The following is a 103,641-nucleotide window of genomic DNA, read 5'->3' as shown; positions in this document are numbered from 1 at the left end:
TAGGATTAAAAAATGGCCTTATACAGTAAATAAAATGCAAAATGTCAAGGTTTCTAATACATTTATTTCATCATGCACAGCACTGCACAACTCACGGCGCAAATCTGCGGGACAGCTTGTTAGCCGAGGGTTCAACGCGCCAAATGAGAGTAAAAATCGGTGTTGAAACGGTGTCAAGGACCCGATACTCACAGCGAAGGTGTTTTCCATTCTTCACTTAGGGGTAAAACACTCGTTTTATTTTTTTCAATAACCATGCATAAACAATATTCTCTCAAAAATGCAAACATGTACATACATGTTGCTCCCATATTATGGTAGCCCTGTTTGTGGTGAATAGAGTGTAATGACAACTTTGCCATTAATATGTTTATAAGCAACTGAAAAAAGCAGAAATGACAGGGCATGTCAAAACATCTCAAGGACCCCAAAAACACCTCAGACCCCAGAGGGTTAAGATCACTTGGATTAATTGTTGGTCAAATGTATTCAAATGATAAACAACATATGCAAATTAGAAAGTTTAATGTTCATAACATTATGAAAACAATTGCTATTGCTTTACAAGAAAGGTAAACAAAGATTAACCCTCTGGGGTCTGCAATCACGCCGGCGTGATCTGCTCGCTTTTTTTCTTATCAGTGCAAAAGAGACTCAAATAACTCAGTCGATTTTTGTCATACAGGCAAATGTTATACATCAATCGATCCTGTTAAGTTTCTATTTTTTTTGTGGATACTCACAATAAAAACAAAGTGTTGTGCTTTTCACCAAATAAAGAAAAACAAACATGATGCGAGTTCTGCGTTCTCTCTGTCAGTGAAGTCCATTCTGAAACGCGTCCTAAGATTAACTGTAACTCCGCGATTACTTGTCATACAGGCACGAGAGATTTTTCTTTATGAAGCTTGAATTCTCTTCTTTTAAATGAAGTAATTTATATAAAAAACAAATATTCTCAGTTTATGCAATCTGTATGAAAAGAGAGTGCTGTCAGTATTTTCCCCCCCAGCTCATTACACTTCATTACGCGTTAATCTGACATGCCCACGGAGGACGCGCGCTATTCAAACGCAAATGTCGGCAAGCCATGACAATGCCCACATCAGCCGTTCCACCGCGGTGGTAAAATGTGTGGTGTATTTGCTGCCTTTTACCGCTAAGAGGCGCTACAATCATAGACTCTGAAAAGTGTTTGTTTATTCCGGTTTATTCTCTCTAATGCGTAATCTGCTGCCGCACCGCGCTGATTCAGAGCGATTGAAAGCTGGTAGCAGAAGAATTCAACAAGTGAAACGTGGTTAAAATAATTCATAATCACAATACTGAAATTAGGCTACTGAAATGTAATTGAATAAATAATGAAAACATTTCAACATAAAACATTGCAATAAAAACATTTAGGCTACATCAATGAGGCTTTACAACTTAAACAGCGTACAGACGATAGCTCAGTGATCAACGCAACAACACGAGCTTCGAGGAGCTTCAAACGACCCAAGATCGAATCTCAATGTAGCATACATGTTGTTAACCGATGTTGCCCTACAGCGTTTATATTTTACCACCTTGATGCTTAAATAGCTAACTGTTTATAACTGTTTACTTATTTAAAGTCAAGAGTTTTGTTTAATTATCATTACAACATAAATTTGCTACATTCCTGTAGAACCGCAGCCGCTGCACAAACGACAAAAACTGATGAAGGAAGATTGTCAGCCGATTGCATCAGAAAATGAAAATGAAGAAGCTCGTCTTTAGTCTGCTAAATTATTGTGTAATGTAAAAGAACACTAAAATTACTTAAGTTTGAAACCAAGTTCGAACATTTCAAGGATTAACTAAAGTGTCGGGACAGTTTTTTTTATTTAAAACAGGGTTGCATCGGGTTTAGAGTTTATTTCTTTTGCGATGCAAAATAAGAAACACTAGGCTAATCTTATTATTGCGACATTTTAAATTTGTATTGCCAAAGAAATTACAGCTAAATTAAACAATTAAAACAGTACAAAACGAAAATTGTCCAAAGAAACATAATTAAATTAAAAACATGCGTTTTTCTTTGCCTCTCTCGCGCTGGAACTCTTTTTAACAAATTTATTTAGTCTCCCTCGCTGCGCATGCATGATATGATCAATGCATGATAATTATTTAGCCTTTAATTGTTGCTTCAAAGACACAGCATGCCTTGTTGAATTCACCTTACAATAACTTCAATTGAAATTTTGTGTGAAAAAAAATTTAAAATAGGCTACAATAAATAAACTACAATATTTATAATTTAATAAGATATGGGGCCTACATTTGGACACAGATTTATCCTTACAACAATTGTGCCTGCTCATCAGGCTGGCTATCCGACACTCTCCATATGAAAGAGGAACATTAACACCTTTGTCCAGCAACTGTCCCTCCAACCCCCCACAGGCTATCGGAGTCTGAGGCTGACTTAACACAAAGAGAAGTCGCAATTCACACTTAACCCTTTAAGGTACGCACCATGAAAAAAGCAAAGGAAAAATTATTTCTTTGCATTTTTTATTCAATTATGATAACAATAACAACAATCAAAAAAAAAAATTTAATTAGACCTTACAGTATTTTAGATACAATCCTCTACCAAACGGTTGAGACGTCTGTTTATAATAAAAGAACAACATTCAGAACAAGTCATATTAAGTGCATTTTCTTGACCAATAAAAAAATCTGATGGCTGCTATTGATGGCTCTTACAATGCTAGTCATATAGTAATACACAAACATAGTCAATTTTAAATTATGAAATTAATAGTAACACCAGAATTGGTATTAATTCTTCAAATGTATTCTTGATATTTACCATAATACAGTACAGAAATGCTGAAAAAATGATATTGATCAAATATTTTTTATCAAATATGTAATTGAATAATATTAAAATTAATCATTTTAACAACACTAACCCTTTTGTTCATTGTAAATAGCTAATTTGACCAACATTAGCTAATTTTATTAGCTAATTTTTACTACCTTAAAAGGACAACTCAACCGTTTGGTAGAGCATGTTTAAAAAAATTATTTGACCCTTATAAGACTTATTTTTCTTTAATTAAGTTACATAATTCTGTTTAACAACTCCTCTGAAACGATAATATGTCAACCAAATAGTCTTACCTTTAAAAGTCCCGCCGATATGCGTCATCAAAGGAGGAGCAAATTTTCGCTGTGTCATGTGCTGTTTGAAGGAACACTGAAATGGCATGCTGCTCACAGACACAGTGCCATCTAGTGGATTTTTTTAGCATTGCACAACTACACCAAACGGTAGAGATGGCTCATTCAGGTTGAGTTAAGCTTGATGCATTTTTCAATAAAATATAGTGACTTTAAGTGTGGTCTACCAAATGGTTGAGTAGTACCTTAAAGGGTTAAATCGCTATTCTAGACAGTGTTGATAATGAAGGAATTAAATGATTTAAGTTACATGTAGCCTAGTGATATTTCTGTCATAAAAGTTTATTACTAAATATTTCATTATTTCAATAATTAATGAAATAAAACTGGTTTGGGGCAGCTTTTTCCAAGCAAAACTAAATATAATCTGAAAAAACGCTTGTTAATTTGTTGTCATGAACAAAATGTTCAACTTAATATTAAAGTCTACAGGGATCTTTGGATCCATACAACCAGGCATGCAATTTGTGAATTAAGTTTTTTTTATTTATTTTGTATTCAAATAAATATCGAAACACGGTGCTTCGTGGTAATGCTGCTAAATTAAAAAACATTTATAGAATAATTATGAACTTAAATGAAACAATATCGCAACATTTCGACAAATACATTATTTGATCTGTTTTTACATTTTAATTTAGGGCGATTTAGCCTACATTTAATTAGAGCGAGATTTTCACCCTTGTCTTGTAATTTTCTCATTGGGAAGCGCATGTTTGAGTAGATCCTCTGTACCTCTCGTTTTCATATGAATTAGCCTACATAATCAGATAACATTTATTAGCCTAAATATTTAGACATTTAAATTCTTTAGACATAGCCGATTTCTTATCGTGTCTGAGCTGAAGTGGCTTTCGGTTCATTTTTGTGACGCGCAGTTCCCGGAGACAGAGAGGACAGATATACTGTTTTTGTCGTTAGCCTAATATGAATACAAGTTTACAGTTTTGAACGATGTAAGCTACTCTACTCTTATCTGTATGACCAAAAAATTACGGAGTCGCCTATTAAGTTATTTTAGCTGTAATAATGAGATAAATAAATTAATCTAAATGAACGCGCCGCCGCGTTTGTCGAACACTAACTCACCATGCCAGAATAAAACCCGACTTTAGAAAAATGCATAGGGCCACTCGGCGTGGTGTGCCAAAACACTTAATTATAAACTTCAATATTTCATTCAAAATAATCTCAACACGCTTTGTGAAATTTTGAAAAGCCGTGCATGCATTCAGGCCACTGGAACTAATGAACAACTGAAACGCTGGTTTTGATTTTATTGTTTGTCGTTTAAACGTGCCTGTTGCATATCTCTATTTTATATATTTGATATTGGTGAAGTAGACTATAGCATTGATTAGCTGTGGAGGGAGGGGTGTGGGGATTAAAATAATTCAGCAGAAGTAGGGATGTTTAGACCAGAAGGAAATCCCAGTCCCCCCTGGCAAATCACACTCTAGGTTGTAGGGAACAGACCTCTCTGCCATGCGCGCGCACGGTTTGGAGCACAATATCTGTCTTGCATGCACGCCCGCTCTAGATAGATTACGGGATATTTTAACTAATTTGCGGTATAACTAGTCGATCACGAGTGGCTCAACAGGTAGATCTATAGATAAACTATATCTTTCAGGAATTTGACCGACCGGGTTGACACTTCAGCGTGAGAAATCGGGGGGGTGGCGTGAGAGCCTGGAATAAAAAAAAAAAATATATATATATAGCCTATATTAAAAAAAACTGTATGGTGTAACAGAGTTTTAGAGCTAGACAAATCTCTCTGCAATAATAAATATAAAATTTACAGCAGACCATGTTTGTGCGGGATTTGAACCTGTGTCATCTTGATGATGAACCGTAAGTTCTACTACCGCTCGGCTATGAATTTTGTTACTGAGAAATGCCCAAACGTTTGATTCTCACATGAGCGAGAAAACGTTTTGTCTTTAGCTTGTGAGTGTAGGCCTACTTTAGCCTTTTACAGTTTTAAAAGATTATATCTTATCTGTATGACCAACAATTTGTTGTAGGCTTATTTGGAAATTACCATAACTTGTAGTATTTCATCCTTAGGCTACTGTTAATAGACATTAGCCCCACTTACGTTTTGCTAAATGTCCCTTTGCGCCACCTGGCGGTCATTTCGCGTACGACTTTGAAATGCGACTGGTTTATTTTGACCGCGGTAGATGGCTAAAAATGGTATGTGGATGGCTAAAAGGTGTGACTAAAAATGTGCTTTTGGCTTTCATTTATATTTTGATTGTTTGTATATATATATATATATATATATGTATATATATATACTAATGAGCCTTTCATTCAGGGGTGTCACACAAGAAAGAATGCAAGGACAATATATATATAAATAAATAAATATTTATATACACACACACACATATATATATATATATGTGTGTGTGTGTGTGTTTGTGTGTGTGTGTGTATATAAATATTTATTTATTTATATATATATTGTCCTTGCATTCTTTCTTGTGTGACACCCCTGAATGAAAGGCTCATTAGTATGCAGTCTGCTCAGGTGAGAACTGCCTAATTATTCATGAGGGGGTTGGGCCGATCCGCCCATCCGCATATTGCCTTTGCAAACAAAAAAATGTTTTTCACAATTTAAAACAATCTATTGTTTTATGTGAATGATTAGGCAGAATGATTTTCAGATCAATTTGAAGCAAATACTCTAGGCGACAACATCCACTAGTCAAAAGTCTTGTGGACAGATATTTAGTATGTTATTTGTGGCCTTATATTAGAAACTTTATTTTTTAGTTTTTTTCAATAACCACGCATAAACAATATTCTCTCAAAAATACAAACATGTACATACATGTTGCTCACATATTATGGTAGCCCTGTGTGTGCTATATAGAGTGTAATTTCACCTGTGCCATTAATATGTTTATAAGCAACTGAAAAAAGCACAAATGTCAGAGCATGCCAAAACATCTCAAGGACCCCGAAAACACCTCAGACCCCAGAGGGTTAAACTTGTAAAAAAAATAGTTAAAACATTACGTTGTAATTTTAAATCTTGTAATACGTCAACAGAAAATATTCTTAAATGTTTGAAAACCAACAGTAGAAAAGCAAAAAACTATAGTATAAACCATCTGGCTGTATTATCCTTTAGATAACAATGATAATATTAAGATGACAGATATAATAAATGTAAAAAGTTGTTCAGCAAATGTAAAAAAAAAAAAAAAAAAAAAAAGATTATTTATGAATAAATGATTGATGAGTTATAAAGTAATTATATTCATTAATTCATTCATTCATTCCATTTCTATTACATTAATGTAATGAATGAATGAATTATTAATAAACATCATCAAGGAGTGCTGTCATTTATGTCCTCTAATTCAATTATAAAATAAACTTCTCTTTTGGATTCAACCTTGTTTACTTCTTCACAGCAGAAGTGGGCAAAAAGTTGATGAATGTATCATTGCAGACAGAATGCACTGCTTATTACTGGGCAAGAAGTGTTGTCACAGTCAGCACATTGCACTGATTCTCCTTCGCAGTCACACACACTTGCTTGAATGGTGCTTTCCTGATCAAACCCACCCTGATCAATAACTTTCAGGACAACCTTGTAGTCACCCTGCTCCAATGCAGTCTTTGGTGTCAGAAAGACACCGGTTGCTAAAATGGGCACATTATAATAGTTAGACATGTATAGCGAGACAGCAAGATATTTTAATGTGTAACGTATGAAAAATAAGATTAATTTCTCTTTAAAACATTAGTAATTGCTCACTTGTGCCATTCATCGAGGTGGACCAATTTTTACTGGTTTCTCCGTGGGTCTCAACTCTAAAAGGACCAGCGAAAGGAGGTCCATCTTTGTCCGATATAGAGAGAAGCACTGGGGCTGAACCACGATTGCACATTCGTATATTCCTTTCATTGATGACAGGAGCGTTGTCATTTACATCCTCCAATTCAATAACCAGGGTTCCTGTGCCAGTTGCTGGAGCGTCACCTGCACACAAGCACAGACATCAGAAAAAGGCCAGCAAGAATTATCCTCTTAAAAAGAAACACAAATTACCATCATTATCCAACGCCAAAATGATAGCTCTGTATTTGCCATATTTGACTAAGGGAGATTCTCTATCCATGAGGCTCTTGACTTTAATAACTCCAGTGTCTGGAGCAACACTCAGCCAGCCGGCAGGATCACTGCCAATCTTATACCTGGAAGGAACCAAACAGGTTAAAACTAGAAATGTTCAGCAAGAACAACTTAAGTCTGGCCTGGAAGTTTAAAAACATTTGAAGTTCGAAGGATATACAGGCATGCTATGATTTGAATTCTGCGTATGAAGATTTAACATTGGAAGGGATTTAGGCCTTAATAGGTAGACAGTTGCTAAGGTGGTTCTCAGTGGTTAATATTGCAAGTGAGGCTGTTTGACAAAAAAAAAAATCAATAAAAGTCCATCATTGGAAGACTGTGTGATTTTTATTGTTCTACGAGATCTGAATCTCTAGACAAATCAGTCAGAATTTTAAAATTGAATAAAACTTTAGTGGTTTGATTGTCTTTGAGGGGATAAAATGATTTCTTACGTTATCTTCTGTGCTTTTGCTGTGTCTGGATCAATGGCTTTATAAGTAACCAATTCACTATCAACTGGTGAATCTTCAGGTTTGAAGATAACCCTCTCCTTTGGATTAAACTCCGGAGGCTCATTCACATCTTCTACATTCACCGTGACTGTGGCAGTGGAAGTGGCCAAAGAACCGACAAATGGATCATCGTTCTCAACAATCACAGACAGAATGAATTGCTTGTTCTTCTCAAAGTCCAGGGGCTGAATGGAAAAGAAAGTGTCTTTTACTAAAGGAACATGATCACAACAAATTGCCTGTGGAAACACATGAGCAACACACAGTACCTTTACAGTGGTGATGATGCCCTCTAGCTGGCTGGGTCCAGTACTGACACTGAAAACCCCAGTATTGTCACCGCTAATAATCTTATATTTGGTTGACCAGGCAGGAGATCCCTCTTCATCTCCATCAGTAACTGTAAGTCTGGCCACTTCAGCCTCTACTTTATTCTCTGGGACAGATACAGTGTGCTAAAACAAAGATGAATGGTGTAAATAAGTATTAATAAAGTATTAAAATGCTTATAACTGCCTGAATGTATTAATATACATTACCGTGGTTTGCACAAACTGAGGTGCGTTATCATTGCTGTCAGTCACAGTAATAACAGCTGTGCCGGTGGTTGAATAACCTCTTCCTTCCAGGTCAGTCGCCGTAATTAACACAGTATATCTGGACCATTTCTGAAAGAGAAGATGTTTTCAGGTGAGAGTTTGTTTACATGAAATATTCTTCGCCAATGCGAGATCCATTCATCATTTCTCACCTCTTTGTCCAAGCCTAAAGCATTCACACGAATTCCTCCGGTAACAGGGTTGATTGTAAACAGGTCTGGTTTTGGCATTTCTGGATCTTGCTTGACGATTGCGTAACTGACTATACCATTGTAAGTGTCTGGATCATCTGCATCAGTGGCTGTGACTGTCATAAACTCATGACCTTCAGTGAGAGAAGAATAAAGACTGATTCGGTGGAAAAACTGAAGAGGCGTTTGAAAATATAAAACTGCTAAAAACCATTTCATTGAGAAACTGCATCATACACCTACCTATAACAGAAGCTTCAGGAACATTTCCATTGAATAGATTTTGTGTAAAAACAGGCTTATTATCATTTAGATCCAGCACATTTACAATAATTTCAAATGGCGCTTCTGCTATATCCACACCAACTGCAGTCGCATAAGTTATAAGCTAAAGACAGGAGAAGAAATACAGGCATATTAAGAGACAAATATCTGAGGTTGTAAAAACACAATAAAATCAAAATGAGAGTTTTTTCTTTTAGTCGATGTCTGTTAGCTTTGACAAATCAATATGCACGTTTAGTCCTAAAGAAAACTGCCTAATTTTTTTTGTAGATATTCAAATTAAGTAGGGTATAGGGATCATATGATCTGTATGGAGCAGGCACCACGGTCCGACACGCATGTGATTTTCTGCAAAGTTTAATCATCATAGAGTGAAAGTTTATCACTTGCATGAGTTTTAGGACATGTCAAATTAAACATTCAAATGATTTTAAATGATTTGAGAGCAAGAAGGCGCAAAGAGAGCTCAATTCTGAACCTGTGCGCTGTTTTCACATCTTTTCTTTTTTCGTATACCCTTCTTGTCTATTTGTGCTTGAACGGAGACATACACGCATAATTATGTCAAAATGCCCATCTCGGCAAGTGTCCAAGTGTGTAAACAGTAGTTTATGGCTTACGTGAATGTAAACAAGCTACATATCATTATATTGGATCCGTGCATTCACTCTTAAAGTGACAGCAGCCTTATATTCCCGCTGCTGTCTGAGTCATTAATGTTAATCGAACAACAAAATACAAAGATACTTTTTTTGCAACTTTTATGAATATTGATTATATTTCATTTATACAGTAGAGACTATGCAGTAGTATTTTAAATTTTATTATTCAATTTATGTACCTGAATTCTGTTAGGCTTACCTGAAAAACATAAGGGACTGTTAATTTCATTTGTATCTTTGTTCTATTGTATTTATTTATGCTTGTAATTTGTTTATTATTTTCTATGAGGATACAATCACCTACAAAATTGCCCCAATCATTCTGGAATGATTAATTATTTCCAAAAAGGGCTATTCAAGTCATCTGGTGATTTTCCTTTCACATTACAATATATATAGCAGAAAAAAAAATATAATTTTTTTCCAATATCGTGCAGCCCTATTTCACCGAATTAAGAATGATCAGAAAATCCAACGCTGAAATGCACTTAGAACTAACAGTTGATTTTAAAGTTTAAAGAGAGAAATCATCAAAATCATCTTACTCTGTATGAAGCTTTTCTTTCTCTGTCAAGTGGCCGAGTCACAAACAGATTCCCTGTTAATCTGTCTATAGTGAAAGTCCCCTTAGGATCCAGATCCGCTCCTTCACCTGTGATACTGTAGTGCATCTGAAGTTCCTTAGAATAGTCCGACTTTATCTAAATACAGAAATCAATAAGAGAACAAAGTCAATAACAGACAAACCTCTCTCGATCATCTCATTTTGAACTTTCCCTTCATGACTTTCTCTCACCTGGTGCATTTTCTCTGGGAAAGGACCTCTGCTATTCTCAGCTATATTAAATGGAGGAACAACCCAACCTCTCTTTGCTCTCTTCAGACCCGTTGAAGACTTTGGAAACATCAGAACCAGATCATCAGAGGGAGATTCCATCTGAAATTTAGTAAATGACACTTAGCAACAAAACAATTTGGTTTGCAATTAAACGTCACACAAACCATTAAAATATCTGGATATTTTTTGCATCTCCAGAATCAAAAAGAGCTTTATTGCCAAGTATGCTTACACACACAAGGAATTTGTTTTGGTGACAGAATTAAGCTTGGTGAAAGACAGATGTAGGTATTTTATATACAAATGCAAGGAATCTAAATCATAGGTATGATATGCCAAATAAATATAAGTATAATTAAAGCTGCAAGCAGCATTTAGCGGGGTTCAAGCATTTAAGGCCTTTAACCCTCTAGGCCAGTGTTTCCCAACCCTGTTCCTGGAGGCACACCCACACTACACATTTTCCAACTCTTCCTTATCGATCACACCTGAATCAACTCATCAGCTCGTTAGTAGAGACTCCAAGACCAGAAATATATGGGTCAGAAAAGGGAGACATTCAAAATGTGCACTGTTGGTTTGCCTCAAGGAGCAGGTTTGGGAAACACTGCTCTAGGCGCCACGGTCGAGTTTACTCGACAAGATGCGGCACTGAATAAAACGGCCGATTTTGTCAAATTGGATTTCAAATTTTGTTCGACCTCCCCTCCACTGGATGGCAGACATGTCATACTTCATCCCCGAATCAAAAAAACGTCATGTTTCTATACAAAATGTTCGAGTTAGAGCGCATTGAATCAGTGCGATCAAAAGCGGAGCTAGTGTGCGAGTGAGCCATGTTATCAGAGCCTCTCCGCAATCGCGGCGACAGTATTGTGTTGGAGACTTTGTCTAATGCCACTGGGTATGTTAGACGAGGTCGAAGTATTCATAGGACAGTTAGGAGGCAACGTGGAGGCAGGGTGGGGAGTCGCAATGACAATGACAGTAGTCCGAGCTGTGCACACTCGAGGCAGATCTGGCCGCGCTGCTCTTATCATGTCACTCATCATCTGTGCGAGTGAGCGTTTGAACTAAACAGGTCTTGTCTACTTGTGTTTGTGTGTATATATGTGCCCCATACATGGAATCAGAGTGCCTACTGTATTTAGTAAATGGAAAATCTCTACAGCAAAAGGCCAACCAACCACTACATGCATTCGGTTTGTTTCTACCATTTATTAGTAATGATTTACACAGTTTGTTTACTACTTACTATATACCTGAGCATTCAGTATTGTGCAATATAGCATAGAGAAGGTGATGGACATTTTGGGGGTAAAGAAGTGCTGCATTTTATCATTTAAACATGTGACTTTTCATGAAAATTCTATAATCCAAGATTGCCACCACCATATGACGTCATAATATGCCAATTAGATGGGAAAATGTAATCCCTACATAAACTTTGGGTCATCCTTAATATTTCTCTAATTTACAGAAAGTATCTATCTTTGATCACTTTTAAGATACAGCCTTTTGAAATTAAGATGTCAAAATCAAACGTTTTAGGAAAAAACCTCTGGCGCCTAAAGGGTTAAGCACATAAGCATTAAGTTTTATTTAGCAAGGATTTAACCACTGACATCATAGATAGAAAAGACCATTTACAGCCAATACAGGCAATTTACCATAGGAAATATATGGTTTTCAAAGCTTTTTGACAATTATAGCGCCACCTCCGCCTTGAGCCAAGGATCACAGTGGTGTAAAAACCTTGATTCTAAGTCAAACGGTCTAGGAGTTATGAGCAATTTAGTACTTTTGGTTGCTGTAGCGCCACCTATGGGCCAATCGGGGTCATACTCTGATAGGTTCTCCCCAAACTGAGGCCTACCATCTTGCCAGGTTTCAAGTCTCTAGCACTTACGGTTTGGTCTGCACGATCAGTTTTACAAATCCTTACAATTACAATAGGGTTTCAGCACTTTGTGCTTGATCCCCTAAATAGTGCTGTCTATTGCACATGTTTATTGCCCAGTGGGGGCATTTACTGTTCATAAACTGATCACTGCCTGAGGAAACAACTTTTCTTGATTCTGGCTGTTCTGGTGCTGTTTGGTCTGTAGCGCCGGCCAGACGGAAACAGTTCAAAGAGGAAGTGGGGTGGATATGAGGGATCCAGAGTGATTTTGCCAGCTCTTTTACTCACTCTGGATGAGTGCAGTTCTTGTCAAGTCAAGTCAAGTCATCTTCATTTATATAGCGCTTTTAACAATGTAGATTGTTCCAAAGCTGCTTTACAGTGATAATAGGAAATCAAAGCAAAAGAGATTGTTTTGGCTTTATGACATGACATGAGCTCTAGAATAAAGTTATTTTCCAGCTAAAGTTAGTTTTAATTGATTCACTTTCGTCGCAACGATCATTAGTTCTTAACTTAGGGGCCTCTAACACGACATCGTTTTAACAGAAAACTCTTAAGTTCTCTCTATGCAAACTTTAAAAACGTGAACCTGTGAGAACGCTGATGGCGTGCACATGCGTATTAAGAGTTCATTCTATAGGTATGCCGTTTGAATATATGTGCGCAGGCATGTAGTATGGAGGACCAAACCTACAAAAACCAACCCTCAACAAACTACTTGTCTCCACTGCTGCCACAGTGCTGTCCCTGATAGCAACATAGTGCCGGCCCAAATCTGGCCCACATCTGGTACACGTGGACACGTGGTCCCATATTAACAGTATAATCCAGACCCGTTGGCTCGATAAGAAAACTGCAGGGGGTCCAGCAAGGGTTCTGTGATGTCCTCAGGTAGGCCAACACCAGTCTTTAAAACGAATTCATGACCACAGATGTTAAAACAACAGGTCTGTAGTAATTCAATCCTGTGATTTTGGAATTTATTTGGGATGGGGATGATGGTGGGACATTTGAAGCATGTAGATGTAACGAGTATTAATTATAACTTGTTTTAATTTTAAATTCACACAAAATCCACATTTTTCTGTTAGATATACATGTAAGAAAAGAAAAGAATTAATTTATATATCTATGAGGTTTGCGTTCGTCGCAGTTGTGACGTCATTGTCGCGTTGCGCGCGCTCTCGCTTCAGTCCGCGGGAGGTCTGAGCGGAGCGAGGTATGTAATGCACTCCTGTTCAAAAGAGTGTTATAAGTGAAAACAATCCCTAATAAAATGTGATTTGATTTCGTTAAAATGTCAAGGAGTATGTACAAGTATGTGATTTTCCCTTGTGAAGCTGTTTTTCCTGCATAAGTGAAAGTTTAACCGAGTGAATGCAGTATCACGTTGTTAGTATGTTAGTGTGAAAGTAGGCCTGTGAAGCGTGTCTGCTGATATCTTTTCTATGTTCAAATGTTTGACAGGAGAGGGCTGATTAAAAACACACTACATTGAATGCAACAAATAATTACTGCATTTTTCAACTCATGCAGGTATGGTTATAAATTGTTTTTGTGATTTCTTTGTGTTCAACCGTATTGGTTATATAAAATGCTGGAATATGGGTGATTTAAAGATGTATATTTTATGAGTTTGATTAGTGTCAATGTATATTCAGAGAAATATATATATATATATATATATATATATATATATATATATATATATATATTTCTCTGAATATACATTGACACTATATATATATATATTGTATATTGTTGATACATCTGATGTGATATTAATTATTACTATTTTCTTTATATTCTTTATTACTGTAAATGAGATTGTACAATGTGAGCTCGCTTCAGTCCGCGGGAGGTCTGAGCGGAGCGAGGAGAGGGCTGATTAAAAACACACTACATTGAATGCAACAAATAATTACTGCATTTTTCAACTCATGCAGATAAAGAACCTCTGAACCAGCGATCCGACTCTAGTCTTTATTCATCATCACACAACACAACACAACCCAGAGGGGTAGCCGAGTCGTAATAGCAGAGACACGCGAGCCCAAGCCGGCTACATAGAGACTTTGGACAGCTCCAGTGATCTGGTGAAGATCTTGGTGAAAATAGGGGCCAGCTGGTCAGCACAGGATTTCAGACAGGCTGGTGAAACACCTGTTCAACATATAAAGCAATTGTGTCGCTTAAAAAAAATGGACATGAACTTTTTGAAGTGACATAAGCTGCGTTTCCACCGCAGGAACTTTCCCCAGGAACTAGGAACTTTGGGGTGGTACTCGGTGTGTTTACACCGCAGGAACCAGGGTCTAAATGAAGTTCCGGGTAAAAATTCCCCCCCCAGAAAGTCCCTGCTGGCGAGGTAGTACTTTTTCAGAGTTCAGGAACTTTCGGGGTGGGACTTGTGCGCTGAACATGCTGATTGGTTGAGCTCACGTCACATTTGATTGGTTGACTACACACAGCATTTTATTTTAGCCGCCATTTTTAAAAACCGCGCTTCCTGGCTTCGTGCAGTAAAGAGTTGTCGGGAAATTAATATGGAGTTTACCAAAAAATACGACCGCTGGACCGACGACGAGGTCCAGGCTATAATAAGCGTATTTGCGGAAGAAGAAATCCAGCGGGAACTGGAAACGGCAATCCGCAATGAAAAGGTATACCTGAAAATATCGAGTCGGTTATACGAGCTGGGCATTGTTCACACTGGAAAACAGTGCAGAGAGAAGTTAAAAAAATTAAAACAAGACTACAAAAAAGTCAAGGATCACAACAATAGAAGCGGATCCGATCGGCGTACTAACAAGTGGTTTGACCGCCTGGACGCGTTGTTGGGACACAGGCCGGCATTCTCTGGAGCAGCGGTGACAAAAGACTCGGCAATTGCATTTTTGGAATCCATTCATGATTCTGAGGACCAGTCGGTTGAAGGTAAATTATCACACCTCTACATGATATTGCCTTAAACTCTTTGCAGTGATAAAACAAACTAACTTTTTTCAACGTGTTTTTACAGATGAAATGAATGGCCCCAATGATGTGCAGGCAACAGAGACCAGCGTGTTTTCCCCTGCAATCACCAGTAGCCCTCGTCCCATGTCTTCCGCCGAAACACAAACACGACGAGGTATTAAACAACGTTGTCTATTGATAAAAATATACTTCAAAACTAGGGGTGTAATAATATATCGTGCAACAATATATTGCAATACAAAAATGCAACAATACGTATCGTGGACAGTTCACCCAAAATAAAATTACTGTGTGAGAAAAAATTTCAGGTTTTCAGAGTTTTTTAGTGTCAGTACTACATTAAAATTATGTTGATATTAATGTATAATATAATGCAATGGGGGAATATTTGTGGGTCCTAATAATGCCAAACATCTATGTTACCAATGTTAAACATATTCATCTAAAATAATTCAGTATTTTCAGCTTCAGAATTATGTTTATTCTGGTGTCACCATTGTCCTTGAGTTACAAGCACCAAGTCCAAGCATGGAGCATGATGGCAAAGTTTTAAATTTAATATTTTGTAATGAAAACACTTAAAATACGTATTTTATGGTTTTCAGGGTGGGCTTGTGTATTTATTGTCATGTGTTTCTCCACTTAGGGAAGAGGAAAAGGGATTGTGACTTCCTTGATGCGCTGAGGGACATGGAAGATTCTAACCGGACCGCCCTGCAGCTTGGACAAGAACAGCGTGACAAATATATGCAGCTGTTACTTGAGAGCCAGGCTGAGGAAAGAGAGATGAGGAGGCAGGAGTGGGCGTTCCTGCAGTCGGAAGCTGAAGAAAGCAGACGGCAGCAGAGGGACTTTCAGGCCGGGTTTCTGTCTGTTCTTGGACAGTTTGCCCAGTCATTCAAAAAGTAGCCACTGAACTCTGAGATTGCACTTTAAATTGAACATTTGCATTTTTTATTTTCTTTGCACAATTCTAATTTTTATATATTGTTTGCATTCCTGCAGAGGGCCAGGTTTCTGTCTGTTCTTGGACAGTTTGCCCAGTTGTTCAAAAATACATTTGTATTTGTTTTTCTTTACACAATATATTACTGTTCTCGTAATTTATTTCTTTTCACATGATTGTATTTTAAAATATATATATTTAGTAAGCAGTACTTGCCTTGTGTTAAATAAAGTTTGTAAAATGTCACTTTGAGATCAAGTGCCTTTTCATCTCAATGGTAATTTTAGCTCTTACATAAGGTTTTGAAGTGCTGGTTAGATGTAAAACATTTCTGGTGAAAGTGCACAGGTTAAAATAAGCAAAGTGTAGGTATTTTAAGTCACTCATGAAATTACATTTTATATTTGACAGCCAAATATACAGGTGAAACTCAAAAAGTATTGTGCAAAGTTGTTTCAGTAATTCAACTTAAAGGTGAAACTCGTATATGGACTCATTACATGCAAGGTGTATTACATTTTCAAGCCTGTTATAATTATGACTATATGGCTTACAGCTTATGAAAACTTCACATTTATTCTAATTTTGAATTTGATTTTCATAGCTGAAATATCTCACTTTGCATTTAAGTTGAATTACTGAAATAAAGTTTTGCATGTTATTCTAATTTTCAAGTTTCACCTGTAAACAGAAGGTGATAACAGAATAAATTAAAACCAAAGCATGATTTAGAAGTAATCATTTTTATTTACAAAAAAAAAGTGTTACACAGCAAAAACAATGTACAACAGGTGTATACAGCCTAAAAAAGTGCATTACAGCACCTGAAGGTTATTTTTCCCTTACCAAAAAAAAAAACTTTATGGTGTGTAGCCAGTGATAGTGCAGTTTCCTACACTGTAGTCAAAAACTTCATTAGGCCTGTACGTGCATCAAGACCCTCGGCCTCTACAGTGGATGACAGTGCCCCGTCAGGCTGGTTGAATGTACCCATAGTCCATTCTTCTCTGAACTCATCACCATTCATTTCACAGAGGTTATGCAGAACACAACATGCGATCACCAGGGATTTGACCTTGTGTGTATTGCAGTCATTTCGTTTTAGCAAACACCTCCATCTGCCCTTTAGTCTGCCAAAAGCATTCTCAACCACCACCCTGGCTCTGCTTGTTTTATGGTTGTACACAAGTTGTTGGGGTGTCAGTCGTCCGTTGTCGGTGAAAGGTTTCATCAGCCAGCTCTTCAAAGGATAGGCTGCATCACCAAGGACATAGTACCCCACATCATGTCCACAAATGTTCTTGGTTACATCAGGTAGTAACAAACCCCCATCCACTAGGTCCCACAATCCTGACAAACGTAGCACTCTGGCATCATGCAGGCTCCCTGGCGCTCCTAAAAAAACATTCCAAAAGAGGCCTCTTCCGTCCACAACAGCCTGTAGGATGATCGAATGCCAGCCCTTCCGGTTAAAGTACTCTGTGTGGTACTCCTCTGGTCCAAGAATGGGGATGTGTGATCCATCAATTGCACCTACACACTGTGGCAAACCCCATCTGCACTCAAAATACGTCGCCATTTCTTTCAACTTTTCACTGTTTGGTAACTGGATAACTTCTTGCATGAGTACCTTCTCAACAGATGAGCAGAAATCGTGAACACAGTGACACACAGTAGCAACTCCGACTCCAAATAAATGAGAGATGTTTCTATACTCAGAGTTGGTCGCAAGTTTCCACAGTGCAATGGCGATTCTTTTTTGAATGGGTACACAATGTCGGTAGTTTGTGTCATGTCTCTCCAGTTGGGGTTGCAATCGACGACAGAGGTACAGAAAAGTATCCTTAGACATCCGGAAATTCTTTATCCACTGTGCTTCGGTGAAAGTTGGAACCACGCTGTCCCACCATTCTGTTGTTCTAGTGTGCATCCAAACCGATCGCGAAACACGACGCATTCGATAGTACTCCCATATCTAAAACACACAAAAGTTGCAAAAAATAAGTTGATGTAATCGATAATAACATTATTCACAACTCTTGTTAATTTTGGTGGATTAATTTCTTACCAATCTTGTTCTTTCTGCCCGATGGCGCGCGTTCGTCCCATCCATCTCACGGTCAATGTCCACTATAGCTGATAACAAACGTTGTCTACTTTTATATCTAGCATTACGAGCTTTCTGAATACGCTTTAGTATTAATGCTCGTCTCTTTTCTGCCGTTTTGTTAATTACCTCGTTAGTAAACCAATAGATCGCACACAAAAGCAGCACAGCTTGAATATCCTCCATACTCAAAACAAACGCGTCGCGCAGACTGGGAGGGAGGAGCAGTCGCACGCAGTTCAACGTCACCAGACTAATTTACATAATCTTCCCGGTACTTTAGACCGCGGTGTAAACGCAGTAGGCAACCGGTCTGGGGCAAAAAAAAGTTCCTATGAAAAAAGTTCCTGGGACAAATAGTTCCTGGTAATTGCGGTGGAAACGCGGCTATAGTGGAAGTTGCATGGCCTGTCAACGGAGGGACAGAAGACAGAAAGCTCTCAGATTTCATTTAAAATTACTTCTCTTGAGTTTCGAATATGAACGAAAGTCTTACAGGTTTGGAACGACATGAAGGTGAGTAACTGACATTTCTTTTTTTTTTGTCTTTTTTTTTTGGGTGAACTAACCATTTACTAGTTGTCAGAATTTATCAAGCACATTTTCAAACTATTTTCTATAGCCGGAAAGAAGCAGAGGAGTGGAAAGGTGAATTGTGGTGGGAGGTTAGGGATGCAAAACAGAGGAAGAGATATAATAATTTCCGATGAAATAAAGTCCACTATTGTGGACCATGTTTTCAATCATGGCCTTACTGTAACACTGGGTGTACTCCGAAATAAGGGAGAGCTGGAACCAAATGCAGAGTAAGATTTAATGAAAATAAGAGTCAAAATAATAATAAAAACACCAGGGAACACGAGGCACAGAACTGAGAACACCAAACAAACAGCCATACAAGGACAAGACCTGACAATCAATACAGGAAACACTGAGGTTTATATACACAAGATAACAAGAGGCTAATGAGGAACAGATGTTAGTAATACTAATGAATCACTATGGCAACAAACAAGGCAAAAATGGAAACAAAAGCAAACAGGTCAGGCTTGTACTGTACTGAGAGCGGTCTCTTGTAGGAACTTGTTTGTACCTGTGGAGAGGAGATGTTCATGGCCGTGTCCATGTGATGGTCCTCATGATGATGATGGACACGCTCAACTCTGACAGACACCGTGTGCTTCTTTCCACTGGAGTCCCAAGCGTCCAGAGAAAACACCTTGTGGCCTTCATGAAGAGTCACTTGTCTCTTCAGTGTTACAGTCCCATCCATGTCCACATCAAAACACCTGTCAGCGGACTGGAAGAGCGTTCTTGTTCTTCCATTGCATGCATTAAAAATTACTGTCAGAAAAAGAGATTCAATTGGCACATATGTAAACCTGGTTCCCTGAGTTGAAAAAAAAAACGCTGTGTCAGTAGCTGATACTATGGAAACACCCTCCAGGTGTGACAATGGTCTGAAATAGTGTTGTCAAAGGAACCAGTAGGTCCAAATTGTACCTTTGCGATTAGTCAGGGAATCAAGGTTAGCAAGTCAATACTTTATTTTTTCCTCACTACCCTTGGTTGAGGAGCGGTGAAGGGCTGCGAGGTGTCCCTCCATTGGAGCGGTCTGTCATGGCACAGGTGCACCTGTGTCTGGCGGCCGCTGCCTTTTGGGGGGATTCTCGTTCCCTCCTAGGGCCTGTGAATTCTGGTCCATTTAGATGGGCAGAGATTACAAAGCCTTGGGGCAAGCCGCCTCCTCTTGCATGCCATAGCGCTGCCACAGGTCTGTCAGGCCAGGGCACCCATGGACATGCACGAGGGTAGCCCAGACCGTGCGCTCATAGGTGAGCTCCGCATTGCATCCATCCTCGCCCTCCGGGGTACAAGGGTCGTGGCATGCGCGATCGGTCTGGCGATGTCCACCTTAGTGGTCCAGGAACGCCATATTTGCTCAGCCTGGTTGATATGGCGGATGTGGACAAGGTTCAGCTCCTGGTCTCCCCAATTTCCCAGGTTGGGCTGATCGGCGATGCGGCGGAGAGCTGCGCCCAACAGTTCTCTGCTGCCCAAGCGCAGACGGAGGTATCCGGCACATCCTGCCCCGGTGGCCCGCTGCTGCCTCCACCCCGCCGCTGGTGGCAGTACCTCCGCCTGCTCATCATCGAAGGCGTTCCCTGGCCGTTGCTCCTGCTGGGCCTCTGCAGCAGCCTCCACCCAGGCCTCAGCATGAAGCCGGCCGCAGGAGGGACGTCCAGCCCGCTCCAGGCGCTGCCAAACCAGGTGGCAAGCGACAGCGAGAGCATTCCGGAGCGGGCCGCCCAGGATGGAGGAGGATGCTCTTGGAGTTGGTCACCGATCCACTCCCTCCCCCCGGGTGAGGGCCAGGTGGAGTCTTTGTGGTGTGTGTGGTCTGTTTCACCGCTTGCTCCCAAATGAGTGGAGAAGGCGGTACCCACACCTCAAGGAAAGAGCAAATTCCTCTGTTCCTGGGCTCCAAGTGGGGAAGTCTGGCAGTGTGCGACCCTGTAAAGCCTTGCACCCTTCAGCCCCCTCTTGTTCGCCAGCACGGCAGCTGGGTGCGGTTCGAGGACCCGGTCATCCGCCTTCTCACGCATCCCTGGCCATCTCGTGGAGACAGGTAAGTGTCATGCATCACACTTAGACCCTGCTTCGGGCCGCCTCCGGGCCTTCCGAGTCGGGTCCCTGTCCTCCACTTTGCTGCCCCACCTCAGGTACGTCTGCCATCAGACTCGGTTGCGATTCAGTTCGCTGGCTTCCGCCCTGACTCAGTGATTTTATTCATACCTAGGTGTTGAGCTAAAATGCTCCTAAAGCTAGTGATATCTAGCACACCTACGTATTGAGCATTGCTCCTGTCCTGTGTGCGCACATCGCGTCCTACTGGCAAAGGATGCGATGTAGCCTTCCCTCCAGCCGATATGAAAACCGGTTTCTTTTAACCCGTGTTTCATTGTACCTTAGAGTGGTGGGTCATGGCCATCTTAGACCTGTGTCAACTGAAACGGGCCCTTTTTCGAAAGCCTCCGTTCAGCTGTTACACAGATGCATTTCTGAATGCTCCGTCCCTTAGATGGCCTGCAGCGTTCGACCTGAAGGACGGTACTTCAGATCTCGATCCCTCCGCTCCACAGATCATTCTGTGTTCTTGCGTTGAGGGTGCGAAGTATCAGTACAAGGTCCTACCCTTCGAGTGCTCCATAGCCAGTTGGGTCTTCAGGTCAACTGGGAGAGAGTGTTCTCGCCTACGGGCTGGTATCTCTTTTTCAGTTTGGAGAAGGACTCGGTTTTACACGTCTCTTCAAGTAAGAGTGTGTTCGGCTGGTGTTATTAGAAGTGAGAAAGGGTCCCACTGAAATAACTTTCAGAGGCTCCTGGGGCATATGGCAGATGCAGCCGCTTAGCTTCCTCCATATGAAGACCGTTTCAGCACTAGCTTCATGACCGAGTCCTGAGGTGACCGTGGCAGAGCGGCACGCCCTGTGTGATGACAGATCACCCCGGCTGGCCGCCAAACCCTCAGTCTGTGATCAGACCTTTTGTTTCTCCGGGCAACCCGCTCCTAGAACGAGGTCAACTATCACCATCTGAGGGGCCATGTACAAAGGGCATGCTTTAACGGAGGCCTGGGCGACCTCCGACTGCATTGGCATCCGTGCCTCGAGTTGTAGCAGTTCCCCTCGCTTTGAGCCATCGTTGCTCAGCGAGCTGGTACTGGTTCGATCGCGACCGTTGCACTATGCTTCCCTCACGTCTCACAACTCGCCCGTCACCTCCTCCTTGGAGTCAGAAGCTTCTGAGGACGCTTCATTCCAATACTCTTCCGGCCTGCTCAATCGTGCCACCAAAGATCCTCACGACAGCTTGGCCAGGGAGAGTAGTGACTCCATCCCCTGCCGGTCCAGCTGGGGAGGTACTTTTCGGGGCCGCACAGTAACATCTGTTTGCCTCTCCGGAGTCCTCCTTTTGCCGGTTGTTATTTTGTCTGAGCGGACAACCCTTGGACAGACACTGGCTCTCAGCAGGACCCAGGGCTCCGCAGAAATGCGTCCCCAAGTGAGCCTACTAAAAAAGCGACTGCGATTCGTTATCGCCTGGCGCCTGGCGCCTGCTCAAGTTCAGTGATTTCATCACACTCACATGTTGAGCAGAAATGCTCCTGAAATTCAGTAAAGTTGATCACACTCAGGTGTTGAGCAGGAATGCTCCTGTAGCTCAGTGAAATTTATCACACTTAGGTGTTGAGCATGAAATGCTCCTGAAGCTCAGTGATATTTATCACACTTAGGTGTTGAGCATAAAATGCTCCTGAAGCTATAAGCAGTGATCTTCACAAGTAGTGTTGAGCAGTGCTCCTGTCTGTGGGCGCCCAGTCGCTTGCACCTAGTGTGCCAGGTCAGGAGGGAACAGGTCTTGATAGTTGCCCCTTTTTTTGGCCCAACCGGACCTTGCTCCCCTCGACAGCCTACCTGACTTCCCCTGAACACATTTTCAGGGACGGGGCACGATGGCACCTGCGTCCTGATCCCTGAACACAGGCCGGTCCTACACTGGTTCCACTGGTCCTACCAACGCAGAGGTTCAGGTGGCTATCACAGGAACATGTGATAGTTACCATCACTTCTGCATGCACCCCCTAAAAAAGAGGTAGTGTGCTTGCGCTTTAGGAGTGGAACCTATTAAGGCGGGCGTACACGGTGCGATTTTTAGCTGTTTTACGAGCTCGCAGATGATTTTTTTCACTCGGGAGAAATCGCGTGTAAATCGGTTATTATCGGTGTGCGGGGAAGATACGAGCCGAGCCGAGCACCTCTCGACCTCCCGATAATTTTTAAGCATGTCGAAAAAGTTCGGGAGCTGTCGGCTTGCATTCGTGAGGTGTGTGCGGATGAATGAGCCGATTTGTCGATCTATCTGAATTTGACCAATCAGAAGCTGAGAAAATCCACAGAAGAAAGACGAAAATGGTGTGGACTACTAGAAACACTACTGCTTCAATTAATGTTTTTATGTTGACTTTGTGAAAGGTTAACTAAACAGCATCTGCCGTGTTCCTGCTGGCCAGTATTTGGCATATTTCATTCTGTAACATACAGATCTGTATTATGCTATTGTTTTTGATAGTGTTATACATTTCTTACAGATTCTTACACGTCACGATGATCATTGCGTTTGTATCTTCAGCCTAATCTTTTTTTTATTAATGCCGACAGAACAATGTTGCCAGATATTGCTACGAAAAACAAGCAAAAACAAACAAAAACAAAGAAATTATAAAAATCCAAAATAAGTTCAAAGCTAGTGTTTTGGAAATAAGATTAATATATCACGAACCACTTTAATAACTTCTAAACTGTGACATTAATCCAAAAAACAAGTCCAGAATACTACTGTCACCTTTCCATTATGTGGATCTGGCAACACGGGATCTGGCACCCGCGATCATCTCACTCACAACGCGCTCAAGCTCACTCAAGCCCCGTTCACTGCGCTATAGCTTCTCGCAGCAAAATGAATTGCAAACACTCACATGATGAGGTGGTTTAAAAGGCTAATTAATCATTCAGAGAGCTTGAAATTTTATTTTTGAATGTGTAGCCTACCGTAACTAAGTTTTTTAACTCATTCACACACACACACACACACACACACAAGGGTGACCGGACGTCCGTTTCCCGGTGCTGAAAACGAGTATATGTAGCAAAATAATCCCGCCTTGTATCAATATTTTATATGCAGTTATGAGAGAGTTTTTGGCGCGGAACTTCGTGCGATTTCTTCGGAATTCAGCAGGTCGTAAAATCGTGTTGTATATCACTGCCTCCGTACGATTTTCGGATAAACTCACTCGTAAAGTGTGCGTGGACATACGATCTTCCGACCGTCAGAATTCGCACCGTGTACGCCCGCCTTTAGTTGAGTGAGTCTTCTCTCCGTGAGGAGATCCTGAGCGCTTTCGATCATTTCAGTGCTCTCTTTCCTGCAAGTGGGGTGGAGTAGGCTGTCCCCACCCCTCCTCTAAATGATGTTGCCTCTTTTGCGCACATCATGTTGCAGAAGCATGGAAAGCACGTCCTGATCGTCAGGTTCCTGAGGGAGCTAAGGAAAATTCCTTGAGTTCCCCTTTATCCTCTTGGGCCTTATCTCTGGTGCAACTGCACTGCAGAGACTGCCCCAGAGCCACTGCAGGCAGTGAGTTAAAAAATTATGTGAAAACAGTTCTCCTGTTCGCATGGTCTCTACTAGAGGGTAGGGACTTGCACACTTTCAGTCAACGAATTGTGCCTGGAGTTCACGCCGGCTACTCTCACGAGCTGAGACCCCGGCCTGGATTGTGCCCAAGGTTCCTACCTCTCCCGTAATAGGAGCAGGTGGTCAGCCTGCAAGCGATGCCAGGAGGAGGCAGACCCAGCCCTGGCTTTCTCTGTCCGTCCGCTACATAGCGGTTAGACGTGTACAGAACGGAAGCCTTGGTCCTCAGACCAACTCTAATCTGTTGGATCCAGCAGAGAGGGAAGGCTGTTCCAAGCAAAGTTGGCCCACTGATGGTGGCTACCTTCAATTCGGTTAAAATTCCGAGATGCTCAGGTCCTCTAATGGCTCGTTTCAACTGAGTGGTACGGTACGGTCAAAAGTGGTTTTTGTCACAGTGGTTTCCACTGTCAAAAGTTGTGAATGGTACCAAAAAGCCGAACCGTACCGTACCACTTTTTGGGTACCTTTCCGTTGGGGTACCTAGCACAGTGGTACGATACTAAAAGGTGGAGCTAGACTCACTGCAGAACGGTGATTGGTTGACAGAGTATCGTCACTTGAGCGTGCTACAAGGGCATTAGAAGCATACAGTTAAAATATAATACTACTGTTATTGTGTCACGAAATGTAGTTTTAAGAGTTTTTCAGGCGAGAAAGTAGTTTTTAAAAAAGCTCAAATCTGTGGTTTATTTACAGATTTATGATAATTTGAAGATCCATTTCTAAGCAATCACCGGACGCTCTGCGCTTGTGCACCCCGCCTGGAGCAGCCTTTCCCCTGATGTTTGCAGCTGACTCTGACGTCTCTGTAGTGGTTAAACATGAGATATAATTCGTCTTGTACAGACCTAACAGGCGATCTTTGGTCTCGTGAATCTATAATTCGTTCCCTGGCCAATAGTTTTGGCAGAAGGCTAAGTGAAGTTTCATATATTTGAGCGCTGAATTTGTATATTTGACTGAATTGTTTGCTTTCTGTTATTAAAGCTTTACTGTATATCTTTTTGTACCTTTTACTTATACTTTTATAATGGCTATTATTGATAAAACTGAAATTCAACAAAAAGAGATAGTTTTGTCATTGTTTTATTTTATTACAAGATCATCTGTAATGTTGTTTATTGCAACATTTGTACCAATGCAATACGCAATACATTGCCTGGAATATGTTTAATATTTTTCAATTTAAACGAAAAGAGGCAGGTATTTTATATTTAGATTTGTTATAAATATAACCTTACATAGCCTACATGCAGTGAATATAATCAATAGGCTATGCGTTGCCTGAACCACATTTGTGTGCTTATAATGTTTAACCCTTGTGTTATGTTGCGGGTGAATTTGACCCGTTTCGATTTTCAAGTTATTGGAAATACTGGTTAACCTTTGTTTTTTTTCTTGATATTTTGTGACTTTTTCTCAGTTATCATGATGAACATGCATGCAAAGTTTCAACATGCTGATGTGTTTTGACATATACAAACAAAATTACTGTTACGTTTGTGATGTTCGCGGGTCAATTTGACCCTCATAGACAGCCATTCAAAAGCAACTGTACAGACACAAAATAAAAACATTTATTTTCTGTATGTAAGGGCACTTCAACTCCAGTTCTAACGTGCAAGTGCATCTAAAAGTGCTCTAACCCTAACCAAACACACTTGAAAAAGCTAAAATTACAGTGTTCAGAATAATTTGCAAATTACAGATGAAAATCTTTGTCAGACACAGATAGTAAAATAAGCTCTCATTTCAATATTCAAAATATCTAAAATACCTAGCTTTTAACCAAAACTTTTATGTAGGATCTTCAAAGGCAGCTTTACAGAGCCAATAAATAAATAAAAAACATTTATTTGATGTATGATTTTGTTATGTTTGGTTTCTCACTTCCCAGTGAGTGACTAATGAAACTAGGAAAATAGGTCTTAGGAAACTAGGGAAAGTTAACTTAGGAAAATGAAAAATTTTCATTATACGGCAATTTTTTTTGTTCAGTTACGATGTTCAAAGCATAAAAAAAAAAAAAAAAAAAAAAGGAAAAAAATATATACGCAAAAAAAATCAGTAAACTGTTTATTTTCCAATTTTGTCAAAACAAAACTGTTTTAAAAAATGTTTTAAAAACATTTTCATAAATCCTGTTTTCAGATATAATGTTTTTGTAATGTTTGACAAATGTTGATATTAAAAGTTTACAGTTTGTATCTAAATCTTTGTTGTTTTTCATAGTGTGATTTTTGAGGAATTGTATTGAATCCAATTAGGGTCAATTTGACCCGGTCCATAAGGGGAGTACACAGAATTCGAACAGAACACAAGTGTTAAAATGTATTTAAATGAAATCGAAAAGAAGCAGAGTGGTGTTTTATAACATATTTCGTTTTATTGTTGCCTAAAATGTACACAACCGGGAGTAGCGGAGCGAGCTGAGTGGCGCATTCAAGAACGCGCTGTTCCAGCAGAATTACTGGACTCGCGTCCTCGGGATCATTCTCCTGAGTCGGACTTTGCGTGGCTACTTGGTATTGAGAAACGCCTAATGCCAGCGCTTGTTTCTTGTGACAAACATGCCGAGAAGCAAGAACAAGATCTGCTGTCTGTCATCCATTGTTGTTTACTATGTCGCTTTCTTCGCGCGAATATGACGTCGATCGCTTCTTTCCGGCAAACACCACACCTATCAAGTAAGGGTACTGTTGGCGGTGGAAACGCAAGCCGGATCATGCTGTACTGACCCGACCCGTACTGTACTGTACCGTACCGTACGCCTCTGTGGAAACGAGCCATTAGGTGTTATAGAGCCCCTCTATAATGAGTGTGTGCTCCGCCTGGGCGTTGACAGAGTGCTTTGCTGACAGATTCTAGAGTTGGGGGCTGGGCGACACCTAGATTGAACCGATGCTTCCGTGAGCTCCCTTCTCATGAAGCCAGCTTCACCAGGAGCCCGGTTCAAGTGTCGGCTTGCTGCGCCATTCCTCTCCTATGGACTGGATACGTGCGCCATTCTACTCCAGTGAGTTCCCTTAAAACTGAACCTTGTTGAGTTCCTCCGCACCCCTCCGACATCAGACGTGGCGGAGCGTCCGGTGTTAGGCCTACCACTCGTAAGCAGTGTGGAACCTGTGCTAGGCTGGGGCCCATATGTTGCGATCCCTACGGTGATCCCATATGTGTATTTCCACGATACGGCTCCCTTCGGTGAAGGGACACAGTTGCCGCAGATTTGTCGGCTGCACATCCATGATGCGAATCTCCCGTTCCACCACATCCCAAAGATGCTCTATTGGGTTGAGATCTGGTGACTGTGGAGGCCATTTTAGTACAGTGAACTCATTGTCATGTTCAAGAAACCAATTTGAAATGATTAGAGCTTTGTGACATGGTGGAAGTAGCCATCAGAGGATGGGTACATGGTGGCCATAAAGGGATGGACATGGTCAGAAACAATGCTCAGGTAGCCGTGGCATTTAAACGATGCCCAATTAGCACTAAGGGGCCTAAAGTGTGCCAGGAAAACATCCCCCACACCATTAGACCACCACCACCAGCCTGCACAGTGGTAACAAGGCATGATGGTTCCATGTTCTCATTCTGTTTACGCCAAATTCTGACTCTAACATCTGAATGTCTCAACAGAAATCGAGACTCATCAGACCAGGCAACATTTTTCCAGTCTTCAACTGTTCAATTTTGGTGAGCTCTTGCAAATTGTAGCCTCTTTTTCCTATTTGTAGTGGAGATGAGTGGTACCCGGTGGAGTCTTCTGCTGTTGTAGCCCATCCGCCTCAAGGTTGTGCGTGTTGTGGCTTCACAAATGCTTTGCTGCATACCTCGGTTGTAACGAGTGGTTATTTCAGTCACTGAGAACAGAGATGGTTGTGGGTGAAAATCCCAGTAGATTAGCAGTTTCTGAAATACTCAGACCAGCCCTTCTGGCACCAACAATCATGCCACGTTCAAAGTCACTCAAATCAACTTTCTTCCCCATACTGATGCTCGGTTTGAACTGCAGGAGATTGTCTTGACCATGTCTACATGCCTAAATGCACTGAGTTGCCGCCATGTGATTGGCTGCTTAGAAATGAAGTGTTAACGAGCAGTTGGACAGGTGTACCTAATAAAGTGGCCGGTGAGTGTATATATGTACAGTATACACCGGAAACAAACAAAACGAAAAACATTACAAACACGAAATAAATTGCATGAGAGAGGAAGACAAAAATGAGGGAGAAGGAGAGAGAGAGAGTTGGGAAGAGAGAGAGAGAGAGAGAGAGAGTAAGATTGAGGGAGAGAGAGATTGAGAGTAAGGAGATCTGGAGAGATCTTCTTGTGGCAAAAGTCACAGACAACCTTGAGAGACACACAGATCAAATCCCCTGAATGGGGCAAGCAGATCTTAAACCATTTAAATCGATAGGAATTACGATACTTGCATGGGTATTTCTCGTGGGCTGAGAGCGAAAACATGTGTGTGTGTCTCTGTCCTCGCGTCATGCGTTCACGTGGTCTTTCAGAGCGGGCAAAGCGCGTTAGTTTGAATGAAGGCTTAAAGGTCTTTGGTTCTCCTGGTGTTGCTGAGGGAAACCGCGTCTTGCGTGTGTGTCCTTAAGAGCGGGTGCGTGCTTTCTCAGCTCTTCCGGGCGAGCGTGGTCGCTGCAGATTCAAAGAGTCTCCTTCAGGTTGAAGTTGCCGATTACGTTCATTTCACTGAAACTAAACGTAACAAAGTCTGAAGACGAAAATAAAGAAAGATTAAAAAAAACAGAGAAAGCTCCCTAAGGAGCCATGGATCCAGAAACCTCTCACAGGAAAAAGCTCTCGTGTTCCAAAGAAACTTCTGTGTCTCTTATGGAGAGGAGGGTTCACGCCTCTGTTTGCGCGAATCACACATGACCGTCCGCGGATCTGGAGCGGACACAGTTCTCTTTGTCCTGTGGGGGATTCCCACTTGACTGACTCATGAGGAGATTGTATTTGAGCCGTTCGGCTCCTGAAATATGAAATGTGTAAAATAATGCACCTTACTTCATTATGCTATCGGAATTCGGCTCCGTTAGATTGAGCGAATTACAGACATATCAGACACGTCACATGAAGATTATCGGAATATAGAGTTACATAAGATATGCATTTTATAAGCATTTAATGTTCCTTCACACGACTATAAAGCCATAATACCGGCTACCATGACCTAGGAAAATCAAATTCATGTTTATGCATTTCTTAAGGGGTTATACTTATAGACAATATAAGATTGCAGAGTCTATTCCTCTTTCTTCATCAGAATTCAAGTGGGAGCTGTGATTTCCCTTGGAATTCCTTTTGGGAGTCATAAAGTTTTATGACCTAGCAAGAGGAAGAGTTATAGAATCTTTCTTTAGAAATAAACTTAAGGTTCGAAGTTACAGAACAGTTAAAATTACATCTATAGAATAAGACAAAACTAATTAGATATGCATGCATACAGGAAGGTCGGATGTGTGCGGGTATGTGTGGATGTGATTGTTCAGTCAGCGTTTTCTCCGGGGAATCCTGTGTGTGCGGATTTAAATTGACAATGCTCGTCTTGTCATCTTCGTAGGAAACCCTCGGGGCGCTCTCCGCGTGATCTTGCCAAAGCGGGGCTCTTGGTCAAATGTCTTTTGGTGGTAAATAAAGTCTTCTTTGACTTAATTATTAGAGAGAACTGCCGTGTGTGCGAATTGTAGTCAGTGACTCAATCAAGTCCGAACAAAACTTCTTTGTGTCACAGCCAAAAAGAAGGATAAAGAGCTGTGGTTGATTAAATTAGCTTCCAGTAATTTTAAATCCACTGACCAGGATTTGCTAATTCCGAACCTTTGGCCGGATACCCGTCAGTGTCGCTACAGTCCCCCTTTTCGTAGGATGACGTCCCTTTGTGGACATCATCGGACGACAAATCATCACGACGGGCTGATGGCAGGTGGGCCAGGATGTTAAGGATAGCAGGTGGAGCTTAGAGCTGAGGATTCGGCTCGCTGAGGTTCAGCGTGGTCTCTGACTTGGCACCCCCTTTTCGGGGATTCCGTCTGAAACCTCCAGGCACGGCTTTCGTGAGCTTGACTGTATCGCATCTCGTTGAGTCTTCTTTGCAGAGTGGAGGCCAAACCTAGTGTCAGAGTGTGGCCGGTTACCGTAGAGATGCCCCGCGCATTGTCGGCTGCGGTCCAGGCTTGGACACAGGTGAGGTAGTCAAGACTGGCAGTCGAGACAAAGCTCGGAGGGCTGTGTCACTAGGAGCAAGGTCAATTAGCTGGGACCTCCCTTTGCACACCACAATTCCCGTTCTGGAGTTAGGGTGACAGTGTGGTACCTGAAGAAGGATGGGATTTCCAGTTCTATTTTGTACTCTTTGCTTGGAAGATGGAACAATGTCAGGTCATCCAGGTGAAGGATGGCACCTTTCGGTACTTGAATCCACACGCTCTGGTTGAGCAAGGTGACACGGGTGGCAGTGTCATGTTGGTTGTAAGTGCGAGTAGCTGTTCGCACGGGGGTGTTGACGAGCCATCTGTCACCTACAGTCTCTGCTTGTATCTCGGTGCCTTGTGTGCGAGGCTTGGCTTCTGCAAGGCAGCGTGTGTCGCTGATCATGTGTTGCAACCCGCAGGTTCCGTCAGTGTTGTCTCTGCAAAAGGGTTTGCTAGGGCAGAGATAGTGAATGTCTTTGGTCGTGGGCTGCACATGTGGGGCCAGGTGCAGCGGTGTGTCGCTGGTCATGTGGTAGGCCACCCCGTCCGGGGCTGTGACCAGCGGAGTTTGAGCAAAGTCTTTCTGGAAGACAGTAAACAGCTGTTTCATGGAGTTCACTGTCTGGTTCACCAGAGCGCTGTGGGTGTTGAGATTTGCCGCGGTTCCCTTAAATGTCTTTTCGATGGTCTGCAGGGATGCACTCTGTGTTGTGAGTTGCAGTCTTAGCTGTGGGATCTCAGTCCGTATTTCAGTCACATGGTTCACTGCGTTGGCACTGGGCATACCAATGCTAAACAGAGTTCCGACAGCAGCGGCGGCTCCGAGCAAAGCTCCCAGGAACCGTTTGAAACGGTAGTTGTGTCCACCTAAGTCCGCTTGTGTGACAGTCATTTTATCAAGTTGGTTGAGCACGTGCTCGGCATTGGCCTTGGCGTGAGCGAGGGAGTCCTCTGTCCATCGGGCACGGGTCCAGCTGTACAGCTGGGCTGCTGTGCTGGGGTGAGGTGCTCTGTAGACGTTGCGGGGGTTGCGTCGAACACACACTTTCTGGGTGTGGTTCCTGCAGTTGGTGATCAGGAGTTGTTGTCCTCTCCGGACGATGCCTGCTGTCGGACCTGGTGAGATGTCCGATTGCGGCTGTCTTCTGGTTGGCTGGAGGCACAGGCATCGCGAACCACAGCAGCATCCTGGTAAAAGTGAAAGGGAGAGAGACAGAGAAAGGGAGGAAAAATTTCAGCGAGTGTCGTCCTCGGTTGGCTAGGACAATCTTTTCGCTTTGAGGACGCCGGTATGCCACTTGCTTCGGTGTCTTGCAAGTGTCTCTGGTGCTGAGCTGTGCAGCACGTGGTGCGTCCAGGGCGTACATTGGTATGACCCCCCTTTTGCACTGTGGCATCACAAGCTTTGGCGCAGTGATGGCATCAGGTGCAGAACGCTGAATGTTGTCCTGTGCACGCAGCATGTGCTTGTTGACGTAGGTTAACAGGGGCACCGGTTGTCGCTGGGTGCAGACGGCGTTCGTGGGTGGTTGGAGGGGTATGAGAGGTGGTTTCTCATAGTGTCCATTGTTTTGTCACAGTCTTTGGTAGCTAGAAGGTTAAGGTCAGGTGAGGCAGGGGCTCTGTGACATTTTGGCACACTTGTGGTGAGACTAATGCATGACCCTAAAAGTTCAGAACCACTGTGTAATGGGTCCGCTCGATATGTATGGGATGATTATAGTATCAAAATGATTAACACGTGCAAGCACACTTATCAATGAACTTGATACATGTTGCAGAAATGTTTTATCCATGCCTTTCAACTTGCGTGTGCAAAATTCTAAATTGAATGAATGTGAAGCAATTTGTACAAATAGAGACATTTTTGTGAATACAAATGTTTTCCTTTGTATTCATGTATCATAATTTGCACATGCAACACAGAAGATGTGCATGTGTGGATCAGGTGACGCGCGTGCATTCATTGACGTCTTTTCTTTGTCGATCTCACTTGATGCATTTGGATGTTGAGACTTTCTTTTCGCGGTTTTTAAGCATTTCACAACCCACACACAAACAACTACAAATGAATAGGCCTGGTGCTATTTATTAATGTGTGCACAACTACCCATCTATTTGACAAATTCACAAATGTGCGTCACTACATTTCAACTAATACAATACAACTTGTGTGTGCAAAATCCAAAATCACATGAATGTGCAGCATTTTGTACAAATAGAGACATAGTTGTTAATACAAAACCTCGATTTTGTATTAATGTAGGCCAGAATTTGTGCATGCAACAAGTAAGATGTGCATTTGTGGATCAGGTAACACGCGTGCATTCATTGACTCGTTTCTGAGTCGATCCTATTTGATTCATTTGAATTTTGAGACTTTCATTTCGCGGGTTTCGCCTTGCACGATCCACACACAGCTGTCTAAGAAAACCTGCTACCACTAGATGGCAGTATTCTGCTGAAACAGACAACGGCAGCATAATCAAGCGTTCTTCCGCATTTAAGACGCTTAATGAGAGTGATATTGAAGCACCAAATTTAGTACACAATAATATAGGCCTACCCTATTAATAAAGCATACTTTATAGAGGTAAACAGATAACATCAGATTATGAACAACAACCATAGAAAACCATTAATTGCATGTTCAATAGCCTACAGTATATTGGCTACTGAGTTTAAATATCACCGTCTTACTGCATTGACGTTAAGCTTTTTCTTTATAATATGCTCTATGGGAGGAAAACTATATAGCCTACAGACAAGGCGTTTCAAGTTAATGGCATTTTCCTTCCTGTTAAAAAAAAGGTGAAATTTCGCAGTTGCGTTCATATTATATGCTTATTTTTTATCTGACTACACATTGTATACATAGTATACAAGCTTTGGAATTTGAAAATGTCTGTTTTTAAATATTAAAGACGATTTTCGCAGTACTTTTGTTTTCCCTTGACCCTTAAGCCACTGTTATAGGCTATAGTCTTACTATAGCACGATGAGTTTTAACAATATGCAACCATTGTATATCGACATGAAATATTAATTGAAAATCAACTGGCGTAGATGGCCTGTAGCTGCATATTTCTACATGAGAATGCTTTGACGCGCTAACCACAGCTCATGATGCACAAGGGAACGTCTGCCAATTCCACTAACTGCGTTAAAACCACTGATCTATATAATGTCATTCTATATAGATCAGTGGTTAAAACGTATAATTTGTTTTAATTCAATTACTTTTAAAATTTAATAACAGACATTTTCAAATTCCGTAGAAGCTCTTAGAAGGTTTCTGTAAGACTGACTTACAAGTAAAATTTGGACAATACTTCCCTTCATGTAGCCTGTATTCTGCAGAAAAATACTGTAATTCACCAAAAGGGTTTTTTCATGTTCAAAATGGTTGTAGTATGTTCCTAGTGACTAGGCTTGCTTACTACAGGTGTAATTGTCCCAATACCTCCCTTCATGTAGCCTATTTACAGTAAACTATTATTATTTTATATACAAATTACTGTAATTAACCAAACGGGTTTTTTACAACCTTTGGAACATGAATAGAAAAACAATTTACAGTAATTTAAAAAATTGTACTGTTCAATCGAGATATTGGCTGGACATACAGTAACAGTAGGCAAGTCAGTCTGCCCACTAGACTTCCAAGGTTATAATATAACATTTGAATGAATGACTGGACGTTTATATTTTTTTGACTGTGAGTGGAGTTTGTAGATGGTCCCTATATAAAATGTGGCGAATATCAAACCTAAAACTTACTTCACTGCGCTCTCGGACCGGTTGCTCTCCCATTCACATGCAAAGTTAAACGCAACTGCAGAATTTCGTGTTAAGCTTTTTCTTTTTAACAGGCTCGGGAAGGAACATTTTATTAACTTGAAACGCCGTACGTTGCGTTCATGTAGTCTCTTGTCTGTAGGCTATATAGTTTTCCTCCCATAGAGCATAATATTATAAAGAAAAAGCTTAACGTCAATGCAGTAAGACGGTGATATTTAAACTCAATAGCCAATACACCTTATTGAACATGCAACGCGCGATAGCACGTTAAGCGTTTTATTATGGTTTTCTATGGGTGTTGTTCATAATCTGATGTTATCTGTTTACCTCTATAAAGTATGCTTTATTAATAGGGTAGGCCTATATTATTGTGTACTAAATTTGGTGCTTCAATATCACTCTCATTAAGCGTCTTAAATGCGGAAGAACGCTTGATTATGCTGCCGTTGTCTGTTTCAGCAGAATACTGCCATCTAGTGGTAGCAGGTTTTCTTAGACAGCTGTGTGTGGATCGTGCAAGGCGAAACCCGCGAAATGAAAGTCTCAAAATTCAAATGAATCAAATAGGATCGACTCAGAAACGAGTCAATGAATGCACGCGTGTTACCTGATCCACAAATGCACATCTTACTTGTTGCATGCACAAATTCTGGCCTACATTAATACAAAATCGAGGTTTTGTATTAACAACTATGTCTCTATTTGTACAAAATGCTGCACATTCATGTGATTTTGGATTTTGCACACACAAGTTGTATTGTATTAGTTGAAATGTAGTGACGCACATTTGTGAATTTGTCAAATAGATGGGTAGTTGTGCACACATTAATAAATAGCACCAGGCCTATTCATTTGTAGTTGTTTGTGTGTGGGTTGTGAAATGCTTAAAAACCGCGAAAAGAAAGTCTCAAAATCCAAATGAATCAAGTGAGATCGACAAAGAAAAGACGTCAATGAATGCACGCGTGTCACCTGATCCACACATGCACATCTTCTGTGTTGCATGCGCAAATTATGATACACTAATACAAAGGAAACCATTTGTATTCACAAAAATGTCTCTATTTGTACAAATTGCTTCACATTCATTCAATTTAGAATTTTGCACACGCAAGTTGAAAGGCATGGATAAAACATTTCTGCAACATGTATCAAGTTCATTGATAAGTGTGCTTGCACGTGTTAATCATTTTGATACTATAATCATCCCATAGATATGTAGCATAAAGTTAGGTGTTACATGTGTATCTAGCTAGTGATGTGTGTCTTGTATCTTATCTTAGCTGTGGATGTTAGGAGGCTAAGATTTATGTGGTTCCAAGAGTTTTTCCTGGAAAGGGCATAGCCGAGATGAAATAAATTACTTAAGATGGTTCTTATGACTAAATTATTTCTCTGGACTTAACCAGTGGTTCACTACGGCTTGACGAAGTGAATGATGGGGAGAACAAGGACAGCTTTCCTATTCAAATTATGCTTATTATCAATCTTTTGGACTATAGTTGTGCCCTAGTAAGTTGTTGAAGTTATTTGTGTTGCAGGGTCACAACAATGAGTGCACTTGTTGAAAGTAAACACAATCAAAAATAAAGGTGTCCCTGTTTCCTTTCTGGGCCCAATGGGAAATGGAACCACATTCGAACAAGAGAGGAAATTGAATTAAATCATATAGATGACCAAATAGACAGGGGAATAGCTGGCTACTATTATTATCAAAGTGGAGAAATAAAAATAAATAAATAAATAAATAAATAAAAATAAATAAAATAAACAAACATAAAGTAAGTAATCAAAACAGCGGTAATGATCTGAATGTGAGAATAATCAGTAGCACTAGTGACTAACCTTTAGATTTGCTTGGACCAACACTCCATAGTGGTTCACAGCTGCGGCGTGTTCAAGACCACACTGTGTGTCCTTCAAAAAGCTCAGTCAAAGTGCTAATGAAAGTTCTCATTACTATAAGTATTCTTCTCTAGCTACACAGTTTACAGGTAATTAAATTTAGATTTAATTGACAGGATAACTGCATTTTTTGTTTTTGTTTTTTGTTCAGCCGACAGCGCTCAGCAAGGACTTATGCCTAAACTAGTGAAGGTGAAATTCGGCTGAGAAGAATTGAAAGTAAGGAAAGAGAAAAAAAAATTTTAGAAATTCTAAATGGGGTTAAAGGAAAAGTATTTTAGAATACTTTGCGTTGCATATGCCCAAGCTGCAATTAAAGGCTGCAAGTAAACGATGCTAACCGCTAACTGTAGAAGTTATTATTTAGCTTAGCCTAAGCTGGAGGAATGCTAGGTTAGCCTAGCCACGTAGGCTGGTTTGTTTACAACGTGACATCACAAGTTAGCACTTCCTGTGACGAGTCATTGTCATGGGAACCAGTGCATGTCAGAACAATTCAACAGTCCATGGAGAATGTCTGCACATTTTAAATGAGTTATGCATGTTTAAACGAGTTGAAATGGGGCGCCTATACTTTAAGTCTTTAAAGAACTTGATGTTACATTTAGTAAAATGCAAATGTGGTTTAGCATTTGCAAATTTTACTCATGTACTCTTCTCTTTACTCTAAAACAACTTCTATTTGTTCAAAGAGTAAAGGAGTAGATTGGCTGTAAGTTAAAACCTGTCTAAGCATACATGATTACGTCCATCTCATGCATAAATACTGACTTTTCAGCGTTTTAGATGCACAGATAAAGCTTAGATGAATGACATTAATCTAACTATAATGTGTAGGGCTTTTACAGTGTAGAAAGGGGGGGCCAAATCTACATTTATTTTACCCTGAACTGAGAATTTTTTTTTTTTTTTTTTTTTATCAGGAACAGGTTTTAAGCAATACTGCAATTGGAATTTCTTTAACCAAAGCAGAATAATCACTTCTGGTACAGTTTACGTGCCGCTGAGCTGAGATTCCTTTGTCAAAACAGACTTACGCTTTAACATTGAAATTAGGGTTTCTTCGCTAAAATCATATTCAACCATTTGAGTGTATGCTAAAATGTGTTAAGACTCTTTCAATTACAGTAGAGATGTCAATTCAAGCGATCACTTTATCCCCATCCAAACAAGCAAGCAACTAGTGACCTAAATGCGTATAAGAAGTTAGTATTTCCTGTAACAAGTCATTGTCATGGAAACTAATGTGCAGCAGTGCATATTTCAACCAGCGGGTGTCACAATGTCGTTGTGTTTCAAAAAGCAGTGCAGAGTCTGTTGGCACGTGAGGCTTACACGTCCATTCAAGATTTTATTCAAATCAGTAAAGTTCTATTTTTACTACTGCAGAGTCTTGCTTCTTTTTGAGCACACATTTTCCTCTACTTTAAAAGTTTTATGTCCTGCCTGGTGTCTGGGCAGGGCCCAGCTGGACTGGGTGTGTCCAGAGCAGATGGAGTCTGTCTTGGTGTGTCACACCGGGTGAAGACTGCATGTGAAAATCAATGTCTCGTAGGTTGGAAGGGACGTGTGGTCTCCTGCAAGCTCTGGTGTGAGGGCAGGGATGTTTCTGACCATTCGCCTTGAGATCGTTGAGTGTCACTTCATGTGCCATTTCAGGGTTTGTCTGAGTTACCTTTTCCTCCTGCAGCTGCAGGGGCTCTCAGGGCACTGGCTGGTGAAGGGTTAAGCCGAGGGCTTTTGGCTCCTCCCCCCTTTGTGCAGGGCTGGGGAAGCTTACGCTGCTGATGTGAAGGTCAGCAGGGTACATCTTTCTTTTGTGGTCCATTTGCAGTTGGTTGGACTGCTGCAGTTTTCTTTGGACCGCATGGAGTTCGTCCATAATGTTACAGCATCGCTAAGTCAGTGTTCGGACTTCAGCTGCACGTTGATGGCTTCAGAATCTCTCTTTGAGTTCAACCAGTTTTAAGTTCTTTAAGTGAAACAGTTCTTTACCCGGTTGTTGGCGGGTGCTCAGCAGCTGTCAGCCGCCTGAAGACTGGTGATCTCTTTCAGTTGCTCCGCTCTGTCCTGGTCTTTGCCTCTGTCCTGTGTCTTCTCTCGCTGAGCAAAGTTCGTTCTCTGTGGAATTCTGTGGCTGGCAGCGTTAGTCCATTTACCTCCTGTTTGAGGCCTGTGGGAGCTTGGCCGAGGAGAAGATGATGCTGGTCAGCTCTTAGTGGCTCAGGCTGGGTGTCAGATGTCCACTTTCGTGTCGTCTAACTGTTCCTTTCTCTGCCGTGGCAGGTCGTTGCCTGCTTCCGGCTGAAGGATGTCCATGACACTGCTCTGCCGGGTTTCCTGGTGGTCCCGGTGGGTGGCAGGGCTGGATGTCTGAGGCATACTGGCACACTTGTGGGAACCCGAGAGAGAAATGGCAAAAGCAAATGCAAGTTTCTACAGAGGTGGTGAGCTATCTGTGTGGGAGAACGGCTATGTGGAGCAGCTAAAATTTAGTGTTGGTGAGCACACACACAACAAAAGGTTTTGAGGATCTTAGTTGACGTGCTTTAGGCAGTGTCGACTGATGACTAGGCTCTTACATGTCATAACCTATTACTCAAAAATGCTGTTGGTTCTTTTCAGATGTTTTACTTCGAGAGTAACAAATAGAGTAAAACCAAAAATAAGAGAAAGGATGAAACCAGAAATGAAGAGGAAGAAAGGAGTGTTTTACCTATTTAAGTTTAGCTAGGAGACATAAGTAAACTGGTGTTCCTTATGGGTAAGCTGCTGTTTAGACTAAATTGGCAGAGACACATCAAACATCAAGGTCAACCAGAAGAAGAAACCACGGGAAGTGTTTGCAGTTCTGTCTGGGGCTTACTGTGCGTTTGTGTTAGCCGTACTTCATGTACTTAGCTTGGTGCTAAGGAGTGAGGAGGGGTAAAACACAGACAGGAAGTAGAATGTTAATGACCTGTGTAACTCGCTAAGGAAACAACAGTCGCTAGATATTGTAATCCTATAGAGAGAAAGAAGATGACGATAGTGACTAGTGATAGTGACTTTATCTAGAATAAAGTAAAGGTAAAGTTAGAACATCCTTATAGCTCTAGGAGACTAAAGGGAGAGCGTATCAGGCAATGTAATTAAATTTCAAATCTAGCTAAGCTTTATTGAGCTGAATAAGGATTCAGGCTGAAACCTGAAGTAAATAAATTGAAATAAAATCAAAATAAAAGGGTAAACATCGAGTGTTCTCATAGCTCTAGCAACTAGAATGGAAATCGACTAAGCAAATTGATTTAATAAAAAAAAAAAAAAAAGTAATTTAATTCAACTGAACTGAATGGGAATATTCAGGCTCAACAGGTGTAAACACAAAAAAAAAAAAAAAAAAAGGGGTCGCCTTAAGTCAAAATAAAATAAATAACAAATGAAAACAAAAGTATCTGGGTTTCAATTTGAAAGTGAAAGTGAAACCAAGAGGGAGGGGGTCAAGAGGTGGTCAAGCAAAGTCTTTATTGTGTCAGAAGCCCGCATGTCCGCTATTTTGGTTGTTGTTAACAGCGGAGCCAGCGAAAGTGGCTCTGAGGTAGGCAGTTTAGTTCGTAAAGTTGCCAAGCAGTGTGTATTCACCTTGACCTTGAGGGTAGGTGGATGGGTTGAAAGTGGCCCCAGCTTGTTTAATGCGCCAGGTTTGGCAAGGGCATGTGTTTGATCATATAGCTGCAGGTCAGTCATGATCTTTGGGCAGCAGGTGTCAAAGTCTTTAGTGAACTGTAAGGTGCAGGGTAGCACAGTTGAACCTTGACCTGGTGCTGAGTCTGTGTCTTTCCATGGCTGGCTGTGGGAGTTCCCGTGATCTCTGTGGCCTGCCAGTCTGGCTCTGGTGACCTGTGTGACTGGAGGGGGTCAGGTTCTCGCACTTGAGCCCAAACTTTCAGTTGTTTGAAGTCTATTAAAGGCTCAAATCGATCTAGCAGATCTTTGCCAATTCGAAGTGGAAAAGTGTTCATCTGTGAGATGAGCACGTGATGGGCTAGACTCGAAGGGCCAATTGTCAGGTGGATGTGAGCTACCTGTTCTAGCCAGATGTTGTTCTGGCTGTACGACTGCACGTTCAGCTCACACGTTTGAGATGTAAGAGTTCGATATTGTCTCTTAGCTTTGAGTCTTTCAAAAAGTTCAGCTGATATCAAAATGAGGTCTGAGCCTGTGTCTAGCAGGGCTTTAATGCTCAAATCATTGCCTATCGTGATGGCTAGGTAGAGTTTTCGATTCCTTTGGATCAGGTTTCCCAGAAGTCTTGGCGTTGGGGCTGGTGTGTTGATCGATGGGCGGTTAGGGCCGGCCTTGTGTGGGTCGCTGCGGAGGCAGGTAGCCAAAACAGCATTTCTTGGTCTTTCGGGACTTTGGTCCCAGTTGTGTGACACTGTGCTGTCATGCTCAGGCTGTGCAGCGGTCAGCTGTGGTGGCTGGGTGATGCTGTCACTTTGTGGTGTGACAGCTGGCTCTGTGGCCTGGGGCCGACGAGCAGTGTTCAGGGTGCTTGGTCTTACGCTTAGACACAGGATGTCGGGCTCGTACCTCTTGTTTCTCTTGTGAGATCTCCCGTGAAGAAGCTCTTTCAGCACCTTCAGGATCTCTGACGTGGCTGGGTGTTGTGGGGGGCCCTCTATGGGCAGCTCTGAGTAGTGTTCAGAGACAGAGTAGATTGTTGGGTTTTTCAAAGTCTTTTTGGACACAGTCTTTTGCTTGGTGTAAGCTTTTTGGGCCAAGTCTCTTAGCTGGTGGGTAGACATGCCAGGACACCTAGGTGATGACTCACTGTGAGATGCAGATTTCGGAGAAACAGAGTTCTGAAGTTGAAATCTTCTTCCATACCTGGGTGATTTTGGGCTCCGAAATAGGCTTGTCGGAGTCGGTTGTTGAAGGTCTGTGGGGTTTCAAGTCGGGCCTGCTTGAGGTCCATGGCGGTGAATAACCCTTGGTCTGATTCTGGATCAGAGAATTCACGGATCAAAGCTCGTTGCAGCTGCTGGTAGTCAGTTTTGATAGTGTCTTTTTGACGATCTAGGAGGCTGCGCACCTCACGGCTGGGCGTAATCCTTATCAGGTAAAATCTGTCCCACGCGGTTGCATTGGTAACAGTCTGTGAGTGAAAGTCAAGGTTTTGCAGGTAGGCGTGCACGTCGTGGCCTCTTGCAGGGTTCGGAGTGAACGTCGGGATGTTTCTGGCCAGCTTGTCAAGTTCGTATTCAAGATTGTGTCTCTGCTGACCAAGCTCGTGGATTTTTAGCTTGGGCCGCTTGCAAGTGTTTTTCGCAGGCCTTGGCTTCAGTGTCTATTTCTTTTAGTTCAGTCTCTGCTCTTGCAAGGAGAGCTTCACCGTTTTGGAGTTTCATGTTGAGCTCCTTTCTGGTTTCTTTCTCTGACTGCTCTTTTCGGTCTGTGTGTAGACGAAGATCAGACAGGGCAGTTTGAAGTCTTTCCACTTCCTTCTGTAGTTTGGGATCGGTGTCGTCCTCTTCCTCGGTCTCGAGGAGTAGTCGATCTAGACGACTCTGGATCTGGGCCTCCTCCGCTTGCATCTTTAGCGTTGCTCCTTCATGCTCCAGGGCGATGCGGCTCCTTTCGTGGAGGCGTGCTTGTGCGATGAGCTTGTGAGCGAGGTTTCCGACGTGTCGGGCCCAGTCTTTGTCGTTGTAGCTTTGGCTCGGTTTGTGAGCCAACAGCTTGTCCAAGTCGGCGTCCAGCTGCTCTTGGCTCGGGGGCTCTGAGTCACTGGCGACCTTGGGCAGGAGTGGAGGTGTTGTGGATCTTGGCAATGTCTCCAGGTTGTCCCAGCGGGCTGCGGGACTGGAAGACCGGAACATACTAGCTCGCTGCGGGCGAGAAGAGCACAGCACACACACAAAAAACCAAAACCAATGCAAGGTCGTTTACGAGTTAATGAGTTATGCTAATACGGCCTAGGCCGTCTATGAGAATTTTGGCTAACTGATGCAGACAGTTAGATTGGGACAATTTGCGTAGGTCAGCGCAGGGCCTAAATAAAGATTTTGACAGGGCGGCAGCCTAGTGGGTCAGGTGGTGACGCTAGCTGCTCGGTGGTCGATCTGTTATTTAGCCTTTCTGGGTGTCTCTCGTAGGTTCTGTCTCTAGGTGAACTGAAAGAAACAAATCACAACAGAACAGAAAAATAGCGAGATAGAAAAGATTGCAGTAAAATGAACAAAACAAATCAATAGGTCTGTAATAAAATGGGAGATATACTAACACAGAGAGTGTTACAGGGGATAAGGAGGCCTGAACCTGCTATCCAGCTGGATTTATAGCCGGGCCCTCGGGCTAGTGGGTTTACCGGTGGAAAACCTAAGAAAAAGGGGTGTGGCTTAGAGAAGAGAAGATGGGCTCAACACTTAAATGGCCGGGGGAATATCTAATATTCGGTGGCCTAGCCTAAGTGGATGGATTTTACCTGATTTAGTTTGTCTGGGTGAATTGAGGTCACTCTGGTTGGAGCCAGAGTCGTGGTCAATCTTTCCGTCGTCCCCACGCTCAACCGCCGTGTCCTCGGGCCTCTCTGTTCATCTGTACCAAGGTGCGTTCCTCTCAAACAATCTGCGACTTTGGAGTGCCAGATTTCTGATGACAAAGTTTTATGTGTTGCACCAATGGAAAGTGACAGAAAAGTCCGAGACTCACTCACGGTCCGCGCCGGTAATGCCAGTCAGACAAACAAGCTTGCCGGAAACCAACCAGAGATGACCGTCAAATCACCACAGCGCCCTGGGGAATTCTACGTACAAATACAGAACAGGATTTAGCAAGCGAAACTCAAAGTGAATTAAGGTTTTCTTGTTTAACCCAATGGAGTAATTATGTATGTAGAAATAAAGGCAAAGGCTTTATTAAATAATAGTAAACAAAAGGAAATTATGATAATGTTGGTAATTATCAAAATGACCTAACCCAAAAGAGAAAATATAAAATAACGAAAGCCAGAGGCACAAAGGAGGAGGCAGGTTGTGTTTGTGTCACTTGAATAGACAAACTTAATTCAAATTTAATTCAAAGAGGGTTAAATCAAATTTAAATAAGCATGTACGAAGAATTAAGAGGAAAATCAGAATAATATCAAATAATCACTAATGATAGCAGTGAAGTATCATCCATAATTATGAGATAATCAAAAACGAAAGGTAGAATTAAAGAGAGCAGGCTGAACGCAGGAGGAAGTGAACCGTAGTAGTGGGTTTTCCCCACCAGGGGGCGCACTTCCTTGTGGTTAACCTGGTTGACTCAGCCACCTTAATTTAAATTTAAATTCAAAGTTGTTTGAACCAAATCTAAATAAACGTGTAAGGAAATGTAACAATCAGAATGATATTCTACAATAGTCCAGATACACTAAAGTATCAGTCCTATTTATAAAATAATCAGGAGAGAAAGACGATATGCATGCACACTCCCAGAGAGTGAAAAGGGGAAAAGAGTGATACCGATTTGGTATCCACAAGGCCACACAGTGGCGCTGTTTCCTCCAAGTGGATATCAGTGGCTGACAGACCAACACAATCTAAATTTTAGGTTCAAACTGGTCTCAAACCAAATTTAAATATGTGTGTGAGGGGATTGAAAAGTCAAGATGATATCCTATAATAATTAACGACAACAGTGAAGTATCGTCAATAATTATACCATAATCAGAAGGGAGAAGTAGAAATAAAACAATTCACAACGGAATGGAAAAGAGAGAAAAGAGAAATTGACATGAGAAACTTACTTCAAATTTAAATTAGGAATTTAATATTCCAAACCAAATTTGAATAAGTGTAAGACGAGTTTAAAGATCAGAATAATATCTGATGATAATCACGATTACTGTAAGGTATCAGTGATAGCACATCAAATAAAACCAACTGGAAATTGACCACTTCAACACAGAATGAAAGCAGGAAGGGAGTGATAAACCGACTTAGCAGGGGATGCCACGAGGTCGCTTACTTCCCTCTAAATGGGTCCATCAGTGGCTGAGTCTGAGCTGAGACTTAATTAAACTTTAATTCAAATCTTGTTTGAATCAAATTCAAAATAAGTGTAAGACAGTCAGAGGCAGGACAATCTAACATCCAATAATATTAACACCAGCAAAGCTTTTCAATGCAAATATGTATTGAAAGTTAGACCGCAGAGTTCATAATCACAGGAAAAATGAAGAAGAAAAAAAAAACAAGAGAGAATGAGAATAGAGTGACCTGTTTGCGAATGCCCACACGATGGCGCAATTTTGCTCGCGCAGAATGATGTCACGGAGCGGAAGTAATCTGAGAGGGTACTGGAAGGCTGCCCTCCAGTGTTTGTCAGCGGAATTGCATTCAGTGTGATTTTACGCTTAGACTTTCTTTCTCCTAATGTCCACACGATGGCGCAATTTTGCTCGCGCTGAATGAAGTCATAGGGTGAAAGTAGCTTGCACTGTCAAGCACTAAAAGGGTGCCTTTAGTGTTTGTCAGCGGAACTACGACCGCTCGGCTTCAGAGTGATTTAACTCTGAGTGCGTTTCTATGTGTCAGTTGTCTGCAAAAATCACAATTATTTCAAAATCTCGGCGGATTTTTGGTGCTATATTTCACAAAAGTGTGTGGCAGGATTTCTTCGCTGCACTACACGTAAATTGTGGACAACAGGAATGTACGTCTGCTGTTCGACTCCCGTACACACAATCAATATAGCACTTATGATTCAAATGTGTTAGGTTTACAATTGGTTAGCTAAGCCAATCTCTACCAGAAGTTATCGTTAATCTAACGATTATATATCAGGCCTTTTACTACTGAATCAAAGGAATCTCGCTCTGATCAGATTTACGTCTCGCACTAAAAAGAGGTTTCTTCGTCTTAATAGGCGGTTTTAAAAATATTAAAATGTATCACCTGCAGAGAGTTGTCTTCATCTCTAAACAGGACATTTGTAATATTAATACTGCAATGTACTCAGCATTTAACAGTGATAAAAACATGTCTATGCATATTTTAGCAGCTGTTAAAATGTAACGTTACTGACTGACGTCGGGTTTTTGCCTGTCAGTTAGGAGTGAGTTCGCTTTGCGACTTATCTCACAGTTTCAAAATTCCATAGCGTGCGTGCACAAAATTATTAATAACCATATAAACAGATTGCAAATTAATTTACTCATAAAACAACTTTTGAAATATGCTCGCATTCTCCACCATATTGTAGCGACATCGAGATATGCCTTAATTAGCTCAAATTATTTACAGGGAATTTTAATAATTAATCATGAAGTATGATTAATATATTGCATATTACAGTTAAATTATCGAAATTGAAAACAGATCGATCGTATGTATGAATTGTAAATCATAACGAATTATAATTCCTCATTCATATATCAATGGTCTCATTACAGATCGATTATATGAGATAACTTTAAGGGAATTAATTTAGTTATCAAACAATCGGTTTGTCCAGCAAACAGCCGTAAGATTAACTTACCAACTTCTCAACGAAGTTATCCCTTTTTATAAACTCCAAGAAATATCAATGTTCCGGCCGTGAACATTAATTTTCTTGTGTTTATAAAATTTAGGTTACTGAAATAGTAACAACTTGTAAAGCTTTGTAGCTAGATAAATCATTTCATTGACTTGTAAATTATGAGCTTTTTTAGACAGAAAGCAATCAGGAATATAATGGCTTTAATAATGGGACTAATAATACATTGAACTACGATTCACACAGAATATATATATATATATATATATATATATATATATATATATATATGTACAGTATACACCGGAAACAAACAAAACGAAAAACATTACAAACACGAAATAAATTGGATGAGAGAGGAAGACAAAAATGAGAGAGAGAGAGAGAGAGAGAGAGAGAGAGAGAGAGAGAGAGAGAGAGAGAGAGAGAGAGAGAGAGAGAGAGAGAGAGAGAGAGAGAGAGAGAGAGAGAGAGGTTGAGAGTAAGGAGATCTGGAGAGATCTTCTTGTGGCAAAAGTCACAGACAACCTTGAGAGACACACAGATCAAATCCCCTGAATGGGGCAAACAGATCTTAAACCATTTAAATCGATAGGAATTACGATACTTGCATGGGTATTTCTCGTGGGCTGAGAGCGAAAACATGTGTGTGTGTCTCTGTCCTCGCGTCATGCGTTCACGTGGTCTTTCAGAGCGGGCAAAGCGCGTTAGTTTGAATGAAGGCTTAAAGGTCTTTGGTTCTCCTGGTGTTGCTGAGGGAAACCGCGTCTTGCGTGTGTGTCCTTAAGAGCGGGTGCGTGCTTTCTCAGCTCTTCCGGGCGAGCGTGGTCGCTGCAGATTCAAAGAGTCTCCTTCAGGTTGAAGTTGCCGATTACGTTCATTTCACTGAAACTAAACGTAAGAAAGTCTGAAGACGAAAATAAAGAAAGATTAAAGAAAACGGAGAAAGCTCCCTAAGGAGCCATGGATCCAGAAACCTCTCACAGGAAAAAGCTCTCGTGTTCCAAAGAAACTTCTGTGTCTCTTATGGAGAGGAGGGTTCACGCCTCTGTTTGCGCGAACCACACATGACCGTCCGCGGATCTGGAGCGGACACAGTTCTCTTTGTCCTGTGGGGGATTCCCACTTGACTGACTCATGAGGAGATTGTATTTGAGCCGTTCGGCTCCTGAAATATGAAATGTGTAAAATAATGCACCTTACTTCATTATGCTATCGGAATTCGGCTCCGTTAGATTGAGCGAATTACAGACATATCAGACACGTCACATGAAGATTATCGGAATATAGAGTTACATAAGATATGCATTTTATAAGCATTTAATGTTCCTTCACACGACTATAAAGCCATAATACCGGCTACCATGACCTAGGAAAATCAAATTCATGTTTATGCATTTCTTAAGGGGTTATACTTATAGACAATATAAGATTGCAGAGTCTATTCCTCTTTCTTCATCAGAATTCAAGTGGGAGCTGTGATTTCCCTTGGAATTCCTTTTGGGAGTCATAAAGTTTTATGACCTAGCAAGAGGAAGAGTTATAGAATCTTTCTTTAGAAATAAACTTAAGGTTCGAAGTTACAGAACAGTTAAAATTACATCTATAGAATAAGACAAAACTAATTAGATATGCATGCATACAGGAAGGTCGGATGTGTGCGGGTATGTGTGGATGTGATTGTTCAGTCAGCGTTTTCTCCGGGGAATCCTGTGTGTGCGGATTTAAATTGACAATGCTCTTCTTGGCATCTTCGTAGGAAACCCTCGGGGCGCTCTCCGCGTGATCTTGTCAAAGCGGGGCTCTTGGTCAAATGTCTTTTGGTGGTAAACAAAGTCTTCTTTGACTTAATCATTAGAGAGAACTGCCGTGTGTGCGAATTGTAGTCAGTGACTCAATCAAGTCCGAACAAAACTTCTTTGTGTCACAGCCAAAAAGAAGGATAGAGCTGTGGTTGATTAAATTAGCTTCCAGTAATTTTAAATCCACTGACCAGGATTTGCTAATTCCGAACCTTTGGCCGGATACCCGTCGGTGTCGCTACAAATATATTCTGCTGTTATTACTGCAGCTGCTATTATTGCTGCGGCTGCTGTTATTGGTGCTGCTGCTGTTATTGGTGCTGCTGCTGTTATTGGTGCTGCTGCTGTTATTGGTGCTGCTGCTGTTATTGCTGCGGCTGCTGTTATTGGTGCTGCTGCTGTTATTGCTGTGGCTGCTGCTGTTATTGCTGCGGCTACTGTTATTGTTGCGGCTGTAGTAATTGCTGCTGCTTCTGCGGTTATTGCTGCTGTTATTGCTGCGGCTTCTGTCATTGCTGCTGCTGTTATTGCGGCTGCTGTCATTGCTGCTGTTGCTACTCCTGCTGCTGCTGTTATTGCTGCTGCTGTTATTGGTGCTGCTGCTGTTATTGCTGCGGTTGCTGTTATTGCTGCTGCTGCTGTTATTGCTGCTGCGGCTGCTGTCATTGCGGCTGCTGTCATTGCTGCTGTTGCTACTCCTGCTGCTGCTGTTATTGCTGCTGCTGTTATTGCTGCTGCGGCTGCTGTCATTGCGGCTGCTGTCATTGCTGCTGTTGCTACTGCTGCGGCTGCTGTTATTGCTGCGGCTGCTGTTATTACTGATATTGCTGCTATTGCTGCTGCTGTTAATAGTGTGTGGCTGCTGCTGCTGCTGTTATTACTGCTATTGCTGCTATTGCTGTGGTTCCTGTTATTGCTGCTGCTGTTTTTGCTGCTATTGATGCGGCTGCTGCTATTGCTGTGGCTGCTCTGTTGCGACTGCTGCTATTGTTGCTGCTATTATTGCTGCTGCGGCTGCTGTTATTGCTGCGGCTGTAGTTATTGCTGCTGCTGCTGTGGTTATTGCTGCTGTTATTGCTGCGGCTGCTGTCATTGCTGCTACTTCTCAGTCCTGTGCCAGTTCCTTATCGAGCGAATCCCTCATGTCCTGCTGTTTCTGTCCTGCCTAGTGCTTTTCCAGTCTGTTTTACACTATGAGGAAGCTATTATTTAATTACTAAAAGCCTATTGACCTCTGTGTTTGAGTCCTCGCCTCATCCCTTCACCAAAACCTGACATCCTTGCCCTGACCATTTCCAGCAGCCACCTCCTGCTAGAGATACTGTAAATTGCATAACTGTGTGACAATTAGATTTTTTGCATTTCTAATCCAAACAATGTCAAACTCGGCACTGCACTTACTCGTGCCCGTAGCAAGACACCTGTCAAGTTTGAAATCCATTGGACTAACGGTTTGCGAGATATGCGAATAACAGACCTCATATCCACCCCATATCCATAATAATCCCTCATATCCACCCCACTTCCTCTTTGAACTGTTTCCGTTTGGCCGGCGCTACAGACCAAACAGCACCAGAACAGCCAGAATCAAGAAGAGTTGTTTCCTCAGGCAGTGATCAGTTCATGAATAGTAAATGCCCCCACTGGGCAATAAACATGTGCAATAGACAGCACTATTTAGGGGTTCAAGCACAAAGTGCTGAATGAAAATGAAAGTTTTTTTTCTTTTTGTCATTGGCTACATGCCTCTCATTCCATCCTGTTTACATAATATTAAAGGGGTGGTATAATACCCCTTTTTACAATATGTAAAACTAGTCTCTGTTGTCCCCTGAGTGTCTTCAATTAGCATATTCTGTCATGATAATCTATCAAATCGCTTGTGTGGGAACTGGTGTAAGATGCCTACAGAGTGACATGCTATTAAATTTGTGTTACATAGCCTACTGTAGTTCCACCAGCCGTTTGTTGTAGTCCTTAAAAAATGAGTTCTTTCAAAGCAAATCTCTCCCTTTGCTTTGATCTTTGAGTGTCGTAACTTTGCAGATGTTGTTTATGCTCAAACAGCAACATTACAGTTAGAAAAATGATATCATGATCAACCACCCCTTTAATGAAAAATACAAACAACCATACTACTAATAATAATAATAACAGTAATAATGTCAATACAAGATTGCTGGAGATTTCGTCTTATGGCCCTCCTTTTGCTCTTTCAATTGCATAACTTATAAGTCTACATTCCATCTCTGTTATCACAAAACCCACAACAGACAACAAAAGCACAGCTCTAATCATAGTGTCCTCCATCCTCCAGTTGTTGACATCGTTGAATCCTGCGCTGTTGCTTTCTGCCGGCTCATGTCACTTCAGTTCCTACTGGCGGTGTGAATGCCACCAGGAAAATGGCACTATAGGGGGAATTTAGTTCTCGGGAACTATAACCTGGTGCAAAAGCCCCTAATGTGGATAATAAGGGCCTCGGTTTGATGTCTCATCCAAAGGATGCTTTTTACAGCATAGTGTTCCCATCGCTATACTGGGGCATTAGGACCCAGACAGACCACAGGGTAAACACACTCTGCTGACCTCACTGACACCTCTTGTGTGCGTGAGACAGCGTTTGCAATTTGTGAACACAGAGCCGGATCGAGTGCAAGAGATAAGCATGAGGTTTTAAAAGAGTGACTAGTGTGATCAGTTTGTACTAAGAGAAAATGGTACTTCGAAAAAAGTGGTAGTAGAAGAAGACAAGACTAAAACATGACAGTTTGAGTAGGCTTTCAGCTGAAATTGCAGTGTTTGGAATGATTGTTCATTTTATTGTAAATATTTCACTGCTACGGTTTTCTATATATTTCAAGATACTGCAGAAATGCACAAAATGTTCTATCATTCTATTTCACATGTGTTTTATCAGTTTGGAAAGTAGTGTGTTAACGTTTGACAAATGTGCTGCACATACAGTATAGGAATTTCTAGGTTTATGGATTTTAGAAGATAACATCATTAAATGAAATTAAAAATTATTCACTGTTTAGTCCTCACAGACTTCTGTTTCACTGAGTTTTGACAGTGGCTTCAACTTTGACTGATGCGTGTTAGCAGTTGAAAAAAAAGATGAGAATAACAGTTTGGGCTAAGATCATATCAGGGTGGTAATGCAGACTGTTAAAGATTTTTGAAAAGATTACTTACGTACTGAATGAGTCTTGCTAGCAATTTAAAAAAAAAAGTCAAGTCACCTTTATTTGTATAGCACTTTAATACAGACTGTTTCAAAACAGCTTTGACAGGAAAATAAAAAAAAGATAATAAACTGCTATTTTGACCAGAATCTTTTGCATATAGGCTTGTAACGTTAAATTGTGTATAATAATGTAAAGGTTTTACTCCTGCAAATATTCTTCTTTTTTCTGCTTTGTCACCATTAGTGGTTTCTAGCTGAACATATGTTAGCCTAGAAACTGACCTCGATGTTATAATGTTAACACATACAGCTTTCTTTAGAGAGTACAGAACTCTTTGGCTCCAGTCAAGTTATTAAAATACTGCTCTAAATTGTGAAAAACTGATATACTGGACCTTACATACACTAACAAATGCAGGTAGTTTAAGTTTTGAGTTTAAACTTTTTTGTTTTTCAACAACTCACTTTTTTGAGCAGTTTTTACATTTTGAGCATTTTAACCTGACACCATTCACACCCAAAACAGGAACTATACCCAACGACCAGCAAACGGAATAGACCCCCCCCCCCCAACCCCCGCAACTCAAGCAACTATATAGCATTGAGATCTTACAAGCCAACTAGGAATTAGTACCTGAAGGACATTTCAAGACCTTTTGTTTCCAAGACAATGAAGATTGGGAGATTGGGAGTTATTATTTTCCTCTGTAAGGTAGGATTTTATCCAGGACACGTTCCAAAACCTTTGGTTATTTTTATTAGTGTCTGATAGTGCTCATCATGTTCAGAGAATATATATATATATTAATTTCTTGAGAAGCTGATTTTATTTGACATTATAATGCACTTTCTTTAATATGTTTAATGAAGTTTAGAGCTAGTGTTAAAAAGCTGAACTTCTTAAAATCCACCAAAAATCAATACCAAAGGTTTAAGAGAGAAAAATAAAATGTCGTCTGCATTGTTGGTGCCGACACTGTTATTTTTACATTATAAGTCGCTTCTATTTTGCAGGGGTTGATTTTATCAAAACTAACAGGCTTCTGCCTTTTCCTTTCGTTATATGGATTCAAGTGTTTTTAAGACTTTTGTTAAGTCAATAGGACACGTAACCAGTGTGTGATTGTGACGCTTTATTTACAAATACATAAAAATATCTTCAGTTTCTGCACCAGCAATGCGCAACTTTACATTTTACATATGAAGCATCTAATTAATTGAAATTTTATTGGAAAGTTTTCCTAGACATGATGCTTCATCTGTCAAAAAAAAGTTTTTGTTTACAAAACAAAATGCTCCGAGCAAACATATAACCCTCCAACACAATCCGGGTTGTGTCTGACTGAGAAAAGAATTAATGTAATTTGAATGATGTAGTCATTTAATACATCTTGTGGCAAAACAATGGAAAATGATCCACAGTTTAGCTCACATACGCTGCTGTTGTGCTGGAAGTGATTAAATAATCAACATATAAATTTCTAAATTGGTTAATGTTACAAAATTGTATATGTTTCAAATTAGGTCCTTTTGTGTGAATCTGCGGAGGAGTCTTCATGCACTCCAGGCTTTCAGTCAGAGTTGCTGGTTTTTAAAGTGCACAGAGATGAACTTCACCAAGGACAAAAACTAGGAAGAGGTAAGCTGTGTTTACAAATCTCTTTAAATAAAACACTGAAGCAACTGAACAGTTTTTGTTTTAATATTTTCAGTATTAGGCTAAATAATCAATGTAAATGAGAAAAAAGTGGAAAATCAGCCATCTTTTGTCACACTAGTTCTGAGGCTCTGAGGCGTGACATGACCCAGGATCCTGGGGATCTGATGATGAGCTTGAGGCTAAAGAGAATGAGAAGATGGATTTCTCCATTTCTTTCTTGTTCTCGCCGGACTGTTTGAAGTGTATTTCTCTGTGGAGTTTACACGAGGAACTATGCCAAAGACTGGAAGCTTTCTTGTCTTTTGGTTGGAAATTATGTTCTTTCTACTGATTGGTAAGTCCTTTATGGCTGATAATCAGGCGTATGTATGTGACGCTGCATACTATAGCATTATTGCAGATGTACCAAGCTGATGTCATGGAGGATAAGGATGAATGGGGCTTGCTTAACTCCTGAGGCAGTCAAGGAGCTCAAATGAGCAAATGACTTGCTTCTCTGATTAACTAAGCATATGTCTAATGCCACTGGCCATTCTATGGTAGAGTTGGTGGTGATTGAGAGACATTTGTGGTTCAACCTCACAGATACCTGAGAAAGAAGTCCTTTCTGCTGGATTCTCCTGTTGCTCAGTTGGGGTTTTTCAGCGACTCAGTGAATGCTGTCATCGATAAGTTTCCCCGGCGGGGTCAAGAGTTTGTTCTGACTGTGACTCGATCCCCCTTCAGCTCTTAGCAGAATCCCTAACGGGTTGTCCAGACTCCCCCAAGAAGAACTGGGGTCACCGGCCTCGCTAGATTGAGCATTCACACCCTCTTAAGCGCCTGTACCTGAGGATGGTAGCTAAGGTTTCCTGACCTGCATTGCAGATGAGTTGTTCCTGATCCTGATAAAATGGGTGTGCTATCCATTAAACGATGGTCAGCATTCAGGAGGCTTCGGTTTTACCACAGAAACATCCCCAATTTTTTACTCTAGGGGCCAGATTTACTAAACAAGGTAAATTTGCGTGAGAACGCAATCCCATAAAAGTGCCTATGACAGACGCCTTGTCAGTAGGTTGGGGCACAGTTTATGAAGAAAGTCCAGTGGGGGATACGTTCGCACCCGATGTGGTATCAGCACAGGGCATTATTCTTTGGTCACAGAGCAAGCTACTCTCGCTGAGGGAAGGGCATATCAAATGTCAGTTAAATCTGAGAGCAAATCTTCTCTCAAGGTATGGGCTGAGGCATTTGGCATAATCTCCACTTTGAGCCAGACAGCCCAGTCCCCCATTTGGTTCACTCTGCCCCCTCCATCGCCTCCTGAAGTCACTGGAGAGGTGTCCACTTCATAAGGAAACGAGATCAGACAATGAACTGGGGTGAAGTGTGTGCTTATATAGTGGAGGTGATGATGAGGTACAGGTGTGTGTGTGTGTGTGTGTGTGTGTGTGTGTGTGTGTGTGTGTGTGTGTGATCAGGAGAGGGAGAGGGAGTGCGTGTGATAGGCAGTGCGGCGTGATTAGTAAGTGCAGGAACCTGGCAGACCTGTAACACATGTAGGCAGCGGCAGTATTATAAAATGCAGAGTTTAACTGCACAATGGCTGCTAAAAAGCAAAACTTGCAGGTCTGTCTCCATGTTATTGTTTATGTAGCCTTAGGCTAACACAAGTGTATTTTTGTTTTAAAACGTATAACTTTTGCTGCGGTTACGCCTGGGTCAACACTACTCCAGAGTTTTTGACCCTTGGAAATGGAAACGCTGCAGACACCGTTTTAATTTGAAAACTCTGGGGTTGCGTTTCAGTAGATGGACAAAAATGGAGACTTTTGAAAATGAAGGGGTGGCTGCCCACATTCGCTCCCTGATTGGGTCTTCTAGATCAATGCATATCCTTCCCTGACTGCTATGACTTCCTTCATAGAAATCTGATGGCACAGATGCATCTTTTTGAGGCAACAGTGATGTGACATCTCAGAAGGTGGCGCTAACACAGTCAATGAATTGGTGTGATTTTATATGTTGCAGACTAGTGTCACGATTCCAATATTTCTGTAATCAGTACTAATAACCGTAAAATGTTACGGTTCTCTGGACCAGTTTTGAAACCATAGCAATAAATATTGTAACTTCCCAACTCTGGGAACCAGGTTTACATATGTGCCAATTGAATCTCTTTTTCTGACAGTGATTTTTAATGCATGCGATGGAAGAACAAGAACGCTCTTCCAGTCCGCTGACAGGTGTTTTGATGTGGACATGGATGGGACCGTAACCCTGAAGAGACAAGTGACTCTTCATGAAGGCCACAAGGTGTTTTCTGTGGACGCTTGGGAATCCAGTGGAAAGAAGCACACGGTGTCTGTCAGAGTTGAGCGTGTCCATCATCATCATGAGGACCATCACATGGACACGGTCATGAACATCTCCTCTCCACAGGTACAAACAAGTTCCTTGAAAAAACTGCTGTCAGTACAGTACAAGCCTGACCTGTTTGCTATTGTTTCCATTGCTGTCTTGTTTGTTGCCATAGTGATTCATTAGTATTACTAACACCTGTTCCTCATTAGCTTCTTGTTATCTTGTGTATATAAACCTCAGTGTTTCCTGTGTTGATTGTCAGGTCTTGTCCTTGTATGGCTGTTTGTTTGGTGTTCTCAGTTCTGCGCCTCGTGTTCCCTGGTGTTTTTATTATTATTTTGACTCTTATTTTCATTAAATCTTACTCTGACTTTGGATCCAGGTCTCCCTCATTTCTGTGTTTACCCAGCGTTACCGTAAGGGATTAACCCTAACCCTAACCCACAATAGTGGCCTTTATTTCATCGGAAATGTGCCTATGTTATTGGCCTCTTCTATCTCTTCCTCTGTTTTGCATCCCTACCCGTCCACCACCATTCACCATTACACTCCTTGTCTTCTTTCCGGCTATAGGAATTGGATAGAAAATGTGCTTGATAAACAATGACAACTAGTAAATGGTTAGTTCACCCACTCACCCTCATGTCGTTCCAAACCTGTAAGACTTTTGTTCATAATCGAAACACAAGAGAAGATATCTTAGATGAAATCCGAGAGCTCTCTGTCCCTCCATTGACAGTACATGCAACTACCACGATGTTACTTCAAAAAGATCTTTACCAGATCACTGGAGCTGTGCAAAGGTCCCTTCATGCTTCAAATGTCCCACCATCATCCCCATCCAAAATAAATTCCAAAATCACATGACTGAATGACTACAGACCAGTTGTTTTAACATCTGACAACGGTCATGAATTAATTTTAAAGACTGGTGTTGGCCTACCTGAGGACCTCACAGAACCCTTGTGGATGATGCAGTCAACATGGGACTGCACTACATCCGGCAACATCTTGACAGACCGGGAACTTATGTGAGGATCCTATTTGTGGACTTCAGCTGTACAATCAGTACTGGCACCCCCAGGGATGTGTCCCCACTGCTCGTCTCCCTGTACAACAACGACTGCAGGACCAAATACCCCTCAGTCAAGCTCCTGAAGGTTTCAGATGACCTGAGGACGTTCGACCTGATTCTGCAGTTCTACTCTGCAGTCGTTGGGCGCTATTTTTAACGATCTAAGCGCATGGTCCAAAGCGCACGGCGGAAGTCCGAATCCACTTTTGCTAGTTAAACGACAGGAAAAATGATCGACACTCCCGGTGCATGGTCTAAAAGGGTTGTCTCTATTCTCTTACTGAGTAATGTTTTGGGCATGACATGCAATAAACCAATCAGAGTGTCATCTTCCATTATCTTTAAAAGCCAGCATGGAGGAATTTGCAAGCTGAAATACTGAACGCTTCTCTAGCGAGGAAATGGATCTGCTGGTGCAAAGGTTAAAGGTTAATGCGTGCAAGCAGACCATCTACGGGACAAGTCGGATTCCACCATTTCTTTATGTCACTGCACGGGCGTAATTTCCTATGGGGACAGGGGGGACATGTCCCCCCCACTTTTCAAAATCCCGTTTGTGTCCCCCCCACTTTCAAGTTCGTTTGTTATGATTTTTTTAACCGCACGCCGTCATCGCCACGGAGGAGCAGGAGATAGTCTGTGCCGATGCGCGCGTCCGCGTCCACGTACGTCGCGTCCACACACCATAGTCCACACTCTAAACTCATAGCTCACTGAAAGTTCTAATAAACAGGTATCGCGCTTATTCAAGCGTGAAAGAGAACTGGATTCTGGCGCGCTGTCTGTGCGTCGTGTGCGTGTGCTTCAGAACATTCACAGACAGCGCGCCAGAATCCAGTTCTCTTTCACGCTTGAATAATAACACACACATTTATGCCAAAATGTCCGTTTTGTCAATTGTATCCTCACAAAAACAGTCATAAATAAGTAAAATAAAATCTTAAATGAACGTCAAGAGTAAATGAGAAAATTAAATGCGAAAGATCCTGTCATCAGCGACAGATCTTAAAGGGACAGCAGCCAATTCTCTCTGTCAGTAAAGTTGACCAAAGAACAAAGGGGAATAGAGCAAATTACTCACTGATCTTGTCTAAAGAACGTTTGTAGCTTTAATAAGGATTAATCTATATATAATTTATAATTTATGCAGTGCAGACTATTTGATAACCTTATTCAATTTCTGTATATTTCGTACCTGTTAGACAGGAAGCGCACCGGTAAATATGACATTTATTATGGGTTTATGTGAGGATTGTTTAAAGTTCACTTAAATTAAAAGTTGTTATATTTTTGAAGCCTAATAAATGTTTCAAATTTGGGGGGGAAAATACTTTTCATCAAGACATCAGTAGCTATAATAATATCAGTGATACTGGCCTTCATTCATAAAAAGATGCTGTTAAAAAGAATTATTAAAAATATACTGTCTTTATGTTGTTTTTACATTACAGTGGAAATTGGGTCTCACATAATTTCAATTTTATTTACACACAAAACATTAAGGGCACAATATGTAAGAATTCTTCGCCACAAGAGGGCGCAGTTTCCAACAATAACAAAGGCGTCGGTCGATGACGCAGTGATGAGCTGAATGATGGGACTTGCTGTCAAGCTGATGGATCTAATAATGTTTATGGATGAGTGCAAACATTCATGTTTTTTTAACATTACAGTGGTATGAAGCAGGTCGCGATTGCTAAAGAGACAGATATCACACGCGAGTCCCGCGGATATAAAGGAATAAGGATATTTAATTCTACCGAACTACCCGCGAGTGCTGGATTACTCACACAGGTCAGTTTATTAGACGAATTAAACGTGTGAGGTAACGCAGCGCTACTTCACTTGGTCTAACGTCACACTATCACACTAAACGGCATTTAAATGTGTGTTGAAAGTTATAATGTTAAACTACGTGTTAGTTCGTTTGCTATACGAAACTAGCAGTAAGCTAGATCAACATTAGAATAACATACTGACCATATTCTAACATTTCATCATGTTGAGCTAACGTTATAAAACATTGATTTGTTTTATGTACATTTGCTCACCTGTCTAGTAAAGCTGTCAAGTCGTGACTCGTGAAGCTCTGTCGAGTCCAAGTTAGTCGCGGACGTGGAGCTCTCGACATCTCAAAAACGCCACGCTGATATTGATCCTCATTTTAGTTTCCTTGTTTGTCCCAAAGTCTGCTTGCCATGGATGGTCTATGTTTGAACGAAACAAGAACTGCGTGCCGCCAGAGAATGACGGGCTCTGGTGCCGCTAAACGTTACGCACTGCGCAGTTGTCCACGTCTGTCGCCATGGTTACGTCATGGCTATGGCAGTATGAACGGAAACCGAGGATAGCGCGGATATTGCGTCATTGACAGGCGACATTTTTTTCCTGGACGGCCACTTATTTAAAATGTGAATTTCTCTGAAATAAAAAATCTTTGGAGACTTTTGGGATATTGTAAGTACACAACTGCAGGAAATATATCACACTGTGCAAGTGATTTTTTGGATATTTTATTACAAAATTCTTACATATTGTGCCTTTAAAGTAACACTATGTAGTTTTTCAACCTTCATAATATATTTCCAAGACCCTTGTGATGGTACATCGACTTAAAATAAGTTAAATGACACGATACACTAAAAACGCAATGTGAGTCTCTGGTATCTCTGGTGTAATCAGCCTGGCCTTCTTTACATTAGCGCTGTTTTGGACTGAATGTTTGAATGAATTTGATTACTGGACCACTGAAGACTTTCACAGAGTTTAACAGCTTAAAATGATCTGATTGCAAACAGAGATGCAGAATCGGGATAAAGAGTTAGAATAGAAATTTCCTCCAACCAGGGTTACAGATACTCATAGATGCGCAGTGTGATCTAACTGTGTGACGAAAATGACTTTAATGACACAGCTTCACATACTTTTGTCTTTTTTTTCTCTCGTTAATTGCATTAAATTATTTTAAAGTGTTAAGGATTTTGAAGTTAATCGAATGCCTAACGTGTTTACGCGACACACTGATTTTCATATATATTATTTTTATTCACTTATTTTATTTTTATTATCTGTGTCTTGTCGCTGTCTTTCTGTCTGTGCACTGAAAGCTTCTGTCATGAAGACAAACTCCTTGTGTTGTAAGCATACTTGGCAATAAGCTTCATTCTGATTCTAAAGATACAATTATCTAAATATTTGATGGTTTGTGTGCTGTGTTTAATTGTCAATAAAAAAATAGTTGCTTAGTGTCTTTTACTAACATTGAATCTCCCTCTGATGATCTGGTTCTAACACTTCCAATGTCTACAATGGATTTAAAGAGAGCAAAGAGAGAAGCAAAGAGAGGTTGGGTTATTCCTCCATTTAATATAGCTGAGAATAGCAGAGGTCCTTTCCCAGAGAAAATGCACCAGGTGAGAGAAAGTCATGAAGGGAAAGTTCAAAATTAGATGATCGAGAGAGGTTTGTCTGTTATTGACTTTGTTCTCTTATTGATTTCTGTATTTAGATAAAGTCGGACTATTCTAAGGAAGCTCAGATGCAATACAGGATCACAGGTGAAGGAGCGGATCTGGATCCTAAGGGGACTTTTACTATAGAAAGATTAACAGGGAATCTGTTTGTGACTCGCCCACTCGACAGAGAAATAAAAGCTTCATACAGAGTAAGATGATTTTTAGTGCATTTCAGCATTGGATTGTCTGCTCGTACTTAATACTTTGAAAGCTAAAATAAAAGTATAAAGAATCCGATAAAAGGCCCTGTGAAATAGCTTGACACACAATTTACTTATCATACTTATACTTGTAATTTTTATTTTAACTAAAAATTAAGTCATAACTACACTTGCAAATATACGTGTCAAAGATAAAAGACATGGAATAAAAATACAAATCTAATTTATTTGTGTTTTCAAACAACCTCAGATATTTGTCTCTTAACATGCCCATATTTCTTCTCGTCTTTAGCTTATTGCTTATGCTGTTGCAGTTGGTGCGGATATCAAGGAAACTCCAATGGAAATGATTGTAAATGTGCAGGACCAAAATGATAATAAGCCTGTTTTTACACAAAATCCATTAAATGGAAATGTTGCTGAAGCTTCTGTTATAGGTAGGTGTATGATGCCGTTTCTCAATGAAATGGTTTTTAGCAGTTTTATATTTTTCAAATGCCTCTTCAGTTTTACCACCGAATCAGTCTTTATTCTTCTCTCACTGAAGGTCATGAGTTTATGACAGTCACAGCCACTGATGCAGATGATCCAGACACTTACAATGGTGTTGTCAGTTACGCAATCGTCAAGCAAGATCCAGAATTGCCAAAACCAAACCTGTTTATAATCAACCCTGTTACCGGAGGAATTCGTGTGAATGCTTTAGGCTTGGACAGAGAGGTGAGAAATGATGAATGGATCTCGCAGTGGCGAAGAATGATTTCATGTAAACAAACTCTCACCTGAAAACATCTTCTCTTTCAGAAATGGTCCAGATATACTGTGTTAATTACGGCAACTGACCTGGAAGGAAGAGGTTATGGATCCACCGGCACAGCTGTTATTACTGTGACTGACAGCAATGATAACGCACCTCAGTTTGTGCAAACCACGGTAATGTATATTAATACATTCAGGCTGTTATAAGCATTTTAACTTTATTAATACTTATTTACACCATTCATCTCTTTGTTTTAGCACACTGTATCTGTCCCAGAGAATAAAGTAGGAGCTGAAGTGGCCAGACTTACAGTTACTGATGGAGATGAAGAGGGATCTCCTGCCTGGTCAACCAAATATAAGATCATTGACGGTGACAAGAGTGGGTTTTTCAGTGTCAGTACTGGACCCAGCCAGCTAGAGGGCATCATCACCACTGTAAAGGTACTGTGTGTTGCTCATGTGTTTCCACAGGCAATTAGTTGTGATCATGTTCCTTTAGTAAAAGACACTTTTTTTTCCATTCAGCCCCTGGACTTTGAGAAGAACAAGCAATTCATTCTGTCTGTGATTGTTGAGAACGATGATCCATTTGTCGGTTCTTTGGCCACTTCCACTGCCACAGTCACGGTGAATGTAGAAGATGTGAATGAGCCTCCGGAGTTTAATCCAAAGGAGAAGGTTATCTTCAAACCTGAAGATGTAAAAGTTGATAGTGAATTGGTTACTTATAAAGCCATTGATCCAGACACTGCAAAAGCACAGAAGATAACGTAAGAAATGTTGCAATTCATTTTCCCCTCTCAATCAAACCCCCAATTTATTGTTATAATAATATTGTTATTTAACCCCCAAATATTCCATTTGAAAATTCTGACTGATTTCTCTAGAGATTCAGATCTTGTAGAACAATAAAAAATCACATAGTCTTCCATTGATAGACTTGATGATTAATGATTTTTTTTTTTAAAACAGCCTCACTAGCACTAGTAACCACTGAGAACCACCTTAGCAACAGTCTACCTATTAAGGCTTATATCCCTGCAATGTCAATTCTTCATTCACAAAATTCAAATCATAGCATGCCTGTATATCCTTTGAACTTCAAATGTTTTTAAACTTCCAGGCCAGATTTAAGTTGTTCTTGCTGAACATTTCTAGTTTTAACCTGTTTGGTTCCTTCCAGGTATAAGATTGGCAGTGATCCTGCCGGCTGGCTGAGTGTTGCTCCAGACACTGGAGTTATTAAAGTCAAGAGCCTCATGGATAGAGAATCTCCCTCAGTCAAAGATGGCAAATACAGAGCTATCATTTTGGCGTTGGATAATGATGGTAATTTGTGTTTCTTTTTAAGAGGATAATTCTTGCTGGCCTTTTTCTGATGTCTGTGCTTGTGTGCAGGTGACGCTCCAGCAACTGGCACAGGAACCCTGGTTATTGAATTGGAGGATGTAAATGACAACGCTCCTGTCATCAATGAAAGGAATATACGAATGTGCAATCGTGGTTCAGCCCCAGTGCTTCTCTCTATATCGGACAAAGATGGACCTCCTTTCGCTGGTCCTTTTAGAGTTGAGACCCACGGAGAAACCAGTAAAAATTGGTCCACCTCGATGAATGGCACATGTGAGCAATTACTAATGTTTTAAAGAGAAATGAATCATTCTTTCATACGTTACACATTAAAATATCTTGCTGTCTTGCTATACATGTCTAACTATTATAATGTGCCCATTTTAGCAACGGGTGTCTTTCTGACACCAAAGACTGCATTGGAGCAGGGTGACTACAATGTTGTCCTGAAAGTTATTGATCAGGGTGGATTTGATCAGGAAAGCACCATTCAAGCAAGTGTGTGTGACTGCGAAGGAGAAGACGTGCAATGTAATGACGCTTCTCTCCTAGCAAGCAATACATTCTGTCTCTTGCTAGCATCACTCACGTTGTATTTGTCTTTTACATCTTTATAATTCATTAATCATTTATTCATAATTTATTTTTACATTTGCTGACCATTATTTTACATTTATTATATCTCTGTCATCTTTACATTGCTGTATTCATTGTTATCTAAAGGATAATGTACAGCCAGATGGTTTATTATATTTACATTTTTAAATTGTTTTTATTTTATTTTATTGGTTTTCACATAATAAAACTTTTTAGTACTAATCGCACAACAGATTATCATAAATGTACTGTTCCCTTTCGTCCTGGGAACTCCAACATGTCGTGGAGGAGTTCCCTGACGAATTGGGATCACACTAGGGAGCCTAATTACCTCTGATAGAATTAAAAACGAGCCAATAAAAATTGGCATCCAATCTTTGCATTCCGTGAGATGCCTACAAACGCGGATATAAAAGCGGAAGTAAAACATTGCACAGACGCTTTTTTCTTCGGAGCCTCTCAGTAGTGTCTTGGTGCTGCTGTTCCTTACCTTTGGAAGAGAAACGAGCTAGTGGAAGAAGACTTCTGATGGCTGCTGGTGTGACGGCGCTTGTGTGATCAACGCCACTGAGTGCAGCACGAGGGCTTGCAGTTTCACCCGGAAGTGTCTGCCGCGCTGATCCCTCGGTGCTTCGACGCTTCAGAGTGCTTCTTCTTATTCATTTTTTATTTTATTTTTTTTCCTTCTAAAAGAGCTCCACGGTGTGTTCACGTCCTTTTCAGGATGTCGTCACACTCGTGCGTTTCTGGATGCGGTCGACTTCTCCCTCAGACTGATGGCCACAAACACTGCATCACGTGTCTGGGCTTAGCGCACGTTGAGGCAGCGTTGGTGGACGAGTCATGTTCTCATTGCGGGAATATGACTACGTAGCGATGCTACGTTCGAGACTGAGATCCCTGAAACACAGGGGAGTCCCTTCAGAGAATCTCCGGTCTAGTTCGTCTGCTGGTTCAGTTCAGCGGACGGCTACTTCGGTGATTCCTGTTGGTGAGCGAATGAGGATTACTGTGAGAAACGCGACAGGTGAAAGATCCTGTCGGGCGCCTCACACCTCTAGTTGCACGCTGCCATCGGCGCTTCCGGTGGAACGCCCGGAGCCCCGTCGGGCGGTTCCGGTTGTCTCCTTCGGGGCGCCACCTGTGGATTAGATGTCGATTGCGGCATCGGAGGAAGAGCGGTCATCTTCTGGTGATGACTCGGCGGGACTGCCCCCTTCGGGTGTGGTGGTTCAGGCTGAGCCAGATCCGGAAATGGCCGCTATGCTCGAACGGGCGGCCGCGAATGTCGGGCTCGCATGGAACCCTCCGGCGGGTCCCGAGCGTTAGCGGTTGGATGATTGGTGTCTTGGAGCGGGCCGTGCTGTTGCCACACGACCCGCTCCGGTCCCTTTCTTCCCGGAAGTGCATGAAGAGTTGAGGAAGTCTTGGTCGGCGCCTCTGGCGTACAGGCGGAGACAACCTCGCTCCTCCTTTCTTACCACTCTGGACAGCGGAGCGGCGCACGGGTACGAGGGAATCCCCCCAGTGGAGCGGTCTATCGCGATGCAGCTGTGTCCGAGGACCGCTTCCTCCTGGCGGGGTGCCCCTTTACTCCCCTCCCGCGCCTGTGGGTTTTCCCCTGGTCTGACCGGGAATGCCTACATGGCGTGTGGAGACGCCTCTTCCGCCCTGCATGCCATGGCGTTGCTCCAAGTCCATCAGGCTGGAGCACTCCGTGACTTGCAGGCGGGTGGTCCCGAACCCAGCTTTGCTGCAGGAGCTGCGTGCGGCGACGGACTTCGGCCTACGGGCGACGAAAGTTGCCGCACCTTCGCTGGGTCGGGCGATGTCCACTTTGGTGGTCCAGGAGCGCCACCTGTGGCTGACCCTGGCAGATCTGAGGGAAGCGGAGAAGAACAAACTTCTCAACTTCCCCGTATCCCAGGGTGGCCTCTTCGGCGACGCAGTGGAAAACTTGGCCCAGGAGTTCTCCACCGCCCAGAAGCAGTCGGAGGCTGTGCGGCATGTCCTGCATAGGGGGCGGCCTGCTGCGGGTCCGTCTCCTGTGGCTGTACAAGCTCCGGCTGCTTCCCGTCGCCGAGGTCGCCCTCAAGCGCCAGCTCCTCCTCCAGCGCAGCGCAGCCTACCACCCCTGGAGTGAGGAAGTCTGGTCGCAAGAGGGCGGCCCAGCCCACTCACACGCCCCCGGCCCCTTCCCATAAAGGAAGGGAGGAAAGCGTTCCTGAGACGGGCGACATGGTAGAGGATTCCGGAGCTGCTCAGGAGGGTGCCCCTGCACCTCCTTCCCCCGGGGGAGGGCCGGCGGGAGAATATTTTGTTTCGTTCTGTTCCGTCGCTGACCACCCGGTCAGCGGTACCCAAAGAAAAAGAGCAGTCTCCTCTTCCTCCTCCACGTCATCCTCGGTCGAGACTAACGGGCATTCAGTCTCCTCCACCCAAGAGGGTCCGAACGACGGTGGATGCTGTCTGCGAGCAGCATCGCTCTCGTTCCTCTCTTCCCAGTCTGCAGATAGCAGCGACGCTACCCCGGTTGCGTCGCTCCGGTCGGCGGCTGGGCCCAGAGGGGCAGAGACCAGTTCACGAGGAGGCAGGGCCTCGTGCCTCGTCTCTTCCCCTCCCCTCGCCACGGGGCAGCCCGCAGCAGAAAGCCTACGAGCTCTCTCTGCCGTCTGCCCCACGGTGGACCGCCCAGACCCCGCTTCCAGCGGCTAAATTGCCACTGGAGCTGGGTCCCGGCCTTCCACCTCGCTGCCCCTCCGTGGGTACGCCAGTGGTTCGGGTGGGCTTATTGGGTCGGTACCTGGAAGCCTGGCTAGCGTTTCCGGGTCCGCCCTGATGGCTCATCCGCACCATTCGGTTCGGCTATGCAATTCAGTTTGCACGCCGGCCTCCCAGGTTCAGGGGCATCCAGGGGCATCCACCTCACCCGTGTGCGGTCAGTGGGTGCCCCTGTCCTGCGGAAAGAGATCGATGTCCTGCCGGCGAAGGACGCGATCGAGCCGGTCCCTCCTGCCGAGATGAGGTCCGGGTTTTACAGCCCCTACTTCATTGTACCCAAGAAAGGCGGTGGGTTACAGCCAATCCTGGATCTGCGAGTTTTGAATCGGGCCCTGCACAAACTCCCGTTCAAAATGCTCACGCAGAAGCGCATTTTCGAGTGCATCCGTCCCCAGGATTGGTTTGCAGCGATCGACCTGAAGGACCCGTACTTTCAAGTCTCGATTCTTCCTCGTCACAGTTTCTACGGTTTCTACGGTTTCTACGGTTTGCTTTCGAGGGTCGAGCATATCAGTACAAGGTCCTACCCTTCGGGCTGGCCCTGTCGCCCCGTGTCTTCACGAAAGTCGCGGAGGCGGCCATTGTTCCCATGAGAGAACAACGCGTTCGCTTTCTCAACTATCTCGACGACCGGCTCATTCTGGCTCACTCGCGAGATGTGTTGTGCGATCACAGGGACATGGTGCTACGGCACCTCAGCCGGTTGGGGCTTCAGGTCAACTGGGACAAGAGCAAACTCTGCCCCGTGCAGAGGATCTCTTATCTCAGTATGGAGTTGGACTCGGTCGCCCAGACTGCGCGTCTCACGGAGGAGCGCGTCCAGTCAGTGCTCACCTGCCTCAGGTCTTTTCGAGGCAGGACAGCGGTTCCACTGAAACAATTTCAGAGGCTCCTGGGGCATATGGCAGCCGCAGCCGCAGTAACGCGGCTCGGCCTGTTACATATGAGACCGCTCTAGCACTGGCTTCACAATCGAGTCCCGAGGTGGGCGTGGCAGAGCGGCACGTTCCGGGTCAAAGTAACCCCGCACTGTCACTTCTGCTAGAGCCCCGTCTACGAGGCACCGCTATGCGTTGAAGTGGAACCTATTCGTCGAGTGGTGTTCCTCCCACCAGGAGCACCCCCGAACTTGCCCGATCAGAGTCGTGCTTTCCTTCCTACAAGATGGGTTGGAGCGAAGGCTGTCTCCCTCCACCCTCAAAGTGTATGTTGCCGCAATAGCCGCACATCACGATGTAGTAGAAGGTAAGTCCGTAGGGAAGCACGACCTGATCATCAGATTCCTTAAGGATGCTAGGAGGTTAAATCCACCTCGTGTTTTGCACTCTGTACCCTCTTGGGACCTAGCTCTGGTACTGAGAGCTCTTCAAAGTCCTCCCTTTGAGCCTTTGCTGACAGTGGAGCTGAATATCCTGTCCATTAAGACAGCGCTCCTGTTGGCATTGGCCTCTTTTAAGAGGGTCGGGGAGCTGCAGGCTTTTTCGGTCGACGAATCGTGCCTAGAGTTCGGGCCGGGCTTTCTCGTGTGATATTGAGACCCCGGCTCGGATATGTGCCCAAGGTTCCTACCACTCCCTTCGTGGATCAGGTAGTGAGCCTGCAAGCGCTGCCCCAGGAGGAGGCAGACACAGCCCTAGCGCCCTGCGGGTTTACACTGACAGAACGCAAAGCTTCAGGACCTCAGATCAGCTCTTTGTCTGTTACGGAGGCCAGCAGAAGGGGAAGGCCGTCTCCAAGTAGAGGTTAGCTCACTGGTTAGTGGATGCTATCACCCAAGCGTATGAAGCTACGGGTGAGCCTTGTCCTCCCAGGTTGCGTGCTCACTCTACGAGAGGTGTTGCCGCCTCCTGGGCGTTGGCTCAAGGCGCCTCGCTGACAGACATTTGTAGAGCTGTGGGCTGGGCGACACCGAACACGTTCGCTAGGTTCTATAGCCTACGTGTGGAACCTGTTTTCTCCCGAGTACTCGCTACGGCCAGTGGTGCGAGGGAATAGGTTGTATCGGCTTGCTACGCCACTCCGTGCCTCAGCCGGATATGTGCGTCTTTCGCTCCGTTGGCGCCCTACGTTGGTTAGCCTCGTGAGTTCCTTCATCACCCCTTCGGTGCCAGGCGTGGCGGACCGCCGGCGCCAGGTCTACTACCTCTAAGGGAGTTGTTGTGTAGACTGGGTGTTATGTCCAGTGGTCTCTTCGGTGACCCATTATGCCACGTGCAGTCCAGCCGTGTCTTCCCCTTGACAGACTCGTTCTGTCGTCCCTGTTGAGTACGCTGGAGGGGACTACCTCAGGGACTGCCATATGTTTCACTATCCCCCTGGGCTAGTACATATGTGTATTCCAGGCCTTCCGCAGGCATCTGGCTTCCGCAGCGTTCCCTTCCCCTTTTTACGGGTTGGGCACGCTTTCCCAGTGTTATCCAATCCACTGTGTGGGTCTTGCGGAACAGCAGTGTGACTCCCTTGCTAGCTCCTGTAATTTGTGAAACTGCTTTGGGTAGCTTAGCTGGGCGCTGGAAGGGGCCAGCACCATGGCGTTTTGTTAGGGATCCCAATTTGTCAGGGAACTCCCCGACGACACGTTGGAGTTCCCAGGACGAAAGGGAACGTCTCGGTTACGTATGTAACCCTCGTTCCCTGAGTACAGGGAACGGAGACGTGTCGTCCCTTCGCCATGTTGCTGTACCTTCGCGGAGGGCTGGACTCTGTTCGGCTCCTCAGCGAAAAGCATCTATGCAATGTTTTACTTCCGCTTTTATATCCGCGTTTGTAGACGGCTCGCGGAATGCAAAGATTGCATGCCAATTTTTATTGGCTCATTTTTAATTCTATCAGAGGTAATTAGGCTCCCTAGCGTGATCCCAATTCGTCAGGGAACTCCCTGTACTCAGGGAACGAGGGTTACATACGTAACCGAGACGTTTTTTAAACATTTCATCATATTTTCTGTGACTTGTTAAAAGATCCACAATTTCAATGTAACTTTTTAACTTTTTATTCTTTATTTACCTTTCTTATAAAGCAGTTGCCTTTCATAATGTTCTGAACATTAAACTTTCTAATTTACATCTGTTTTTGTTTATTTTAATACATTTCATAATACAATATCATAGAATGTTTAATCAGTGATTTGTTTAGTACATCTATACTGAAAATATAGATTTTATAACTAATTTGCAATTTCCAAAACAGATAACTAAATATAATACATCTTTGTTAGTGTGTGTGTGTGTGTGTGTGTGTGTGTGTGTACGTGTGCATGTCTGTCTGTCTGGATTGTGTGTGTGTGCATGTCTGTGTGTGTGTGTGTGTGTGTGTGTGTGTGTGTGTGTGTGTGTGTGTGTGTGTGTGTGTGTGTGTGTGTGTGTGTGTGTGTGTGTGTGTGTGTGTGTGTGTGTGTGTGTGTGTGTGTGTGTGTGTGTGTACCTGGTAAAAAAAAGTTTTCTGTGATGGGTAGGTTTACTGATCAGATGTCTGGGGATTACTGTAGACGTGACTCTGATCAGATGTCTGGATTACTGTAGACGTGACTCTGATCAGATGTCTGGATTACTGTAGACGTGACTCTGATCAGATGTCTGGATTACTGTAGACGTGACTCTGATCGGATGTCTGGATTACTGTAGACATGACTCTGATCAGATGTCTGGATTACTGTAGACGTGACTGATCAGATGTCTGGATTACTGTAGACCTGACTCTGATCAGATGTCTGGGGATTACTGTAGACGTGACTCTGATCAGATGTCTGGATTACTGTAGACGTGACTCTGATCAGATGTCTGGATTACTGTAGACGTGACTCTGATCAGGTGTCTGGGGAATACTGTAGACGTGACTCTTGACATTGAAATATTATTCCGGCCTTTAGACCCATATTTTTACCTCCAATGTATGCTTTTCTTTGTTGATTGGACAGGACACTATCACTATAGTGTCAAAAATCACATGCTGTGACCAAAAGGACCATTGTTGAGGCTTTAAATGAACACAAATTCAAAACTGTGCCACAGTAAAAAAAAATCACTCTTCATCATTATTAGTACAGCCTCCCTCACACTTGCACAATCACTGCCCCTCTTCCACGCGTTCAAAGGATGTGACGTTATATCAGCAATGTATGGAATTGGCAAAAAAACTGCATGGAATGCGTGGGCAGCTTACCCAGAAGTCCCCGACACCCTCATTGTGATCACCCAAGACCCAACCAGCCTCACACTGGAATTAGTGCACATGCAAGTTCTCGAATGCTGGACTGTACTAATGTACACTCACAAGGATTATTAGGAACACCTGTTCAATTTCTCATTAATGCAATTATCTAATCAACCAATCACATGGCAGTTGCTTCAATGCATTTAGGGGTGTGGTCCTGGTCAAGACAGTCTCCTGAACTTCAAACTGAATGTCAGAATGGGAAAGAAAAGTGATTTAAGCAATTTTGAGCGTGGCATGGTTGTTGGTGCCAGACGGGCCGGTCTAAGTATTTCACAATCTGCTCAGTTACTGGTATTTTCACGCACAGCCATTTCTAGGGTCTACAAAGAATGGTGTGAAAAGGGAAAAACATCCAGTATGCGGCAGTCCTGTGGGCGAAAATGCCTTGTTGATGCTAGAGGTCAGAGGAGAATGGGCCGACTGATTCAAGCTGATAGAAGAGCAACTTTGACTGAAATAACCACTCGTTACAACCGAGGTATGCAGCAAAGCATTTGTGAAGCCACAACACGCACAACCTTGAGGCGGATGGGCTACAACAGCAGAAGACCCCACCGGGTACCACTCATCTCCACTACAAATAGGAAAAACGAGGCTACAATTTGCAAGAGCTCACAAAAATTGGACAGTTGAAGACTGGAAAAATGTTGCCTGGTCTGATGAGTCTGGATTTCTATTGAGACATTCAGATGGTAGAGTCAGAATTTGGCGTAAACAGAATGAGAACATGGATCCATCATGCCTTGTTACCACTGTGCAGGCTGGTGGTGGTGGTGTAATGGTGTGGGGGATGTTTTCTTGGCACACTTTAGGCCCCTTAGTGCCAATTGGGCATCGTTTAAATGCCACGGCCCACCTGAGCATTGTTTCTGACCATGTCCATCCCTTTATGGCCACCATGTACCCATCCTCTGATGGCTACTTCCAGCAGGATAATGCACCATGTCACAAAGCTCGAATCATTTCAAATTGGTTTCTTCAACATGACAATGAGTTCACTGTACTAAAATGGCCCCCACAGTCACCAGATCTCAACCCAATAGAGCATCTTTGGGATGTGGTGGAACGGGAGCTTCGTGCCCTGGATGTGCATCCCACAAATCTCCATCAACTGCAAGATGCTATCCTATCAATACGGGCCAACATTTCTAAAGAATGCTTTCAGCACCTTGTTGAATCAATGCCACGTAGAATTAAGGCAGTTCTTCTGAAGGCGAAAGGGGGTCAAACACAGTATTAGTATGGTGTTCCTAATAATCTTTAGGTGAGTGTATAGTAAGAACTGCGGTGTCAAGTCAGTCAATGAAGCCTGTAAGCTTCTTTTCACTAATGGCCTCAAGTCCCTGGATTCAATCCCCCCAACCCATCATGCCTTATTCCAGCATGGGAAGCGTGCCCTGCACACTGCAGCTTTTGTCTGGAAGCAGTCCCTCTCCAAAACTCCAGAGATTCCAGACCCCAGTGAGTGGGGTTGGGAATGGAATGACAGAACCAAAGTCTGGGTGCCATATTGGACAGATCTGGAAGATGTCAGCAAGGGATGCTCACTCCTCCTCAACTGTGGCTGTGTGGTTGCCTGTAAGGGCAACTGTAAGTGCCACCGAGCTGGACTTCGCTGTTCCACATTGTGCAAGTGTGAGGGAGGCTGTACTAATAATGATGAAGAGTGAAACAATTTTTTTTTAATAAATACATATTTTTTTGTGTGTGTGTTATTTGACTAAAATGTAATATTGACCCTTAACATGGTGAAAAGCCTAATATAACTTTTCACTGTGGCGTAGTTCTGAAGTTCTGTTCAAGTAAAGCCTCAACAATGGTCCTTTTGGTCACAACATGTGATTTTTGACACTATGGTGATAGTGGCCTGTCCAATCAACAAAGAAAAGCATACCTTGGAGGTAAAAATATGGGTCTAGTGCCCTGAGTAATATTTCAATGTGGCTTTTTCAGAGATATTGACAGTTTATTTGCGCTAAATATTACTATGATAATAGATTTAACATGGAAATGGACTTAAAATAAGAAGAATATATCAGAATTGGATTCCTTGTATCAAACAAAGTAGAGAAAATTACATTATACAACAATTTAAGACTAAAGGAAGCTGAGATGTAACCTTTTCTCTTTTCGGCGGGGGCCAATTTGGATTTTATGGATAACTGCCACTAGGGGAATCACCCCAACTTGTATCCATGTTTTTTTTAAAAACCTTAGACCCATACCTAACACCCTGCCAAAAATCTAAAACTTTTCCAGAAGTGCCCAATCTTCATGAATTTTCACGTATTCCTTCCCAGCTATAGGGGGTAGAAAATGTCATTAGCTCAGTATAAAAACCATTTTGAAAATCGAATGTCATTGTAATGATAGGAATACTGTGTGTTTGGTATAATTTTACAAAACTACCAGAAGAGGGCAGACTTGACTTTAAATACAACACCCATTCGTTTCTGTAAAAGCTTTAAAAACTACCAGCCTAAATGTGTCAATCTTAGTGTTTTTCAAACTAAAAGTTATACATTTACATGTGTAAATTCAGCTGTGTAAATGATCAAATATTCTATATTCAGAAAGCTTGTTTAGGGAAGTTCTGAGAAAGCCATTACACTTAATATGATTTTATAGCCTAAATAAAAGACACTTTTTACTTTTTCTCCACAGCTTCAAACTGTTTACTTTATCAAACTTTTCATTTGCACCAATCAGTATAATATCTTTTCTTTCTTTCTTTCTTTCTTTCTTTCTTTCTTTCTTTCTTTCTTTCTTTCTTTCTTTCTTTCTTTCTTTCTTTTCTTTTTATTTATTTATATAGCACTGTTAAAACACAACCAAGGTTGGACCAAAGTGCTTTAGAAATTCTATAAAAAGATAAAAATAAGGACACACATAGACCAATAAATAGACAACATATAAAACATCACATCTAACCATTATAGGCTACTGCCATTAAATGCACTTTCAGCAAATTATTGAACAATGACAGCGATTTCACAGACCTGATAGATAGCGGCAGCTCATTCCACTGTCTCGGCCCTATTACTGCAAAGGCCCGGTGGTCGCCTTTATGTAGGTGATTTGTTCTAGGTACTATAAGTAGTTTATGATTCTCTGAGCGTAATGTTCTAGAAGGGTTGTATGGTGTTAAAAGATTTGCCAAGTATGGTGGAGCTTGGTTATTTAATGATTTATAAACAAATAATAATATTTTATATCTAATTCTAAAATGGACTGGAAGCCAATTTAGGGACGCTAGTACAGGTCTAATTGATTCGTATTTCTTTACCCTCATTAAAAGCCTCGCCACGGCATTCTGCTCTGATTGTAATCGAGACAAAGATGCCGCGGTGATGCCACAATACAGAGAGTTACAGAAGTCCAGTCGTGATAAAATCAAGGTATGGATTACTCTTTCGAAATCTTTATTTGATAAAAATGGTTTCGTTTTTGCTAATAAACGCAGATTATAAAAGCAAGCTCGAACCATAGAATTTATTTGCTTGTCCATTTTTAGGTTATTGTCAATTAAAACGCCTAAATCTCTAACAGTTGTTTTCGAGTAAGATGCCAGGGGACTCGAATCTAATAAAATTTTGAGGAGTTATTTGGGTGGCCGAATACAATAACCTCAGTTTTTTCCTAATTTAACATTAAAAAGTTTTTGGCCATCCAATTTTTAACGTCCTTTAAACATTTTAAAAGTGACTCAAATAAATTTGTGAGTGGTAAGAGTGGTAGAGTGGTAGATACATTTTCGTGTCGTCGGCGTAGCAATGAAATGACACTCCATACTTTCTAAAAATGCTACCCAACGGGAGTAAATATAAAGAGAAAAGTATATATATTTCTATAATTTAATCCAACTGTTCTTAATGGCTAATCAATTAATCATTTGGTACACCTACAGATTTCTGTAGAAAGATTTTATATTTTCAAAATGGTTAATCATACACTGTGTAATAAAATTAATGTGTTATAGTATTAACATGTATGCTCTGTGTCGTGTTTCCCTGTGAGCTAGTTCCCTTTTGAAAGGGAACTCGCACTGCGTCAAGCGCTATGGGGAACGCCTTCGCATGAACCAGTGTCTGAAACGCTTATCTAACCATGGCAATCCTATTGCCCGGCGACAGCCTATGACATCATCACTAGTGCGACCCGGAAGTATATAAGGGGAGCCTGGAGAACATGTCAACAAGTTCAAGGGACTGTTTTGTTTGTACGCTTCAACCTGAAACTTCAAAAAGGTAATCATGGCTTGTGAAAAACGCTCAGGGAGTGTGTACATCCGTCTCTAAGATATTTATACTTGATGACACACAACTTGTGCCTTGTGCTCAGAGCACGCAGGAGCAGTTCCTGAGGGATCTGCTTGTGCCACTGAGTTTTTTCCCTTGAGAAAACTCCACTCTCGTCTGCTCTCTTCTCGAGGGAAGAGGGACAAACATCTGTAAACAAGAAACCAGGCGATTCAGGTCCTGCTCGCGCTGAGGCAGAGACTCGCGAGAGTAAGCTGCAGGATGAGGATGAGGGGATGCGCGAATATGGGTATGTGTCGATGCCCCAATTGATGAGATGTTCGCGAACTATCTCACAGTTGGAGAGACATCGACACTAAGTGCTCCGGCCCTGCCTCTTAAGCCACTAAAATATGACAGCGCGCTTAAATGGCAGGGCATACGCGGTGGCGGGTCTGGCTGGTGATGACTTGCACACAATGACGGTTTTGCAAGCATAGCAGGCTGATCTGCTGACAGATTTGAAGCATTTAAATCTCTCACCCCAAGCGCTGATTGCATCAGCCTGAGGCTGGACCTATCATGAGTTATTCTTTCAATTTGACGCACATGACATTTGAAGCTGTAGGCCTTACAGTAGGCCTCCTCGGTAGTCCGGTAGCGTAAGATTGTATTCCCTTTGCTTTAAAGGGTTGATAGCACTCCTGCTGAGTACACTGCCTGTTGGCATTGTGAAATAAGTATAACAATAAGAGATGTCTGTGAGAGCACCTGACTTCTTTTACTAGCTTTGCCAACAGTCCCGCTATCAAGTAGTTAGGTCTTGACAGGCCTGCTTGAAGACGGATCCCCAACGAGTTGGATGCTTACCATTGCAAGGCAAACTTAGCCCAGAGCCTGGTCAATACTTATCAGGTTTTGAGTATAGTGTTCCAGAATCTATCTGAGGATCGTTCTGTATGAATACATAGCTCCCTAAGTCTGGTCAGAAGGTCGAAGGACTCTCACGAGGCCTCCCTGTTAGATCAGCCCTAGAGCTGGAGGCGCTCCCCTTATTAGGGTCCCTTTCAGAGTGCACAGCCTCCTGGACTCTGAAGATACTCCCCTTATTCGCAGGGGTTAGAAAGCGCTATGCTGAGTTCTACTCTCCAGGATGCCCGTCTCTGTGATCCGGTCTGTGAGCGATCACTGCCACTATCTGCAGTCCTCCCTATGCCTCCACAAGTGAGGCAAAATATGCTAGAGACTCGGTTTAGGAAACTGACAGGTTGTTGGCAAGACTAGGTCATTAATTTAGACCAGGTCAGCCTCCCTGGTGGCATGTGGGGTTGACTTCATGTCCCCTTCAGAAAATGACTGGATGGGACCCCTTGCCCATATTCCCTTAACCCCCTGGGGTCGGCCATCGCGCTGGCGCGATTGTCTTGCTTTTTTTCTTATCAGTGCAAAAGAGACTCAAAATACTCGGTTGATTTTGATCTTATATATAAGTGTTATACATCATTAGATCCTGTTAAGTTTCTATTTTTTTTTGTGGATACTCACAATAAAAACAAAGTGTTGTGCTTTTCACCAAATAAAGAAAAACAAACATGATGCGAGTTCTGCGTTCTCTCTGTCAGTGAAGTCCATTCTGAAAGATTAACTGTAACTCCGCGATTACTTGTCACACAGGCACGAGAGATTTTTCTTTATGAAGATTGAATTCTCTTCTTTTAAATGAAGTAATTTATATAAAAAACAAATATTCTCAGTTTATGCAATCTGTATGAAAAGAGAGTGCTGTCAGTATTTTTTTCCCCAGCTCATTACACCACGGAGGACGCGCGCTATTCAAACGCAAATGTCGAGGCAAGCCATGACAATGCCCACATCAGCCGTTCCACCGCGGCGGTAAAATGTGGGGTGTATTTGCTGCCTTTTACCGCTAAGAGGCGCTACAATCATAGACTCTGAAAAGTGTTAGTTTATTCCGGTTTATTCTCTCTAATGCGTAATCTGCTGCCGCACCGCGCTGATTCAGAGCGATTGAAAGCTGGTAGCAGAAGAATTCAACAAGTGAAACCTAGTTAAAATAATTCATAATCACAATACTGAAATTAGGCTACTGAAATGTAATTGAATAAATAATGAAAACATTTCAACATAAAACATTGCAATAAAAACATTTAGGCTACATGAATGAGGCTTTACAACTTTACAGCATACAGAAGACAGCTCAGTGATCAACGCAACGACACGAGCTTCGAGGAGCTTCAATCGACCCGAGATCGAATCTCAATGTAGCATACATGTTGTTAACCGATGTTGTCCTACGTTTATATTTTCCCACCTTGATGCTTAAATAGGTAACTGTTTATATCTGTTTACTTATTTAAAGTCAAGAGTTTTGTTTGATTATCATTACAACATAAATTTGCTACATTCCTGTAGAACCGCAGCCGCTGCACAAACGACAAAAACTGATGAAGGAAGATTGTCAGCCGATTGCATCAGAAAATGAAAATGAAGAAGCTCGTCTTTAGTCTGCTAAATTATTGTGTAATGTAAAAGAACACTAAAATTACTTAAGTTTGAAACCAAGTTCGAACATTTCAAGGTTTAAATTGTTTAATGTAAAACAGGGTTGCATCTTGTTTAGAGTTTATTTCTTTTGCGATGCAAAATAAGAAACACTAGGCTAATCTTATTCTTGCGACATTTTAAATTTGTATTGCCAAAGAAATTACAGATAAATTAAACAATTAAAACAGTAGGCCTACAAAACGAAAATTGTCCAAAGAAACATAATTAAATTAAAAACATGCGTTTCTCTTTGCCTCTCTCGCGCTGGATCTCTTTTTAACAAGTTTATTTAGTCCCCCCTCGCTGCGCGCGCGGGTCTCTCTCTCGAAATTAAACATTTCAGGGTAAAAACACATCATACAGCTGATAATACTGTATATGTCGCTGCGTGTCAGCCATACAAATCACGAAAAAAGTATTTAACCTTTAATTGTTGCTTCAAAGACACAGCATGCCTTGTTGAATTCACCTTACAATAACTTCAATTGAAATTTTGTGTGAAAAAAACTTTAAATAGGCTACAATAAATAAACTACAATATTTATAATTTAATAAGATATGGGGTCTACATTTGGACACAGATTTATCCTTACAATAATTTTGCCTGCTCATCAGGCTGGCTATCCGACACTCTCCATATGAAAGAGGAACATTAACACCTTTGTCCAGCAACTGTCCCTCCAACCCCCCACAGGCTATCGGAGTCTGAGGCTGACTTAACACAAAGAGAAGTCGCAATTCACACTTAAATCGCTATTCTAGACAGTGTTGATAATGAAGGAATTAAATGATTTAAGTTACATGTAGCCTAGTGATATTTCTGTCACAAAAGTTTATTTCTAAATATTTCATTATTTCAATAATTGATGAAATAAAACTGGTTTGGGCCAGCTTTTTCCAAGCAAAACTAAATATAATCTGAAAAAACGCATGTTAATTTGTTGTCATGAACAAAATGTTCAACTCAATATTAAATTCTACAGGGATCTTTGGATCCTTACAAGGCATGCAATTTGTGAATTAAGTTTTTATTTTATTTTGTATTATTCAAATAAATATCGAAACACGGTGCTTCGTGGTAATGCTGCTAAATTAAATAACATTTATAGAATAATTATGAACTTAAATGAAACAATATCGCAACATTTCGACAAATACATTATTTGATTTGTTTTTACATTTTAATTCAGGGCGATTTAGCCTACATAGAGCGAGATTTTCACCCTTGTCTTGTCATTTTCTCTTTGGGAAGCGCTTACATTGCATGTTTGAGTAGATCTTCTGTAGGCCTATACTGTTTTTGTCGTTAGCCTATATGAATACAAGTTTACAGTTTTGAACGATGTAAGCCTACTCTAATCTGTATGACCAAAAAATTACGGGGGGGATTAAAATAATTCAGCAGAAGCAGGGATGTTTAGACCAGAAGGAAATCCTAGTCCCCCCTGGCAAATCACAATTTACTTAAAACCATGTTTTTAAAAACTCTAGGTTGTAGGGAACAGACCTCTCTGCCATGCGCGCGCATGGTTTGGAGCACAATATCTGTCTCGCATGCACGCTCGCTCTAGATAGATTACGGGATATTTTAACTAATTTGCGGTATAACTAGTCGATCACGAGTGGCTCAACAGGTAGATCTATAGATAAACTATATCTTTTAGGAATTTGACCGACCGGGTTGACACTTCAGCGTGAGAAATCGGGGGTGTGGCGTGAGAGCGTGAGATTTGGGTCAATTGCGTGAGTCTCACGCTCAATGCGTGAGAGTTGGCAGCCCTGAAAAAAAAAATATATATATATATATATATATATATAGGCTATATATAATTAATTTTTTTACATAACTGCTTTTGAAATTACGATTGGTAGCCTATTATTATACAGATGCAAAGTCGTTCTGTTGGATACTATTTTTTTTCCTTAGTGTAAAATGGAAATGCATGATAATTGTATTTTATAAATATAAGCAAAAAAACTGTATGGTGTAACAGAGTTTTAGAGCTAGACAAATCTAAATAAATATAAAATATACAGCAGACCTTGTTTGTGCGGGATTTGAACCCGTGTCATCTTGATGATGAACCCTAAGTTCTACCGCTCGGCTATGAATTTACTCACTGAGAAATACCCAAACGTCTGTTTCTCACATGAGCGATTTTTTCATTTAGCCTGTGAGTGTAGGCCTATACTTTAGCCTTTTACAGTTTTAAAAGATTATATCTTATCTGTATGACCAACAATTACGGAGTAAGCTATAAATGTTTGTTGTAGGCTTATTTGGAAATTACCATAACTTGTAGTATTTCATCCTTAGGCTACAGACATAAGCCCCACTTAAGTTTTGCTAAATGTCCCTTTGCGCCACCTGGCGGTCATTTCGCGAACGACTTTGAAATGCGACTGGTTTATTTTGACCGCGGTGGATGGCTAAAAATGGTATGTGGATGGCTAAAAGGTGTGACTAAAAATGTGCTTTTGGCTTTCATTTATATTTTGATTGTTTGTATATATATACACACACTACCGTTCAAAAGTTTGGGGTCGGTACGATTTTAAATACTTTTAAAAGAATTCTCTTCTGCTAACCATGGCTGCGCTTATTTGATTAAAAATACAACAAAAATCAGTTATAGTATTAAATATTATTCCAGTGTAAATCAGCTGTTTTCTGTGTGAATATACAGTAAAGTGTAATTTATTCCTGTGATCAAAGCTGAATTTTCAGCATCACCAGTGTCAGTGTCTTCAGTGTCAAATGATCCTTCACAAATCAGTATAATATGAGGATTTGATGCTCAAGAAACATTTATTATTATTATCAATGTTGAAACAGTTGTTGGTCTGTCAGTTGTACAGTTTTTTTTTGTTTTGTTTTTTTGGATTCTTTGATTAATAGGGTTAGGGTTAGAATCTTTTGTAACATTATAAATGTCTTTACTGTCACTTTCGATCAAATTAATTATTCCTTGATAAATAAAAGTATTGATTTCTTTCCTCCAAAAAATAAAAATAAAATTCTCACTGACCCCAAACTTTTGAACGGTAGTGTATATATATATATATGTGTGTGTGTGTGTGTGTGTGTATACATATTTATTTATTTATATATATTGTCCTTGCATTCTTTCTTGTGTGACACCCCTGAATGAAAGGCTCATTAGTATGCAGTCTGCTCAGGTGAGAACTGCCTAATTATTCATGAGGGGGTTGGGCCATTCTGCCCATCCGCATATTGCCTTTGCAAACAAAAAAATGTTTTTCACAATTTAAAACAATCTATTGTTTTATGTGAATGATTAGGCAGAATGATTTTCAGATCAATTCGAAGCAAAAACTCTAGGCGACAACATCCACTAGTCAAAAGTCTTGTGGACAGATATTTAGTATGTTATTTGTGGCCTTATATTAGAAACTTTATTTTTTAGTTTTTTCAATAACCACGCATAAACAATATTCTCTCAACAATACAAACATGTATTAACATGTTGTTCACATATTATGGTAGCCCTGTGTGTGCTATATAGAGTGTAATTTAACCTGTGCCATTAATATGTTTATAAGCAACTGAAAAAAACAGAAATGTCAGAGCATGCCAAAACATCTCAAGGACCCCGAAAACACCTCAGACCCCAGAGGGTTAAAATAATTCATAATCACAATACTGAAATTAGGCTACTGAAATGTAATTGAATAAATAATGAAAACATTTCAACATAAAACATTGCAATAAAAACATTTAGTCTAGATGAATGAGGCTTTACAACTTTATCAGCGTACAGAAGACAGCTCAGTGATCAACGCAACGACACGAGCTTCGAGGAGCTTCAATCGACCCGAGATCGAATCTCAATGTAGCATACATGTTGTTAACCGATGTTGTCCTACAGCGTTTATATTTTACCACCTTGATGCTTAAATAGTAACTGTTTATAACTGTTTACTTATTTAAAGTCAAGAGTTTTGTTTAATTATCATTACAACATAAATTTGCTACATTCCTGTAGAACCGCAGCCGCTACAAACGACAAAAACTGATGAAGGAAGATTGTCAGCCGATTGCATCAGAAAATGAAAATGAAGAAGCTCGTCTTTAGTCTGCTAAATTATTGTGTAATGTAAAAGAACACTAAAATTACTTAAGTTTGAAACCAAGTTCGAACATTTCAAGGTTTAAATAAAGTGTCGGGACAGTTTTTTATATTTAAAACAGGGTTGCATCGGGTTTCGAGTTTATTTCTTTTGCGATGCAAAATAAGAAACACTTGGCTAATCTTATTCTTGCGACATTTTAAATTTGTATTGCCAAAGAAATTACAGCTAAATTAAACAATTAAAACAGTACAAAACGAAAATTGTCCAAAGAAGCATAATTAAATTAAAAACATGCGTTTTTCTTTGCCTCTCTCGCGCTGGATCTCTTTTTAACAAGTTTAAAGTCTCCCTCGCTGTGCGCGCCGGGTCTCTCTCGAAATTAAACATTTCAGGGTAAAAACACATCATACAGCTGATAATACTGTATTTGTCGCTGCGTGTCAGCCAACGCCTACAAATCACGAAAAAATTATTTAGCCTTTAATCGTTGCTTCAAAGACACAGCATGCCTTGTTGAATTCACCTTACAATAACTTCAATTAAAATTTTGTGTGAAAAAAACTTTAAATAGGCTACAATAAATAAACTACAATATTTATAATTTAATAAGATATGGGGCCTACATTTGGACACAGATTTATCCTTACAATAATTTTGCCTGCTCATCAGGCTGGCTATCCGACACTCTCCATATGAAAGAGGAACATTAACACCTTTGTCCAGCAAATGTCCCTCCAACCCCCCACAGGCTATCGGAGTCTGAGGCTGACTTAACACAAAGAGAAGTCGCAATTCACACTTAAATCGCTATTCCAGACAGTGTTGATAATGAAGGAATTAAATGATTTAAGTTACATGTAGCCTAGTGATATTTCTGTCATAAAAGTTTATTACTAAATATTTCATTATTTCAATAATTGATTAAATAAAACTGGTTTGGGCCAGCTTTTTCCAAGCAAAACTAAATATAATCTGAAAAAACGCATGTTAATTTGTTGTCATGAACAAAATGTTCAACTCAATATTAAAGTCTACAGGGATCTTTGGATCCTTACAACCAGGCATGCAATTTGTGAATTAAGTTTTTATTTTATTTTGTATTATTCAAATAAATATCGAAACACAGTGCTTCGTGGTAATGCTGCTAAATTAAATAACATTTATAGAATAATTATGAACTTAAATGAAACAATATCGCAACATTTCGACAAATACATTATTTGATCTGTTTTTACATTTTAATTCAGGGCGATTTAGCCTATATTTATTTAGAGTGAGATTTTCACCCTTGTCATTTTCTCATTGGGAAGCGCTTACATTGCATGTTTGAGTAGATCCTCTGTACCTCTCGTTTTCATATGGATTAGCCTACATAATCAGATAACATTTATTAGCCTAAATATTTAGACATTTAAAGGCTTTAGACATAGCCGATTTCTTATCGTGACTGAGCTGAAGTGGCTTTCGGTTCATTTTTGTGACGCGTTCCCGGAGACAGAGACGACAGATATACTGTTTTTGTCGTTCTGTTTTTGAACGATGTAAGCACTCTACTCTTATCTGTATGACCAAAAAATTACGGAGTCGCCTATTAAGTTATTTTAGCTGTAATAATGAGAAAAATAAATTAATCTAAATGAACGCGCCGCCGCGTTTGTCGAACACTAACTCACCATGCCAGAATAAAACCCGACTTTAGAAAAATGCATAGGGCCACTCGGCGTGGTGTGCCAAAGCACTTAATTATAAACTTCAATATTTCATTCAAAATAATCTCAACATGCTTTGTGAAATTTTGACAAGCCGTGCATGCATTAGGGCCACTGGAACTAATGAACAACTGAAACACTGGTTTTGATTTTATTGTTTGTCGTTTAAACGTGCCTGTTGCATATCTCTATTTTATATATTTGATATTGGTGAAGTAGCCTATAGCATTGATTAGCTGTGGAGGGAGGGGTGTGGGGATTAAAATAATTCAGCAGAAGCAGGGATGTTTAGACCAGAAGGAAATCCCAGTCCCCCCTGGCAAATCACACTTTACTTAAAACCATGTTTTTAAAAACTCTAGGTTGTAGGGAACAGACCTCTCTGCCATGCGCGCGCATGGTTTGGAGCACAATATCTGTCTCGCATGCACGCTCGCTCTAGATAGATTACGGGATATTTTAACTAATTTGCGGTATAACTAGTCGATCACGAGTGGCTCAACAGGTAGATCTATAGATAAACTATATCTTTTAGGAATTTGACCGACCGGGTTGACACTTCAGCGTGAGAAATCGGGGGTGTGGCGTGAGAGCGTGAGATTTGGGTCAATTGCGTGAGAGTTGGCAGCCCTGAAAAAAAAAATATATAGTATATACTGTATATATATATATATAGGCTATATATAATTAATTTTTTACAGAACTGTTTTTGAAATTACGATTGGTAGCCTATTATTATACAGATGCAAAGTCGTTCTGTTGGATGCTATTTTGTTCCTTAGTGTAAAATGGAAATGCACGATAATTGTATTTTATAAATATAAGCAAAAAAACTGTATGGTGTAACAGCGTTTTAGAGCTAGACAAATCTAAGTAAATATAAAACTTACAACAGACCATATTTGTGCGGGATTTGAACCCGTGTCATCTTGATGATGAACCATAAGTTCTACCGCTCGGCTATGAATTTACTCACTGAGAAATACCCAAACGTCTGTTTCTCACATGAGCGATTTTTTCATTTAGCCTGTGAGTGTAGGCCTATACTTTAGCCTTTTACAGTTTTAAAAGATTATATCTTATCTGTATGACCAACAATTACGGAGTAGGCTATAAATGTGTGTTGTAGGCTTATTTGGAAATTACCATAACTTGTAGTATTTCATCCGTAGGCTACAGACATAAGCCCCACTTACGTTTTGCTAAATGTCCCTTTGCGCCACCTGGCGGTCATTTCGCGAACGACTTTGAAATGCGACTGGTTTATTTTTACCTCGGTTGTGACTAAAAATGTGCTTTTGGCTTTCATTTATATTTTGATTGTTTGTGTATATATATATGTATATATATATATATATATATATATATATATATATATTTATATATATATATGTGTGTGTGTAAATATTTATTTATTTATATATATATTGTCCTTGCATTCTTTCTTGTGTGACACCCCTGAATGAAAGGCTCATTAGTATGCAGTCTGCTCAGGTGAGAACTGCCTAATTATTCATGAGGGGGTTGGGCCGTTCTGCCCATCCGCATATTGTCTTTGCAAAAAAAAAAAAAATTTTCACAATTTAAAACAATTTATTGTTTTATGTGAATGATTAGGCAGAATGATTTTCAGATCAATTTGAAGCAAAAACTCTAGGCGACAACATCCACTAGTCAAAAGTCTTGTGGACAGATATTTAGTATGTTATTTGTGGCCTTATATTAGAAACTTTAGTTTTTAGTTTTTTTAATAACCACGCATAAACAATATTCTCTCAAAAATACAAACATGTACATACATGTTGCTCACATATTATGGTAGCCCTGTGTGTGCTATATAGAGTGTAATTTAACCTGTGCCATTAATATGTTTATAAGCAACTGAAAAAAACAGAAATGTCAGAGCATGCCAAAACATCTCAAGGACCCCGAAAACACCTCAGACCCCAGAGGGTTAAAGGAACCGCCCTCTAAATTCGGGCTGTGGTATCCATGCCCTTGAGCTGGCTCGTGGTCAAGTCCTTTGTGTGAAGTTACTTCCTCGCTCAGCATGAAGCTCCGGCAGTGGCCGTAGGGAATACTGTCAGCCTGTGTGTGACCCGAAGGGGGAGTGTTTTTGGCATTTCAGTGTAACTGCCATTTTTTGACGTCTTTCGAAAGGGAACGTCTCAGGTTACGACTGTAACCTATGTTCCCTGAGAACAGGGAATGAGACTCTACGTCTCGTCGCCATGCCTCGGGGATGCCTGCTGAACAGTCCCCTCAGACGATAACTTGTTGACATGTTCTCCAGGCTCCCCTTATATACTTCCAGGTCGCACTAGTGATGATGTCATAGGCTGTCGCCGACCAATAGGATTGCTGTGGTTAGATAAGCATTTCAGACACTGGTTCACGGGAAGGTGTTCCCCATAGCGCTTGATGTAGTTTACAGTCGTAACCTGAGACATTTTCCCCAATCTGTTTGATTAAGCCATTTCTTTCACCTGTTTCCTGTTCATTATCTAATTAAGTTCCTTTGTTTGCTCAATGTATTTGTCACGTATCCAGTCAGCACACCAGCTCTGTCACCTCTACCGCACTACACTTCCCAGCATCCCTCGTGTTTCCCACCTGCACACCTTCAGCCATCACCTAATTACATCAGCACCTGCTGATGTGTTAGTGTAAGTTTCCTGTTCAATTATAATTGGTCTCCTTCGTCTACACGTAATGTAACAGAAAACGTAATGTTTCCCCTCGAACGCTCGTCGCTGCGGCTCTAACCCGGGCTCCAGTGCCGTCATCGGTCTCGCGTGGGCTCATCAGCCGGTCATCTCCACCAGGGTCTCCATCATCTGTGGCGTCATCTCATCAGTCGTCCCCGGGGTGTATTCCATCAAGTCGTCTTCACCATGGCTCCTCCCACCTTCGACTCCGCCCTGGGGCCTAGTCCTGGCTAGTCTCTGGCCTAACTTCTGGCCCCTAGCTCCTCCCCCATCCACTACTCCATGGACTCCTTTTGTTTATACCCTGAACTCTTATTGTTTTTTGCCTGCTCCACACCCTCCCCCAGAGCCCCCTCCCTCCCTCCTCAGTTGGACTATTTAGGGGGCGAGGACGCACCTTATTGGGAGGGGGCATACTGTAACATATATGCTCTGTGTCGTGTATCCCTGTGACCCCCTGCTCTTTTCTTGTGTGTTTATTTGTGGAGCATCTGGTTTATGTTTTCTTTGGCCATGCATTTTTGTGTTGTCGTGTTCTGTGTAGCACGCCGTTCATGTTTGTCATCGGCTGCATGCTTTTGCCTTGTCATATTTTGTGTGGACACGCAGTCTGTGAGAACTCTCATTGGCTTCTTGTTTTGTGTGTATGAGAACATTGCTTTGTTTTGTTTGTTTGTGTGTCATGCGCTCCGCTGTTATCTTAACCCGCCCCTTCTTGTTACCTGATTATTCATTTATTCGTCCCACCTGTTCTCCCTTGTTTCCCTCCTCATTCTCCTATTAATGGCTCGTTTCCATCAAGTGGTACGGTACAGTACCGTACAGTACAATACGATTCGGGACGGTAAACCCTGATTCAGCTTGCGTTTCCACCGCCAACAGTACCCTTACTTGATAGGCGTGGTGTGTTCTATGCCGGAAAGAAGCGATCGACGTCATTTTCGTGCGAAGAAGAAACCGACATAGTAAACAACAATGGATGACATACAGCAGATCTTGTTCTTGCTTCTCGGTATCTGGCTGTTTGTCACAAGAAGACAAGCGCCGACATTAGGCGTTTCTCATGGAACAGCAGCGTTCTTGATAGCGTCACTCAACTCACTCTGCTATTCCGGTTATCTCTGTATGTACATTTTAGGCAACAATAAAACGAAATATGTTATAAAACACCACTCTGCCTCTTTTCTTTTTCATTTAAAGAAATCTTAAACATTATAGCCACATAAATGTGGTTCAGGCAACGCGTATTGATTATATTCACTGCATGTAGCCTATAACGTTAGCCTATTTATAGCAAAACGAAACATAAAACACAACCCTGCCTTTTTTGTTTAAATTTTAAAAACATTAAACATATTAATATGGTCCAGGCAATATGTGCATTTGTACATATCATCTTCTCTGTAATAAAATTAAAAATGACAAAATTCAATCATGACTCTGTCTGTTAGATTTCAGATTTATCAATAATAGCCATTATAAAAGCAGAAGTAAAAGGTACAAGAAGTTCTACAATAAGAAATAAAGCAAACAATTCAGTCAAACATACAAAGCGCTCTAGTCTAACATTACGTGGTAAGGCCTCGGTTAACCACACAGTAAAAAAAAGTTGCTACTTTAATTTTTCAGTACAATCAACTTGGATGTTTAAGTCATTTAAACTTAATTTTTTATTAAACTGACTTAAAAAAAATAGTTGAGTCTTGTATAACATCAAAAAGTTGAACAATTAAAAAAAAATGTGTGTGTGTGTGTGTATGCGTGCGTCCGTCTGTGTGGTAAACCCTACGTTTTAGACAAAATATGTTTTTTTGGTCGCTGAGGGAAAGAGATTATAAATCATACTGATGTTTTTTGAAAATGTAAAAATGCTGAAATAATCCAAGGGTTAGTGTAAGGAGAGAGAATATACAGTTTGTTCAGTATAAAAAACACAATCGTCGAGATGTTTCTACACTTTGACTGGAGTTAACCTGTAGCAATTAGTACATAATGTAGACTGAAAGTCTCTTATTTTTAATTCAAAAGAAGCACACTTGAATAACACTTCACAATAAGGTTCATTAGTTAACGTTAGTTAATGTATTGACTAACATAAACTAACAATGAACAATACATTTTTTACATATTTATTCATCTTTATTAATGTTAGTTAATAAAAATACAGCTGTTCATTGTTTGTTCATGTTAGTTCACAGTGCAGTAACTAATGTTAACAAATACAACCTTTGATTTTAATAATGTATTAGTAAATGTTGAAATTAATATTACCTAAGATTAATAAATGCTGAAGAAGTATTGTTCATTCTTAGTTCATGTTAACTAAGGTAGTTAACTAATTTTAATTAACCTTATTGTAAAGTGTTACCCATCTATTTTGTGTAAGGGATATCACACATTATGTGCATACAAGTAAAAGTTATGTGTATAAATGCACCAAAACAACGCATTCTCACCAAGGAAAATGAATGCCAAAGTCCAGATCAGACTCATCTCCTTGTAATGATGAGGAAGATCTTCTTCTCTCCAGAGACCGTGCCTGATCATGTTTACCAGCGCTGTTCGGCCCTAGAGTCTAGTTACCTGGATCTGCTCAACTCCGTGGCACACGCTGTTCTTACTGGGTCCCAGTTGCTCCAAATTAGAGCGCTTAATGACCGGGTATGTTTTTGTGTCCTGGACAAGTGAACTTGAACCCTTTCCTTGCCATATTTCAGCAGTGTGTAATGGCATACGACAAACAGAGAGACATACACAAACCGCGATAGCTCATAAACATATTAAATCAATGCCAGTGAATGTCTCAAACACAGGCTGGTCACATTCACACACACACACACACACACACACACACCTGAATGTGATCGGTTATAAATACAGTCAAACCAAAATGTGTTTATTCGCTATAATTTGGAAAATGGTACTAAAATATGAACAGAATCAGTTGATATTTGACTGGTTTTGTCCGTCCTTCTGTTAGACTCTCACACATGAATTATGTTGAATATCTGTCAGCTGTTAAATTTAACTACACAATTAGATAATACCAGTTTAGCTCAACCAGTGACCAAGCAATGCTTCATGTTGTTCAGTGTGTGTGTAAAAAGAGCATTAGCAATTACAGAAAACACACTTCAGCAAAACATCATCAGCTCAAAGTGGAGGAATCAGTTTTTGGGGTATTATATGTCAAAGTTTACTTCATTTTGCTATCCTCACTTACATAAATGAACTATAGTGTCCTGCGCACACTAAAAAACTATCAAAAATTATATCTTGGTGTCTGAATAATTTTTGGTTTGACGTATAACGGATATCACGGGTGGAGTAGATTCATGAGAGAGAGAGAGAGAGAGGGGGGGGGGATGAAGAAGAGAGAGAGAGAGAGAGGAGAGAGAGAGAGAGAGAGAAGAGAGAGAGAGAGAGAGAGAGAGAGAGAGAGAGAGAGAGAGAGAGAGAGAGAGAGAGAAGAGAGAGAGAGAGAGAGAGAGAGAGATGAGAGAGGAGAGATGAGAGAGGAGTAGAGAGAGAGAGAGAGAGAGGCAAGGCAAGTTTCTCGGGGTAAAACAGTAAGGGAGTAATGTACTGTTATGTTCTGCAAGCTCTCTCTATTTACTCCAATCCCAAAAAAGGACATAAATAAAAGCTGTTCTACTTGAAGCCTTCGTTCAAGAGAGAAAGTTGGAAGAGGGCGAGCGAGGAAAGGGACACTGTTTTCACTGGAGATATTCATCTGAAGCTTCAACATGGGGTGAGTTGAACATGCGTGATTGTCTACGAACCTAATTGTAACATAATTGAGTCATGTTTATGTAAATGTGAGTAATATCTCAGCATGTAGGTAGTTCCAGCGCTGTGTGTGTGTGTGTGTGTGTGTGTTACTCACTTTATTACTTCACTAGGCCTTCTGTCAGAGCTGGAGGTTATGTAACAACATAAGGAAACAAATATATAATTTATTCTGTTCATGATTTTCTTAGAATCATATGGAGGATCTGAAAACTGTCAACTGGTCTTTTTGTCAACACAACCCTTACAAAAAAAATATTTAATTTTAATTTGAAGTTCTATATACTAATATCGAAGTATACTTATATCAATGTACTAGTAGTATACTTTAAGTGCACTATTTCAAAACTGCTATGGACTCAATTGGCCTTCTTTTTAGTGTATAAAAGTATATTTTTAAAGGGAAATTTCACCCAAAATTTGGTTCGATTACCAACATTCTTTAAAATATTTTCTTTCAGCAGAAGAGAGAAACTGTTGGTTGAAATAAAGACGAGTGAAAGGATCTAAACGCATCAGTTTAAGACTTTATTTAACAAAACTCAGGACTAGAAACAACAAAACAACCAATCAACGAAATGAATCACAGGTGTAAACGATAATCAAACAATACGTAACCAAGGAAACAAACAGAACTAAACATGAGCGAAACCCTCCCAAACAGAAACAAAAAGTAAGTTTTCTTTAATTGAACTTAACATCATACTAATAGTTTACTATTTATATATTACTTTTAAACTTTAAGTATACTCCTATGTTCCTATTTAGGTATGTTATTTTTATGTATTTTTTTAACTTTCTAGCTTCATGTATTCTTATTATCTCTTGAATGTGGGTAAGTTTCATTTAAAAAACAATATTTTAACAAAAAGCTGAGTTTTTGTCAAAGACTAAATTTTACTTATACATGCTGTTTCACGTTTGATGATTGTGTTATTGTACATGTGCGTCAGCAATGCTTTTATCGCTTGTTTCTGCTTCTTCTTTATACTCTCCTAATGCTGTGTGAGAACCTTATAGTTGGATTTTATAACCTTTATTAGTTCACTGGTATTGGGTCCATATATTTTCACTAAGAGTGTCTGTGTTTGTCCAATCCACACGCTATCTAGACAACGATCCTCATTCACTAATTGCTGGATCATTTCATATTTGTGCATAGGAGAACTTCTCATGAAAAAGCACACGCACGAGAATGTGTTCAAACCTTGTTCTAACGTTGTAAATCTGGAGTATTCGTTAATGAGCGTCCACGTGCACGAGGTTCGTTATTTGCATAAAACACGCCCACACCATCTCCATATAAGGGCTTTCCGCACACACTTCCTGTCATCACTGGCGTCAGACAGACGCGCTCTCCAAGATCCTCGGACAACGACGAGCGAGTCACTTCAAAACCTGTTCAAACACAATAAACACCTTTTATACAGACCCAGATTACAGATTACTTATTACTTACAGATTACTTATTATATATATAATAAGATTTCCTTACTATATATATATATAAATATATTTAAAGGTGCTCTATGTAACTTTTCTACTAAAATGAATCCTTTTTTTATTGCCTGTGTGTGAAGGGGTTGTAATCACACATTAAAATGATCCACTTGTCGAGTTTTGCTATTACCTCTGAAGGCCAGTATTCCTATTTCTATGTGAAGTCTCCGGGTCGGATTTACCGCGAAATCCACCGGATGTGACGTGCATGCGCGCTCCCGAGCCTCGCTCCTTATATACAGTCTATTGTAGACGGTCAGGGAGTTACGTCCGGTTAAAGGCACACGTGTTTCGGCTTATATCTTAGTCAATCTTTGATCAATTTTCCCAAGACTCTGATCGTTCGTAGTGCTGGACGGGGCCTTTCGAACGAGCCCACCCCCGAGGTCCAACTCGCCCGGCTCCCCGAGTTATAGCCGTTCGAAATCGGGGGTCCCAGCGAACGTCGATCCGGTAGGGGGCGTCCCCGAGGCCCGCCACTCTAGCGTTCGGGCAAGGGTTCCCCTGGGACCTCCTCCCCCGAATTTGAGCTCTCTGGGTCTTTGCGTTCCAGAGATACGAGCGATTTTCTTCTGAGATCGTGACGTCACCGGCGTCCGCAATTTTGCAGCGCGCCCGATGGTTTTCTGCTAATATCTCCGCGAAAACACCACCAAAAACTATGGAACTTATATGGTTCTTTTCAGCTCGACTAGATGGTCCCAACGAGCTCGGTGCTCGCCGAATCCGTCAAGTATTCGCCGAGATATTTGCGTAATAGACGGTATTGTCTATGAGTTCGAGCACGAGCGCTCTTGTAAAATTTGGTTGCAATCTGAAACATCACCACTAGAGGCCGCTAAAAGTTACATAGAGCACCTTTAAGATGAAATTAAATTACTATTTATTAATTTTATAATATGATATAATATACTAATATAATATAATATAAATATAATATAATAATTGTGTTAGTTTTAAGATGAAATTTTCACGATTAAAAGGCCGCACAAAAAGTGCTTTTTTGCGTACGTGTGGTTTCAGTTATTCATATTTTTACGTACATTCCTAGATCTTTTTTTCGTAAATTTGTAATAAATTTTACTACGAACGTTTTTAGTGAATCGTGATTTGTTCTTGAAAACATTCATATGCAGATTTCACACACAAATTTGTGTATAAATGAGACTTTTCTTGTAACGATTTCCCATAAAACACAAAAGCCCTGACCTCTCTTCAGAAGATCTGGGTCATGAGTAATTTTAGCCAACATAAAACAGCTGTTACAGTCTAAACTAGTTTAGAAGTGAACATCCTTCTCACCACCAACACTTACGTTTTATTAAAGGGACAGTTCACTTAAAAATGAAGATTCTGTCATCATTTACTCACCATCAAGTTGTTTCAAACCTGAATGAATTTCTTTCTTCTGTTGAACTAAAAGAAGATATTTTGAAGAATGTCGTAACCAAACTGTTGATGGACCTTTTTTTTTTCCTACTATGGAAGTCAATGGGGTCCATCAACTTGGATTTCTGGTTACAACATTCTTCAAAATATCTTCTTTTGTGTTCAGCAGAAGAAAGAAATTGATGACAGAAAACTATTTCTTTAAGTCAATATCCATGTCATTCCAAACCTTATGATGTAATTTTGTCCGTGGAACTGGAAAAGTAAAACATTTAAAAAAATTATTTCAGTTTTTGCCATACAACAGGTCAAAGTTACAGTACCAGTGAAGGCGTTATTATGTAAAGGCAAAGTCAATGGTGTTAAAGAAACTTCACTCACTCTGGAAGTATGTACACATGTAGGCACAGGAAGTATTTCCTATCCTTTTGAATGCGTTTTGACACGTATGATATAAGATTTGCATTAGCATTTGTTACATGAGACTTCCAAATCTTCAATGGCTATACATTATAGATGCATGCGTTTTCCCAAATCAGTCATTTATAGTTTAGCACATCGATTATTGGCTTCGAGTCCTTAACACACGTTCTGAAGTGACCATAGACAAAACTGTCAGGAAAAAGAAGTCATGCATATCACAGATCCCTTCAGAGGAAATCCAGCTTCCTCTGTTAGCATTCGGAGATCCCCTTGTGGATGTGTGGATGTTTAAGAATTGCATTTTTTTCCCCAACTCTGAGTACTTGTATAAGTCACACATTCCCACAGGGGAAAGAGTTGCAGAGCCAAGTTCTCATTGTGTTGATCTTAAATTTCCATTTCAAGGCAAGAGTTATTCCAAAGGCCTCTTACTAAAAATAAACCCGTGAAGGGATGAGCAAACGCTGAGAGCAGATTTGTTGATGGAAGCCAGAAAAATGATTGAATTCTGAACTTCCAAATATTTATCTTTAATATGAATTGTGTGCGGTATTAATGCATCTTTGTCTGAATTTCGGTTTCTGTGAGACCTGGGGAAAGTCATGTGTTCATTACTTCCACTGTTAGCCATAGCCTTATGGGCAGACATCATGGACAAGCCAAGTTTGAGTCTTGTTCTCCTCTTATATATATATAAAAAAAAATGCACTATGTACTCAACAGTGTATGAACTTTATAAGGTTATTCAGTCAGTCATCATCAGAGTCTGAAGCCCCTCCTCCTTCTACATAATTAAAACTACACATGAAGTGTCCAACATTTCACACTTCGTTTTTTCGGTTATTTAAGTGCATCATTCAGGTATTTTGGTGACACTTTATTTCGATGATCCACTTTAGATATAAGTAACTTTGCAACTAAATGTCCAATAGCATTCATTAGAGTATTAGTCTGCTTAGTTGTTTTGCTTAATTGTCTCCTTGTTGTAAACTTTGCATTTAGTGGCTGATCCGCTACTTTTATAAATGAGACAACTTACATTTAGGCCTATTGAGAATTCATGTGCTGGCCATCCTTTGACATTTAACATTTAAAGTCCATCATTCTATCCCTTAAAACTCATCTTTGATCACCAAAATTACATATTTAGAAATTTTTTCCTTGAAAAAAAAAAATGTTCATGCCTTAAAATATCTTGAATGTAACTCGACACCCTTGCCTCATTTAGTATTCGCAGGTCTATGAATATGCAAATGAGCCCCGCCTCCACTCACTCCCTCAGCTCAGAGATCCACTGGTTGACGATCACACGTTGATCTGATTGGTTACAAGGTCGTTTGTGACGTCAGAAACACCAGCGATTTCAAACCGTGTTTTTGAGACTGTCTTTGGTTCACTGCAGTTTTAAGCAGAAAATACTCAGCAATGCTGTCGACTTATGAACTTACACATGGTGTGTCTTAAAGCATATTAAAAACACCACATAGACACATTTAAACAACATTAAAAGCTGGATTTACACCACAGGGGGACTTTAAAATAGAAGGTACATCGACATCAACGCACTATAGAGCAGTTTGGCCGATGGCCGATATAATATAAATTTTCATGTGATATAGGCTAACACAATTTAATTAAATATTTGACACAATATGCACGTATTATCCATTGAAAAGGCTTTTAACAGACTGACAAAATATTGATATTTTTATGTTATGTCACATCACAGTAAGAAGAGACCGCAATAATTATGACCAATACTAGCTTTTTTCTAGCTTCTATACCTTTGTTGTTGTCAAATCCTAATCCAATCATCAGCTTAATTACACCAGCTTAATATAGTTCTGTAATGTGTTTGATTAAACTATAAGCTTCTCATCACAACTCAAAACAAGAACAGCATGAAACAACACTCATGGGACTTTAGCTTTTATTTGTGTGTGGAAAGAAGCGTGACAAAATCTTGGACTCTGCCTGAGGGAAATCAAGAGTGTTTTCACACGCCGAATGTTCACACTCCTCTGTTCTTTCCATCAACACTTTCCACTGAATTAACAGCTTGAACAGGGGAATACCTGAACATCAGTGGAGGAGGAGAACGGCAGAAACCTCCTCAAACACTCGTTTCTGTACATATTTGTTGAGAAATGTAATTCCCATAAGTTGCCCTCTGAGGGAACTGTGGATGAAGAATACGGTTAGGAAAACAATACACTGATAATCTGCATTATTCAACATCTAATCAAAGTGTAAAAAATGGAGATAACCAGTAATGCATGGACCGATAAATGTGTTCCAGATGTGCTTCTATTGTTAGACTGGAGATAGTTATAAATCACAGATATAATTGGGGTTTTGTCTATTATCTTTCATACAAGATGGATTGGATGTTGAACGTATGTCCAGACACAGACGGACAGTGAAGTCCAGAAGACAGTCTACTGTATGTGGTTCCCAGTGGAAACAATATAAATGCTCAATAAACAGAGTAAAGGCCCGTTCACACCAACGACGATGACTATAATGTTAAAGATATAGTTATAAAAATCATCTTCGATGTAAAAGAATAGCACCAGCACAATAGAGCTCATGTAGCTCCGCCCCTTTTGTATTTCCACAGCGTGAAGGTCAGATCTTACAGATTTATGAATCTGTAAAATATTCCCGGTCTACCGACATATGACTTCCGTTTCAAACATTACAATGCTCATGATAACTTTTGTTAACTTTACAATACGAAACCCAGCTAATTACTCTTTGACAGCGATGCCATAGAAATATACAGACACTTTTAGAATAATTTTGAATGATAAAAACATTGACAGTCGATCCGAATCATTCTTGCTTTAAAGAGCTCGAGCATTTAAAGCATCAAGTGGCACAAAACTTAAGCTTTTAATGACCATAAATGAACATATCGTGCGCTGGTGTGGACGCTAATATAGTTAGCATTAGTTATTGTTCTTGGTAAATAGACTTTAAAATCGGCTGATGTAAAAGTTTTCGGTTACACTTTATTGTTACAGTGTAATTATATATTTAAGTACTGAGTAATATCAAGCAACTACATGTACTATAGGGTTAGGGTAGGATTTGGTTGAGGGTTAGTTGCATGTAATTATGCATAATTTACTGTTATTATGGTAAGTAAATGTAACGACAACGTAAAATAAAGTGTTACCGAGTTTTCTTTTTTTTTCTATTTTCTAAGTCATCAAACTTACAATTCTGACCAATTTATCGGCGAAAAAAAAAACCCTAGCATATGATAGCAGGTTTTGCAGCAGCACTAATGACACAAATGCATTTAAAATTCATATTCAACATTTATGCATGCATTTGTGCCAGCAGATCCAGACATTCACCACAATATTATTAAACCAGATGAGTTCATTTATGCATGGTAATTTACATCGTGTCTTTTTGAATGTTAATTGATGATGCAAATCCAGTTAATCTACAGAAGCATAGAGATTCGCGCGCCCAGTTATTAAAGCATTATTAAAATGCTTTTGCAAAACAGCTCAACTCAGACTTCTTGTTATTCGTCTCATACAACAACCTGAATATAATAAGGGTGAGCCCTCGTCCTCGCACACTTTCCTTTGTGTTTATTCCAAGTCTTGCTAGACCTCGGTGATGTTTACCAGGGAAAGCTCTGTGTTTCGTCAAGCTCAGAAAGAAAGACTCAACCCCCTGAAACCCCTCCACTACCTCCAACAATATCCACAATATTCAGCCGGAGCTCAGGTCTGTTCCTACCGCAGCGAAAGCTCTCCGTGTGAGCCGTCACGGTCCTCGAGGAGATGTGATTCAGGAGATCTGTGCATGCTGAGGTAAATATGCCTAACGCAGGTCTTCATGTGCATGGCTTGCCATAAACACTGCATGCATTGATAATAGGAACTGTTAAAGGGATAGTTCACCCAAAATCATTTCCCCTGAGGACCTTTCAACACGTACGGATTAAAACAGTTCAAAACACAGATAAAAAATATTATTGTATGTTCTGCAGTGATCGAGGTTTGGAATATTTTCATTTTTGAGTGAACTATCCCTCGAACTGTAAAGATATTTGATCGTGTGTATTGAATTTCAGTGTGTTTTAGGGAACTTCTTTAAGAAACATTAAAATCACAATCTGATGATGTTTATCTCACGCAGATGTTTATCTTTTTTAACTTAAAAACAAAATAATGAAACTTTTTGTGATATATCCAAATCTAAAGGGATAAATAGTTACAGCATTTATGTTTTGTCTGATAACAACACTTAGAAAAAGGGCTTGAATGTTGCGGCCAGAAGAAAATACGCACCATGGATCACTTTAATCTAACTTTTTGTGGTCACTGATATAGATTTTATTTTTTAAATTAATAACATTTGAACATAGCCTATATGCTCCCAAACCTTCATATTGTTACTCACACCTTACCTTAATTGGGTTGTCGGATCTCCCCATAATTTGCAGTCTAGTGCTGCGTTCCAGGCAGGTTTTTGAGCAGGTAAATCACGACTTCAAACCACGACTCACGACTTTGTAGCGTTCCATCCAGTCACGCCAAACTACCTGTGCGCAATATATACTTATTGTTTCAGAGACACTTAAAATTGTAATACATAATCGTGGGTGTATTTTTATCATTATAATATAATTATTAATTTGACTGAAACGTTATATTGGCCTAAAGTGCATTCTCACCGTGTGTGGGGGGGCTGCCATTGTTGTTTTGTATGGCTCCGCGGGCTATGTGACGTCAGAACTCGTAACTGGGAGTACATCGATCTAGTACGAGTTCACGGGTGGGAAGTCACGGGTTTGACTGCCGTTCCAGTGCACTTTCACGGGTATAAGGTTGGAAAAACACGGGTTACAGGTTGCCTGGAACGCGGCATAATTATATTAATTATCCAATAAATATGTTGAATTATGTAGCACTGGAAGAAAACATGGATAATGTCCAGGAAGAAAATCACCATTAACTTTCCTGTTAAGTTTACGGACACTTCTGTCAACTCTAAAACACAACACGATGTAACTGTCAATATTTACCCAGTGTTTTTTGTGTGTTCTAGGACTTTTATTTTGAAGTGTATTTTCTGTTCCTTTTGTTCTAGTGTCTAGTGTTTAGTGTGCCTGGCTTACTTTAGCAGTGTCCCAAATCATTCAGTGTTCCCTACATTACTCAGTTCACTTGACGAAATGAATGCAAATGAGTGAGTGAATTCGGACACTAGTCCGCTGGAAGAGCCGTCGCTTTTACATAGTTTGTGCTGTTTAATAATCATTTGAAACTTAGCAAACTTCTCCAGTAGATATTAAAGGATTTATCTTGAACTCCGTCATGGAAACTAGCATGTATAAACCTTAATTATTAATCAATAAAAAGGCATGTGTACTGTATGATATTACGCTGTACCCACATTGGACCAGCGGTCATCAGATGAATGATGATTATTCAGATGCAGCGCCATCTTCTGGTCAAATGTGGGAACTCATTCAGCGTTCAGCTCTCACAGTGCATTATGGGTATTCTCTAGCCAAAGAGCGTACATCGGTTGTACACTTTATTGTGGTGCATTGTGGGATTGAATGAGAGCACTCAATATCAGACACAGCCTTTGTTGCTATAGTTACCCTTATTATTGATTACCCACACCTGTGTCTTGTTAGCCTCTTGTTGTCCTGTATACCCCAGTGTTTCACTTGCCTTTGGTCGGTTGTTGTCCTTTCATGTGTTTTGTAAAGCTATTGCGTTCCTGTAATTATTTTTGATTATGTGTTTGTTTAATAAACTGCTGAAATTAGACACTCACCTCTGATCATCCCTGTTCAACCGTAACAGTAATGCATAATTTAAAACACGGATAACATACCTGTGAATGGTCAACACAGAAAATGTCTTCAAACTGTGTCAGCATCATGACGCTGTGTGCGAATTATGGGTGTAACTTCCGTTAAGCTGTAAACAATCGGTGAAAGGCTCGCTCTATAAACGCAATAATATATATTTTTTTAACCTGCGTACAATGAGATGACATTATTCTACTCACCCTACAACCATCAAACATTAAAAGGACATTTAAAAGTGTAAAAGCATCAACAATGTATTTTCAACAAGAGACACGAAGGTAACACTTTACTTGAAGTGCTGTGCATAAGACTAACATGACACCTTCATAATCATGACATTACACATGTTATGAATGTGAAGGAAGTTTTATGCATGTTTGTGACAACTGTCATTAAGTGTCATTCGCTTAATTATGACATTTTTAATGCAAATATGACATTGTTTAAGATGTCTTTGTTATGACACCTTGACATAAACCAATAAATCATAACCTGTCAGTGTCTTTGCCATGACAACTTGACATTACTAAGACAACACAACCTGTCATAAACATGACATAGCAGATTAATTATCAAGCTTAAGAAACCACTTAGCTCAATGGGTTAACATTACATTAAACTGTCATGTGGTTGGTTTTGACATTGGCTGTCATGAGGCATTATAACTTTTTAATGACAAATTCAATTTGTACCACTGTAGTTGAGGTCAAGAAAAATATTCATGACACAGTTATAATGGCCTCATGACAGCCAATGTCAAAACCAACCACATGACAGTTTAACTTAATTTAATGTCAAGTTGTCATGACAAAGACACTGACAGGTTATGATGTATTGGTTTATGTCAAGATGTCATAACAAAGACATCTTAAACAATGTCATATTTGCATTCAAAATGTCATTATTGAGCGAAAGACACTTAATGACAGTTGTCATAAACATGCATAAACCCTACTTCATATTCATTACATGTGTCATGTCACGATTATGAAGGTGTCATGTCAGTCTTATGTACACCCCTTCAAGTAAAGTGTTACCGACACGAATAACCCCAAAAGCACGATTCTTTCCGCAGCAATAACGGACCTATCACTGTAGTAATATATCTCTGTATTATGTAACATATGGCGCTTTTCCACTACACAGTACCAGCTCGCCTCGGCTCGGCTTGGCTCGACTCGACTCGCCTTTGTTTGGTTTTCCACTGTGTAAAAGTTGTACCTGTACCTGCTTTCGGGTACTTTTTCTCGTACCACCTCCGGCGAGGTTCTAAGCGAGCTGAGGCGAGCTAAGCCGATACTAAAATGTGACGTGAAAACAATGCCGACTGCTGATTGGTCACAGAGAATCTGCGTCATCATTGCACGCGCCAGATGGAGTATCCAGAATAACAGTGGCGTAGGTTTGATTTTGAAATTGGTGGGGACGGGGACATCAATATATAACTATATTTTAAGTTTTGATCGAAATTATTGCTAGGGATATAGCAGTGTCACTGGAGATTGGTAGGGACACGTCCCCAGCGTCCCTACTAAATTCTACGCCCCTGCAGAATAACCCCGCCATTTTTAAATAGTTTGGCCAGAGATAGTTACTAAACTTACTACTATTATTATGGCAACTCGGAAGAATACGCCGTGGTCAAACGAGGAGGTGCAGACATTCCTTTGTTTGGTTGCCGAAGAAAGGATCCAGCGAGAGCTTGATGGGGCAACGAGGAACGAAATGCGTCGCTATGACGACCGGGTACTATTTGTGGCGGTACTTTCTGCAATGGAAAACGGAGCGAAAAGCGAGCCGAGTCGAGGCGAGCCAAGGCGAGTCGAGTCGAGTCGAGCTGGTACTGGTAATGGAAAAGCGCCAATACATAATCTATAATGTATGTTATATTTTGAGCCTTAATCAAAAATGTTCATTAACTTCAGCATTGCGTGATACTCAAAGTAATATCCGTAATTTTGACAGATAATAAATTGTACACGTGAAAACAAACCTGGAGAGACGTGAGGATTTGAGGAGAAAAACGAGATTCTTCGTGCATTCCAGTGAATTATTAATGGGATATATATCGTCAATCAAATCGGGAGAACACACCACAAATGTGCATATGGTGTCCTTTTTCATACTATTGAAGCGGAATGCAGAAAATAATCATCATGAGGAAAAGAAAGCAGCGACTGAAAAGAGCCATAGATGTTACGTTATGACGTCTGAAAATAAATCATGAAGGAAAATGGACCGCTCATCCAGTCAAACTGACGGATCAGCTTTATTTGAAGGACAATCTAATGATTTGAAGATATTCGTTTGAATGGAAGTTCCCCAAACTGGAAGTGCGACCCATTATTCAAAACGCAGTAAAATCATCAGGAGTTGCTACTTTGGACTTCCTTCAGTTCATTGTGTTCAGTTTCCCGCCACTCCTTGTTTCCATGGTGACGTCTTCATTCGTTCATGTGGTTCACCTGTGTGTTGTTAATCAGTGTCGTAAGCTCCCCTTGTTTTCCATGTATAGAAGCGCTCAGTTTCTGTCTGGTTTTGGTCAAGCTTTAGTTAACATATGTTTGTGGTATTTCTCTCCTTGTTGATTCTCCTGTTTACTGTTTAGATTGTTTTATTAAAAGTCTCCTTAAGATTTGTCGTTCACTTTAATTCAGCCACATCTTGTCAAGTCACCTTTATATAAGGCTTTTACCAATATAGATGTTTCACAGCAGCTTTACAGTGTTAACAGGAGATTACAGTAACAGAGATTGTTTGGCTTTACATCAGATCTAGAATAAAGTTATTGTCCTAAAGTTCATTTTGATTGATTCACTTCCGTTGCAAAGATCATTAGTTATTAACTTAGGGGCCGCTAACACAACACCGATCACACAGAAAACCCTTAGCGCTCCGGCTCGCTCACACAACAGTGTTGGTGCTCGAGAACCCAAACCTTGAAATGGGTTCCAAGGTCAAGCGGTGGAAACATTTTTAAAACGTTATATTCTCTCAAAAACGTGAAACGCTGACGGCGTGCACATGCGCATTACATGTTTAGTCTAAAGATATGCGCGTTTGAATATATATGTGCGCAGGCGTGTCTTTCTTTACAAATTGACCCTTAACAAATTAATTGTCTGGCCTTAAAAATTCATAATACATCATTTTTTGTTGTTTCCGCATGTCCATGTGAACTGGAATCATTCTGACAATGTTTTATCTGAACAGAGATGAAGGGAACGAGACCTTCACAGGGAGCAATAATAACAATAACTGATAAAATAACTGATCTCATGTCATCCAAAGGCAGAAATGTGTGTTAAGTGGGAATCTTCACTTCTGCACCCAGTCCCTCATTCTCTCTGAAGGCCTCAAACATCATTGTTTTAAGAGTTTCAACCCCAGTCTCTCCGTCCCCATTAAACCGGCTGTTAATGAATGATTTTACTGCCATATTTGTCTTGTTGAGCAAACTAAGCCCTCAGAATTGTTTCCACTGGAGGACTCTCTCCATCCGAATCTCTCCTCCGACACCGACTCCAGCGTTTACAATAGCGGCTGAGCTGTTTAATGTAGCGCTGGGAATTATGTGGTGGAATCGAGTGTTGTTTGACTTATGACTGACAGGCGAAGCGAGTAGTTTAGCTTTGGAGGACTTGAGTGACCACATCTGGACAGTGTTTCACACAGCTAGCGGACTCATGTGTTCATGCACATCAGCTTTGGGGAGAAGGTTGTGAACGATGCATTTCCTGATGATTCCCGTATTCAATCGGATGCAGAGTTGTGGGTTATGTGTCTTATCTTGAGTTATGTAATCGGATTACTTTTTCAAGTAACTAGTAAAGTAATGCATTACTTTTGAAATTTACAACAAAATATCTGAGTTACTTTTTCAAATAAGTAACGCAAGTTACTTTGTTTCAACATTTATTGACTGACAGCTGTCCTGTCCTCATGTTAAGACAACTCGAAATGCAGTGTGTGTGTGTGTGTGTAAACATGATGGTTCGGCCTATTGTAGTTCTAGACTAAATGTGAGCGTGCATTTACTCATCTCACTTGCACAAAAAAAAGATTCAATATTCCTCAAAATGAATAAAATCAGAATAGTATGCAAAACTCCACCAACTAAATATATTAAATAAAACATAATTTATGCATTTAATCTCACTTTATTGACCAGTGTACTTACTTCTGACCTTTCATGATTAAGTTAAACCATAAGCAAAAATTACTATAGATTTTTTGTTTTTCTTGGTAAAGTGTTGAACTTGTTTTTCCTGCATCTGTTCTTCTGTTATCCAGAACGGCTGAAAGGTTTGTTTGAGCGGCGCCCTCTACTGGACGTGTCAATTTTGGTGTGAAAGGGTCTTTACATTTGCCCAAAAATATAACTTTTTTTTGTTATTAAAAAACAAGCCCAGCCCAGGTGGAAAAAAAAGTAAGTAATGCAGTTACTTTTTAAGGGAGTAACACGATATTGTAATGCATTACTTTTCAGAGTAACTTTCCAGGTGAAAGTTGCATGCGGTGCGAACAGGAATCCCAACATGTCCTGATTATTCCCGTCTTCTGTTGGAGATAGTCAGACTGGGAAGTGCTTGGAGTTGCAAGTCATTGATGAATGAATGGGCAATGCATGTATTTCCAATACAGTTGACTCTCTCTGGCACACCGTGTCTCCAGAGACTGCCATTAGCTCATCCAGGCCGCATGTTTACAGCAGAATCACGTTTGCTCCCAGGAGAGCACATATGCCTTCAGTGGCGTCTCTGTCCCGGGAGAAGAGCACGCACCATCTGCTGGTAAACCTACACCCGGAGTAGAGCTGGAGTAGAGCTGGAGTAGAGCTGGGACAGTAATAGGCTATAGGTTAGCAAAAAAATGCAAAAGGACCAATGTCTGGTAAGGGTTCTCAATGTTGTTCTGAAAACTGTGTTAGATTGCATATACATGTCTATAAATCAATGCATTTTGCCTATAATTTTAATATTGCAGATAGATATTCCATGCTGTATTTATAATCTGAGCTCATAAAAATCTGTATGTATGATATTAGTTAATGGTAATATTTGTAGAATGTTGATTGATAGCATGAGGGACTGAAACCACAGACACATATTGACATGCCAACTTCCCATATGGTCTCTTACGGATATTGATTTATTTGATGAAATGGTTGTGAGGAGTTTTTCTAAATATCAAATGGCAGTGAAAAGTGTATAAATTATCAGGCTTTTATCAGGCTTTACAGAAATAGTTGCTACGGTTAATTTTACTAATGTGAAATCATAATCACTTTAATTTTTAATAACATTCCCAGAACACTATTAATACATCATTCATTGAAGGTTTATTCATGGAACATTGCGTTTGTCTCGAACGTTTTTTAAATGTTACTTGTTTCAGAACGTTCAGAGAACATTCAAAAGTAACATTTCCCATGTTTGAAGAATGATAAAATGGAACGTTTGATTAACGTATGGCCTTTTTTAAAAACGTTTTGAGCGTTTAGACAACATTCAGAAATGACGTTTTCATAACTCTCTTAGAACATATTTTTGTTTGCGGGGATAAAGGTATAGCTTCAAAAAGTGTACAAGATTTAAGAGGTTTGTTTGATGTTGCCTAGAGAGAGAGAGAGAGAGAGAGAGAGAGAGAGAGAGAGAGAGAGAGAGAGAGAGAGAGAGAGAGAGAGAGAGAGGATGAGATTCTCCGGTTGATCTGATCTGTTTGTGTGTGTGTGTGTGTGTGTGTGTGTGTGTGTGTGTGTGTGTGATTAGAGAGAGAGAGGGAGAGAGAGAGAGAGAGAGAGAGAGGAGAGAGAGAGAGAGAGAGAGAGAGAGAGAGAG

The 103,641-nt window shown here is 40.9% G+C and overlaps 2 protein-coding genes across 2 annotated transcripts; one reads left to right on the top strand and one right to left on the bottom strand.

Annotated features, from left to right (window-relative positions):
• Positions 1 to 6,556: 6,556 nt before the first annotated feature.
• Positions 6,557 to 19,847, bottom strand: LOC130070410 (cadherin-1-like; the record flags this gene model as incomplete). Its single annotated transcript, XM_056234786.1, has 11 exons — positions 6,557 to 6,882; positions 6,998 to 7,222; positions 7,292 to 7,437; positions 7,813 to 8,057; positions 8,142 to 8,327; positions 8,412 to 8,540; positions 8,624 to 8,796; positions 8,906 to 9,050; positions 10,155 to 10,310; positions 10,406 to 10,546; positions 19,479 to 19,847. Coding segments are annotated over 11 exons (2,118 nt in total), but the record flags the coding sequence as incomplete, so codon positions are not given.
• Positions 19,848 to 51,739: 31,892 nt separating this feature from the next.
• On the top strand, positions 51,740 to 63,864 carry LOC130070408 (cadherin-1-like). The gene is made up of 14 exons (XM_056234785.1): positions 51,740 to 51,781; positions 52,594 to 52,708; positions 54,903 to 55,153; positions 59,411 to 59,563; positions 59,659 to 59,814; positions 60,119 to 60,263; positions 60,374 to 60,546; positions 60,631 to 60,759; positions 60,844 to 61,029; positions 61,114 to 61,358; positions 61,772 to 61,917; positions 61,987 to 62,211; positions 62,326 to 62,489; positions 63,688 to 63,864. Exons 1-14 carry the CDS (start codon positions 51,740 to 51,742, stop codon positions 63,862 to 63,864), a joined length of 2,307 nt encoding a protein of 768 aa, XP_056090760.1.
• Positions 63,865 to 103,641: the final 39,777 nt, after the last annotated feature.

The sequence above is a fragment of the Rhinichthys klamathensis genome, unplaced genomic scaffold, assembly GCF_029890125.1.
Source record: "Rhinichthys klamathensis goyatoka isolate OS25496 unplaced genomic scaffold, OSU_Roscu_1.1 h1tg000406l_1, whole genome shotgun sequence".
NCBI lineage: Eukaryota > Metazoa > Chordata > Actinopteri > Cypriniformes > Leuciscidae > Rhinichthys > Rhinichthys klamathensis.
Note: the sequence above shows the minus strand (reverse complement) of the source record. Positions and strands in the feature narration are given on the sequence as shown.

Excerpts from the sequence above, each read along its gene's own strand:
- LOC130070408 (XM_056234785.1), top strand. The coding sequence starts at position 51,740 with ATGAAGATTGGGAGATTGGGAGTTATTATTTTCCTCTGTAAG. Across the intron at positions 59,564-59,658 it reads TCCCAGAGAAAATGCACCAG|ATAAAGTCGGACTATTCTAA; the intron begins GTGAGAGAAAGT and ends TTCTGTATTTAG. Across the intron at positions 61,030-61,113 it reads GCATCATCACCACTGTAAAG|CCCCTGGACTTTGAGAAGAA; the intron begins GTACTGTGTGTT and ends TTTTCCATTCAG.